The following is a 144179-nucleotide window of genomic DNA, read 5'->3' on the forward strand; positions in this document are numbered from 1 at the left end:
TTTACAATTTACACAATGTGCCAACGTCACTGGTTTTTGGTTTTGTAGGTTACGATCAGAAAACGGCTCAAGCCACCTCTATATCAGTTAGTTTCCATTGCATTTGATTGCACTTATTTGCAGGGCGGTAAGAACTCACTATGGCTACGCCCCACAGTATTCTAATGTTTCCCAAAGTTTTCAACCTAAGGGGAAACTGCACTTTTTTAAAATTTCACACTCCTAATGAGAGACCAGATGACAAAAGGTTATTTTATTTTTTTTTGCATTCTAATTTTTTTAAATCGGCTCGTTGTTGGTGGCTGGCAAGACAACTAATGGGATAAATCCATTCTGCCTTTAAATTTTAACTCTAAACTTTAAAAATGCCTTAGGTAAGAAAAGTGCTTTTGCATAATATTGCGAAACAAAACGGCAAATAATATGTCTTACCTTATACAGACACCATAATAATACTCGTATGTTGAAGCACAGTACAATCCATCAAGCGGAGCAGCTTCATAGCTTACTAAAGACGTACTAAAACATTTTGATAGATTTTTGAGCGCCGTGTGTAATGTTCTATATTTTCAATGGAACATATAAAATGTTGGTGTTGTTTACTTCAGTCATATTGCCATCATATTGCTTCCTACACGCATCTCTTATGTTTGGCTGCCATCTACTGGTCACACTTATCATTACACCATGTACCAAATAAAATAGCTTCAAGGTCAGTAAGCAAAGAATTATTCCATACATTAGGCGCACCGTGTTATAAGACGCACTATCGAGTTTTGAGAAGAAAAAAAATGATTTAAAGTGTGCCTTATAGTCCGGAAAATACGGTAGGCATTATTTTTAGGGACACTTGTGTCAGATAAATACAACAAAAATAAGTGCAAGAAAGTACAGCTCACTATAATGCTGACTGAGTGGGAGCCCTGGGCTTGTTTCTTTGCAATGAGATGCAGATGGAAATCAGCCTTTGGCTACAATCTGTCACATTTATATTTTATATGTTTATAATGTGCATTGTATCATGTCACAAAGTTATAACAAATGGCAACTTCCTATGAGAAGTTTCATTGTACATCTATAAACAAGCTCATTGGTGTGTCTATTGGGACAGGTGAAAGTTAAGTTCGAGAAAAAAAAGAAAAACACTTATCAGATTAGACCATCTCTAGTCTACACTAGTGTGACACTATATTGCCCTGAGAGCTAGTGTCCTCTGCAGTGGACGTGCATAACAAGGCTGTTTTTCTCAGAAATGTGTAGCTCTCTGACAAGTGAAAGTGTCACTGCAGAAGACGATAGCTCTTAGAAGGAAATATCATATTAGTGTGACATGGCGAAGACATATTAAAATATTGTTTTTAATATAAAAAAGTACAGAGCCCCTAAAGGGACATGGGGGAATTTTTTATTTTTCTAATTATTTTATTTTGTATTTTTTTAGACATGTATCTCGTGCACACGAGAAACTTTGTATAAAGTTATAAAAAAAAAATTGTATAATTTTTTTTTAAATTTTTTTTTAGACATGTAGACTAATCGAACCATCTAGTAGCTGGTTCCATCCGAAGTGTCCCCCAGGACAGCAGGCTCGAGGATGCAGTTTTATCTGGTAAAGCGAATGACTAGAAGCCGTGGGGCCGAAACGATCTCTCGTGCGCACGAGAAAGTTTCTTAAAAAAAAATTTTTTTTTTTTTTTTTTTTTTTTTTAAGACATGTATCTCGTGCGCAAGAGAACTATCTCCTGCGCACCAGATAGTTTCTCGTGCACACGAGATACATGTCTAAAAAATAAAATAAAATAAAAAAAAAAGTAATTTTTTTTATAACTTTATAAAAAGTTTCTCGCGCGCACGAGATAGTTTCTCGTGCGCACGAGATACATGTCTAAAAAAAATAGAAAAATAAAATAAATATTATAAAAAAAACATTTTTCCCCCATGTCCCTGTATGTCCAAAGTGCGGCCCGGGGGCCATTTGCGGCCCGCAGCTAATAGTTTACCGGCCCGCCACACATTCTGGAAATGCTATTGCAAAAATTTAAAAAAACATAAAAAAAAGTGGAATGAGGTGAAATCTAACTAGAAAAAGTTGCAATGTTGACACAAAGCTGCCATGCAGGCTGTTTTTTTTCTTTTGTCTATCTTTATTTTTCTTTTTTTGCCATTGCTCAAAAAAAAAAAATCAATGTTATAATGAATTATTGACCTATTCAAGGCTCCAATTATTTAAAATATTTCACTTTTCTAATGTTTTATGTGGAAAATATTGCATATATTGTGTGGTTGCCATATACAAATATCAACATTTTCTTTGACAAAAGAGCATAAAACAAACAAAATAATAGTTCAAACGTAAAATCGACAGATATATCTGAAGTTGATCTCGTAACTTAAGTGTTGAAAGTAAAAACAACTAATAAAAATGTATCACTTTATGAGTGGGGCACCTTTTGTATCCCAAACATATTTAATGGGATTTTATTCATCTTTTCACTGTGATTACTCAAAAATAATAATAAATTAAAATCAATGGTGTCCTGCATTATTGATCTTTTTAAGGCTCTAATTACTTCACATCAAACATTGCTTTCTGAATGTTTTGGGCAGTGGGGGAAATACTGCATATTTCAGTTTTATTATAAAAAACTAAGTTGTCTTTGACAGGAAAGGCTCTTTTTTTTTTTTAACTTAATATCAACCTGAAGTTGATATACTGTAGAGATTTACTGTAAGCGTTAAATAAATGTAAAAAATTATAATTTAACTTAATTTTAACATTTTAATAATTGAGACCCTTTATGGTCCCCGGGAGCCCTAAAAGTAAAAAAAAAAAAAATCCATATATTTTGTTATGGTTTTGAAAATGAAAAATATCAAAATGGCCCCCGCATGCTTTCATTTTCCCGTGTGCGGCCCTAGGTGGAAAAAGTTTGGACACCCCTGCTTTAGGGGCTCCGTAAAAAAGAAACCAATAGCCTGACAATGTTTATCTCTGTTTGGACACATCTGTCAGAGAATAAGCTGCCCATTGGGTGGCTTAGCTCGGTTGGTAGAGTGGCCATGCCAGCAACTTAAGGGTTCCAGGTTCGATCCCCGCATCCTTGTCACTGCCATTGTGTCCTCGGGCAAGATACTTTAACCACCTGCTCCGAGTGCCACCCACACTGGTTTAAATGTAACTTAGATAATGGCTTTCACTATGTAAAGCGCTTATAAATATAAAATCACTTCTCTTCACTTCACTTATTTCATGCACCCACAAGACGAACAACACTTATTCTGTCACGTCATTAAATTTAAATGTGGTTGTTAGTTTTGCACGTCTGTTGCAAATGTAGCACACGAATTTCAGCTCGACATGCGACTATCAGTGAATCTGTCGATATGATGTGTAGGAAAAGAGGTCACTGCAAGTTGAACACAGTTTGTCTTCCAGAACAGACAATTTGTAAGAGAAAAGAGACCGGGAGGCACTGAGTCATGTCCCTCTGTGTCTCTTCTGCTGCTGCTGGCTCCAGTGGCGCAGCCCTTCTCCCCATGTGAACTCAGTGGCAGGCACGCACATGAAGGGATAACGCCATCAGGCTGGCACTAAAACCACACTCAAAACTGCAGCTTCATACACAGAAGAAACATTTCGACACAAGGGCATCTTTACCAAAGACGTGTGTTGTGATTAAGGGCTTTATAAATACACTTTGATTGATTGATTGATTGATATATTAACTCTCCTTAGCTTGAAATCACACTTGCCATGTTTGGTACAATTATATAATCGGCTTGCATCTAAAACCTCCAAAAAAAATAAAAAATCTCAGATACAAGCAGTCCTGTGCAAAGCTGGACAGCCAGTTAACATCTAAATGCCCTCCAATAAGCACACATGGTTTGTCTTTTAGTCAAGTTATTCACAAAAAGTAAACATGGTAGGCTATTGGCTACTAGGAGCTAACATCTAGAGCAGTGTTTTTCAGTCTGGTGTGCCGTGGGAGATTATCTAATTTCACCTATTTGGGTTAAAAATATTTTTTGCAAACCAGTAATTATAATCCGCAAATAATGTGCCGTTGTTGAGTGTCTGCACTGTCTGGAGATCGGCAGACTTACTACGTTATACTCTTCCATATCAGTAGGTGGCAGCAGGTAGCTAATCGCTTTGTAGATGTCGGGAACAGCGGGAGGCAGTGTGCAGGTAAAATAGTGTCTAATGCTTAAACCAAAAATAAACAAAAGACGAGTGTCCCTAAGAAAAGGCATTGAAGCTTAGGGAAGGCTACGCAGAACGAAACTAAAACTGAACTGGCTACAAAGTCAACAAAAACAGAATGCTGGGCGACAGCAAAGACTTACTGTGGAGCAAAGACGGCGTCCACAAAGTACATCCGAACATGACATGACAATCAACAATGTCCCCACAAAGAAGGATAAAAACAACTGAAATATTCTTGATCGCTAAAACAAAGCAGGCGTGGGGAATATTGCTCAAAGGAAGACATGAAACTGCTACAGGAAAATACCAAATAAAGACAAAAAGCCACCAAAATAGGAGCGCAAGACAAGAACTAAAACACTACACACAGGAAAACAGCAAAAAACTCAAAATAAGTCAGGGGGTGATGTGACATGTGGTGACAGTACACCTACTTTGAGACAAGAGCTATAGTGATGCATGCTTGGTTATGGTTTGAAGTCATATCCAACAATTGCGACAACGACTTTTTATTGTCAATACCGGAAAAAAGAGTAACAAACAGGTTGAGTAGCATCAACTTTGTTTCCTTTAGAAGAAAATGAGGGTACAAACACAACAGTGAATCTGTCTTAAGAGGCCAACAGTCTTGATGAGGTGCCAGGGCCCGAAGGTCCTCAAAAAACATTTGTTTATTTGAAAAATAACTTGATAGGCTGATTGGCAACACTAAATTGGCCCCAGTGTGTGAATGTGAGTGTGAATGTTGTCTGTCTATCTGTGTTGGGCCTGTGATGAGGTGGCGACTTGTCCAGGGTGTACCCCGAATGCAGCTGAGCTCCAGCACCACCCGCTATCCCTAAAGGGATAAGCGGTAGAAATAGAATGGATGGATACTGTATAATATAATAATGAAATTAATATCCTACTGTACTAATATAATACACTATACAACATACGTTGTTCTGTGATAAATAAATACACAAGAATGTTCAGTAGCATGTTGAACATTTTTCAAATAAAAAAGTTCATGCGCCAAAACAAGTGTTTTCATTTTCTTTCTTTTGAGTAATTCATTGTTTTTGTGGAACTTTTCGTGAAACAGCCACCCAGCTGATGTGGGCTGCAATTGAATCGTTTCTGACAATCAAAATCATAGTATACATTTAAAAAATGCACATTTGTAACAAAAATGTTATTTGTATAATTTTTCTTAGCAAACATAACTCCAAGCAATGTTTCTTTTCAAAATCAGATTAATATTTTATGATGCCAGCCAGGCCCTAAAAATTTGTGAAAACAGATCTTTTTTTTCTCAGAGGAATGTTTATTCCATCACTGTAATGAATTAATTTAATCCATAGAAACACTTTTTTGGGTAAACCCTGGACATGGTAGTTTATATTGACCGCTGCATCATGACATCTGTCAGGTTCAAACACTGATGACATCTATTAAACAAGACAAGAAGCAAGGAATTAAACAGAGACAGAATTAAATTTGGCTCAATTGAGGAGAGACGTCTGGACTGTACTCTTGTACAGTCTCACCACGCTCTGACGAAAGATTGTACGCCTCCTCTTTTATTTGGACTTTCCCTGATTACATGGCAACACCTGTTTCTAAGGGACAGGGGTCGTAAACAGCCATCACCTTTGATTACAACAGTTCAAAGAAAAGGTTGTAAAACAGTTCAAAGAAGCGGTGCCTGGAGGGGAGTCTGGTCCTGCTTCCTCTCCGCTTTGTAGTTCTCGGGTCAAGACAAAATATTTCTGTTGATTACAATACATCAAAGAAACAGAACACCTTGATGCTGCTTCCCATCTTACACAGTGGAGTTTTACAAGCCTTCTTCTTGGTATGATCAAAGACAGCTTTTTTGTCTTCTTACTCCGGGTAAGAAGACAAAAAAGCTGTCTTTGATCATGACTCATGGCAAAACAAGGTTTTGTGATAACTTAGATACAATTAATCTGACAACATCATTATATTGACAGCTGCATCAGAGGATAACAACAGCAGAGTTAACACAGGAATCAGTTCGTCATTGGAGAGAGTAGTGGAATAGGCAATAGACAAGATTTTTACCATCGCGCTGTGTCGACTCATTATTGACGCTTTAATTCAGTTGCAATACGGTAAAACAGACACGAAGCGGGTGAACATGAGCGCTGACATTGAATGACAGCAGCAAATTTCGATGCATTGATTGGTTCTGTTGGATTTATCTGTTTGTGCCGGAAGGACAGCAGGGTGCTTGTCGCTTTCCGAAGTAAAACGATATATTCGACAGTGAAATGCAAAAGATAAGTCCCTTTTGCAGAAAGTTTGATTTTACATCCTGGTAGAGGATGGTGTAAACTCACAACTCAAAGTCCACAAAATGCAGTTTCTCTACATATGATCTGACCACTCAGAAGTAAGTAAAACTATATCATGCAAAGACAAGCACAAGGAAGTCAAGTCTAATAGAACTATGCATTGTGCAATTTTTCAACCATCATCTATGAAAATTAACCATTATTTTGCAGAAAAACAAGGATACTTAATTTTTCAGACTAATTACGATGTTACATATTACAGTCCACTACACAATATTAGCATCGCTACGGTATATTTTATAACCTGTTCTGATTGATAGTCCGCAATTACAGAATGTTTAACAGGCTGAATATTAAATTGTATTAATAAGTAGGTAGAGAAGGTTAAATGAATGCCAGTAACTTGTACAACATGTTAAGTATAGAATATCAAACATTTATTCAGGTCGAAAAAATTTCACCATCTTTGATAATCAAATAATGACAATCATGATCATAATAATCCACATTTTGTGTTATTAATGTTTAAAACTGCTATCTAAACATGGAAGTGTAGCTCCTCTAAATGCAAGCTAGTTTTCCTACAGTAAGAATACAAATTCTGTATGCTTATATAATACAACATTTGGCAAAATACCAACGCAATGCTGGATATTTCTATTTTTATTTTCTTTAAAAGCTTTTTTGTGTTAAGCTGTTTCAAAAAGCATAATGTTTAAAAACATTTAATTAAAGCAAATTAATTGTCCAGTCTTAAAAAACTTAAAAATGATTACTCTACTGTACATTTATTAATGACGAAAAAGTATATCTTTCTGCGATTGATTGTACAAACTCCGTTTCCATATGAGTTGGGAAATTGTGTTAGATGTAAATATAAACGGAATACAATGATTTGCAAATCCTTTTCAACGCATTTTCAATTGATTGCACTACAAAGACAAGATATTTGATGTTCAAACTCATAAACTTTTTTTTGTTTTTGCAAATTATAATTAACTTAGAATTTCATGGCTGCAACACGTGCCAAAGTAGTTGGGAAAGGGCATGTTCACCACTGTGTTACTTTCCTTTTAACAACACTCAGTAAATGTTTGGGAACTGAGGAGACACATTTTTGAAGCTTCTCAGGTGGAATTCTTTCCCATTCTTGCTTGATGTACAGCTTAAGTTGTTCAACAGTCCGGGGGTCTCCGTTGTGGTATTTTAGGCTTCTTAATGCGCCACACATTTTCAATGGGAGACAGGTCTGGACTACAGGCAGGCCAGTCTAGTACCCGCACTCTTTTACTATGAAGCCACGTTGATGTAACACGTGGCTTGGCATTGTCTTGCTGAAATAAGCAGGGGCGTCCATGGTAACGTTGCTTGGATGGCAACATATGTTGCTCCAAAACCTGTATGTACCTTTCAGGATTAATGGCGCCTTCACAGATGTGTAAGTTACCCATGTCTTGGGCACTAATACACCCCCATACCATCACAGATGCTGGCTTTTCAACTTTGCGCCTATAACAATCCAGATGGTTCTTTTCCTCTTTGGTCCGGAGGGCAGGACGTCCACAGTTTCCAAAAACAATTTGAAATGTGGACTCGTCAGACCACAGAACACTTTTCCACTTTGTATCAGTCCATCTTAGATGAGCTCAGGCCCAGCGAAGCCGACGGCGTTTCTGGGTGTTGTTGATAAACGGTTTTCGCCTTGCATAGGAGAGTTTTAACTTGCACTTACAGATGTAGCGAACAACTGTAGTTACTGACAGTGGGTTTCTGAAGTGTTCCTGAGCCCATGTGGTGATATCCTTTACACACTGATGTCGCTTGTTGATGCAGTACAGCCTGAGGGATGGAAGGTCACGGGCTTAGCTGCTTACGTGCAGTGATTTCTCCAGATTCTCTGAACCCTTTGATGATATTACGGAGCGTAGATGGTGAAATCCCTAAATTCCTTGCAATAGCTGGTTGAGAAAGTTTTTCTTAAACTGTTCAACAATTTGCTCACGCATTTGTTGACAAAGTGGTGACCCTCGCCCCATCCTTGTTTGTGAATGACTGAGCATTTCATGGAATCTACTTTTATGCCCAATCATGGCACCCACCTGTTCCCAATTTGCCTGTTCACCTGTGGGATGTTCCAAATAAGTGTTTGATGAGCATTCCTCAACTTTATCAGTATTTATTGCCACATTTCCCAACTTCTTTGTCACGTGTTGCTGGCATCAAATTATAAAGTTAATGATTATTTGCAAAAAAAAAAAAAAAAAATCAGTTTGAACATCAAGTATGTTGTCTTTGTAGCATATTCAACTGAATATGGGTTGAAAATGATTTGCAAATCATTGTATTCCGTTTATATTTACATCCAACACAATATCCCAACTCATATGGAAACGGGGTTTGTAATTCATTTTAAGTTAACTATGAACACAATGCGATTAATCGCAATTAAATATTTTTATCGTTTGACAGCCCTGGTTTAAACACATCCATAGACACAATTCTTGATTTATTCCTGTCCTTAACTGTGAAAGCAGTGGGCTCTGCAATCCTCAAGTGCATGTTGGGTTCATAATTGCCCCAAGACATGAAGGATACCGTTATGTAAGGGTAATGCAGGCGGCATCTCTGTGCATGTGGGAAAGTGCGCCCACAGCACTATAAAAAAAAATCTCTACCCTGTGGAAGGAAGATAGAGACACTTTAGGCAGTTAAAGAATGTTGGACTGATTTTGGTGCTATGAATTCTAAATCTTAAAATAAAACCTTGTTTTGATTACCTAATGTGAATAGTGTGATACTTGCTTTAAATTGGGCCATTCCTTTAAAGCATAATCACAATTCAAATAAAAGCCTCGGAGCCTCGTGCAATATGGGGTTCACGAGAGTGGGCGGGTACGCATGATGTATGCGGTTATGTCCTTTCCAATGCCCCAACCCGCCATCAAAAATTCAGGAAGATTGGACTAAGTCGAAGAACGTTACGACCTTGATCATTTTCCACCATCTGATCCTTTTAAGTGAAGTAATGACAGTTTGATGGTTAATTGTGAGGAGCAGTTTTTGCCGCAAGGCTCCGCCCAACCACGAACGGGTACCGATAGATACTGACCCATCCGGCACTTCAGGGTGTCATCATCATTTGAAACAATACTGATCAAAATGACAAGCGGTAGAAAATGGATGAAATTTGTGGAGCCAAAGTATAACATTTAGGCCTAGTGGTTAGAGTGTCCGCCCTGAGATCGGTAGGTTGTGAGTTCAAACCCCGGCCGAGTCATACCAAAGACTATAAAAAATGGGACCCATTACCTCCCTGCTACACTCAGCATTAAGGGTTGGAATTGGGGGTTAAATCACCAAAAATGATTCCCGGGCACAGCCACCGCTGCTGCTCACTGCTCCCCTCACCTCCCAGGGGGTGATCCAGGGTGATGGGTCAAATGCAGAGAATAATTTTGCCACACCTCTTGTGTGTGTGTGTGAGACAATCATGGGTACTTGAACACCTTATGATGTAGACAAAATAATTTTGCAATTTATCGTCCTGTAGCAGGTGCTTCAAGGACATAATTCACCACACCTGTTTACTTGACTTTGTGGGAAAAAATCGATTCAAACTCGAATCGCGATTCTCACGTTGTGCGATTCAGAATCGAGTCTCATTTTTTAAAAATCTTTTTTTTTTTCAAATTATTTATTTTAATTTTTTTATTAATTTTTTATAATTTTTTTTTTTTTTAATTAAACAATCCAAGAAAACAATACACAGCAATACCATAACAATGCAATCCAATTCCAAAACCAAACCCGACCCAGCAACACTCAGAACTGCAATAAACAGAGCAATTGAGAGGAGACACAAACACGACACAGAACAAACCAAAAGTAGTGAAACAAAAATGAATATTATCAACAACAGTATCAATATTAGTTGCAATTTCAACATAGCCGTGGTTAAAAATCCCTCATTGACATTATCATCAGACATTTATAAAAAAAAATATTTATATACAATAGTGTCACAGTGGCTTACACTTGCATCGCATCTCATAAGCTTGACAACACACTGTGTCCAATATTTTCACAAAGATATAATAAGTCATATTTTTGGTTCATTTAATAGTTAAAACAAATGTACATTATTGCAATCAGTTGATAAAACATTGTCCTTTACAATTATAAAAATGTTTACAAAAATCTACTACTCTGCTTGCATGTCAGCAGACTGGGGTAGATCCTGCTGAAATCCTATGTATTGAATGAATAGAGAATCCTTTTGAATCGGGAAAAAATCGTTTTTGTATCGAGAATCGTGTTGAATTGAAAAAAAAAAAGATTTTGAATCGAATCGTGACCCCAAGAATCGATATTGAATCGAATCGTGGGACACCCAAAGATTCACAGCCCTATTATTCACTGTCTTTGTTCTATTGTGCACATAACAATGTTGTTCTTTTTTAGCATTCATATACAGCATGCAGTTAAGTGAGTAATTCGGTGCGGCCCCTTTATGTGACCGTCAGAGATTTACCCAAAGGTGGGGGGTTTGTTGTGACTGCTTTTTTGAGTCTCTTTGATGTAAGCAGTCATTCAGTCTCGTCTTTGATGGAATAAACAGAGTACACGTTTTTGTGTGTCAAAAGATACTTCCGGTTGTCTTGGTTTTCGCGTTACAAGCGCAACAGTCCATTTGTATACAGTACTATTTGTAGTTTTAACTATGGCTCATTTGGGCAAAGTCCCTATAGGAGGAGTTTGTAAATGTGGTGGCAAGGGTTATTTTTTTTCTAATTTTCAAGGGGGTGCTAATGATTCCATTTTAAAATATTTCGCCAGACCCAACGCGCTTGCAAAAGGAGATTTCACGTATACTCTGGGCCTCCAAAATGCGATCTTAGTGGGAAAATAAAAATAAACGAAACAATTTAAATCGGGTCTTCGCAGCTTTTGCTATTTGGGCCCTAATGATTTTCCCAGGGTTTCCACGGGGCATTAAAAAGCATTAATAGTCATTAAATACATTTTGCAAAAATTAAGGCCTTAAATGGCATTGAAAAGCATTATTGACTCCTCAATGATGGACGCTTTTGACCTCCCTCCCTCCTCAATGACCACCTGGGAGTCGAACTTTGCTTGCATTGCATGCAGAACGGCCCCAGGCCTATGGATACAACACCACTACACCCAAGACAATGGGCATATACACAAACACACACCCCACCCCCACCCCACGCCTTCACCACAGCTTGATTCCCCTTCGGGGTGATGGACGGTTGAGTAGCGCTTTTTAACCCCCCCCCCCCCCCCCCCCCCCCCCTCTGTTGCGAGTTGTTTAGATTATATGCAACATGTTTATGTGTGCTATGGCAAATGAGTTTTTTTTTCCCTTGGACTCAGTCTAGACCCCCTCCCGAGAGTCCAGCCTTTGACTGATATTTTTTTACTCTTCCCCCATTCCCCAATATCACCTTTTTCGCACCTTTTTTAAGGAGCGCCGTGAGTGGCTGATCCGTTGGCGGTCCTGTTCTTGTCTCCCTGTAACGTATGTCTGCTCTTAGTGGGACTGTGCCGAAAATGTAATTTCAGTTCTTACATTTCTTGTACATGTTAAAGAATGGACAATAAACAACATCTTGAATCTTAAATACGATGTCCAGAGGCATTAAAACTATTTTGTACAATTTTAGGGCTGGGCTGATAGTAAGTCAATCAATTGAACGGTAAATGAAAATGAACTCAATAACTTTGCAGTCATCGATACATTGCTACGTCTGTCTGTGCTGAGGCTTTCAAATTGGATCCAAGAGGTCTTGTAAAGTCCGGGTCAAAAGCATGAAAAGCGCTGCCTCAATATGGCAAAATTAAACGGCTCTAGGGGCCCAAACGTTGCCATTCTTTGGTGACCGGAGGTGTGTAGTCCTTAACTGTAACACCATGTCATGTTAAAGGCCTACTGAAATGACATTTTTTTATTCAAACGGGGATAGCAGATCTATTCTATGTCATGATACTCGAAACCGGTTTTCCCGGTTGTTTGATAAGAAAAGAACCGAGTCCTCGGACTCGAATCCCTTTTTGAGAACCGGTACCCGTTATCGAGACCACTATAGTAAAGGAAAAGAGTTGATTCTTTATTCGAATCCCCTCCCGACCAGAAATGCTCCGTGGGACATCACAAGAATTGACGTCACGTAGCTCAGTCATTAGGCGCAGATAGCGAAAGCAGGAAAACAATGGACGGGAAAAAGCGCTCCAAGGTGTAATAAAGTTCAAAACAAAAGCTATCATCCATCGAATAACTTTACTGAGAGATTTTAGCAGGGTAAAACACATGACGAACACTTTTACGACCAACCGGAAACATAGCAACCAGGCAAGCAACGCACCTCCTTTACGGCAGCTGTTGCAACGTTCTTAAGACAACCGCAGCACATACATATATATACAACATATCTCCCTTTTTTAACTTTTGTTTTTCTTTCCTTGTAAACAAAACAAAATCACACTGTAGATGTGTTGTCTGTCTAATTATAAATAATGCAGACGAGGCGTGTTGGCTGAGTTCTTGACGTTTACTTTCACAGCGTGGCAACATGCAACACTTTTCGGGGCTACCACGCATGCTCGTAACTCCCGTTGCATGATGGGTAGTGTAGTTGTTATATTCTCTAGCTCATAACATTTTTCCCCCTATAAAGAAATAATGTTAACTCAATAAAGTGTATTTCTTTTTTTAGCTTTAACTTTTCATTTTTTAGCATTGTAACCACATTTGCAAAGAACTTTTCTCTTCATAGAATTTTCTTTCAATAAAGAAATAAAGTGCAAAAATGTCAAAGCATCATAACAAACAGTTATGTCAAATAGCAGCAGAAGTGCACTTTTTGGAGAGCTGTATTATTTTCAGTTTTGTGCCCAAGGGACTGATTTTATTTAACACTATATTATTATTTATACACCTATAGTGATCGCAGAGACAGGTTGTTTTTGTGTTACTGTATATATTTGTTTCTCTGAAAAATCCCACTTAATATACTTTGGGTAACAACAGTCAATATTTATTTATTTTATTTTATTTTTTTAGGTGGGTAACAGTCAATATATATTTATTTATTACCGTAATTTCCGGACTATAAGCCGCTACTTTTTCCCCTCGTTCTGGTCCCTGCGGCTTATACAAGGGTGCGGCTTATTTACGGCCTGTTCTTTTCCGACAACGACAAAGAGGATTTCGGTGGTTTTAGTACGCAGGAGGAAGACGATGACACAATGATTAAAGACTGACTTTTCATATACCGGTAGGCTGGTTATTTTGATAACGTACATGCGAGCACTTTGTATTACTTTGCACCGTTGTATTATTTGTATTCTGCACGAATGCTGTTCGCCATGTCAAAGATGTGAAAGTTTGATTGAATGATTGAAAGATTTATTGTTAATAAATGGGACGCTTTGCGTTCCCAAACAGTCATCTCTGTCCCGACAATCCCCTCCGTGGTAGCAGGAACCCCTATATACTACGGTAATTACACATCAAAACCCTGCGGCTTATAGTCGGGTGCGGCTTATATATGGAGCAATCTGTATTTTCCCCTAAATTTAGCTGGTGCGGCTTATAGTCGGGTGCGGCTTATAGTCCGGAAATTACGGTAGATTTTATTTTTTTATTATATAATAAAAGTGAGCTTTTGTTAAACCAAATATTGTGTGTTTTTTTCCATATACAACAACCTATCTGGACTCGATAAGAGAATCGATAAGGAATCGGTTCGATAAGAGGATTCGATAATAGGCTCGAACTCGATAATTCCTTATCAAACATCATCCCTAGTCATACTTGATCATTTCGCTATATTGCCATATTTTTGCTGAAAGGATTTAGTATAGAAAAATGACGATAAAGATCGCAACTTTTGGTGTCTGACAAAAAAAAGCCTTGTCCCTACCGGAAGGAGCGTGACGTAGTCAGCTGAACATTTCCACAAAGTTCCCTATTGTTTACAGTGATGGCGGCCAGAAGTGAGAGCGATTCGGACCGAGAAAGCGACGATTTCCCCATTAATTTGAGCGAGGATGAAAGATTTGTGGATGAGGAACGTTAGAGTGCAGTTCAAGACATATCTTTTTTCGCTCTGACCGTAACTTAGGTACAAGCTGGCTCATTGGATTCCACACTCTCTCCTTTTTCTATTGTGGATCACGGATTTGTATTTTAAACCACCTCGTATACTATATCCTCTTGAAAATGAGAGTCGAGAACGCGAAATGGACATTCACAGTGACTTTTATCTCCACGACAATACATCGGTGAAACACTTTAGCTACAAGCTAGCGTGATAGCATCGTGCTTTAACTGCATATAGAAACAAAAGAAATAAACCCCTGACTGGAAGGATAGATAGAAAATCAACAATACTATTAAACCGTGGACATGTAAATACACGGTTAATGCTTTCCAGGCTGGTGAAGGTTAACAATGCTGTGCTAACGACGCCAATGAAGCTAACTTAGCAACTGGACCTCACAGAGCTATGCTAAAAACATTAGCTCTCCACCTACGCCAGCCAGCCTTCATCTGCTCATCAACACCCGTGCTCACCTGCGTTCCAGCGATCGACGGTGGGACGAAGGACTTCACCCGATCACAGATGCGGTTGGCGGCCCGGAGACGTAGGAAGTCAAGGTGAGGTCACCGGCTAGCGCGTCTGCTCTCCAAGAAAGTCCTCCGGTTGTGTTGCTGTAGTCCGCCGCCGCCGCCGCTAATACACCGATCCCACCTACAACTTTCTTCTTTGCAGTCTTCAATCAATCAATCAATCAATGTTTATTTATATAGCCCTAAATCACAAGTGTCTCAAAGGGCTGTACAAGCCACAACGACATCCTCGGTACAGAGCCCACATACGGGCAAGGAAAAACTCACCCCAGTGGGACGTCGGTGAATGACTATGAGAAACCTTGGAGAGGACCGCATATGTGGGTAACCCCCCCCCTCTAGGGGAGACCGAAAGCAACGGATGTCGAGTGGGTCTGACATAACATTGTGAAAGTCCAGTCCACAGTGGATCCAACACATCAGCGGGAGTCCAGTCCACAGCGGGGCCAACAGGAAACCATCCCGAGCGGAGACGGGTCAGCAGCGCAGAGATGTCCCCAACCGATGCACAGGCTAGTGGTCCACCCGGGGTCCCGGCTCTGGACAGCCAGCACTTCATCCATGGCCACCGGACCTATGCGACTCCCCCTCGCAAGGGACAGGGGAGAAGAGGAGAGAAGAAAAGAAACGGCAGATCAACTGGTCTAAAAAAGGGGGGGTCTATTTAAAGGCTAGATTATACAAATGAGTTTTAAGATGGGACTTAAATGCTTCTACTGAGGTAGCATCTCTAACTGTTACCGGGAGGGCATTCCAGAGTACTGGAGCCCGAATAGAAAACGCTCTATAGCCCGCAGACTTTTTTTTGGCTCTGGGAATCACTAATAAGCCGGAGTTCTTTGAACGCAGATTTCTTGTCGGGACATATGGTACAATACAATCGGCGAGATAGGCTGGAGCTAAACCGTGTAATATTTTATACGTAAGTAGTAAAACCTTAAAGTCGCATCTTAAGTGCACAGGAAGCCAGTGCAAGTGAGCCAGTATAGGCGTAATATGATCAAACTTTCTTGTTTTTGTCAAAAGCCTTGCAGCCGCATTTTGTACCAACTGTAATCTTTTAATGCTAGACATAGGGAGGCCCGAAAATAATACGTTACAGTAATCGAGACGAGACGTAACGAACGCATGAATAATGATCTCAGCGTCGCTAGTGGACAAGATGGAACGAATTTTAGCGATATTACGGAGATGAAAGAAGGCCGTTTTAGTAACACTCTTAATGTGTGACTCAAACGAGAGAGTTGGGTCGAAGATAATACCCAGATTCTTTACCGAGTCTCCTTGTTTAATTGTTTGGTTGTCAAATGTTAAGGTGGTATTATTAAATAGATGTTGGTGTCTAGCAGGACCGATAATCAGCATTTCCGTTTTCTTAGCGTTGAGTTGCAAAAAGTTAGCGGACATCCATTGTTTAATTTCATTAAGACACGCCTCCAGCTGACTACAGTCCGGCGTGTTGGTCAGCTTTAGGGGCATGTAGAGTTGAGTGTCATCAGCATAACAGTGAAAGCTAACACCGTACTTGCGTATGATGTCACCCAGCGGCAGCATGTAAATACTAAAGAGTGCAGGGCCAAGAACCGAACCCTGGGGAACTCCGCACGTTACCTTGACATAGTCCGAGGTCACATTGTTATGGGAGACGCACTGCATCCTGTCAGTAAGATAAGAGTTAAACCAAGACAAGGCTAAGTCTGACATACCAATACGTGTTTTGATACGCTCTAATAAAATATTATGATCGACGGTATCGAAAGCGGCGCTAAGATCAAGAAGCAGCAACATAGATGACGCATCAGAATCCATCGTTAGCAATAGATCATTAGTCATTTTTGCGAGGGCTGTCTCCGTAGAGTGATTTGCCCTGAAACCGGATTGAAAAGGTTCACAGAGATTGTTAGTCACTAAGTGTTCATTTAGCTGCTGTGCAACAGTTTTTTCGAGAATTTTGGAAATAAACGGAAGGTGGGAGACCGGTCGGTAGTTTACCATGAGGTCAGGATCGAGGTTAGGTCTTTTGAGCAGAGGATGAATAACCGCTTTTTTGAATGCTAGGGGAACAGTGCCGGAGGAAAGTGATAAGTTTATAATATTTAACACTGATGGACCTAATAATACAAACAGTTCCTTGATAAGTTTCCCAGGAAGTGGGTCAAGTAAACATGTTGTTTGTTTTATCCCACTTACACGCTGTAATAATTCCTCTAATGTTATTTCATCAAAAATAGAGAGACTATTTTGGAGGGCAGTGTCCGTCGTATATACAGTCGTATTTGTGTTAATAGAACCCAGTTGTAGCTGGGATGCGTTGTCTTTAATCTCCTTTCTAATGAGTTCAATTTTCTTATTAAAGAAATTCATAAAATCATCTGCTGAGTGGGTGGAGCTACTGGGAGGAGTCCCTTGTTGGGTTAGCGATGCTACTGTACTAAACAGAAATTTAGGATCGTTTTTGTTGAGGCGGATGAGATTTGAGTAGTATTTAGCTTTAGCTAAGGTAAGCATGCGTTTATAAGTTATTAAACTATCACTCCATGCTTGATGGAAAACCTCAAGTTTAGTCGCGCGCCATTTGCGTTCCAGTTTTCTACATGATAATTTATGAGCTCTAATTTCTTCTGTAAACCATGGGGTGCGCCTTTTAGGGGCCCTTTTTTGCTTTAGCGGTGCTATACTATCAATAATTTCGCGCAAGGCATCGTCAAAGTTGTTAGTGAGTTTATCAATAGAGCCGACATAATTTGGGAATGGTGCTATTACCGAAGGCAGTAGGTCAGCAAGAGTCATCGTTGTGGCAGCATTAATGTTGCGGCCGCTATAGCAGTTATTATTATTATTAGCTTGTTGACAAAGAGTCAAAACTTCAAATTTTATAAGGTAATGATCGGACATTACTTTAGTATATGGAAGTATCATAACTTTGGAGGTGGTGACACCCCTGACAAGCACTAGATCTATTGTATTACCGTTGCGATGCGTGGGTTCATGTATTATTTGTGTAAGACCACAGCTATCAATTATGGTTTGGAGCGCCACGCACTGAGGGTCCGATGGGGTATTCATATGGATATTAAAGTCCCCCATTATGATTATATTGTCGGCGTGCGTCACTAGATCAGCAACGAACTCTGAGAATTCACTGATAAAGTCCGAATAGGGCCCAGGGGGGCGGTAGATAACAGCCAGGTCGAGAGGTAGCGGTGTGACGGACCTCATAGTAAGCACCTCATCAGTCTTCATTGTTCATTAAACAAATTGCAAAAGATTCACCAACACAGATGTCCAGAATACTGTGGAATTATGAAATGAAAACAGAGCTTTTTGTATAGGATTCTACGGGGTACCAATACTTCCGTTTAACTGACTACGTCACGCGCAAACGTCATCATACCGAGACGTTTCAGCCGGATATTTCCCGGGAAATTTAAAATTGCACTTTAAGTTAACCCGGCCGTATTGGCATGTGTTGCAATGTTAAGATTTCATCATTGATATATAAACTATCAGACTGCGTGGTCGGTAGTAGTGGCTTTCAGTAGGCCTTTAATGAGGAAGATTAGCTTTTTTCATACACGACTCCTTTTTTTCAGCCGTCTCCAGTTCAACACACATGAGCTAACTTGGCTCACAATAGCAGCTCTCCTGACGCAGGCACCTCATTTGACCTATGGTGGCCTCGGTTGGACAAACAAGACAATATTCACTTCAGACCACATTTTTTTATTTTTTGACATTCCTACAGTAAATGAATTATAGAGTTCCTTCCGATGCCTGACACTTAATACATAACTTGCGATCTACTGTACCCATTTTAACCCTTGTGTAATGTTCATATTGTTGTTACTCAGCCAGCGTTTGTGGGTCTGTTGGACCCGTTGCATTTTGTGGCTTTTAATGCCTCACAATCAAACACTTTTGTGTTAAAATACTGAACAGACGTTTACCTTATCCCAATAAACTTTTGTTCAGTATTTTAACATAAAAGTGTTTGATTGTGAGGCATTAAAAGCCACAAAATGCAACGGGTCCATCAGACCCACAAACGCTGGCTGAGTAACAACAATATGAACGTTGCATGGAAAATTTCTCTGCCAGTTTCTGCATCCCACAGGGATTCTTCTTTTGTGTTTCTGCACCTGCGGTTCCCACACAAGGTTGCAATATTGTTTGTCAACACTGTCTGCTCTCATTTTCTCGCACATTTGACCCTCTGATGTTCTGTGTACCTACACTCTGTCCTCCTCCTGTCTAGGCCTGCTGTGTGTGTGTGTGTGTGTGTGTGTGTGTGTGTGTGTGTGTGTGTGTGTGTGTGTGTGTGTGTGTGTGTGTGTGTGTGTGTGTGTGTGTGTGTGTGTGTGTGTGTGTGTGTGTGTGTGTGTGTGTGTGTGTCCAGTGGACCCGGACATCTTATATGTAATAGAAATGTGTAAGGGGGGGGTGTGTGGTGTGTTGTCATTAGATATGTATTCTGATATATGTTCTTCACAGAAAATGAGCCAAAGTCAGTGAGTCTCAGTTTGAAAAATTAATTAATTGTATCATTTTTCTTTAAATAAAAAATTTAAACGGGTCCCACAGACCCGAACACCACACATGGGTTAAACAACTGAGAGGGTGTACAATACAATATATTGAAGATGGTAAATTGACTCAGCCTATTTTTAATGCATCTAAAGCAGGGTTCCCCCAAACTTTTTGACTCCGGGGCCGCATTGGGGTAAAACAATTTGGCCGCGCTATATATATATATATATATATATGTATATATATATATATATATATATATATATATATATATATATACATATATATATATATATATATATTATATGTAAATGTGTATGTGTTTATATGTATATATATATATATATATATATATATATATATATATATATATATATATACTACCGTTCAAAAGTTTGGGGTCACATTGAAATGTCCTTATTTTTGAAGGAAAAGCACTGTACTTTTCAATGAAGATAACTTTAAACTAGTCTTAACTTTAAAGAAATACACTCTATACATTGCTAATGTGGTAAATGACTATTCTAGCTGCAAATGTCTGGTTTTTGGGGCAATATCTACATAGGTGTATAGAGGCCCATTTCCAGCAACTATCACTGCAGTGTTCTGATGGTACAATGTGTTTGCTTATTGGCTCAGAAGGCTAATTGATGATCTAAAGGATGAAATGTTTGAGTGAGTTATCCATTTCTGAACACATGCATCATTTGCATTGTTATTAAGAGTCCTTTTAACACATTTTAAAATTGTATCCTGATTAAAAGTGTATCATCCAGTTTGTGGCTATTACAGGGCATACTTTCACAGGATATACATTTTTACAGCATATTTTAAAGAGATACACTATATTGCCAAAAGTATTTGGCCACCCATCCAAGCACGTCGCCACTGGACTCTAGAGCAGTGCAGACGCGTTCTCTGGTGTAATGAATCACGCTTTTCCATCTGGCAATCTGATGGACGAGTCTGGGTTTGGAGGTTGCCAGGGTAACGGTACATTTCGGACTGCATTGGGCCAAGTGTGAAATTTGGTGGAGGAGGAATTATGGTGTGGGGTTGTTTTCCAGGAGTTGGGCTTGGCCCCTTAGTTCCATTGAAAGGAACTTTGAATGCTCCAGGATACCAAAACATTTTGGACAATTCCATCCTACCAACCTTGTGGGAACAGTTTGGAGCGGGCCCCTTCCTCTTCCAACATGAGCAAGGCCCATAAAGACATGGATGACAGAGTCTGGTGTGGATGAACTTGACTGGCCTGCACAGAGTCCTGACCTGAACCCGATAGAACACCTTTGGGATGAATTAGAACAGAGCCTTCTCGACCAACATCAGTGTGTGATCTTACCAATGCGCTTTTGGAAGAATGGTGGAAAATTCCTATAAACACACTCTGCAACCTTGTGGACAGCCTTCCCAGAAGAGTTGAAGGTGGACCCACATCATATTGAACCCTATGAGTTAGGAATGGGATGGCACTTCAAGTTCATATGTGAGTCAAAGCAGGTGGCCAAATACTTTTGGCAATATAGTGTAACATTTAAAAAAATTACTTTTGGGTCAGTTATATTGATCAACTAATTCTTATTTGGAAGGCTTTTTGGGCAGAAAGGAGGCACTCTCATTGACTACATTGATAGAATAGTTGGGATTTTGCTATCGTTTATTTACAACTTAGATTGCATAAAAAAGGAAAAACATATGTCTACTTTTCTTACATAAGGATTGTGAATGATAGGCAAAACAAAACAAAAAAAAAGTTCAGATCCCCTTTAATATTTTTTTGATAAAAGGAGTCCATGGTGGGAAAATGCAAATGTCAGCAAAAGTTGCTGGCTGGCTAACTTCTTTAAAACCTGGTTAAAGTTTGTCGATGATAAACCGAGAAAGGCGTTCAGCGGCATGTGCAAAAAGGCTCCAAAGTCTGCTCAATGGGCATCAATGCGGTGAAACCACACATGCTTTTAGCTAATCACAAGTCGGCCGTTGAAGGCAGGCAGCAGTTAACAATGTCAAATTCTGCTGTCATAGCCACAACTGTCAGCTGCTGCTACCACTATAGAAAAATAAATAAATACGAATACATTATCAGATGAAACGGTCTTGTGAGCCAATTCTAATTTACTAGATAGTAACAGTTAATGTAAACTTTTCAACTATTCAATATTATCTTTGTCAAATGCTTGCAATTGTGTCTATAAAGACATTTGTAAGCTTTTGTCTTTATATAATAGTTATCTGCAGTGGGGCATGGCATTACATTTTGTTTTAGGTGGCATTAAAAACGGCATTAAAGCATTAATTTAGATTTGCTGGTATAGAAACGCTGTTTCCTTTATGTATTCTTGCCTCCAGTTTTTTTTGTATTTGGAGAGAAAGCATTCATATACAGTGGTACCTGGGTCTTCGTTAGTAATCCGTTCCAAGGGGGCAGTTGAAAACCGAATCTTATGAAATCCGAAACAGTTTTTCCAATCGGAAACAAAATACTGTAAATCCATTTAATCTGTTGCAGACACCCAAACATGTAAATTAAAGAACACATTTTTCTTTTACAGAAAAAAATGATTGTTTTACACACAGAAAAGGCTAAATATTAGGGCTGTCTTGGACTAAGGATTTTCATAGTCAAATCTGATTCATTTGATTTTGCCCATCGTCAACGATTAGCCGAATCTATGGTTTAAAAGAGAAATGAACAGATTATAACATTGAGAAGTATATACTGACAAAATGGTAAATGTATTGACCATGGATGTGCGCTAACATTTATACATGTGAATGTTTCCAAGTGAATTAAAGGTTCTTATAAAATATATATAGTCTCCCATTAAAAATAAAAAATACATATTCTAGTTCTAATAGTGTTCTAAAATAGTTCTAATAGTGAGGATTACACCTGGCTATTAGGCGTGAAACGATTAGTTTCTATTCAGAATTTGTGGTTGCCGATACGATTCAATCAATCAATGTTTACTTATATAGCCCTAAATCACAAGTGTCTCAAAGGGCTGCACAAGCCACAACGACATCCTCGAATCAGATCCCACATCAGGGCAAGAAAAAACTCAACCCAATGGGATGACAGTGAGAAACCTCGGAGGGGACCGCAGATGTGGGGATGAACTTGACTGGCCTGCACAGAGTCCTGACCTGAACCAAATAGAACACCTTTGGGATGAAGTATAACGTAGACTGAGAGCCAGGCCTTCTTGACCAACATCAGTGTGTGACCTCACCAATGCGCTTTTGGAAGAATGGTCGAAAATTCCTATAAACACACTCTGCAACTTTGTGGACAGCCTTCCCAGAAGAGTTGAAGCTGTAATAGGTGCAAAAGGTGGACCGACATCATATTGAACCCTATGGGTTAGGAATGGGATGGCACTTCAAGTTCATATGTGAGTCAAGGCAGGTGGCCAATACTTTTGGCAATATAGTGTATCTCAACCTAATAAATAGTTAATGTCATTGTCTAACAAGTTGGAGCATAAAACATGTATTTTAATTGATCAAATAATCTAGCCTTATTTACCCTAAAGGTTGTACTCGCATTAAAAACATTTTTTTCAAAAGGGATCCACAATTTGATGCTTAAATGATTTAAAACCGGTTTCTTTACTGTTATTTGTTCCTGTGTTCATTACTTGTTATACGTGGAAGCACTCGGAACATCAGAACATCCCTATGATTGAGTGCCCCAGTCAGTACAGTGATTGCCGCGTCAACAGGAAAACGCATCTTTTTGAACCATTTAGACACGCTCATGTTCTCTTTTCTCTCATGCAGATCACAACGAAAATGACAAGATTTGTCCGAAAGGACCGTCCTACAGTGTGTGGAAATCAGCGAGATTTCTTCCACTTTTCCCAGAAGATCAATCTCCGGTTGGCCTGTTTTTCCTCCCTAGAGTGATAAACCTTAATGACTTGGTGCAAACCAAATTGCAGAGATGACCTGAACCCTCAAATCTTGGTTATAATTGGGGTTTTTGAGAGGAAAAGGTATGTATTTATGTATGCACCATGTGGGTTTTTGTTTACTCTTACTCTACAGTCTGGCTTTCCTCTTGTACAAACCCCGTTTCCATATGAGTTGGGAAATTGTGTTGGATGTAAATATAAACGGAATACAATGATTTGCAAATCATTTTCAACCCATATTCAGTTGAATATGCTACAAAGACAACATATTTGATGTTCAAACTGATAAACTTTTTTTTTTTTGCAAATAATCATTAAGTTTAGAATTTGATGCCAGCAAAGGTGTACACAAAGGTAGAAAGGTAGAAAAGCGCTATACAAGTATAACCCATTTATAATAATAATAATAATAATACCTGAGATTTATATAGCGCTTTTCTAAGTACCCAAAGTCGCTTTACATGTTAAAAACCCATCATTCATTCACACCTGGTGAATGAATGATGATTTATCATAATTATCATTATCAAACACTTATTTGGAACATCCCACAGGTGAACAGGCAAATTGGGAACAGGTGGGTGCCATGATTGGGTATAAAAGTAGATTCCATGAAATGCTCAGTCATTCACAAACAAGGATGGGGCGAGGGTCACCACTTTGTCAACAAATGCGTGAGCAAATTGTTGAACAGTTGAAGAAAAAACTTTCTCAACCAGCTATTGCAAGGAATTTAGGGATTTCACCATCTACGGTCCGTAATATCATCAAAGGGTTCAGAGAATCTGGAGAAATCCCTGCACGTAAGCAGCTAAGCCTGTGACCTTCCATCCCTCAGGCTGTACTGCATCAACAAGCGACATCAGTGTGTAAAGGATATCACCACATGGGCTCAGGAACACTTCAGAAACCCACTGTCAGTAACTACAGTTGGTCGCTACATCTGTAAGTGCAAGTTAAAACACTCTTATGCAAGGCGAGAACCGTTTATCAACAACACCCAGAAACGCCGTCGGCTTCGCTGGGCCTGAGCTCATTTAAGATGGACTAATGCAAAGTGGAAAAGTGTTCTGTGGTCTGACGAGTCCACATTTCAAATTGTTTTTGGAAACTGTGGACTTTGTGTCTTCCGTACCAAAGAGGAAAAGAACCATCTGGATTGTTCTAGGCGCAAAGTGTAAAAGGCAGCATGTGTGATGGTATGGGGGTGTATTAGTGCCCAAGACATGGGTAACTTACACATCTGTGAAGGCACCATTAATGCTGAAAGGTACATACAGGTTTTGGAGCAACATATGTTGCCATCCAAGCAACGTTACCATGGACGCCCCTGCTTATTTCAGCAAGACAATGCCAAGCCACGTGTTACATCAACGTGGCTTCATAGTAAAAGAGTGCGGGTACTAGACTGGCCTGCCTGTAGTCCAGACCTGTCTCCCATTGAAAATGTGTGGCGCATTATGAAGCCTAAAATACCACAACGGAGACCCCCGGACTGTTGAACAACTTAAGCTGTACATCAAGCAAGAATGGGAAAGAATTCCACCTGAGAAGCTTCAAAAATGTGTCTCCTCAGTTCCCAAACGTTTACTGAGTGTTGTTAAAAGGAAAGGCCATGTAACACAGTGGTGAACATGCCCTTTCCCAACTACTTTGGCACGTGTTGCAGCTATGAAATTCTAAGTTAATTATTATTTGCAAAAAAAAAAAAAAGTTTATGAGTTTGAACATCAAATATCTTGTCTTTGTAGTGCATTCAACTGAATATGGGTTGAAAAGGATTTGCAAATCATTGTATTCCGTTTATATTTACATCCAACCCAATTTCCCAACTCATATGGAAACGGGGTTTGTATATTTTTCGGTCGTTTTATTTGCTGAATAAGTGACACAAGTGTCCCCCGGGAGAATTAGCACTAATGTGATTTTGCAGGCCAGTTGTCCACAGTAATTAGCTTGTCATCCACATTGAATTTCACTGCAGCTCGTTTTTAATTGCCAGTGCAATCAAACGTAAGTTTGTCAAATAAATAAAGGCACGAGTCCAATCTCAGCAAGATGTGAATGCACCTCAGATAACCTGCATGCTTTTGTTGGTATTAGGGAAAATACCAAGACATAATGTAGGCATGGACATAGTCACTTTGATTTTGGGATGGAAATAAAGTTGGGCTTGTCTCACACAAAAACATATTTATAAGTTGATATGTGCATTTTCCTACTGTATAAATATGTCATTGAGAAAATATGTTGCTTGGATCATTATTTTCCCTTTGAGTATCGCCATCTGAATCGCCCACATTGTCCTCATTTTGCTTTTGTAGTCGTTTCTGATGTCAGCGAGCTGTTCTACAAATTCCCTTTCCCACTTCTACTCACAAATTGTGCTCGGCTGAGTTTCCTCTACGATGTGGTGGAGACAGGGAGAGGAGGCGTACTCGCTGTGATGTGCGGAGTCTCGGAAAGAGAGGACGTGACCCAAATACACTATATTGTCAAAAGTATTTGGCCACCTGCCTTGACTCACATATGAACTTGAAGTGCCATCCCATTCCTAACCCATAGGGTTCAATATGATGTCGGTCCACGTTTAGCAGCTATTACAGCTTCAACTCTTCTGGGAAGGCTGTACACAAGGTTGCGGATTGTGTTTATAGGAATTTTCCACCATTCTTCCAAAAGCGCATTGGTGAGGTCATACACTGATGTTGGTCGAGAAAGCCTGGCTCTCAGTCTCCATTCTAGTTCATCCCAAAGGTGTTCTATTGGGTTCAGGTCAGGACTCTGTGCAGGCCAGTCAACCCTATTCTGGGAAGGCTGTCCACAAGGTTCAGAATCAGAATCAGAATAGTTTTATTGCCATTGTTTGAGAACGGGTTCACAAACTAGGAATTTTTCTTGGTGCAAACGTGCGACATAAAAACATATAACACATATTTGGTAATAAAAAGAGCTGTAACTGAGCTATCAGATAGACTTAGAAAGAATTCAAGGAGCTGCTGTTAGGAGTTATTGTTCATTTGCCTGATGGCCGAGGGGAAAAAACTGTTCAGGTGGCGGGAGGTATGGGCCTGGATGGAGCGTAGTCTCCTGCCTGAGGGGAGAGGGGAGAATAGTGTGTGTCCAGGGTGAGAAGAGTCAGCTGTGATCCGACCCACACGCCTCCTGGTCCTGGAGGAGAACAAGTCCTGGAGGGATGGGAGCTTGCAGCCAATCACCTTCTCAGCAGCAGGTACGATGCGCTGCAGTCTATTCTTATCCTGGACTGTGGCGCCGGGGAACCACACTGTGATGGAGGAGGTCAGGATGGACTCTATGATGGCTGAGTAAAACTGCAGCAGCATCTCGGTCGGCACCTTAGGTTTCCTCAGCTGCCGCAGGAAGTACATCCTCCTTGATGAGGGAGCTGATGGTCGGCTCCCACTTGAGGTCCTGGGTGATGATGGTGCCCAAGAAACGGAAGGAGTCCACAATGGGGACGGGGGTGGGAGAGTCAATCAGGGTGAGGGGGGATGGTGGGGCTGTGACTTTCCTGAAGTCCATGATCATCTCCACTGTTTTCTGGGCGTTCAGTTCCAGGTTGTTGAGGCTGCACCAGGACGTCAGCCGGCCCACCTCTCTCCTGTAGGCGGACTCATCGCCATTCGAGATGAGCCCGATGAGGGTGGTGTCATCCGCAAACTTGAGCAGTTTTACGGATTGGTGACTGGAGGTGCAGCAGTTTGTATACAGGGAGAACAGCCAGGGGGAGAGTACACAGCCCTGAGGAGTACCAGTGTTTGTGGTTCGACTGTCCGAGACAATCTTCCCCAGCCGTACGTGCTGTCTTCGGTCTGTCAGGAAGTCATTAATCCAACTGCAGAGGGAGTCGGGCACGCTGAGCTGGTAGAGCTTGTCTCGTAGCAGTCCAGGGAGGATGGTGTTGAAGGCAGAGCTGAAGTCCACAAACAGGATCCTAGCGTAGGTTCCTGGGGAGTCCAGATGCCCCAGGATGAAGTGGAGGGCCAGGTTCACTGCATCATCCACAGACCTGTTGGCTCTGTAGGCGAACTGCAGTGGGTCCAGGAGGGGGGCGGTGATGTCCTTGAGGTGGGGCAGGACCAATTGCTCAAAGGACTTCATGACCACAGACGTCAGCGCGACCGGCCTGTAGTCATTTAGTCCTGTGATCCGTGCTTTCTTGGGGACAGGGACAATGGTAGAGGTCTTAAAGCAGGACGGCACGCGGCATAGCTCCAGAGAGGTGTTAAAAATGTCAGTGAAGACAGGAGCCAGCTGGTCCGCACAGTGTCTGAGAGTGGAGGGGGAGACACCATCCGGCCCGGGGGCCTTCTGCGTATTCAGCTTCAAGAACTGCCGGCGTACATCCTCTTCTTTGATGGAGAGGGTTGCGGGGTGTGTTCCTTTCACTGGAACTAAGGGGCCAACCCAACTTTTGAAACACAACCCCACACCATAAATCCTCTTCCACCAAATTTCACACTCGGCACAATGCAGTCCGAAATGTAGCGTTCTCCTGGCAACCTCCAAACCCAGACTCGTCCATCAGATTCCCAGATGGAAAAGCGTGATTTATCACTCCAGAGAAGGCGTCTCCTCTGCTCTAGAGTCCAGTGGCGACGTGTTTTACACCACTGCATCCGACACTTTGCATTGGACTTGGTGATGTATGGTTTAGAACAGGGGTCACCAACCTTTTTGAAACGAAGAGCTACTTCTTGGGTACTGATTAATGCGAAGGGCTACCAGTTTGACACACACATAAATAAATTGCCAGAAATAGCCAATTTGCTCAATTTACCTTCACTCTATGTTATTATTAATAATTAATGATATTTACACTTAATTGAACGGTTTAAAAGAGGAGAAAACACGAAAAAAATGACAATTACATTTTGAAACATAGTTTATCTTCAATTTCGACTCTTTAAAATTCAAAATTCAACCGAAAAAGAAGAAGAAAAAAACTAGCTAATTCGAATCTTTTTTAAAAAATAAAAAAAATAATTTATGGAAGATCATTAGTATTTTTTCCTGATTAAGATTAATTTTAGAATTTTCATGACATGTTTTAAATAGGTTAAAATCCAATCTACACTTTGTTAGAATATATAACAAATTGGACCAAGCTAGACAAATCATTATTTCTAGATTTTCCAGAATTTTTTTTTTAAAAAGAAATTCAAAAGACTTTGAAAGAAGATTTAAATTTGATTCTACAGATTTTCTAGATTTGCCAGAATAATTTTTTTGAATTTTAATCATAACAAGTTTGAAGAAATATTTCACAAATATTCTTCGTCGAAAAAACAGAAGCTAAAATGATGATATTAAATTAAAATGTGTTTATTATTCTTTACAATAATTTAAAAAAAAGTTACTTGAACATTGATTTACATTGTCAGGAAAGAAGAGGAAGGAATTTAAAAGCTAAAAAGGTATATGTGTTTAAAAATCCTAAAATCATTTTTAAGGTTGTATTTTTTCTCTAAAATTGTCTTTCTGAAAGTTATAAGAAGCAAAGTAAAAAAATTAATGAATTTATTTAAACAGGTGAAGACCAAGTCTTTAAAATATTTTCTTAGATTTTCAAATTCTATTTGAGTTTTGTCTCTCTTAGAATTAAAAATGTCGGGCAAAGCTAGACCAGCTTGCTAGTAAATAAATACAATTTAAAAAATAGAGGCTGCTATTTGAGCTTTTTTTAGAACAGGCCAGCGGGCTACTCATCTGGTCCTTACGGGCTACCTGGTGCCCGCGGGCACCGCGTTGGTGACCCCTGGTTTAGAAAGCTGCTCGGCCATGGAAACCCGTTCCATGAAGCTCTCTGCGTACTGTACGTGGGCTAATTGGAAGGTCACTTGAAGTTTGGAGCTCTGTAGCAACTGACTGTGCAGAAAGTCTTCACACTGTGCGCTTTAGCATCCGCTGACCCCTCTCTGTCAGTTTACGTGGCCTACCACTTTGTAGCTGAGTTGCTGTTGTTCCCCAAACTCTTCCATTTTCTTCTATTAAAGCCGACAGTTGACTTTGGAATATTTAGCAGCGAGAAAATTTCACGACTGGATTTGTTGCACAGGTGGCATCCTATGACAGTTCCACGCTGGAAATCACTGAGAGCGGCCCATTCTTTCACAAATGTTTGTAGAAACAGTCTCCATGCCTAAGTGCTTGATTGTATACACCTGTGGCCGGGCCAAGTGATTAGGACACCTGATTCTGATCATTTGGATGGGTGGCCAAACACTTTTGGCAATATAGTGTATCTCTGGTAGTTTGCTGGGCTTTTTTTTTTTACCCTCTAAATTTGAACGGCAGATTTTCCCCACATTGCAATCCCAAATAAAATTAATTAACATATGAGGTGGCGACTTGTCCAGGGTATACCCCGCCTACTGCTCCAGCGCAGTGATTGGAGCACATACTTGTTGGTCACAAAAAACATTCATGAAGTTTGGTTCTTTTATGAATTTATTATGGGTCTACTGAAAATGTGAGCAAATGTGCTGGGTCAAAAGTATACATACAGCAATGTTAATATTTGCTTACATGTCCCTTGGCAAGTTTCACTGCAATAAGGCACTTTTGGTAGCCACCCACAAGCTTCTGCTTGAATTTTTGACCACTCCTCTTGACAAAATTGGTGCAGTTCAGCTAAATGTGTTGGTTTTCTGACATGGACTTGTTTCTTCAGCATTGTCCACACATTTAAGTCAGGACTTCTGGTAAGGCCATTCTAAAACCTTAATTCTAGCCTGATTTAGCCATTCCTTTACCACTTTCGACATGTGTTTGGTGTCATTATCGTGTTGGAACACCCAACTGCGCCCAAGACCCAACCTCGGGGCTGATGATTTTAGGTTGTCCTGAAGAATTTGGAGGTAATCCTCCTTTTTCATTGTCCCATTTACTCTCTGTAAAGCACCAGTTCCATTTGCGGCAACACAGGCCCAGAGCATAATACTACCACCACCATGCTTGACGGTAGGAGTGGTGTTCCTGGGATTAAAGGCCTCTTTTGTTCTCCTCCAAACATATTGCTAAGTATTGTGGCCAAACAGCTCAATTTTTGTTTCATCTGACCACAGAACTTTCCTCCAGAAGGTCTTATCTTCGTCCATGTGATGTTAGACCAAACCATTGGAGATGTGGCGGAGATATTTAAGTAACAATTCTGCCTTCTTCCAAACTTGCTCCAAACTAGCTGTTTGGAATTTGAGCCTTCAGTGACGTATATACACTACCGTTCAAAAGTTTGGGGTCACACTGAAATGTCCTTATTTTTTAAGGAAAAGCACTGTACTTTTCAATGAAAATAACTTTAAACTAGTCTTAACTTTAAAGAAATACACTCTATACATTGCTAATGTGGTAAATGACTATTCTAGCTGCAAATGTCTGGTTTTTGGTGCAATATCTACATAGGTGTATAGAGGCCCATTTCCAGCAACTATCACTCCAGTGTTCTGATGGTACAATGTGTTAGCTTATTGGCTCAGAAGGCTAATTGATGATTAGAAAACCCTTGTGCAATCATGTTCACACATCTGAAAACAGTTTAGCTCGTTACAGAAGCTACAAAACTGACCTTCCTTTGAGCAGATTGAGTTTCTGGAGCATCACTTTTGTGGGGTCAATTAAACGCTCAAAATGGCCAGAAAAAGAGAACTTTCATCTGAAACTCCACAGTCTATTCTTGTTCTTAGAAATGAAGGCTATTCCACAAAATTGTTTGGGTGACCCCAAACTTTTGAACGGTAGTGTATCTCCATATATGGCAGAGGTTTACCCCAAGAGCTTTGCGCAAGTCTGCCATTTTATTCAGTTTTAGTCAATAAGTTCTTCTATCTTTTTGTGGTGGGGCAGACTGGCTCATTCATGCATGCAACAATCCTGTGCTGTTGCCATTTCCACAAAAAAAAAGTAGCGTATATTTCTAACTTGTGTTTGTCAGTAGACTTGACATAGAAGTGTTAAAATCTACAACATGGCTGGACACACAGTCAAAAGGGGCTTGGCCTAGAGCAGGGGTCGGCAACCCAAAATGTTGAAAGAGCCATATTGGAGCAAAAATAAAAAAAAACATCTTTCTGGAGCCTCCAACAAATAAAAGCGTTATAAAAGTGTTATAATGAAGGCAACACATGACGTAAGCGTCTATATTAGCCTACTATCACAATGACTATGTGTGTCACAGGCTGACACAAATCTTCGTTGACAGTATTCTACACATATTTACAACATTGGAAAACATTAGTAAAACAGAGGCTTCTCAGAGGGTGAGATAACTCCTGGCTCAGAATGGCCAAAGGTATAGATGTGTGTGTCCAAGATAAAGGAAATGGCAGGCTATTTTCTTCTAGTGGATTTATTACAATCTTTGCAAGTTGGGTAACATTTGCTGTGGTCTGGAACAACATGGCACACAAACAACTATCAGAAATGCAGCCAATATTACATACAGATAATGTGTCTTGAGACATGCAAATATAAATTAAATACACCGAGGACATGAGTAAAGGAAATTAAATGAGCTCAAATATACCTATACAAACGTGGTGTAATGCACAGCATAAAAATTTTGGTGGACAAAATGAGACAAAGGAGTGGCATAAAACACATCTTTCTGTGGCAGTGTCGTAGAAAGTTGTACTTGTACTCAAACTACGACGAGTTCAAGGGCCGCTGAAATTAGGGGAAAAAAACGGCGCTCGCCAATTACTTTCATCAGTGAAGCATGTTTAAAATAAACAGTGGGATTTTCTAACAGTTAGGAAGGTTTGTGTCAAGTTTGTACTTCTAATCTAAAGAAACCATATTAAAACAAAAATTTGTATGCATTTTTTTTAAACTCCAGGAAGCCACTAGGTCGGAGCTAAAGAGCCGCATGCGGCTGGTTGCTAGAGGGAGGAGGAGGAATTATGCTAAATGTTGACCATTACATGTTATCTAGACCACAAGGAAGTGTTTTAAATGTAATATGACCCATTTCAAACAGATTTCTAAAATTAAAAAAACTAAAATATTGACTGGTGATGGGTTATTTGTGAACGATCCAGCTCTTAAAGACGACTCTTTAATCGGATATCCGATGTCTTTTCACTCGTTTTACATAAACAATTCATGTAATTAGTAAAAATGTACAGTTCAGAATGTGTTTACGTTCAGAAAAAGTGGGAAGTGAGGGTTACACATTTACATGACTACAGTAGGACTAGGAAATGTACCTAATTGAAGACCACATGCTGGAAAGGTGAGTAACACGATTGTGTTCCAATTACTTTTACACAATACATTTCATTTTCGATTTACGGATTTCTTGACAATGTGTTTTTTTTCTATGTAAATAGTACCTAAAAATCCACGTGGACCTTTTTATGTTTTTTGAATTTCATCATTCGTTTTCCGTGGCAATATTTTTCATGAACATAATACACATTTATATTTTTGTATATTAGAAATGTGTTTTACGCATATTTTTGTAGTGCATCAATTTAAGACGCAACAACAGCCTGAGCCGTTTTTCAGCTGAAAAGAGCCGAGCAAAAAGAACCGAATCCCCTGAAAGAGTCTAAATCTCCATCACTTGTGTCCGCACGTACTAATCCATCGAGTGCGTTTTCTATTTTTTTAATTTTTTGCTAGATTTCCTTGTTTATTAAAATAAGAGTGACTAAAATAATAGAGAAATTTCTATTAAAAAAAATCTCAACAAATAAGACAAAAGGATATTATGTAAGAAAAAATGGGTGTTAATAATATACTTTAGGGATGTCCGTTTTTTTTGCCGATATCCGATATTGGCCAACTCTTAATTACCGATACCGATATCAACTGATACCGATATATACAGTCGTGGAATTAACACATTATTATGCCTATTTTGGACAACCAGGTATGAGGAAGATAAGGTCCTTTTTAAATAAATAAATACAATAAAATAAGATAAATAACCTAAAAACATTTTATTGAATAAAAAAGAAAGTAAAACAATATAAAAACAGTTACATAGAAACTAGTAATGAATGAAAATGAGTAAAATTAACTGTTAAAGGTTAGTACTATTAGTGGACCAGCAGCACGCACAATCATGTGTGCTTACGGACTGTATCCCTTGCAGACTGTATTGATATATATTGATATATAATGTAGGAACCAGAATATTAATAACAGAAAGAAACAACCCTTTTGTGTGAATGGGTGTAAATGGGGGAGGGAGGTTTTTTGGGTTGGTGCACTAATTGTAAATGTATCTTGTGTTTTTTATGTCGATTTAATAAAAAAATTCAAAAAACGATACAGATTAAAAAAAAACAATACCGATCATTTCTGATATTACATTTTTAAAGCATTTATCGGCCGATAATATCGGACATCTCTAATATACTTAATAATAACATATTTGTTTTAAATGTATATTCACATTGTTAGGCCTTTTTTAAAGAATGTTTTATCGCGTGCGTTTTCAACTGGAAAACAAAAAATGCCCCGTGACGTCACAGAGCCGTGTCTAAAATTTTGATCGTCCGCCAACGACCCATCCCTCCTCCTCAGACCACACCACAGCGACCACCAGAGCGCCGAGACACGATGGAGGTGTCAGCCGGGGACGAGGAGATGAGTGTGCCGGCGCAGGCGAACCAGAAGAAGGCGATAGCGAGGAGGAAAAGGCGGAAGGAGTTGTTAGTAGTACAAATATGTTTGTTCGCCGGTATGCTTCTTATCGTCAAGGGACTTTCCTTCCTGGTAGAAGATTCCGGTAAGCTTTCGGTTTAGGTACTATTTTAAATCAATTAATTTTGTGTGTTTAAATGATATAGCGTTTATTGTAAAGTCCTGTGGTCATTTTTTTTTATTGGCCCTCAACATGTTCGTTCACTAGTTATGTGATATTGTATACGTTGCTACACTAATTAGCTTTTTTATTAACACAGTGTTGGCGCTTGGAATCTTCAAAATGGGGTGCCAGGGACCCCATTAAGTCATAAAAATGGGGTCCCACGGGAAATTTTTGGGGTCCCACTTTTTTGAAAACAAATGATACATGTACACATTATCCTGTTATATCTCACATTCTATATTGGGTTTCGGACAAAAGGTTGTCATAAACGTGAATAATGTAAACTCACCACGCCGGTATGTTTTAGCGCTTTCATGGCGAGTTAATATATTGACAGATATAAGTAAGAACTTTACACTACTTTATATTAGAAATGGCACTAAAATATTTACTACTAAAACATTTTGATATATTTTTGTGTGTCATGTTCTATATTTTCAATGGGACATTTTTAAAATGTTGGCGTTGTTTACTTGAGACTTATCTCTTATGTTTGACTGCCATCTACTGGTCACACGTATAATTACACCCTGTACCAAATTAAATAGTGTAGCGTCCCGGAAGAGTTGGTACTGCAGGGAATTCTGGGTATTTGTTCTGTTGTGTTGCGGTGCAAATATTCTCCCGAAATGTGTTTGTCATTGTTGTTTAGTATGGTTTCACTACATGGCACATGTTTATGACAGTGTTGGCGTTGTTTATACGGCCGCTCTTAGTGTGACATGTATGGCTGTTGAGTAAGCGTTTTGAAAACAAATGATAAATGCACACATAATCCTGTTATATCTCACATTCTATATTGTGTTTCGGACAAAAGGTTGTCATAAACGTGAATAATGTGAACTCACCACGCCGGTATGTTTTAGCGCTTTCATGGCGAGTTTATTGACAGATATAAGTAAGAACTTTACACTACTTTATATTAGAAATGGCACTAAAATATTTACTACTAAAACATTTTGATATATTTTTGTGTGTCATGTTCTATATTTTCAATGGGACATTTTTAAAATGTTGGCGTTGTTTACTTGAGACTTATCTCTTATGTTTGACTGCCATCTACTGGTCACACTTATAATCACACCCATCCATCCATCCATCTTCTTCCGCTTAACCGAGGTCGGGTCGCGGGGGCAGCAGCCTAAGCAGGGAAGCCCAGACTTCCCTCTCCCCAGCCACTTCGTCCAGCTCTTCCCGGGGGATCCCGAGGCGTTCCCAGGCCTCGGGATTACACCCTGTACCAAATAAAATAGTGTAGCGTCTCGGAAGAGTTGGTACTGCGGGGAATTCTTGGTATTTGTTCTGTTGTGTTTATGTTGTGTTGCGGTGCAAATAGTATCCCGAAATGTGTTTGTCATTGTTCTTTAATATGATTTCACAACATGACAGTGTTGGCGTTGTTTATACGGCCACCCTTAGTGTGACATGTATGGCTGTTGAGTAAGCGTTTTGAAAACAAATGATAAATGTATGTATTATCCTTGTGTCTTACATTCTATATTGTGTTAGAAAAAGGTTGTCATAAATGTGAATAATATAAACTCACCACGCCGGTATGTTTTAGCGCTTTCATGGCGAGTTTATTGACAGATATAAGTAAGAACTTTACACTACTTTATATTAAAAATGGCACTAATATAGTTACTACTAAAACATTTTGATATATTTTGTGTGTCATGTTCTATATTTTCAATGGGACATATTTAAAATGTTGGCGTTGTTTACTTGAGACTTATCTCTTATGTTTGACTGCCATCTACTGGTCACACTTATAATTACACCCTGTACCAAATAAAATAGTGTGGAGTCTCGGAAGAGTTGGTACTGCAGGGAATTCTGGGTATTTGTTATGTTGTGTTGCAGTGCAAATATTCTCCCGAAATGTGTTTGTCATTGTTGTTTAGTATGGTTTCACAACACGGCACATGTTATGACAGTGTTGGCGTTGTTTATACGGCCGCCCTTAAAGGCCTACTGAAAGCCACTACTACCGACCACGCAGTCTGATAGTTTATATATCAATGATGAAATCTTAACATTGCAACACATGCCAATACGGCCGGGTTAACTTATAAAGTGACATTTTAAATTTCCCGCCACACTTCCGGTTAAAAACGTTTTATTATGCTGACGTATGCGTGTGACTTCACGAGGACAAGGGAAGTATTCGGAGCCCGGAGAATCCTATACAACAAGCTCTGTTTTCATTTTATAATTCCACAGTATTCTGGACATCTGTGTTGGTGAATCTTTTGCAATTTGTTTAATGAATAATGGAGGCTGCAAAGAAGTACGTTGTAGGTGGGATCGATCGGTGTATTAGCGGCTGGCTGTAGCAACACAACAAGGACTACTTACTTAGCAGACGCCTAGCCGATGCTAGCCGCCAAACCCACGGATGAAGTCCTTCGTCGCGCCGTCGATCGCTGGAACGCAGGTGAGCACGGCTGTTGATGGGCAGATGAGGGCTGGCTGGCGTAGGTGGAGCGCTAATGTTTTTATCATAGCTCTGTGAGGTCCGGTTGCTAAGTTGCTAAATTAGCCTTAGCGTCGTTAGCAACAGCATTGTTAAGCTTTATCAGGCTGAGAATTATTAACCGTGTAGTTACATGTCCATGGTTTAATAGTATTGTTGGTCTTCTGTCTATCCTTCCAGTCAGGGGTTTATTTATTTTGTTTCTATCTGCATTTGAGAACGATGCTATCACGTTAGCTCAGTAGCTAAGTGTGTCACCGATGTATTGTCATGGAGATAAAAGTCACTTTGAATGTCCATTTCGTGTGCTCGACTCTCATTTTCAAGAGGATATAGTATCCGAGGTGGTTTAAAATACAAATCCGTGATCCACAATAGAAAAAGGAGAGAGTGTGGAATCCAATGAGCTAGCTTGTACCTAAGTTACGGTCAGAGCGAAAAATGATGCGTCCTGCACTGCCTCTAGTTCTTCACTCTAACGTTCCTCATCCACAAATCTTTCTTACTCGCTCAAATTAATGGGGTAATCGTCGCTTTGTCGCTCCAAATCTCTCTCGCTCCATTGTAAACAAAGGAAAATTGTGAGGAATATTACCTCCTGTGACGTCACGCTACTTCCGGTACAGGCAAGGCTTTTTTTATCAGCGAGCAAAAGTTGCGAACTTTATCGTCGATTTTCTCTTCTAAATCCTTTCAGCAAAAATATGGCAATATCGCGAAATGATCAAGTATGACACATAGAATGGATCTGCTATTCCCGTTTAAATAAAAAAAATAATTTCAGTAGGCCTTTAATGTGACATGTATAACTGTTGAGTAAGCGTTTTGAAAACAAATGATACATGTATGCATTATCCTGTTATATCTCACATTCTATATTGTGTTTTGGAAAAAGGTTGTCATAAACGTGAATAATGTAAACTCACCACGCCGGTATGTTTTAGCGCTTTCATGGCGAGTTTACTGACAGATATAAGTAAGAACTTTACACTACTTTAATTTGAAATGGCACTAAAATATTTACTACTAAAACATTTTGATATAATTTTGTGTCATGTTCTATATTTTCAATGGGACATTTTTAAAATGTTGGCGTTGTTTACTTGAGACTTATCTCTTATGTTTGACTGCCATCTACTGGTCACACTTATAATTACACCATGTACCAAATAAAATAGTGTAGTGTCCCGGAAGAGTTGGTACTGCATGGAATTCTGGGTATTTGTTCTATTGTGCAGCTGAGATAGGCTCCAGCGACCCCTGTGTTTATGTTGTGTTGCGGTGCAAATATTCTCCCGAAATGTGTTTGTCATCGTTGTTTAGTATGGTTTCACAACATGGCACATGTTTATGACAGTGTTGGCGTTGTTTATACGTCCACCCTTAGAGTGACATGTATGGCTGTTGAATAAGAATGCCCTTTATATATTTGTACATGGGATATCCTAAATCAAAATGTTCCTTAAAATTGGCTATGAATATACCGAATTTAGTATAAGTCGCACCGCCCGAAAATGCATAACAAAGAAGGGAAAAAACATATATAAGCCGCACTGGAGTATAAGTCGCATTTTTTGGGGAAATGTATTTGATAAAACCCAACACCAAGAATAGACATTTGAAAGGCAATTTAAAATAAATAAAGAATAGTGAACAACAGGCTGAATAAGTGTACGTTATATGAGGCATAAATAACCAACTGAGAACGTGCCTGGTATGTTAACGTAACATATTATGGTAAGAGTCATTCAAATAACTATAACATATAGAACATGCTATACGTTTACCAAACAATCTGTCACTCCTAATCGTTAAATCCCATGAAATCTTATACGTCTAGTCTCTTACGTGAATGAGCTAAATAATATTATTTGATATTTTACGGTAATTTGTTAATAATTTCACACATAAGTTGCTCCTGAGTATAAGTCACACCCCCGGCCAAACTATGAAAAAAACTGCGACTTATAATCCGAAAAATACGGTACCTAATCTTAAATTTAAGGCCATTTTCACTCCTACCGCTGTATCAAAAGTATTGAGGTGGGTAAGCTCAACTTTGGAAAACATGGTAAACAAAACGTCGGCGGAAAGCGATGATCGGTAAAAATTAATAGATAAAAAAAACGTGCGTCAGGAGACGTGTGGACTTCCGGGATTTCGCGTCCTTTCTGATTTCAATGCGTAAAAAGACACAAAAAGTGTGTTAACGCCAACGCTGTATCACCTAACTAATTAGTTTGGTTTTTTCGAATATTCAATGTACAAAATGCATCAATTCTAATTTTTGACCATTAATAGCACAAAATACGGCGATATAAAAGCCAGCGATGCTTGTTTGCTCATTAGTTAACCAACAGGAAACAATACGTGAAGCCAGGCGAACACACGTCTACAACGCTAAATATATCCTGTGGTGTACCTCAGGGATCAATACTGGGACCAAAATTGTTCAATCTCTATATAAATGACATTTGTAAAGTTACAAAATATTTAAAGTTAGTATTATTTGCGGATGATACAACAGCGTTTTGCTCAGGAGAGAACACACAGAAGCTAATACAAATAATAACAGAAGAAATGAACACATTAAAAAGATGGTTTGACAAAAACAGACTATCCTTCAATCTCAGTAAGACTAAAATAATGCTATTTGGTAACAGTAGAAGAGAAAGTCAAACACAAATACAAACAGACGGAATAGAAATTGAAAGAGTAAATTAAACCAAATTTCTAGGTATAATGATTGATGATAAATTGAACTGGAAATCTCACGTAAAAAATATACAACATAAAGTAGCAAGAAACACGTCAATAATGAATAAAGCAAAACATGTTCTCGACCAAAAATCACTTCATATTCTCAACTGCTCGCTAGTGTTACCATATCTGAGTTATTGTGTAGAAATATGGGGAAATAACTGCAAAAGTACACTTCATTCATTAACCGTGTTACAAAAAAGATCAGTTAGAATAATACATAATGTTGGATTTAGAGAACATACAAACCCTTTATTTATTGAATCAAAGATACTGAAATTCCAAGACATAGTGAATTTGCAAACAGCTAAAATTATACACAAAGCAAACTATAACCTGCTACCCAAGAATATACAACAATTATTTTCAAAAAAAGAGGAGAAATATAATCTTACAGAAAAATGTAATTTAAAACATTTGTACGCACGTACAACACTTAAGACCTTCAGTATATCAGTATGTGGAATTAAATTATGTAATGGATTAAGCAAAGCAATCAAACAATGTACTAATATGATCCACTTCAAGAAACTCTTCAAATTTAAAGTGTTTACAAAGTACAAAGAAGAAGAACCATGATAAACATTCTGAATTTATCTCATCCATCCATTCATTTTCTAGATAATCTTACTCATCCCACTATATGAAATATAACGTACTTCACCAAGTATTATTTATTTATTTATTTATTTATTTATTGTTATTGTTATTGTTATTACTTATGGAGTATATTGTGAATACATTGAGAACAGGAAGTGAACAAAAGTGTTAGCAACCATAAACATCTTATAAGTAGACGCAGCATTGGCTGCTGTGACACGAGAAATTGGGCCGCCATCTTGAAGTGGTGATGAGGAGCCGGCGAGCAGCCTAAACTGACAGTTGACAGGTAGAAAACAAAGATGCAAGGCTGGTGTTCAGCGTTTTCCTGCTCAAATGAGCGGACTGTTGAAAATAGGAATCGGGGGATTACTTTTCACAAGTAAGATTTAACATTAACGTACTATTGGTTGTATTTTGTGAAAAGAATATTACCACATAGTTGAGAAGGAGCAAATATCTTCAATAGTACTGAAATTGTAGCCGCTAGCAAACAAGAGTATGACCATAATAGAATTGCTTGTCAGTGAAATTAATTACATTTAAAAATGTCATACTTGAATAACATAAAGTTAAAATAAATGATGAAGATAAAGATTGTAAAACATAATTTGGTTTTATTCTGAATCCAGTGAAACAGATTGGTGGTTTTAGCTGATATAAAGACTTTCAGGGGGTGTGGTTTCTTTTTAAGTATTTGGCAGATGCTTTTATCCAAAGCAACATACATAAAAAATACATATAAAACAATTACTGTAAACATGATCATTTAAGGGAAGAATGTAATACAAAATATCAATACAAAGTGTCAAGACAGAATAAACTCTCTGCTGCTGCAGCAACAGATATACAGTCTATAGGTCCCTAAGATATATACTGTAGATATCTAATGTATTCAAACATTGTTTATGTAGGATATACACATGTATACACTACCGTTCAAAAGTTTGGGGTCACATTGGAATGTCCTTATTTTTGAAGGAAAAGCACTGTACTTTTCAATAAAAATAACTTTAAACTAGTCTTAACTTTAAAGAAATACACTCTATACATTGCTAATGTGGTAAATGACTATTCTAGCTGCAAATGTCTGGTTTTTGGTGCAATATCTACATAGGTGTATAGAGGCCCATTTCCAGCAACCATCACTCCAGTGTTCTAATGGTACAATGTGTTTGCTCATTGGCTCAGAAGGCTAATTGATGATTAGAAAACCCTTGTGCAATCATGTTCACACATCTGAAAACAGTTTAGCTCGTTACAGAAGCTACAAAACTGACCTTCCTTTGAGCAGATTGAGTTTCTGGAGCATCACATATGTGGGGTCAATTAAACGCTCAAAATGGCCAGAATAAGAGAACTTTCATCTGAAACTTGACAGTCTATTCTTGTTCTTAGAAATGAAGGCTATTCCACAAAATTGTTTGGGTGACCCCAAACTTTTGAACAGTAGTAACCTAATCATATTGTTTCTTGAATTTAAAAATAGCTGACCGTTTTTTTCCCCCTTCTCTGGGATTATATTCCCAGTTTTTATCTCGGACGTCTGCTCATTTATAGCATATAAGAATATTCTATTACTGTTAAGCAAACTATGAATAATAAAACATGTGTCCTTTATCATAGCTACACGTATGACAAAAAAAGAGCGTGAAAATCAGTGGTATTCAGTGAGGTAAGATGAATTAAATGCGCCTGACAGTTCATTGCCCCTGCAAAATGAATTGCACCGAGTGGAGCGGATCACCACTCCAAGATGGCGGCCCCGCGTCTCGTCAGCGGCAGTAGGCGCTCGGTGCTGCATCTACTTATAACACGTCTATGCTAGCAACTGCTATGTAAAGGAAAAGGGGTAGGATTAAATAAGCTCTGTTTCTTCCTACTCCTTTTCGAACATGTTGAATAGAGAAACTGGAAATTGGGATATATCATGTTGTATGCATGCATGTTCCAAATAAACTCATCTCAACTCATTTATTGTTTACGCATCTCTGGGAAGAAGCACCACAGTTTAGTGTGAGTTATTGACAATACAGTAAATACATCATTTTGATATTTTCCAATAATATTATTACGGCAATAAAACAAATACAAACGATTCGCGGTGTACTGATAAAACGGGAAATAGTCCCACATGACTGCAATTTTTATGTGGAATACGGTGGGTAGAAGACGTCAACTAATTTGCATAACTAACAGTGACACAGGTGTGTGCAGTTTTAATGGACGAAAACAATACATGAGCAAAAAACAATATGTACAAATACAAATCATTTATTTTTTAATGACAGAAAGGGGAGCTATGTGCTCTTGTGGTAAAATCTCTTAAAATATCCAAAAGATCAGAAAAAGGCGGTCCTTAACCTCACCGTAGTTTGTTAACATGTACAACTTTCTTCAACGGCGCCAGAGAAAGACATATTTTATGCCACTCATTCTTTGTCTCATTTTCTTTGTAAACAAACCACAACGTGGTGCCATATCCCCGTGCTTTAACAGTGACGTCACTATTTTGAATTTTCCATCACCTAAAACACTTTTTTGATGAAGAGGATTCAACAATAAATAAAAATGTATATATGTACAAAACACAAAACCAGTGAAGTTGGCACGTTGTGTAAATGGTAAATAAAAACAGAATACAATGATTTGCAAATCATTTTCAACTTATATTCAATTGAATAGACTGCAAAGACAAGCTATTTAACGTTCCAACTGGAAAAGTTTGTTATTTTTTGCAAATATTAGCTCATTCGGAATTTTATACCTGCAACATCTTTAAAAAAAACTGCCACAAGTGGCAAAAAAGACTGCGAAAGTTGAGGAATGCTCACCAAACACTTATTTGGAACATCCCACAGGTGAACAAGCTAATTGGGAACAGGTGGGTGCTATGATTGAGTATAAAAGCAGCTTCCACGAAATGCTCAGTCATTCACAAACAAGGATGGGGCGAGGGTCACCACTTTGTGAACAAATGCGTGAGCAAATTGTCGAACAGTTTAAGAACAACATTTCTCAACGAGCTCTTGCAAGGAATTTAGGGATTTCACCATCTACGCTCCGTAATATCATCAAAAGGTTCAGAGGATCTGGAGAAAGGCCTAAAACCATTATTGAATGCCCGTGACCTTCGATCCCTCAGGGGGCACTGCATCAAAAAGCGACATCAGTGTGTAAGGATATCACCACATGGGCTCAGGAACACTTCAGAAAACCACTGTCAGTAACTACAGTTCATCACTATACTATATCTGTAAGTGCAAGTTAAAACGCTACTATTCAAAGCAAAAGCCATTTATCAACAACACCCAGGAACGCCGCCGGCTTTGCTGGGCCCGATCTCATTTAAGATGGACTGATGCAAAGTGGAAAAGTGTTCTCTGGTCTGACGAGTAAACATTTCAAATTGTTTTTGGAAACTGTGGAGGTTGTGTCCTCCGGACCAAAGAGGAAATTAACCATCCAGACTATTATAGGCGCAAAGTTCAAACGCCAGCATGTGTGATGGTATGGGGGTGTATTAGTGCCCAAGGCATGGGTAACTTACACATCTGTGAAGGCACCATTAATGCTGAAAGGTACATACAGGTTTTGAAGCAACATATGTTGCCATCCAAGCAATGTTATCATGGACGCCCCTGCTTATTTTAGCAAGACAATGTCAAGCCACGTGTTACAACAGCATGGCTTCATAGTAAAAGAGTGCGGGTACTAGACTGGCCTGCCTGTAGTCCAGACCTGTCTCCCATTGAAAATGTGTGGCGCATTATGGCACATCAAGCAAGAATGGGAAATAATTCCACCTGAAAAGCTTCAAAAATTGGTCTCCTCAGTTCCCAAACATTTACTGAGTGTTGTTAAAAGGAAAGGCCATGTAACACAGTGGTAAAAATGCCCATGTGCCAACTTTTTTGCAATGTGTTGCTGCCATGAAATTCTAAGTTAATGATTATTTGCAAAAAAAGAAATAAGTTTCTGTGTTCGAACATTAAATATCTTGTCTTTGCAGTCTATTCAATTTAATATAAGTTGAAAAGGATTTGCAAATCATTGTATTCTCTTTTTATTTACGAATGACACAACGTGCCAACTTCACTGGTTTTGGGTTTTGTAAACAACAGAAACTATTTTAAGCACACTGACGACACGCTGTGCAGGGAGGCGGTGGACCATCACAACACCGCAGCGCATTCATGCATCTGTAATGATCCAAATGCAAGAAAATGCATATTGCAGGACATTATTACATGGATGAGCTATAGGGCCTGATTTACTAAAGGTGTGCATGTACTAAAACACGTGCATATGCAAAGCTGATCTACTAAACGTGTGTAAAGTGCATTGTGTCTGTTAAGTGAGCAGAATGAGGCGTGCAATCCATTTAGCGTCTGTCTTCATTAATATGCAAAATGTATGCGAGAGGAGAGGAGAAGATGCTAATATACCATTCAGCATGTGGAATGTGATTCATCAACACTCCTCACCGTTTTCCAAGCACTATTTTGCGTTTTATTCTGCACCTCTGAAAAGTACGTGCAAACTGACACAGTTGCACACACGGCTGCTGTCACACCGCGGTGAGGGATGTGTTGTCTTGGTTTCTTCTGTCTTGTGAATTGCATGTTTTAGTTTGGAAAGTAACTCCTCTCGTTTCAGGTCACTCGCCCTTCCTTTTGTGTCATCAGTCTGACGTCATCCCTGATCCCTGATTGTTTCCACCTGTTCCCCATTACCCTCATGTGTCTTATAAGCCCACGCCTCCCTTAGTTCTGTGCCAGATGGTCTCGTTTATTCGTGCCTCTCTAGCTCCCTGTCCATGCCTTGCCTCGTCTCGTGTTTGAATATCTTGATCCTGAATTCCTTCGTTGGTATTTTGAGTTTTCTTTTTCTCCTCCTCAGCAGAGTGATTTTGTGTTATTTAGTTTTACAGCCGAAGTGGTGAGTTTTCAGTTTTTCTTACAGTTCCTCCTTTTCCTCAATTTTTTGTTAACCTTTTTTTTAGATTAGAGACAGTGTAGAAGTTTCGCAGCCATGGTTTCTCCCTCCTGTTGGAGTGTTTTTTGTTTATAATACATTTCATAGAATATACGGCGCCAAGTATAGTTTGTTATTGTTTTTGTGTTTTCCTCCTTTCGAAGTGATTTTCGGTTGTTCCTTTTTGTGGAACCTTTTTCGCCGACTAGTTTAGTTATAGCCTATATTGAATTGCCCTGACTCTGGAGGCGAAATGAGGCTTTCAAAATAAAAGCCTGCCGAATTAATCCCTACTCTGCATCTGAGTCCTATCTTTTGATCAAGCCTGACAGCTGCAGGATCTGTGCTCTCGTCACAATGACCTACGAGGAACAGAGAATGTGTGTGTTTCAACATTTTTTCATGGCCTCTCAGAAAACATTCTTTTATAATTTTATAGCTGCATGCTGATTTAGTTAAGAAGCTGATCAAAAGAAATGTAATTGATGCTGAATATTTGTTATATAATATATTTTATTTCTGACACTCCAACTATGTTGACACACACGTAGGATGAAGAAATCTCTGTCCAGCTGCTTTTTTTCAGCGCGGCCCCTTCATAACTGTGTCAGTTTGCACGTCCTTTCTAGACGTACTTAAATCACATTGCGCATGCTAAATGATTATATTTGTTCCCCCCTCTTCCATTATAGTGGATTGTGGAGGAGGGCGTGGTCGGCGCGCCTCCTGCAGGAATGGGGTGTGTATGGCCCGGCAGCGGCATCTGGGACTGATTATCTAATCACCGGTCGCCCTTATTAGCAGCAGCCGGGACGAGACACGTAGTGGGAGTTGGAGCCAGAGAGAGACACACGCCCAGAGACAAAACATATATTGCTTGAAAGCAAGCCATCCCTTGGGTGTTTATGACAATAAAAGACTTGATTCAAACTGTCTACCGGACTCCCAAAGATCTGCCGGCCAGGAGAACCCAACACAAGAGGGAAACCTCACATGTATGTTTTATATTCAGCATATATTCAGCGTATACATGAAGACAATACACTAAATAGATTGCGCTCTCTATTTTGCTCATTTAATAGACACAATATTTTAAGATTGCACATGTTTTAGCACATGCAAACCTTTATAAGATCAGGTTCTCAGCATATTTCGATAACTGTATATTAGAGATGTCCGATAATGACTTATTTGCCTATATCCGATATTCCGGTATTGTCCAACTCTTAATTACCGATTCCGATATCAACCGATACCGATATATACGGTCGTGGAATTAACACATTATTATGCCAAATGTTGTTGTGATGCCCCGCTGGATGCATTAAACAACGTAACAAGGTTTTCCAAAATAAATCAACTCATGTTATGTAAAAAAATGCCAACATGGCACTGCCATATTTATTATTGAAGTCACAAAGTGCATTATGTTTTTTAGTGAAGTGAAGTGAAGTGAATTACATTTATATAGCGCTTTTTCTCAAGTGACTCAAAGCGCTTTACATTGTGAAACCCAATATCTAAGTTACATTTAAACCAGTGTGGGTGGCACTGGGAGCAGGTGGGTAAAGTGTCTTGCCCAAGGACACAACGGCAGTGACTAGGATGGCGGAAGCGGGGATCGAACCTGCAACCCTCAAGTTGCTGGCACGGCCGCTCTACCAACCGAGCTATACCGTCCCAAAGTGCATTATGTTTTTTAACATGCCTCAAAACAGCAGCTTGGAATTTGGGACAGGCTCTCCCTGAGAGAGCATGAGGAGGTTGAGGTAGGGGGCGGGGTTGAGGTAGCGGGGGTGTATATTGTAGCGTCCCGGAAGAGTTAGTGCTGCAGGGGGTTCTGGGTATTTGTTCTGTTGTGTTTATGTTGTGTTACGGTGCAGATGTTCTCCCGAAATGTGTTTGTCATTCTTGTTTGGTGTGGGTTCACAGTGTGGCACATATTTATAACAGTGTTAAAGTTGTTTATATAGGGCCACCCTCAGTGTGACCTGTATGGCTGTTGATCAAGTATGCCTTGCATTCACTTGTGTGTGTGAAAAGCCATAGATATTATGTGATTGGACCGGCACGCAAAGGCGGTGCCTTTAAGGTTTATTGGTTTATTATTTTAAAAAGTCATACATTTTACTTTTTGAAACGATACCGATAATTTCCGATATCACATTTTAAAGCATTTATCGGCCGATAATATCGTCAGTCTGATATTATCGGACATCTCTACTGTATGTGATTTACTCTGTCTAAGCAATTATGAGAAAACTGCTGAACTGCAATGCAGTTTCAAGCAATTTTGATTGGTTATAAATTTCTTGTCTTACAGATGTTGACGTCTCCAGCCACAGTACCAGTGAGCAGGATAGATGGGAGGGAAGGAAGCTGCTGCAGAACATTGACAACAGCAGCATGGTGGAAATGGAGATAGAACATAATTGCACTTCTCCAGGTAAGATGGATGAAAGAGTGAAAAAATCCCAACTCTCTAAGAGGGACAAGGAAAAAACGTATTCTGCTATCTCTCCTTTTCGCTCTCTTGATCATCCTCTCATGTTTTCCCAACAGAAAAATATTTTTCTCTATGGTAACCCTTGCATCTTATCAACAATAGCATACTTTGGTACAAACTATTTGCATTCAATACATGATAAGACTTCCAGTACTTACTAATAGGGATGTTCTGATCAAGATGTATATTTGTTGGTTGTGTAATGGCTCTTCTCCTGTCTTCTTGGACAACTGTCCTTAAATACCTTTTACACGAAGACAGTTACTTTTTGTTGTTCTAGCCTTGGGGCCGGCCAGTTTGGACAACACCCACTTTGTTTGTACAAATGCAGACAACACCTGGGCGTTGTCACTTTGCTCAATGGAGTCGGGTGACCTCCAACCCCTGATCTCTACTCCTACCGGTGGGGGGCTCTTACCAGATGTCGTTTTTGTGTTTACACTTCTTCCTAAAATCCAACTGCTGCTCTCCTTTAAGTTCCCCAATGTCCTGGGGGCAAAATGCACCACTCTCGAGAGAGCTTGTGATGGACATGTGCACTTTTGAAGCTCTCTAAGAGCATATTTCCTTAGTAGAATAATCCTTTAATGGATTCTGTGACCAAATACAAACACATGCTAGCTCACAATCATATAAGAAAATGGTACACGGTATAATTTACCTCAAAGGTTTTATGCTGCCGATTCTAATACAATCATCCATGAGTGAGATCGTCCGATACCGATCACATGTCCATCCATCCATCCATCCATCCATTTTCTACCGCTTGTCCCTTTCGCGGTCGCGTGAGGGGCTGAAGTCTATCTCAGCTGCATTCGGGCGGAAGGCGGGTCGCCACCTCATCGCATGTATTAACTGTAATTAAAAAATTAAAAAATCTGAAAAAGGAACCATAAAACCACTTACTTAAGGATTAATCTTTGGACTTATGTTTTAAGAAGTCGACTAATCTAAATGACCAATAAAACAACCAAGCAATTATTTCGCTAACTCTGCTAACATGTCAAACTACTTCCTTAACGTAAATGACCGCCATAACCACAACACCAGGGGGAGCTCCACTAACCACGTTAAACCCAGATTCCGAACTAACAAAGGTCTTAACTCATTCTCTTTCTATGCCACATCAATGTGGAATGCGCTCCCAGCAGGTATAAAAGAAAGGGCATCTCTATCCTCCTTCAAAACCGCAATAAAAGTTCACCTCCAGGCAGCTACAACCCTAAACTAACACCCTCCCCGGATTGCTAATAATCAAATGTAAACAATCAAATGCAGATACTTTTTCTTTTTCTTATGCCTTCTGATCTCTCTCTCTCTCTCTCTCTCTCTCTCTCTCTCTCTCTCTCTCTCTCTCTCTCTCTCTCTCTCTCTCTCTCTCTCTCTCTCTCTCTCTCTCTCTCTATGTCCACTACTTGCTGTCCAAATCCTACCCCCCCACACCCCTAATTGTAAATAATGTAAATAATTCAATGTGATTATCTTGTGTGATGACTGTATTATGATGATAGTATATATGATAGTATATATCTGTATCATGAATCATTTTAAGTGGACCCCGACTTAAACAAGTTGAAAAACTTATTCGGGTGTTACCATTTAGTGGTCAATTGTACGGAATATGTACTTCACTGTGCAACCTACTAATAAAAGTCTCAATCAATCAATGCCTAATCATGAGTTGCGCTGAAAGCTGGCCATTAAGCTTTGCGGCTTGTGTAACAATTACACTTGTGTATTTTTGCAAATGAATTAATTATAATATAAACATTTCAACATACCATCCAAAACTGTCAAAGTAGTCCTGTGTCTAGAAACCTATTCCCTGAATTTGTAAACCATGACAAAAACTAAAAAAAAAGTTATTTTGTAAAAATGAATGATACTCCTAGGGATGTAATGATAAGCGGTCATGTTGATAACCGTGGTACAATTCCAGTTAGTTGGTAGTGCCATTTTAAATAAAAATGATTGAAAAACCGAGACTGGTAACTGCACTTTGATAAACTTATGGACTGACTGGCGCCGGCTTACTAGCTTAAATGCTAACAAGAAAACGCGAGACACAACGTCTTCACCCATTAAGAAAGGACATACCCCAATCAAAACTTATATAAACACGTTGCTGTCTGAGCAACTAAACTATTCAAGTGTACACATTGAACCAGCCAGCTGTGTACCAAAGTCGTACTAAAAACATTTTGACAGATTTTTGAGCGCCTTTGTAATGTTCTATATTCTCAATGGAACATTTAAAGTTTTGGTGTTGTTCACTGCCATAATATTGCAGTCCACACGTACACTACCGTTCAAAAGTTTGGGGTCACACTGAAATGTCCTTATTTTCAATGAAGATAACTTTAAACTAGTCTTAACTTTAAAGAAATACACTCTATACATTGCTAATGTGGTAAATGACTATTCTAGCTGCAAATGTCTGGTTTTTGGTGCAATATCTACATAGATGTATAGAGGCCCATTTCCAGCAACTATCTTTCCAGTGTTCTAATGGTACAATGTGTTTGCTCATTGGCTCAGAAGGCTAATTGATGATTAGAAAACCCTTGTGCAATCATGTTCACACATCTGAAAACAGTTTAGCTCATTACAGAAGCTACAAAACTGACCTTCCTTTGAGCAGATTGAGTTTCTGGAGCATCACATTTGTGGGGTCAATTAAACGCTCAAAATGGCCAGAAAAAGAGAACTTTCATCTGAAACTCGACAGTCTATTCTTGTTCTTAGAAATGAAGGCTATTCTACAAAATTGTTTGGGTGACCACAAACTTTTGAACGGTAGTGTATCTCTTATGTTTGACTGCCATCTACTGGTCACACTTATCTTTACACCATGTACCAAATAAAATTGCTACGAGGTTAGTAAGCACAACCAGAATTATGCCGTACATTAGGCGCACTGTCGATTTTTAAGAAAATTAAATGATTTTAAGGGCGCCTTATAGTCCGAAAAATACGGTAATAATAAGTTACCTCTTTAAGCAAACTGAAGAGCACTTTGTAATCCTTGTTGGTCTTTTCTTGCTGCTTATTAGCTCCAGCAGGCGAGAGTCTTAACAATGTCCACAACTTTGGCTCTCAGATAGCGTAATGGCGTTGAAAAATTTGATTTTTTTAGTAATGCTAGTATTGGGGGAGAAGAGTGGACGCTGCCGGTTTGGAGCGCGGAGCGACAGACGGCCTGGACACCGCATCGGTACACACAGGCATAGGCAGGAAGTGAGTGGGTGGAGAAGCAAGCCTCAGGACTACGTCGCCAACTTCGGCGAAAACCTGTGGAAGCTTGACTGCTGCTAATAGGTTTCAATGGTTGGAAAACAAAGTTATTTAAATGTCCAGCTGGCTCTCATGGGGTTCACTGTGGCATTTACTACGCCAGCTGGCATTGACAAGGCTCGTACCCCAAATGTATGCATGCAACTTAAAGCAAAATACTCTTAAGTTGAGGTCCCACTGTACTTGTGAATTTCCTGTTAATAGCTGGCTCCTTTCTGTTGTAACATCTTTCCATCTCGACTTCTTAAAGTTGGCTATAAGCACTAGGGGTGTAACGGTACACAAACATTTCGGTTGTTGCTCAGATTAAATAAAATGATAAAGCTTTTCTTCTACATATGAAAAGTGCAACATTAAACAGTTTCAAGTCAACTCGTCATGCTTAATTTATTTACCGCATTTGGGAAACCTGCAGTTGATTTTAATTATGTAAATGTTATATTTTTGTCAACATGTGATAGCAGGGACCCTGCCATTCAACACTAGGCTGCTGCATTACTAATGATTAATGTAACTATAGCTGAAAAAGTGGTACAATAGCAATAGAAGAGACTATTCATCCCTGAACACCATGGAGTTCATGTAGGCTTTAGTGATGCAGTTACATTATTACAAACCCCGTTTCCATATGAGTTGGGAAATTGTGTTAGATGTAAATATAAACGAAATACAATGATTTGCAAATCATTTTCAACCCAAATTCAATTGAATATGCTACAAAGACAACATATTTGATGTTCAAACTGATAAACATTTTTTGTTGTGCAAATAATCACTAACTTTAAAATTTGATGCCAGCAACATGTGACAAAGAAGTTGGGAAAGGTGGCAATAAATACTGATAAAGTTGAGGAATGCTCATCAAACACTTATTTGGAACATCCCACAGGTGAGCAGGCAAATTGGGAACAGGTGGGTGCCATGATTGGGTATAAAAGTAGATTCCATGAAATGCTCAGTCATTCACAAACAAGGATGGGGCGAGGGTCACCACTTTGTCAATAAATGCGTGAGCAAATTGTTGAACAGTTTAAGAAAACCCTTTTTCAACCAGCTATTGCAAGGAATTTAGGGATTTCACCATCTACGCTCCCTAATATCATCAAAGGGTTCAGAGAATCTGGAGAAATCACTGCACGTAAGCAGCTAAGCCCGTGACCTTTGATCCCTTAGGCTGTACTGCATCAACAAGCGACATCAGTGTGTAAAGGATATCACCACATGGGCTCAGGAACACTTCAGAAACCCACTGTCAGTAACTACAGTTGGTTGCTACATCTGTAAGTGCAAGTTAAAACTCTCCTATGCAAGGCGAAAACCGTTTATCAACAACACCCAGAAACGCCGTCGGCTTCGCTGGGCCTGAGCTCATCTAAGATGGACTGATACAAAGTGGAAAAGTGTTCTGTGGTCTGACGAGTCCACATTTCAAATTTTTTTTGGAAACTGTGGACGTCGTGTCCTCCGGACCAAAGAGGAAAAGAACCATCCGGATTGTTATAGGCGCAAAGTTGAAAATCCAGCATCTGTGATGGTATGGGGGTGTATTAGTGCCCAAGACATGGGTAACTTACACATCTGTGAAGGCACCATTAATGCTGAAAGGTACATACAGGTTTTGGAGCAACATATGTTGCCATCCAAGCAACGTTACCATGGACGCCCCTGCTTATTTCAGCTAGACAATGCCAAGCCACATGTTACATCAACGTGGCTTCATAGTAAAAGAGTGCGGGTACTAGACTGGCCTGCCTGTAGTCCAGACCTGTCTCCCATTGAAAATGTGTGGCGCATTATGAAGCCTAAAATAGCACAACGGAGACCCCCGGACTGTTGAACAACTTAAGCTGTACATCAAGCAAGAATGGGAAAGAATTCCACCTGAGAAGCTTCAAAAATGTGTCTCCTCAGTTCCCAAACGTTTACTGAGTGTTGTTAAAAGGAAAGGCCATGTAACACAGTGGTGAACATGCCCTTTCCCAACTACTTTGGCACGTGTTGCAGCCATGAAATTCTAAGTTAATTATTATTTGCAAAAAAAAAATAAAGTTTATGAGTTTGAACATCAAATATGTTCCGTTTATATTTACATCCAACGCAATTTCCCAACTCATTTGGAAACAGGGTTTGTATATCAACTATCAGAGACAGAAACTCTTCATTTAACATAATGTCGTTTTTTGCTGCTTCAACACAGCTCAATCAACACAGAAAAAGGTCAAGTGAAATAACAGACAGACAGGGCTTTGCTGTCCGTAACACACACACACACCGCAAAATGAGCTAACGTTACGCTAAAAGCGAATTAGCCTTCACCTCAAGCCAGGACTGCGAGCGAGCTGAGCTGCAGTTTATATTTCTAGAAGGTCAACGGGCTCATAGTGATGTTACTAGTAGTTGACTGGGAGGTGTTTATTATAATTTGGGGAGAGTCCGCTGCCTGATGCTTACCTGCTAAACGCTAAGGACTACATGCGCTCTGAATACGCACTGCTGATTGGCTGTTACCGCTCTGTTTGTAACCAATCAGATGGTTGTGTGGGTGGGACAATGCAGGGTGCTGTGTAGAGTCAGACAGAAGGAAGCAGAGGCGGCTACTTAATCTGTTCGTTTGGAAACTCGTTCGGTACACCTTTGAACCTAACCGAAACCCCCGTACCGAAACGGTTTAATACAAATACACGTAGCGTTACACCCCTAATAAGCACTTATTTCTTGTGTGGTTTCCAGGTAGCTTAGCGATTAGCATGCATGTTACTGCTTGCTCTCACTCGGTGTGTTACATTTTTAGCCTTGTCCACCACCCCTTCAGTGATAATGGTACGTGTAAAAAACATAGTTTATTTTTCCGCGACTGTGGTGATGATTGTTAACTTAGGAGAGTGGTTTGGCACTGTGTATGCAGGTAACATGCACAGTTAGATGTTGGCAGCCTCAGTCAGCCAGAGGACCAAAGATAAACAAAGTATTAACAAGAGGAAATCAATTTTTGTGATCCGCATTGAAAGGCATTATTCAGCATTGGCCAATCTTGTACTTTTTTGTTAGGAACTCGCATGGCTGCAGTTTTTGAGACCCCAACACGCAGGAACCAGGAGCCGATGCAGGAGGTTGCACAGCAGGCGACGGGGAGGATGGCGGTGGTGGCCACGCCGGTCGGAGATCCGGACACCGGCGGCCGAGCCGGGAGGGACGTAGGTGGTGGTGGCCTAGCTGGTCGGAGAGCCGGAACCGGCGGTCGAGGCGGAGGGAGAAGGTCCGAGCCTGCTGTGGGCTGGCACCGCACAAACCTGGCTTTTAAGTCCTCCACGAATTGTGCGGTCCAGAACGTCGGCTGTGCATCGCCGACAGGGGTTCTTGCGAGGTCACAACCCTCCGTCTCAGCCGCCGGTTCCGTCTCAGCCGCCGGTTCCGGATCTCCGACCGGCTAGGCCACTACCACCTACGTCCCTCCCGGCTCAGCCGCCGGTTCCGGATCTCCGACCGGTTCGGCCACCGCCGCCTCCGCTCCTCCAGGCTCGGCCGTCGGTTCCGGGTTTCGGACCGTCGCGGCCACTGCCGCCATCCTCCCGTCGCCTGCTGTGCAACCTCCTGCATTGGATCCTGGTTCCTGCATCTTGGGGTCTCAAAAACTGCAGCCATGCGAGTTCCTAACACTTTTTCACGGAATAAAGCTTGAATTTGAATTCCATTCAAATCAGATGTGGCATAAAATAGCCTCCCCCTTCTCTGTCGGGCTTATATATGCATGCACTCAACATCACAGATTGCTTTTTTACACTTCTTTCTTTTATTTAGGTCTGTAAGACTGAAAATATAAACATAAAAGAACAGTTACAAAAGTGTAACGTCCATCGTCTATTGTATATTTAACATAAATAATATCCTTTAGACCTGGAGAAGGCATTCGACCGTGTCCCTCGGGAAGTCCTGTGGGGAGTGCTCAGAGAGTATGGGGTATCGGACTGTCTGATTGTGGCGGTCCGCTCCCAGTACGATCAGTGTCAGAGCTTAGTCCGCATTGTAAGTCGGACACGTTTCCAGTGAGTGTTGAACTCCGCCAAGGCTGCCCTTTGTCACCGATTCTGTTCATAACTTTTATGGACAGAATTTCTAGGCGCAGTCAAGGCGTTGAGGGGATCTGGTTTGGTGGCTGCAGGAATTAGGTCTCCGCTTTTTGCGGATGATGTGGTCCTGATGGCTTCATCTGGCCAGGATCTTCAGCTCTCACTGGATCGGTTCGCAGCCGAGTGTGAAGCGACTGGGATGACAATCAGCACCTCCAAGTCCGAGTCCATGGTTCTCGCCCGGAAAAGGGTGGAGTGCCGTCTCCGGTTTGGGGAGGAGACCCTGCCCCAAGAGGAGGAGTTCACGAGTGAGGGAAGAGTGGATCGTGAGGTCAACAGGTGGATCGGTGTGGCGTGTTCAGTAATGCGGACGCTGTATCGATCCGTTGTGGTGAAGAAGGAGCTGAGGCGGAAAGCAAAGCTCTCAATTTACCGGTCGATCCACGTTCCCATCCTCACCTATGGTCATGAGCTTTGGGTTATGACCGAAAGGACAAGATCACGGGTACAAGCAGCCGAAATGAGTTTCCTCCGCCGGGTGGCGGGGCTCTCCCTTAGAGATAGGGCTCAAAGTAAAGCCGCTACTCCTCCATATCGAGAGGATGCCACCCGAACGCCTCCCTAGGGAGGTGTTTAGGGCACGTCCGACTGGTAGGAGGCCACGGGGAAGACCCAGGACACGTTGGGTAGACTATGTCTCCCGGCTGGCCTGGGAACGCCTCGGGATCCCCCAGGAGGAGCTGGACGAAGTGGCTGTGGAGAGGAGAGTCTGGGCTTCCCTGCTTAGGCTGCTGCCCCCGCGACCCAGCCTCGGATAAGCGGAAGAAGATGGATGGATGGAATATCCTTTATGTATTTTACACAAGTAAAATAGAAGGATTAATGTTAATACGTTCACACAATAAACTACAGGCGTTTACGCATATAGAAATTAAACAACATCCACAGCAAACATTGCACACAATGAATGGCTCAACACAATTAAACCTATCATCCCCTACTGGTAAAATATAGTGGTACATGTATCTAACAAGCTTTTTGGGAGTTACGCGTACAAAAACGCCACAACCACGAATACAAAAAAAACAACACAAAGTCAGCAATAACAATACAAAACAAACTAAATATCATTATGTACAACATCTCCCTACAAAGAGCTATCGTTGTGTTCTGCTTGTCTGGAACAGTATGTGATGACTCTGCACTGGCTCGGTGCAGAGCAGTCATACTTTGTTGCCCAGTCGCTGTTAAAAATCAGATTTTCGGAATGTATTTAGATTTTTTTTCAGGGTCAATGCAATTTTTGGTTTGAATGAGTAGTCTTGTATTACTTACCCCACTGCTGCGTCATTGTGACACATATGACTTGCTGTGGCCCTCTGCTGGGTGGCAGAAGTACTGCAAATATGAGCAACCCTACTTTGAATGGTTTCATCAAGCCTATTTGGGGGATCTTCGGTGGGCCAAATGAAAAGCTTTGGCGGGCCGGATGTGGCTTGACATGTGAGATAGACCTAGTTTACACAATTCTCTACCAGGAGATGAAATCAAATTTTATGCAAAAGCGACCTACGTTTTCGCATTTCACTGTTGAATATTCTGTTTTACTTCAGAAAGCGACAAGCGCCCTGGCTGTATGTGTTGCATAAACCAGTGTTTTTCAACCCTTTTTGAGCCAAGGCACATTTATTGCGTTGAAAAATGCGGAGGCACACCACCAGCAGAAATCATTAAAAAACGTAACTCAGTTGACAGTAAAAAGTCGTTGTCGCAATTGTTGGATATGACTTTAAAGCATAACCAAACATGCATCACTATAGCTCTTGTCTCAAAGTAGGTGACGACCTGTCACATCACGCTGTGACTTGTTTTGAGTGTTCCTGTATTTAGTGTTTTAGTTCTTGTCTTGCGCTCCTATTTTGGTGGCTTTTTCTCTTTTTTTGGTATTTTCCTGTAGCAGTTTCATGTCTTCCTTTGAGCGATATTTCCCGCATCTACTTTGTTTTAGCAATCAAGAATATTTCAGTTGTTTTTATCCTTCTTTGTGGGGACATTGTTGCTTGTCATGTCGTGTTCGGATGTACATTGTGGACGCCGTCCTTGCTCCCTAGTAAGTCTTTGCTGTCGTCCAGCATTCTGTTTTTGTTTACTTTTTAGCCAGTTCAGTTTTAGTTTCGTTCTGCATAGCCTTCCCTAAGCTTCAATGCCTTTTCTTAGGGGCACTCACCTTTTGTCTATTTTTGGTTTAAGTATTAGACACCTTTTTACCTGCACATTGCCTCCTGCTGTTTCCGACATCTACAAAGCAATTAGCTATCGGCTGCCACCTACTGATATGGAAGAATATCACACGGTTACTCTGCCGAGCTCTAGACAGCACCGACACTCAACAACAACACATCATTTGCAGACTATATTTACTGGTTTGCAAAAAATATTTTTAACCCAAATAGGTGAAATTATATAATCTTCCACGGCACACCAGACTGTATCTCACGGCACACTAGTGTGCCGCGGCACAGTGGTTGAAAAACACCGGCATAAACCGACAAATCTATCTGGACCAATCAGAATTGCTCGGTTCGTGTCTGTTTTGCCATGATTATAACTCAATTAAAGCATCAATGATGAGTAACTTTGTTGAAATGAGTAAGTGTGTGGTGCCCTCACCTACTGGGCACCAAAAGATAAATCTGATCAATCTGAGCGGCCCGTGGGAGCAAGAAAGGTTGACACAGAGCAGTTGGAATAATCCCGTCTATTGCCTGTGTACATAATGTACAGGATACGTGTGTAGCCACTACTTTCTTGAATGACGAACTGAATCGTGTGTTTACTCTGCTGTTGTTGTCTTGTGATGCAGTTGTCAATGTAATGATGCCATGATGCAGCGGTCAATTTAAACCCCACCCCCTTGCCCAGGTATCACCCAAAAAAGTGTTTGTTTGGATGAAAATAATTTCTGACAGTGATCCATCTATTTCCTACCGCTTGTTCCTCTCGCATTCCTCTAAAAAAAAAAAAAAAAAGATCAGTTTGCACCTATTTTTAGGGCCAGGCTGGCACCATATTGGATTAGTCTGTTTTTGCAACAAAAGGCTGTTTGGAGTTATCTGTTTTTTGCTGCAAAATGTGTGTGAAATTATCAAAATTCAATTTTTGTAATATATGTGCAATTTTTGTTTCATCTGACCACAGAACTTTCCTCCAGAAGGTCTTATCTTTGTCCATGTGATGTCAGATGAAACAAAAAAATGAGCTGTTTGGCCACAATACCCAACAATACGTTTGGAGGAGAAAAGGTGAGGCTTTTAATCCCCGGAACACCATTCCTACCGTCAAGCATGGTGGTGGTAGTATTATGCTCTGGGCCTGTTTTGCTGCCAATGGAACTGGTGCTTTACAGAGAGTAAATGGGACAATGAAAAAGGAGGATTACCTCCAAATTCTTCAGGACAACCTAAAATCATCAGCCTAGAGGTTGGGTCTTGGGCGCAGTTGTGTGTTCCAACAGGACAATGACCCCAAACACACGTCAAAAGTGGTAAAAGAATGGCTATGTCATGATCCGTGGCCCGGATCATGTTTTGTTATTTTCTGTTAGTTTTGGATTCCCTTAGTTCCTGTTTTTGTGCACCCTTGAGTTTGTTCTTAGTTACCATGGTTACTTATTATTTCCACCTGTCTCTGATTGGTGTTCGGGACGCTCACCTGTTTCCCAAGCACTAATCAGAGGCATTATTTAAGACTGCCTTTGCCTGTCAGTCGGTCTGGCTTCTTTGTTTGCTACATGCAACCAGTTTACGTGAGTATTGATTGGCTCTAGTCTATGCTAAGTAGGGATGATGTTTGAAACCGGTTCTCCCGGTTGTTCGATAAGAAAAAATCAGTTCGATAAGAAAAGAACCGATTCCATGGACTCAAATCTTTTTATTTTTTATTTTTTTTTATTTTTTTATTATTATTTTATTTATTTTTGTCCTGTCCAGCTTCTCAGGCAAATCATATAGTTGATGTAGATGCCCATATCGGCTGTTCAGATTTACTTTACAAAAGAGAAGTGTAGGATACTTCTCTTGTTGCCTTATCTGTATTTGACTTTATTAAATGGATTTATATTATCATTTGATGCAGCCGGGCCGGAGCAGGAGGGGATAGAAAGAGAAAAAAAGGAAGACAGAGGGGGGAATTGTGGGGACAAGAGGGGGATTAGACAGAGAGACAAAAACAACAGCAGCAAACACAGAAGTGCACTTTTTGGAGAGCTGTATTATTTTCAGTTTTGTGCCCAAGGGACTGATTTTATTTAACACTATATTATTATTTATACACCTATAGTGATCACAGAGACAGGTTGTTTTTGTGTTACTGTATATATTTGTTTTTCTGAAAAATCCCATTTAATATACTTTGGGTAACAACAGTCAATAATTATTTATTTATTTTATTTTATTTTTTTCTTATAAAATGAAAGTGAGCTTTTGTTAAACCAAATATTGTTTTTTTTCCATATACAACAACCTATCTAGATTCGATAAGAGAATCGATAAGCAATCGGTTCGAAAGGAGAATTCGATAATGGGCTCGAACTCGATAATTTCTTATCAAACATCATCCCTAATGCTAAGTGTCAGCCTTAGAGTCTAGTGCGATCGGCACGTTTTTCCTCTGGCTTGTTTTCTGTTTTTGGTACTCGTTTGATTTCGAAGAATAAATCATGTTCCTACCTGCACGTCCTGTCCGGAGTGGTCCGTCTGCATCCCGGGGGAACGAACCTTGCAGAAAGCTGCGACCCCCCCACACGTAACAGGCTAAATCAGGCTAGAATTAAGGTTTTAGAATGGCCTTCCCAAAGTCCTGACTTAAACGTCTGGACAATGCTGAAGAAACAAGTCCATGTCAGAAAACCAACAAATTTAGCTGAACTGCACCAATTTTATCAAGATTTGCTCACATTTTTAGTAGACCCATAATAAATTCATAAAAGAACCAAACTTTATGAATGTTTTTTGTAAACCAACAAGTATGTGCTCCAATCACTCTATCACAAACAAATAAGAGTTGTAGAAATGATTGGAAACTCAAGACAGCCATGACATTATGTCCTTCACAAGTGTATGTAAACTTTTGACCAGGACTGTATATACATATATATATATATATATATATATATATATATATATATATATATATATATATATATATATATATATATATATATATATATATATATATATATATATATATATATATATATATATATATATATATATATATATATAGGGCTGCAACTAACGATTAATTTGATAATCTATTAATCTGTCGATTATTACTTCGATTAATCGATTAATAATCGGATAAAAGAGACAAACTACATTTCTATCCTTTCCAGTATTTTATTGGAAAAAACAGCATACTGGCACCATACTTATTTTGATTATTGTTTCTCAGCTCTTTGTACATGTTGCAGTTTATAAATAAAGTTTTTTTTGTTTTTTTTTAAAAAAGCCTCTGCGCATGCGCATAGCATAGATCCAACGAATCGATGACTAAATTAATCGGCAACTATTTTTATAATTGATTTTAATCGATTTAATCGATTAGTTGTTGCAGCCCTAATATATATATATATATATATATATATATATATATATATATATATATATATATATATATATATATATATATACACTACAGTTCAAAAGTTTGGGGTCACATTGAAATGTCCTTATTTTTTAAGGAAAAGCGCTGTACTTTTCAATGAAGATAACTTTAAACTAGTCTTAACTTTAAAGAAATACACTCTATACATTGCTAATGTGGTAAATGACTATTCTAGCTGCAAATGTCTGGTTTTTGGTGCAATATCTACATAGGTGTATAGAGGCCCATTTCCAGCAACTATCACTCCAGTGTTCTAATGGTACAATGTGTTTGCTCATTGGCTCAGAAGGCTAATTGATGATTAGAAAACCCTTGTGCAATCATGTTCGCACATCTGAAAACAGTTTAGCTCGTTACAGAAGCTACAAAACTGACCTTCCTTTGAGCAGATTGAGTTTCTGGAGCATCACATTTGTGGGGTCAATTAAACGCTCAAAATGGCCAGAAAAAGAGAACTTTTATCTGAAACTCGACAGTCTATTCTTGTTCTTAGAAATGAAGGCTATTCCACAAAATTGTTTGGGTGACCCCAAACTTTTGAACGGTAGTGTATATATTTTTAAATCAACCCCCTGAGAAAGCAAGTCCTCTCAGCCGCAGGGCTGAGATGTTCACGTGAGCACATCTTTGGATACAGTATGTATGTATACCAGTTTGTTTTGGGCATGGTGTGTGCCTCTGGATAGATGGAGGATGGAGTCTTTAAAAGTCACGTTACTCAGCACGGTAACTGCACTCGCGACATGCGATGTGTCAGCCTGCATCATCATCGCCCACTGAGCATGTGCAGAACGGGCCCGCAGTTCTCCACGAGCACTCATATTATGCATGAGATATACACGGGATGAGCTTATTCAGATTCCTTTGGGTAAAGGAGACAACTTTAATCAAGTTTTTTGGGCATGCTGAGCACCATCATCCCTCAAGTTCTGTCTGATGTTTCCATCATTAATAAAACATTGACAGTTTTATTTTATTTAGTATTTACTGGATTTAAACCGGAGGTCTAAGTGTCCAATACCTAATTAATACCGACGTACAAATGTATTTTTGACTATTTATTACATGCATCTTAAATGAATCAAAGCTGATAACGCTGTGTTTAAATTTACTGAACACCTTAAAGAAACCATATGTGCACACTAACAAGTGCAGTGCACACATGTCAACACTTACATCACAGAGATTAAACAAACAAATAATTATTTATAATATAATAATAAAATAATAATAATAATAATTAAAGGGATGTTTTACCTTAAAGAGCCTCGTCAAAATATTTAAATATGTACTGTATGTAGGAATGGGTACCTTTTTCACATTCGAACAAATTCCCTGTAGCTGGAAATCAATATTGGTACCTATAATTGGCAATGGTACCAGTTTTAGGTACTTTTGTGTGTGTCCATGTGGTAATAAATGTTACTTGTTTAATAATGTGTATTTTTTTAATTTAACATTTAACACGGATATACAGTCGAGATCAAAAGTTTACATACACTTGTAAAGAACATAATGTCATGGCTGTCTTGAGTTTCCAATACTTTCTACAACTCTTATTTTTTTGTGATAGAGTGATTGAAGCACATACTTGTTGGTCACAAGTAAAAAACCACAGAACTTTCCTCCAGAAGGTCTTATCTTTGTCCATGTGATGTCAGATGAAACAAAAATTGAGCTGTTTGGCCAAAATACCCAGCAATATGTTTAGAGGAGAAAAGGTGAGGCCTTTAATCCCAGGAACACCATACCCACCGTCAAGCATGGTGGTGGTAGTGTTATGCTCTGGGCCTGTTTTGCTGCCAATGGAACTGGTGCTTCAAATGGGACAATGAAAAAGGAGGATTACCTCCAAATTCTTCAGGACAACCTAAAATCATCAGCCCGGAGGTTGGGTCTTGGGCGCAGTTGGGTGTTCCAACAGGACAATGACCCCAAACACACGTCAAAAGTGGTCACGGAATGGCTAAATCAGGCTAGAATTAAGGTTTTGGAATGGCCTTCCCAAAGTCCTGATTTAAACGTGTGGACAATGCTGAAGAAACAAGTCCATGTCAGAAAACCAACAAATTTAGCTGAACTGCACCAATTTTGTCAAGAGGAGTGGTCAAAAATTCAAGCAGAAGCTTGTGGATGGCTACCAAAAGCGCCTTATTGCAGTGAAACTTGCCAAGGGACATGTAAGCAAATATTAGCCGCAGCCTCCGAAGCAGAACCTCCAGGTTCTGTAACAGCTTCTTCCCTCAGGCCGTAAGACTCTTGAACGCATCATAATTATCCCCTCAACTCCCCCCAAAATGGATTAACTCGCTGGAATAAAAAAGACAATATAACATACATCCATAAACGTGGATGCATATGAAAAAGTGCAATATATTTATCTGTACAGTAACCTATTTATTTATTTATATATGCACCTTATTGCTTTTTTATCCTGCACTACCATTAGCTAATGTAGCGAAATTTCGTTCTTATCTGTACTGTAAAGTTCAAATTTGAATGACAATAAACAAATAAAATAAAAAATAAAAAAAGATAATAAAATAAAAAATAAATGAATTAAAAAAAAGGAAAGGATTAACATTGCTGTATGTATACTTTTGACCCAGCAGATTTGCTCACATTTTCAGTAGACCCATAATAAATTCATAAAAGAACCAAACTTCATGAATGTTTTTTGTGACCAACAAGTATGTGCTCCAATCACTCTATCACAAAAAAATAAGAGTTGTAGACATTATTGGAAACTCAAGACAGCATGACATTATGTTCTTTACAAGTGTATGTCAACTTTTGATCGCGACTGTAATAATAACTGTGCTGTCCACTTGTTATATGTTGTTGTTCTTACACTTCTGAGTCCAATTTGCAGGTATTATCCTAGACTTTGCATGCAGCTGCAATTCCAAGACATTAGATGAGATCATACTTGTCTCTGTGGATAGTCTTCGAAGTGTCTTTTTGTCATCCATGTTTCCTCTTCTTGAAGTTTCCGTCATAGATTGTGAAAACTGGTAGATGATCATTGATGTTGGTTGCTAGCAGACCACTTGTAGTGTTATCAAAATCTTTAGTTTATATGTTATTAGGGGTGTAACGATTTGTTTTAACAACGATTCGATTTGTTATTTGGGGTTGCCGATGCAATTCAGGGTCGATATTATATTTTTTACGACAATACGATACATACAGACACAGAAATTACACTTCAAAGACTGCCTGCAGTTGGCTTTGGACAGTAGGATTGCTCGTTTGCATCAAACAGTTGTTTTTCTCACTACAATATGGCAAAATATTCCTTGCCCAGGCACACCCTTCTGGTTTTTGGAAATTATTTTGGTTTTGGCACCAGCCGCTAAACTAGATCTGACCAATCTAATTGGGTATAAATGAATTATGGATACAAACAAGCAAGTAAACAACAATTAATGGCCAATGCATTTAAATCTTATTAGAATAAAGTGCAACCTACACTTGGGGTTAATGTGGGGGCAGATGTTGTCAGCGCTGCCTGCAGGAGCAAAGGTCACCGCCTCTGTCCATGGTGCTGAGGACAGAGCACCATCAGACGGGGGCGTGGCAGTGCTGACGGCGAGACACAGCTGGCAGGTGATTAGATTTCACAGGTGGTACGTGTTAATCTAATCATCTGTTGTTTTTAAGAGTAGGCGGCCGGGAGCAGAGAGAGAGAGGATACGGACGTGACCGAAAAGTTATGTTTGCTGGAGAAAGACTTTGTTAAAACAATTGATCATTAAAACTTTGTTAAAACCTGCACGCTTGGCTCTTGTGCCGTGTCTACAGTGGAGTTGCTAGGAAGCAACTTCCACAGTTAAATTAACGAGAGGAAATATTTTCTGCTCACATTTTGAACATTCAAGCAATTTTCAATCAAAGTACAGTAGGCAACATTTTAAGAGTAGATTTACCTGATAAATAAAGTTCCCTGACCCAGCCATACAGTATCTGTTCTCCGCCCTGGCGTTGCCGATGAAGGACAGCGTCCCAGGTGTGCGGAAGCATGTATGCCCCTTCACAGTGTTGGCCCCCCGCTTCCTAATTTCCAGAGCCTCTATCATCCATCTCATCTATTTTTTTATTTCTCATCAAATTACTGTTTTGTTGCAACTTAATCCTTGTGTACTGTCTGTGTTTGTATTTGTTGTGGCTTTTGCAATCATGCTGTATCTGAAAGTTATGATATTGAAGGAGAGACAGTCGGAGTTATACTCTCAAATGTTTATTTTTATTTATTTATTAATTTTCAATCCAACAAAACAATACACAACAATACCATAACAATGCAATTCCAATTCCAAAACCAAACCCGACCCAGCAACATTCAGAATAGCAATCAACAGAGCAATTGAGAGGACACACAAACATGACACAAAACAATCTAAAAGCAGCTCAAACAAAAATGAATATTATCAACAACAGTGTCAATATTAGTAACAATTTCAACATAGCATTTATAAAAAATAAAAACATTAAAAAAAATGTTTTTTTTAACAAGCACTAACAAACTCAGAGGATCAAAACACATAGACAAAAAGTGCTGGTGGAGGTCGCTTCCTAGCGGTCCCACTGACAGACACTTCACAGGATCCAAGCTTGCAGGTTTTAACAAAGTTTTAATGCTCATGTTTCATCAACTGTTTCCTTCTCCCAGAACGTGACTTTTCATCTACGTCCGTACCTCTCTTCCCCTCTGCTTCCGGCCGCTTACTGTTAAAGAGCAGAGACAAGGCGAAATCACAAGGCCCCAGCACATTCCGTCACGTATTGTGCGTACTGGAGCTGATTTGCATGGTATGTGTGACCACTCCTTTTAGAGGCGGCCTCAGTGATGTGGACTGGGGAACTCCTGAATAAATAGAGGGACACGGGAGCTGTACCTTAGAGCGTAGGGCGAGACTGTGACTAAGTGTGCAGCTCCATGCGTTCTCCTCATGAGCTAAATTGAACTCTGTCTCTGCATGATTTCTTGCTTCTTGTCTGTTTAATAGATGTCATCAGTCTTTGAACCTGACAGCTATGTGGCTTTCACCATGAAGACACTCATTTACTGCAAGTTCATGGTCGCCACGGTACCGCACTCTCTGGTAATTGTTTAGTTTTTCTTTATTTCTGCAGTTTTTTGCTCCATTCTCTCGTCTCTTTTACCAATGAAGAACTAATGGACCTATATGGACTATGTTCGGAGACGCCGAAGATGAGGAAAATGAACAGGCTCTCTCAATAAACTGAGGCAGCGGGGATTACGCACTGCGCTTCCATCCCTTCACTTGATAAATCTACGCTCCATAGCTGGTAAGATTGACAAACACCAGAAACATGGATTTTTGCAAATCCGCCACCCTGTGTTTCACCGAAACCCGGCTCAGTAAACACATCCCGGATAGCTCACTACACCTACCGGACTTTCAGTTCCTAAATAAGCTTTCTGGGAAGATGAATGGAGGCGGAATATACGCTATAAACGAAGGATGGTGCACAGATGTCACATTGCTGACGCAGACGTGTAGCCCACATCTGGAGAGGGTTTTTTTTCTTAGAAACTGTAATACAGTTTCTTTGCTGTGGGAGTTCACCTCGTTTATTATGGTCAGTGTTTATATCCCACCTCAGGCCGGCGTAACAGAAGCATTTCAATACCTGGCTGACAATATTGCAGACGTGGAGAAAAAAAACATCCTGATTCCCTGCTCATCACCGGGAGAGCTAACACACTGGACCACTTCTACATATTTATAAAAGACTATTTTCGCCCTGTTGCCCGTGCAGCTTTAGGACTCTTTGGTCACTGTCTGGTTCACCTCATCCCAACCTACAGGCAGCAGTTAAAAACTACTAAGCCTGTATAAAGGACTGTGAAGAATTGGTAAAACAAAATCAAACCAGCAGTTATTTGATTGTACTGAATAGAGTGTCTTTGAAGGTGTATCAAAAAAAACTTACTGACACTGTTAAATCAATCAATCAATCAATGTTTACTTATATAGCCCTAAATCACGAGTGTCTCAAAGGGCTGCACAAGCCACAACGACATCCTCGGCTCAGATCCCACATCAGGGCAAAAGAAAAACTCAACCCAATGGGATGACAATGCGAAACCTTGGAGGAGACTGCAGATGTGGGGACTGCCTCCCCTCCCCTGGGCGACCGGTGCAATGGACGTCGAGTGGATCTAGCATAATGTTGTGAGAGTCCAGTCCATAGTGGATCTAACATAATATTGTGAGAGTCCAGTCCATAGTGGATCTAACATAATAGTGAAAGTCCAGTCCATAGTGGATCTAACATAATAGTGAAAGTCCAGTCCATAGTGGATCTAACATAATAGTGAAAGTCCAGTCCATAGTGGATCCAACATAATAGTGTGAGAGTCCAGTCCATAGTGGATCTAACATAATAGTGTGAGAGTCCAGTCCATAGTGGATCTAACATAATAGTGTGAGAGTCCAGTCCATAGTGGATCTAACATAATAGTGTGAGAGTCCAGTCCATAGTGGATCTAGCATAATATTGTGAGAGTCCAGTCCATAGTGGATTTAACATAATAGTGTGAGAGTCCAGTCCAAAGTGGATCTAACATAATAGTGAGAGTCCAGTCCATAGTGGATCTAACATAATATTGTGAGAGTCCAGTCCATAGTGGATCTAACATAATATTGTGAGAGTCCAGTCCATAGTGGATCTGACATAATAGTGTGAGAGTCCAGTCCATAGTGGATCTAACATAATATTGTGAGAGTCCAGTCCATAGTGGATCTAACATAATAGTGTGAAAGTCCAGTCCATAGTGGATCTAACATGATATTGTGAGAGTCCAGTCCATAGTGGATTTAACATAATATTGTGAGAGTCCAGTCCATAGTGGATCTAACATAATATTGTGAGAGTCCAGTCCATAGTGGATATAACATAATAGTGTGAAAGTCCAGTCCATAGTGGATCTAACATAATATTGTGAGAGTCCAGTCCATAGTGGATCTGACATAATAGTGTGAAAGTCCAGTCCATAGTGGATCTAACATAATATTGTGAGAGTCCAGTCCGTAGTGGATCTAGCATAATAGTGTGAGAGTCCAGTCCATAGTGGATCTAACATAATAGTGTGAAAGTCCAGTCCATAGTGGATATAACATAATAGTGTGAAAGTCCAGTCCATAGTGGATATAACATAATATTGTGAGAGTCCAGTCCATAGTTGATCTGACATAATAGTGTGAAAGTCCAGTCCATAGTGGATCTAACATAATAGTGTGAGAGTCCAGTCCATAGTGGATCTAACATAATAGTGTGAAAGTCCAGTCCATAGTGGATATAACATAATAGTGTGAAAGTCCAGTCAATAGTGGATCTAACATAATATTGTGAGAGTCCAGTCCATACTGGATCTGACATAATAGTGTGAGAGTCCAGTCCATAGTGGATCTGACATAATAGTGTGAGAGTCCAGTCCATAGTGGGACCAGCAGGAGATCATCTTGAGTGGAGACAGGTCAGCAGCGCAGAGACGTCCCCAACTGATGCACAGATGAGTGGTCCACCCTGGATCCCGACTTTGGACAGCTGGCGCATCATCTGTGGTCACCAGATCTCCTTCGCTACTACGAAGCCAAACTGTTGTAACAAGTGCAGAATGTGGCTTGGCATTGTCTTGCTGAAATAAGCAGGGGCGTCCATTAAAAAGACGTTGCTTGGATGGCAACATATGTTGCTCCAAAACCTGTATGTACCTTTCAGCATTAATGGTGCCTTCACAGATTACCCATGCCTTGGGCACTAATACACCCCCATACCATCACAGATGCTGGCTTTTGAACTTTGCGCCCATAACAATCCGGATGGTTATCTTCCTCTTTGGTCCGGAGGACACGACGTCCACAGTTTCCAAAAACAATTTGAAATGTGGACTCGTCAGACCACAGAACACTTTTCCACTTTGCATCAGTTCATCTAAAATGAGCTCGGGCCCAGCGAAGCCGGCAGCGTTTCTGGGTGTTGTTGATAAATGGCTTTTGCTTTGCATAGTAGAGTTTTAACTTGCACTTACAGATGTAGCGACAAACTGTAGTTACTGACTGGTTTTCTGAAGTGTTCCTGAGCCCATGTGGTGATATCCTTTACACACTGATGTCGCTTTTTGATGCAGGGATCGAAGGTCACGGGCATTTAATTTTGTTTTTTGGCCTTTCTCCAGATTGAACTACTGTTATCAGTTATATTACATATGGCTCCTTTAATAAATAATGTTTCTTGTTTACACTGAACAAAAAGTGAACTGTCTATACTAAGTCAAATTCCTTATGTGTTAAACATAACTGGCCATTAAAGGTGAATCTGATTCTGATTCTGGTGCTCTTACCTGTGTTGTTTTGCTATGTTTTGAAACAAGCAGCTGACATGTACTACTTTTTCTGGGCATTTTAGATGCAGTCCTGCAGTGCATTTAAATGGAACCCACTTTTTTGCACATGTCAGCTGATATGGTAGAGATTTACCCGAAGAGCTTTCCGCGAGTCCGCCATTATAGTCCGACGCTGTACTCAGTAAGCTCCTTCTTTTTCTTTATCCTCTTGTTGTGGGGCAGACTGGGTCGCACATCCTCCGCTGTTGCCATTTCTAATAGGGTTTGAAAGTAGGACATGGAAACGCAATACATTGTGGGTCTTGCTGGTCTCTGAATAGCTTATTTACATGGCTGAATGCTCTGTCCTAAAGTTATTGTTTTTTTTTTAACACGTTCAAAACATGGCAGAATAACTGCCGCAATGGTTGTCATGATCGCTTCAGGAAAAAAAATATTTTGTGAGATTTATTTTCAGCATTCAAGCAAAGCCAAGGAAGTCGGGTTAGTGAGCTAATAAAGAGATTATGAATATAGCCTGAATTGAAGCCGTGAGACCATCAAACATCACTTTTAAAGCCATCACCTGGTACATGTTGGTGTATTCCAGTGTTTCCCACACATTCATTTATTTGTGGCGGCCCGCCACGAAAGAATTACGTCCGCCACAAATAAAAAAAATATTATTTTTTAAATTTTTTTAAATTTTTTTTGTCCTGTCCAGCTTCTCAGGCAAATCATATAGTTGATGTAGATGCCCATATAGGCTGTTCAGATTTACTTTACAAAAGAGAAGTGTAGGATACTTCTCTTGTTGACTTATTTGTATTTGACCACTACTGTTTTCTGTTTATTTGTTACTAAGTGTGGCAGGACACCTCTGCCTCTGTTTCACTTTATGTTGCTGGTAAATAATATGGTTGTAGTAGTAGGCTAAAGTTAAATTATTTAGTATGCACTAATTAAAGGGGCAGAGCTTTAAGAGACATTTTAGCTTTTATATTTTATAAGATATATTTTTTGTAAGAACCACAATTAATAAATAAATTTCAGTGAATAACTTATTGTTCAAATCTGTATATAAATATGTACATAAAGTGTTGTAATTATATTGTAAAATGGATGGATGGATGGATGGATGGATGGATGGATGGATGGATGGACCTTTAAAACAAAACTGTTATTATTAATTAGTAAGTATACATTTTTTGAGCCTTTTTAGAGAAAATCATATCATTGTAGTAAATTATGCAAATTACTCGATGATGTCATGGTGACCACTCCCACAGCCACGCCCATACCGCCACAGGTATCTTGGCAGTTTATGGGAAACACTGTATTCACAGCATTTTCACACAGGTAAGTGAGCCTGTTTTAGTCTGTTACACACGTAGCATTTTGTAGGATGTTAGCGCTAGCGTTAGCTAAGCTAAGCCACCTGCGGTCTACGGGCAACCTACAGTATTTGGGGAAAAAGCAATACCCCTATTCAAAGATCAAAAACCAAGAATATTTTAAATGTATCCCACATCCATGCACAGTGTACTTTAGACTGAAAATATACAGGGGCTGCTCAACAAATTAGAATATGACCAAAAAGTGGATTTATTTAAGTAATTTAATTCAAAAAGCGACAAACTGTAGTTGATGACAGTTGTTTTCTGAAGTGTTCCTGAGCCCATGTGGTGATATCCTTTACACATCGCTTTTTGAGGGATCGAAGGTCCATAATATCATCGCTTACGTGCAGTGATTTCTCCCAATTCTCTGAACCTTTTGATGATATTACGGACCGTAGTTGGTGAATTACCTAAATTCCTTGCAATAGCTCGTTGAGAAATGTTGTTCTTGAACTGTTGGACAATTTGCTCACACTTTTGTTTACAAAGTGGTGACCCTCGCCCCGTCCTTGTTTGTGAATGACTGAGCATTTCATGGAAGCTGCTTTTATACCCAATCATGGCACCCACCTGTTCCCAATTAGCCTGTTCACCTGTGGGATGTTCCAAAACAGTGTTTGATGAGCATTCCTCAACTTTCTCAGTCTTTCTTGCCACTTGTGGTGGCTTTTTTGAAACATGTTGCAGGCATCAAAGGTGTGGCAAGGGACGACTGTAAATTGAAAAATTTACCAGCAATACATGTGATTAGTTTTGGTATCGGCCGATCTCACTCATGGACGATCAGAATCAGTCGCATAAAACCCTGATCGGAACATCCCTACAATAAAGTGATAATGGCAGATCTGCTGTATCTCCTTGTCCATTATTGCTGTGTTTCTTTGTCTTGCAGCTTTGCAGGAGTTCCCCACAGACCTGTTCACCAACAAAGAGAGAACAGAAGGAGCAGTGGCCTTGCATGTCTTGTGTGTAAGTTAAGTGTGCGTCTGTATAATTTAAGAGTGGGCTTTTACTAATTTATGAAACCAGTACTTTTTAAATTAAGCCTGGCTGGTATTATGCATATAGGAAGATGAGACCCTATGGATAAGTATCTGAATAAGGCATATGTCCATACACACACAAATATTTTCCATCCATCGATTCATTTTCTAACGTCCCAATACGGAAAACCATTGCATCTAATAGAGAACGTCTCATTTGCACCCCTGGTGGTGAAATCTTTTAAAATTAGGGTGGTCCCAAAAAGGAGAGATTGTTCAAATTGACTGTGTGTCGGTTTTAAAAGTGCTCCTCCTTCTGGTCAACATATGAAATAACAAGTGTGTGTAATAATGTGGGCTCTGTACCGAGGATGTCGTTGTGGCTTGTACAGCCCTTTGAGACACTTGTGATTTAGGGCTATATAAATAAACATTGATTGATTGATTGATAATTTGAAGTTGCTCCCCCCTCTGGCCAACATATGTAATAACAAGTGTGTGTAAGAAATTGAAATGCTCCCCCTTTGGCCAAAATGTATTAAATAAATATGTATATAGAGGCATACTGTAACAACTTGAAGTAACTAATGTAGATTAAAAAACAATTATAATAGAATAAGAATCAGAAATACTTTATTAATCCTCGAGGGGAAATAAAAATTTTCAGCACAATCCCATTCAAGATCAGACAAACAAACATTACAGGGAGACAGAACAGGATCTACGTCTGCCAACTTCCGGCGCCCCTTACAAAAAAGGTGACGATAATGACAAATTACAATATTTACAGTAAAATAGTGAAATTTTTTGAGTAATATTATGACTTTGGTCATAATTTTGCCAAGTAAAATTCCGATGATTATTATAATATTGCCAAAATGTTTAAGTTTCTTATAAAAATTGTGACTTAAGTCGAGTAAAATTATAACTCTTTTCATAAAATTGCCAAAATGTGAAGCTTTTCTTGTAAAATTGCGACTGTTATGAGTAAAATTCCAACTTTTATCGTAATATTGCACAGATGTTCAGTTTTTGTTGTAAAATTTGTACTTGCGTTGAGTAAAATTATGACTTTTATTATAATACTGCCAAAATTCTAAGTTTTTCTTGTGAAATTCTGACATTTTTCTTGTGAAATTCCAACAAATTTTTCACAACAAGCGTTTTTATATTTGCATAGTATGTATATATTATCAATGTTGTAAATACAAATCTTTATATATACTTTGTATATAGAAGGTGTGGTCCTAAAGAGGTAGGCATTTTTCGGAAGTCTCAAGAAGGTGAGAAATACAAGAATGTGTGTGTGTGTGTGTGTGTGTGTGTGTGTGTGTGTGTGTGTGTGTGTGTGTGTGTGTGTGTGTGTGTGTGTGTGTGTGTGTGTGTGTGTGTGTGTGTGTGTGTGTGTGTGTGTTTGTTATAGTGCCGTTGTTTACGGCATTGCAAATTGATGTTGGTTTAAAACGTACTTAATTTGATGTAGACAAAGTTTAGCTGGTTGATATTAAATAAAGGGGGTTCCAACACGGAGCCCTGTGGCACCTCCTTGTGAACAATCACAAATTCTGACACATGTCCATCCACTGAGTAATAAGTCCAATTACACGAATAATTTGAAAAACAAGCAAATGCTCCATCGGACAATCCCAAAAAAATATATATATTTTTTTAATAGCACGACAAACAATATCAAAAGCTTTGTTTAGGTCAATAAAAAGACAAGCAAAACATTGTATTTTGTCAAGTGCAATAATAGTATCCTTGATCACCTTTTTGGAGCTGTAATCGTACTGTGCTTTATTGTAAAACCTGACTGATATTTTGTGAGAATATCATTGGAATAGAGAAAGTCATTGTCAATACTGATACATATTGGCCTATGGTTGGTTAAAATTGCTAGATCACCACCTTTTAATTAAGGTAGAACAAAAGAGGATTTCTCAACAGATGAGATTTATTTGGTTTTGATTGAAAGATTGAAAAGATTTTTTAAAGACTCCGCTAAAAAATCAGCTGCAAATTCTAAAAAGTAAGTCTCCATTAAGTCAGGATCCAGGGGGTTTCTTGTGGTTCATGGCTTTGAGGGATTTATGTACTTCCTGTACAGTAAAAGGTACACAATTGAATGAATCTACAGAAAATATAGGATGATCTGTGCATGAATTGTCAGATCCAGATGACAGAGACTCCAACAAGTAATAAAATGCTCATGAAAGCAATTTAAGACTTGCATTTCGTCACAAACTGGATCAGAATTCTTTAGAACAAATGTAGGCATAGACTGGAAATTTCTATTAACAGAAAGAGACTAGTAAACTCTGGAAATGTCTATTAACAGAAAGAGACTAGTGTTTACTTATCAGTAACATCTGTGTGTTCAATCCGTCTCTGATCAAAAGTAGTTGTACCAACATCTTTGTTTTGTTTTGTTTGTATATCTTTTTTTTTTTGAAGTTCGGAAGGAGCTTCTGTTTGATTGTTTGAATTGATTTCCAGAATTTCTGAGGTTTTATTTAGGTTCTCATCAGTGACGGATACATTATATTGAGATTTGGCCTTTTTAATATTGGTAGTGCATTTATTTCTGAGATGTCTGGTATCAGATCACAGACGCTTCTGATTTCTGTTTCTTGTGTTACGTTTTTTTATGGTGATTTGCATATGACTTTAAAGTGTCAGTAGGAACTACAATGCATAATTTTTTGTTCTTTAGGACACAATCAAAAGGTTAAATTGGATCAAAGGGAAACACAAAAGACGATGAAGTCTACAGAAGAAATATCACTGGTTCAGCTGAAGCTTTTTAAGATGCTAAAATCACATTTGGCAGCGTAGTCATGCTTACTGATCCTTGTGTAATTGTTATCACTTTCCTTCTCTCTTCACAGACCATTTACATGTTCTGTGCTCTAGCTTTGGTCTGCGATGACTACTTTGTCCCCTCCCTGGAGAAGATATGTCAGGTATCAGTGTTTGAATGAGAATGTTAAGAAATGCATGCATAAAATCAGATTTGAGTATGTGTTTCAATACAATGCATATTTTTTTTTCTCAATTTGTGAAATGTCACCAATATGTAATAAGTAGGGGGTGTCCCATTCCAATATTGATATCGGGTATAGCAGTTCAATATCAGCAAAATCAGATTATTATCGGCTTTAAAGGCCTACTGAAATGAATTTTTTAAATTTAAACGGGGATAGCAGATCCTTTCTATGTGTCATACTTGATCATTTCGCGATATTGCCATATTTTTGCTGAAAGGATTTAGTAGAGAACAACGACGATAAAGTTTGCATCTTTTGGTCGCTGATTTAAAAAAGCCTTGCCTGTACCGGAAGTAACGTGACGTCACAGGAGGAAGGACTCCTCACATTTCCCCATTGTTTTCAATGCAGCGAGAGAGATTCGGACCGAGAAAGCGACTATTACCCCATTATTTGAGCGAGGATGAAAGATTTGTGGATGAGGAAAGTGAGAGTGAAGGACTAGAGAGGCAGTGCAGGACGTATCTTTTTTCGCTCTGACCGGAACTTAGGTACAAGGGTTCATTGGATTCCACACTTTCTCCTTTTTCTATTGTGGATCACGGATTTGTATTTTAAACCACCTCAGATACTATATCCTCTTGAAAATGAGAGTCGAGAACGCGAAATGGACATTCACAGTGACTTTTATCTCCACGACAATACATCGGCGAAGCTCTTTAGCTACTGAGCTAACGTGATAGCATCGGGCTCAAATGCAGATAGAAACAAGAATACTGTGGAATTTTGTGATGAAAACAGAGCTTTTTTGTATTGGATTCAATGGGTCCGAATACTTCCGTATCAACCATTGACGTCACGCGCATACGTCATCATATCTAGACGTTTTCAACCGGAAGTGTGGCGGGAAATTTAAAATTGCACTTTATAAGTTAACCCGGCCGTATTGGCATGTGTTGCAATGTTAAGATTTCATCATTGATTATAAACTATCAGACTGCGTGGTCGGTAGTAGTGGCTTTCAGTAGGCCTTTAATGTAAAATCGCTGATACAAGCATTCCTGCAACATGTTTACTTGTAAACATCTGGACAACCAGTTAACATCTTAATGTCCTCCAATTACAACAAAAGGTTAGTATTTTTTTGTATTTTAGTCAAGTCATTTAAAAATGGTAAACATAGTAGGCTATAGGCTATTAGGAGCTGGCAGCTACACAACAGCTTGACACACATAATAAATGTCCTTCATTGAACAATATTGTAACCAGCACAATTGTCAATATAAACAGGTATTAAATAATTATAGTTGCAAATTACTTACGCATACAAAGTCTCCAAGGCAGAAGCGTATCAGAAAAAATCCAGTAACAAACATGTCCGCATCATTCAACTTAACTTAATGAATTATTGTGGCCATTAGGTGTCACCAAAAAAACCAGCTAAGTAATGAATTATCCAGGACCAACAGGTCAAGTATGATCGCCTAGTTGAAAAACCCACCCCTTAAAGGGATAGTCAAACGAGTACGATTAATTTCTGATTCAACTTTGGTTGGCCTTCATCCAAAAGCTAATCAGGATGAGAGAACCCCATTAAAATTTGTCAGTGAAATTATTACAACAAGACAGCAAACTTAAGGCCAAGTGGATACCTGGGTGAATATATGAGAATACAAGAATTTCAAAATGTATGTATCGTTTGTTGCTTTCAGTGTTTGTCCACTGGGTGCAATGTAATGGTAGTGGTTTCCTTTTGTCCATCTCGATCCAGGACTGTACTCACATGGCATTATACTTTAGAAACAGGCTTGTAGTATCCAAAAAAATAGTGCTCGATACCGTGGTAGAGCGTAATATGTATGTGTGGGAAAAAATCACAAGACTATTTCATCTCTACAGGCCTGTTTCATGTGTCGATCAGGGTGAGGAATTTGTGGCCAATATTAGTTGAGACGTTCTTGCTGTATGGGGGGTTGTACCAGATAATGTTGTTTCGTTTTCTGCTCCTTTTTGGTTGGTTCCCTGGCGTGGGTTCGTAGGTGAGGGTGAAGTTGTATCCGCTTTCATCAAGTGCTTTTTGGTACGGGGGGGTTGCTTTGTCGAATTCAGCTTTGCTAGATGACAGCATCGATAGTCTTTTATTAATACCGGTAGGTATTCTTTTCATGGTGGTGGGTGGGTGGTTGCTGTCATGGTGCACGTATTGGAGTGTTGTGTTGGGTTTCGTGAATGGTTGGTAGCTGTTATTCCTCAGGTTGAAAGTGACGTCGAGGAAGTTGACGGTTTGCTTGTTGGCTTCAATCGTGATCCGTAGGCCGTTCTCTTTGATCTCTTTGATCACCGTGATCGACAAACACTTCCCCAAAGGCAACACCCTAAGAAAAGTATTCAACAAGAACAACATTAAATTGAGCTACAGCTGCATGAACAACATACGACAAATCATTTCAAACCACAATAAAGCAATTGAAAAGGAGCCGTCCACCACCAGGCAGAACGACTCCAAAACCGACAAAGGCTGTAACTGCCGCAAGAAACCTGATTGCCCTCTCAACGGGGGGTGCTTACAACCATCAGTCGTTTACCAAGCAAAGGTAACACGCAAGGACATTAACACATCCGACACATATGTAGGATTAACTGAGGGAGCATTCAAAACCAGATGGAACAATCACAAAGCCTCTTTCAGAAGCAAAAGCTTGCGGAACACTACAGAACTCAGTAAACACATTTGGAATCTCAAAGACAATAATGTTGAATATTCCATAACATGGCAAATTCTTGCATCCAGCACACCTTACAACAGTGGTAATACAAGATGCAACCTATGCTTAAAAGAGAAACTGTTTATTATATACAGTCCAGACTTGTCATCCCTCAACAAGCGCAGCGAAATTGTATCAGCATGCCGTCACAGAAGGAAACACCTCCTAGGTAACACATGAGCCAATCACCACGCCCCTACGCCTGCCTGTACCCACCCTCTCTGTGCCCTATACAAACCATGGTATGTGAATGCTTCCATTAAAATATCCTGATGATTGAGGAAACCCTCACGAAACTGGCCTGTAGAGATGAAATAGTCTTGTGATTTTTTCCCACACATAAATATATATATATATATATATATATATATATATATATATATATATATATATATATATATATATATATATATATATATATATATATATATATATATATATATTTATTTCAAATTATAACTAATAAAATATCTAGTATAATATATATATATATATATATATATATATATATATATATATATATATATATATATATATATATATATATATATATATATATATATATATATATATATATATATATATATATATATATATATATATATATATATATTTTTTTTTTTTTATTTGAAATTATAACTAATAAAATATTTAGTCAGGAAAAAAACAGAGGCTATTTCATCCCTACAAGCCTGTTTCGCAGGTTTCCCTGCTCTCCAGGGGATTTTCCCTGAAGAAATCGTATATTCCGCTCTAACCCAGTATTGATATATTGGTATATATATATTATATTGGAACATCAAATTATAACTAATAAAATATCTAGTCTGATATAAAATCAACGAAGTGTCATAATTATCACTGCAAAGACAGTAGAAATACCTAACACAGGGCTTTGCAAGATTATATACAGTACTTTGAGTGCATGTATTCTGCACAGTTCAATAAAAAAATATAATTGATACATAATGTGGCAATGTTAGATTATGAAACAATGTTGTTTGATTGGTAATCCTACAAAAGTAAGCTACTTACAAGACATTACTTGCACAATATCACAGTCATGCACTTGTGGAGTCAGCATCGTTTGAGGTTAAGTACAATTAAATCACAGTTCTATTTATAGCCTGCCCCAAAACATCTGTCCAGCAAGTTCAAGAAACCAAGTCTGTCTCTCATGTGTGAGGAAAAACTCACCTTTTTAGTTTGCCAGCTGACAGAGAGAGCCTGTCTGACAAAGAGCTGCACAGCTGTGGACTTCGGAGCAAAGGAGTTGCTCATTGGTGAACGCCAAATTTGTTGCGTCTTCTCCTAGACTTATGGGTGGCGCGGTTGTGGTTGATCGTTGAACGAAGGCTACTTTATGGAACAAGCACACGTCACAACAGGTCCTGCAGTACCTGGGGAGATTCTAGCCAAATGATATCTCTCCTCCTGTGTGTGCACCAAAAACTGTTCCTTATAGTCCCCTAGTGCTTAACTACTTCAACTCCTTTATCCCAAAATTGGCTCTCACATGTCTGGCTCGTGACCATTGGTCTTTGGGCTGGTAACAAGTTCCATATGTGTCATAAAGTTAGAGTCCCCAAGACACAAGACACATACTTCTGCCATTTGTCCTGGCCTGAGATAGGGCCAAGAAGTTTTATTTTCATCTGATACCCCTGAGATCCCGAATTACTCCATATGGCTCCGGGCCCTTTGGGACCTCTCTTCTCACATCTTAGAGAGAGATGGCGCCGGCTAGTCTGGATGTAGCCATGATGTCCATTTATTGTGTGAATGCTCCAAAGCATTGACACGTATGGTTTTCTACACCAAAATTCATACAACTTATTATTTTTCTTCTCCAGATGTTGGCGCGCTCTACCTTCCACATTTTTCACCCGATTCAAACTGTTCAGCCTATTCGGGGATCGTGGGCTTTCCCTTGAAAAATTCCTAAGATTCCCAGATTTCCCAGAATTCCAGGTTTTCCGGGACATTTTTCCCTTTCAAAATTAATTGGCCATTTTTCAAACTTCCACCATTTCCACATTTTTCAACCTATTTAAACCCTTCCACCTTCAACACATTCCACCATTCTGGAAATTCAAATTATAATTTTTCCAAGTTCCAAAAAATCCCAGGATTTTCCAGAATTCCTTCTTTTCCAAAGCCCTATTTCCACCCTTTTTTCTGGCGACTACTCCTTCGACATTTTTCAACGCATTTCAACCGTTCTATCGTTAAAACATTCTTTTTAATCAGGACAAAATACAAAGTTGTTTTTTGAACTGTAAAAATTCCCGTTTTTTCAGAAATTCCAGGAATTCCCGTGACATTTTTCCCATTCAAAATGAATTGGCCATTTTTCAAACTTTCACCATTTCCACATTTTTCAACCTATTCAAGTCATTCCACCTTCAACACATTCCACCATCCTGGAAATTCAAACTATCATTTTTCCAATTTAAAAAAATTCCCGGATTTTCCAGAATTCCCGCTTTTCCAAAGCCCTATTTTCACCCTTTTTTCTGGCAACTCCTCTTTCCACATTTTTCAACGCATTTTAACCGTTCCATCGTCAAAACATTCTTTTTAATCAGGACAAAATACAAAGTTGTTTTTTGAACTGTAAAAATTCCCCATTTTTCCAAAATTCCAGGAATTCCGTGACATTTTTCCCATTCAAAATGAATTGGCCATTTTTCAAACTTTCACTATTTCCACATTTTTCAACCTATTCAAATCATTCCACCTTCAACACATTCCACCATCCTGGAAATTCAAACCGTCATTTTTCCAATTTAAAAAAATTCCCGGATTTTCCAGAATTCCCTCTTTTCCAAAGCCCTATTTTCACCCTTTTTTCTGGCGACTCCTCTTTCCACATTTTTCAACGCATTTTAACCGTTCCATCGTCAAAACATTCTTTTTAATCAGGAAAAAATACAAAGTTGTTTTTTGAACTGTAAAAATTCCCCATTTTTCCGAAATTCCAGGAATTCCTTGACATTTTTCCCATTCAAAATGAATTGGCCATTTTTCAAACTTTCACCATTTCCACATTTTTCAACCTATTCAAATCATTCCACCTTCAACACATTCCACCATCCTGGAAATTCAAACCATAATTTTTCCAAGTTAAAAAAATTCCCGGATTTTCCAGAATTCCTGCTTTTCCAAAGCCCTATTTTCACCCTTTTTTCTGGCGACTCCTCTTTCCACATTTTTCAACGCATTTTAACCGTTTCATCGTCAAAACATTCTTTTTAATCAGGACAAAATACAAAGTTGTTTTTCGAACTGTAAAAATTCCTGTTTTTTCCGAAATTCCAGGAATTGCGTGACATTTTTCCCATTCAAAATGAATTGGCCATTTTTCAAACTTTCACCATTTCCACATTTTTCAACCTATTCAAATCATTCCACCTTCAACACATTCCACCATCCTGAAAATTCAAACCATCATTTTTCCAAGTTAAAAAAATTCCCGGATTTTCCAGAATTCCTGCTTTTCCAAAGCCCTATTTTCACCTTCTTTCTGGCGACTCCTCTTTCCACATTTTTCAATGCATTTCAACCGTTCCATCGTCAAAACATTCTTTTTAATCAGGACAAAATACAAAGTTGTTTTTTGAACTGTAAAAATTCCCGTTTTTTCCAAAATTTCCAGGAATTCCGTGACATGTTTTCCATTCAAAATGAATTGGCCATTTTGCAAACTTCCACCATTTCCACATTTTTCAACCAATTCAAACCCTTCCACCTTCATCACATTCCACCATCCTGGAAATTCAAACTATCATTTTTCCAAGTTAAAAAAAATTCCCGGATTTTCCAGAATTCCTGCTTTTCCAAAGCCCTATTTTCACCCTTTTTTCTGGCGACTCCTCTTTCCACATTTTTCAACGCATTTTAACCGTTCCATCGTCAAAACATTCTTTTTAATCAGGAAAAAATACAAAGTTGTTTTTCGAACTGTAAAAATTCCCGTTTTTTCCGAAATTCCAGGAATTCCGTGACATTTTTCCCATTCAAAATGAATTGGCCATTTTTCAAACTTTCACCATTTCCACATTTTTCAACCTATTCAAATCATTCCACATTCAACACATTCCACCATCCTGGAAATTCAACCATCATTTTTCCAAGTTAAAAAAATTCCCGGATTTTCCAGAATTCCCTCTTTTCCAAAGCCCTATTTTCACCCTTTTTTCTGGCGACTCCGCTTTCCACATTTTTCAACGCATTTTAACCGTTTCATCGTCAAAACATTGTTTTTAATCAGGACAAAATACAAAGTTGTTTTTTGAACTGTAAAAATTCCCGTTTTTTCCGAAATTCCAGGAATTCCGTGATATTTTTCCCATTCAAAATGAATTGGCCATTTTTCAAACTTTCACCATTTCCACATTTTTCAACCTATTCAAATCATTCCACCTTCAACACATTCCATCATCCTGGAAATTCAAACCATCATTTTTCCAAGTTAAAAAAATTCCCGGATTTTCCAGAATTCCTGCTTTTCCAAAGCCCTATTTTCACCCTTTTTTCTGGCGACTCCTCTTTCAACATTTTTCAACGCATTTTAACCGTTCCATCGTCAAAACATTCTTTTTAATCAGGACAAAATACAAAGTTGTTTTTTGAACTGTAAAAATTCCCCATTTTTCCGAAATTCCAGGAATTCCTTGACATTTTTCCCATTCAAAATGAATTGGCCATTTTTCAAACTTCCACCATTTCCACATTTTTCAACCTATTCAGATCATTCCACCTTCAACACATTCCACCATCCTGGAAATTCAAACCATCATTTTTCCAAGTTAAAAAAATTCCCGGATTTTCCAGAATTCCTTCTTTTCCAAAGCCCTATTTTCACCCTTTTTTCTGGCGACTCCTCTTTCCACATTTTTCAACGCATTTTAACCGTTCCATCGTCAAAACATTCTTTTTAATCAGGACAAAATACAAAGTTGTTTTTCGAACTGTAAAAATTCCCGTTTTTTCCGAAATTCCAGGAATTCCGTGACATTTTTCCCATTCAAAATGAATTGGCCATTTTTCAAACTTTCACCATTTCCACATTTTTCAACCTATTCAAATCATTCCACCTTCAACACATTCCACCATCCTGGAAATTCAAACCATCGTTTTTCTAAGTTAAAAAAATTCCCGGATTTTCCAGAATTCCCTCTTTTCCAAAGCCCTATTTTCACCCTTTTTTCTGGCGACTCCTCTTTCCACATTTTTCAACGCATTTTAACCGTTTCATCGTCAAAACATTCTTTTTAATCAGGACAAAATACAAAGTTGTTTTTCGAACTGTAAAAATTCCAGTTTTTTCCGAAATTCCAGGAATTCCGTGACATTTTTCCCATTCAAAATGAATTGGCCATTTTTCAAACTTTCACCATTTCCACATTTTCAACCTATTCAAATCATTCCACCTTCAACACATTCCACCATCCTGAAAATTCAAACCATAATTTTTCCAAGTTAAAAAAATTCCCGGATTTTCCAGAATTCCTGCTTTTCCAAAGCCCTATTTTCACCTTTTTTCTGGCGACTCCTCTTTCCACATTTTTCAACGCATTTTAACCGTTCCATCGTCAAAACATTCTTTTTAATCAGGACAAAATACAAAGTTGTTTTTTGAACTGTAAAAATTCCCCATTTTTCCAAAATTTCCAGGAATTCCGTGACATGTTTTCCATTCAAAATGAATTGGCCATTTTGCAAACTTCCACCATTTCCACATTTTTCAACCAATTCAAACCCTTCCACCTTCATCACATTCCACCATTCTGAAAATTCAAACTATCATTTTTCCAAGTTCAAAAAAATTCCAGGATTTTCCAGAATTCCTGCTTTTCCAAAGCCCTATTTCCACCCTTTTTTCTGGCGACTACTCCTTCCCCATTTTTCAACGCATTTCAACCGTTCCATCGTCAAAACATTCTTTTTAATCAGGACAAAATACGAAGTTGTTTTTTGAACTTGAAAAATTCCTGTTTTTTTCCGAAATTCCAGGAATTCCGTAATACCATTTCTCAATTCAACATGTTACTACTTCAACATTTCTGGACCAATTTGAAAAATGTCAACACCAACCATTTCAACTCATTCAGACCATTCAAGTTTTTTACCATTTTCAAAAAAATTCCCGCTTTTCCTGAAATTCCCAATTTTGGTGTAAAATCCCATTGAAATGAATGGGACAATTCCCACATTTTTCATCTGATTCAAACTGTTCCAACTTCAAAATATTCAGCCTGTTTGGGAATTGTGTGCTGTCCTGCAACAATTCTAAATTCTAAAAAAATTCCAGGATTTCAGTTCTACTTCAGCATTGGAGCATTCACACGCAATTTCTCTAGGAATTGCCTCATCTAGTTCAGTATGTTTGACCACTATGCAACTATTGGGCCTAAAAGTGGATGTGTGCTGACACACAACGCTTTAAAAACATGTGCCATCACATTGCAACAGATACTACAGTACCTGCATGTCTGTCAGGCTGCTTAGCTAATGTATGTATCTACTTTAACAATAACAGTTAAAACCCATCTATTGCAGCGTCTAAATCTTAGTGAAGATGTGGCAGGTGCAACCTTCATGGCCGCGGGCAGCTCAGCTCCCGAGCTCTTCACTTCCATCATAGGTATGATGATCTGCTAACACGTCACGTTGTCATGCATGAAGAGTTATTTTAAAAGCTTTAAAAAGGTGTGTCTGTGTGTGCATGCTGGTTGACTGACTTTCTCCATAGGTGTGTTCATCACCAAAGGTGACGTTGGTGTGGGGACCATTGTGGGCTCCGCAGTCTTTAACATACTCTGCATCATCGGTGTGTGTGGCTTCTTTGCAGGACAGGTATGGAAAAAAGACATTCATTTGCTGACCTAGTCTCTTCATACCACTTTTTAATATTGACCAAAGTAGACACTTTCTTTAGCCCCATGGTGGCTTATTTTGCAGTTGTACTAAATTTAAAAAAGACTGAGACGGAGTCCATGTTCACAGTGCAAGTCAATTTTGATTTGTTTGCCCATATGTGGCGTGTCTGATGTTTTCATGCCAGTTCGAACAATAAAATTCTGAGCTTTTAGAATCCGACCTGTTTTCGTATCTGGTCATAAATCCGAAATGTATTTGATGCGACTGCAGTTTGGACACCCAGGTCGCGTTCATCTGACCTACTGTATATGTCATTAAAAGGTGACAAACATCACAAATCTTTGTCAAAATAGCATTAGCGTGGAAAGCATTAGCTGACAAAGGAGCAGGAAACAGTCAGTGGCGAAAACGTTTGACGGTAGAGGTGTCAGACTGTGTTGAAGAGGAAGTTCTCTGGCTTGGTCTTGGTTTGTACCTTGGTCTGCCGGCTCAGTGGTGCTCTGGCGACATTAGTTTTGTGAGTTGGTCTTGCACAATTTCTCACTACTCACAGGAGAGGCCGCATGAAGGCTGTCGTCTTCTCTCCCCTGACTCCTGACTCACACGCTTCTTGGAACAGACATCACAGAAAGGGCTGCACAAATATCGGAAAGCCAAAATTGAAAATCACCTATGGAAAATAAATCCGTTAAGAAAATGTTGACCCGAATTGCACAAAATCCTTGAAATTGCCACACATGCGTCAGGACTGAGACCTACAGGAATCTGGGCCATATTTACTTCCACAAATTAACTGTAGGGCGAATACGTCATGTTTTGTGTGCATGTGGGTACATTTCATGGATCCATTCTGTTTACATTAGACATGTTTTTTTTGTGAAAACATGAAAAGATCAGATTTAACTAAAAAAAAAATGAATTGGGCATCATAACATCCCGCATTTTTCGGAGTATAAGTCGCTCCGGAGTATAAGTCGCACCGGCCGAAAATGCATAATAAAGAAGGAAAAAAACATATATAAGTCGCACTGGAGTATAAGTCGCATTTTTGGGGGAAATTTATTTGATAAAACCCAACACCAAGAATAGACATTTGAAAGGCAATTTAAAATAAATAAAGAATAGTGAACAACAGGCTGAATAAGTGTACGTTATATGAGGCATAAATAACCAACTGAGAACGTGCCTGGTATGTTAACGTAACATATTATGGTAAGAGTCATTCAAATAACTATAACATATAGAACATGCTATACGTTTACCAAACAATCTGTCACTCCTAATCGCTAAATCCCATGAAATCTTATACGTCTAGTCTCTTACGTGAATGAGCTAAATAATATTATTTGATATTTCACGGTAATGTGTTAATAATTTCACACAAGTCGCTCCTGAGTATAAGTCTATGTCTATGAAAAAAACTGCGATTTATAGTCCGAAAAATACGGTAGTTTTTTCATTTACAGTAATACATCGTTAAAAACAGCAACCGTAGATTTTACAGTCAAAAACTGGCAGCTTAGTCAACAGAATTTTAACGCAAAATACAGTAGTAGTTTTTTCAATTTACAGTAATATGCTGTAAAGAACAAGGTACAATTTATTGTCATTTTTATTAATTAATGGGTAGTTTGCTGTAAAGTTAAGTATTTTTATTTAGACAAAACATTTGGAAAGTATGATAATATACTGTAGTATTTGTTGCAATATCAGATACTATTAAAGTTTAAACTGTACGCAATTTCAAGGAGTACATATATTGTTTCTGTCAAACTGAGAAAAAATCCATTACATTTAGTGAGAAAATATTAAGTACCGTATTTTTCGGAGTATAAGGCGCACCGGCCGAAAATGCATAATAAAGAAGGAAAAAACATATATAAGTCGCACTGGAGTATAAGTCGCATTTTTTGGGGAAATGTATTTGATAAAAGCCAACACCAAGAATAGACATTTGAAAGGCAATTTAAAATAAATAAAGAATAGTGAACAACAGGCTGAACAAGTGTACGTTATATGAGGCATAAATAACCAACTGAGAATGTGCCTGGTATGTTAACGTAACATATTATGGTAAGAGTCATTCAAATAACTATAAGTTATAGAACATGCTATACGTTTACCAAACAATCTGTCACTCCTAATCGCTAAATCCCATGAAATCTTATACGTCTAGTCTCTTACGTGAATGAGCTAAATAATATTATTTGATATTTCGCGGTAATGTGTTAATAATTTCACACAAGTCGCTCCTGAGTATAAGTCTATGTCTATGAAAAAAACTGCGATTTATAGTCCGAAAAATACGGTAGTTTTTTCATTTACAGTAATACATCGTTAAAAACAGCAACCATAGATTTTACAGTCAAAAACTGGCAGCTTAGTCAACAGAATTTTAACGCAAAATACAGTAGTAGTTTTTTCAATTTACAGTAATATGCTGTAAAGGACAAGGTACAATTTATTGTCATTTTTATTAATTAATGGGTAGTTTGCTGTAAAGTTAAGTATTTTTATTTAGACAAAACATTTGGAAAGTATGATAATATACTGTAGTATTTGTTGCAATATCAGATACTATTAAAGTTTAAAATGTACGCAATTACAAGGAGTACATATATTGTTTCTGTCAAACTGAGAAAAAATCCATTACATTTAGTGAGAAAATATTAAGTACTGTATTTTTCGGAGTATAAGGCGCACCGGCCGAAAATGCATAATAAAGAAGGAAAAAACATATATAAGTCGCACTGGAGTATAAGTCGCATTTTTGGGGGAAATGTATTTGATAAAACCCAACACCAAGAATAGACATTTGAAAGGCAATTTAAAATAAATAAAGAATAGTGAACAACAGGCTGAATAAGTGTACGTTATATGAGGCATAAATAACCAACTGAGAACGTGCCTGGTATGTTAACGTAACATATTATGGTAAGAGTCATTCAAATAACTATAACATATAGAACATGCTATACGTTTACCAAACAATCTGTCACTCCTAGTCGCTAAATCCCATGAAATCTTATACGTCTAGTTCAGTGGTTCTTAACCTTGTTGGAGGCACCGAACCCCACCAGTTTCATATGCGCATTCACCGAACCCTTCTTTAGTGAAAAATAAAATGTTGTTTTTTTTCAAATTCAAGACAAAGTTATATGTTTTTGGTAACACTTTAGTATGGGGAACATATTCTAAGTAACAAAGACTTAATTTAGAAGTTTTTGGACACTTGGGGAACATATTCTAAGTAACAAAGACTTAGTTTAGAGTTATTTGGTTAGGGTTAGGGTTAGAGGGTTAGGGTCAGGGTTAGAGGGTTAGGGTTATAATAAGGCCATGCCGAATAAGGCATTAATAAGTGCTTAATAATGACTAGTTAAGAGCCAATATGGTACTAATTTGCATGTTAATAAGCAACTAATTAATGGTGAATATGTTCCCCATACTAAAGTGTTACCATGTTTTATTACTGGTGCACAAAATGAACCGTGCATGAACATCACCTTGTTCGAACAACAAAACCAACACAGTGCATAAACTCACAACAAATTACACACCTGCAAATCAGTGTGACTTCTGCTGTTGCCGGTAAGGGAGAAGTTTTTATTTACACGATGAGTCGGGTGTGTCTTGACCTCCGCCGAACCCCTGAGCCCGACTCACCGAACCCCTAGGGTTCGATCGAACCCAGGTTAAGAACCACTGGTCTAGTCTCTTATGTGAATGAGCTAAATAATATTATTTGATATTTTACGGTAATGTGTTAATAATTTCACACATAAGTCGCCCCTGAGTATAAGTCGCACCCCCGGCCAAACTATGAAAAAAAAATGCGACTTATAGTCCGAAAAATACGGTACATTGTAAACGTAGCCTAAGTCACCAATGGCATAGGATTTTTTAGTCACTTAGGCAGAATGTTATGCGGGCAAACGGGCTAGTTTGTTACGTGCAATGGTTGGCAGTACAGTAACCGAGACGTTATACACTTTTGTCATGTTTCTTCTGCAAAAATCGAATCCTACAAGAAGTTAGGTTTGTGAAAAGAGAATTACCACTTTATATACACTACCGTTCAAAAGTTTGGGGTCACCCAAACAATTTTGTGGAATAGCCTTCATTTCTAAGAACAAGAATAGACTGTCGAGTTTCAGATGAAAGTTCTCTTTTTCTGGCCATTTTGAGCGTTTAATTGACCCCACAAATGTGATGCTCCAGAAACTCAATCTGCTCAAAGGAAGGTCAGTTTTGTAGCTTCTGTAACGAGCTAAACTGTTTTCAGATGTGTGAACATGATTGCACAAGGGTTTTCTAATCATCAATTAGCCTTCTGAGCCAATGAGCAAACACATTGTACCATTAGAACACTGGAGTGATAGTTGCTGGAAATGGGCCTCTATACACCTATGTAGATATTGCACCAAAAAGCAGACATTTGCAGCTAGAATAGTCATTTACCACATTAGCAATGTATAGAGTGTATTTCTTTAAAGTTAAGACTAGTTTAAAGTTATCTTCATTGAAAAGTACAGTGCTTTTCCTTCAAAAATAAGGACATTTCAATGTGACCCCAAACTTTTGAACGGTAGTGTACATATTTGTATTACCGATATTATAATCTGTAATTCAACAGCATGGTTAAACAGTCTACATGCTTTCTATGTAGGCAAACACAATGTGGAACACCCTTTCACTCACGCCAACTGATTTGCGCTGGAGCCATGGATTAAAATGAGCAGAGTACACAATTAAGCTCTTTGCCCCGAGAAGGACCAGCGGAAAAAAAATGGATGGATGGATGCTCTGGAAAACACACACACTTAACTTTAAAGAAACAGTGATGCAATCCCACATTGTGTATTACGTAATATTAGTGCGCTATCGAGGCAGAGAAACTGGCAGTAGGACAGAGTTTAGAGAGATGTTAACGAATTACCGTAATCCTACAGTCCATCAAAGAACTTTTCTGCCAGATCAAATATGAGTACATATGTTAATGTTTGGTACTCTTTGACGTATCATTTTGACTTCAAGTTGCACATTTACAGTACTGTTACAGTGCTGCATCATCGTGGATTCCTCTATGCAATCAGATTTTTTTTTTTTTATTCACTAGCAAATTGTCTATGTTGGATGTTACTTTGCAGTTCTTGCTTCAAGGGGTCCTCTAAATGTACTCTTCTTTATATTAGTATGCTATTGAAGTATGTATCAGTTTACCAATACTGCAAAACAGAGGCTGTTTTACTGTACGAGTGTCTGCATCTCTGTTTGATGTGTCCCTACAGGCTGTGAAGCTTTCTCATTGGGCTCTCCTTCGAGATTCTGTTTACTACATATTTTCTATTATGGCCCTCATTGCAGTAAGACACACATGCACCCTACACAAGAACTAGGATGACAAAGTAGAATTCATTGGAGATGTCCGATAATGGCTTTTTTGCCGATATCCGATATTCCGATATTGTCCAACTCTTAATTACCGATTCCGATATCAACCGATACCGATATATAGTCGTGGAATTAACACATTATTATGCCAAATTTTTTTGTGATGCCCCGCTGGATGCATTAAACAAAGTAACAAGGTTTTCCAAAATGAATCAACTCAAGTTATGGAAACAAATGCCAACATGGCACCGCCATATTTATTATTGAAGTCACAAAGTGCATTATTTTTTTTAACATGCCTCAAAACAGCAGCTTGGAATTTGGGACATGCTCTCCCTGAGAGAGCATGAGGAGGTTGAGGTGGGCGGGGTTGAGGTGGGGGGCTGGGGGGAAGTGGGGGTTTATATTGTAGCGTCCCGGAAGAGTTACTGCTGCAAGGGGTTCTGGGTATTTGTTCTGTTGTGTTTATGTTGTGTTACGGTGCGGATGTTCTCCCGAAATGCGTTTGTCATTCTTGTTTGGTGTGGGTTCACAGTGTGGCGCATATTTGTAACAGTGTTAAAGTTGTTTATACGGCCACCCTCAGTGTGACCTGTATGGCTGTTGACCAAATATGCATAGCATTCACTTGTGTGTGTGAAAAGCCGTAGATATTATGTGATTGGGCCGGCACGCAAAGGCAGTGCCTTTAAGGTTTATTGGCGCTCTGTACTTCTCCCTACGTCCGGCGTTTTAAAAAGTCATAAATTTCACTTTTTGAAACCGATTATTACATTTTAAAGCATTTATCGGGCGATAATATCGTCAGTCCGATATTATCGGACATCTCTAGAATCCATAATTGTGCTATTTTGAAGGTACTTTTTTATACTAACAGATTCCTTTCCATTATAAGTCGAATTTTAGCATATGTTGGAACTCATACCTAAACTAGAAAAGCACGTGGAGAGTGCAGACCTCCGCCAGGCCTACTACTCACCAATATGAAATAATCTATTAATATTAATCAAAGGATAAATTAAAATTGCCATGTCTGCCCATGCATGTTTGTTTGGCCTGTTTGTTTTTGCTGCAAGAGGGTTCACTTGTTGCAAATAAATGAAGTGAACCCTTTAGTCATTCATCCACTCTCTTTAAAAGAGAAAGTTACTTACAAATGTAGAAAGTATCTAGTAGCATACGTGTCTGCATCATTCAATTTACCACATCATGATCTTAACTCTATTAACATATTGTGGCCGCTAGGTGTTGCCAAAATAAACAATTACCACTCCACTTCAACTTAAAGACAGCATAAGTCCATTCCAGAGGGTTAATAATAAATAGGTTTGTGTTTTTTTTATACCTACCAAAAAAAGATGTAGAGGGTCAGGTATCACAGAGTATCACAAAGTTTTATAAATTGTAAAATTGTAACCCATATATATACGGAATGTATATGTATAAATATACTCCCAAGTGGAGTAGAGTCTGAGATGCTGTACCCCACTGAATGTTTTTTTTTTCCTTTTTTCTAGGTTATCTACGATGAGAAGGTGTGCTGGTGAGGCAAAATGAAACTGTGTATTTTTTAATCAAATTGAAAAGGAGTGAACAAACATGGTGTATGTGTGTGTGTGTGTCAAGGTGGGAGTCGCTCAGCCTTGTTCTGATGTATGTGATCTACATTCTCATCATGAAGTGAGTATCATTCTAATACAAACCCCAAAACCAGTCAAGTTGGCACGTTGTGTAAATGGTAAATAAAAACAGAATGCAATGATTTGCAAATCCTTTTCAACCTATATTCAATTGAATAGACTGCAAAGACGAGATGTTTAATGTTCAAACTGGAAAACTTTGTTATTTTTTGCAAATACTAGCTCATTTGGAATTTGATACCTGCAACATGTTTCAAAAAAGCTGGCACAAGTGGCAAAAAAGACTGGGAAAGTTGAGGAATGCTCATCAAACACTTATTTGGAACATCCCACAGGTGAACAGGCTAATTGGGAACAGGTGGGTGCCATGATTGGGTATAAAAGCAGCATCCATGAAATGCTCAGTCACTCACAAACAAGGATGGGGCGAGGGTCACCACTTTGTGAACAAATGCGTGAGCAAATTGTCCAACAGTTTAAGAACAACATTTCACAACCAGCTATTGCAAGGAATTTAGGGATTTCACCATCTACGGTCCGTAATATCATCAAAAGTTTCAGAGAATCTGAAGAAATCACTGCACGTAAGCGGCAAAGCCCGTGACTTTCGATCCCTCAGGCGGTACTGCATCAAAAACCGACATCAGTGTGTAAAGGATATCATCTCATGGGCTCAGGAACACTTCAGAAAACCACTGTCAGTAACTACAGTTTGTCGCTACATCTGTAAGTACAAGTAAAAACTATACGATGCAAAGCGAAAGCTATTTATCAACAACACCCAGAAACGCCACCGGCTTCGCTGGGCCCATGCTCATCTAAAATTAACTGATGCAAAGTGGAAAAGTGTTCTGTGGTCTGACGAGTCCACATTTCAAATTGTTTTTGGAAACTGTGGACGTCGTGTCCTCCAGAACAAAGAGGAAAAGAACCATCCGGACTGTTATAGGCGCAAAGTTCAAAAGCCAGCATGTGTGATGGTATGGGGGTGTATTAGTGGCCAAGGCATGGGTAACTTACACATCTGTGAAGGCACCATTAAGGTTTTGGAGCAACATATGTTGCCATCCAAGCAACGTTATCATGGACGCCCCTGCTTATTTCAGCAAGACAATGCCAAGCCACATGTTACAACAGTGTGGCTTCATAGTAAAAAGAGTGCAGATACTAGACTGGCCTGCCTGTAGTCCAGACCTGTCTCCCATTGAAAATGTGTGGCGCATTATGAAGCGTCAAATACCACAACGGAGACCCCCGGACTGTTGAACATCGAACAAGAATGGGAAAGAATTCCACCTGGAAAGCTTCAAAAATTGGTCTCCTCAGTTCCCAAACGTTTACTGAGTGTTGTTAAAAGGAAAGGCCATGTAACACAGTGGTAAAAATGCCTCTGTGCCAACTTTTTTGCAATATGTTGCTGCCATTAAATTCTAAGTTAATGATTATTTGCAAAAAAAATATAAGTTTCTCAGTTGGAACATTAAATATCTTGTCTTTGCAGTCTATTCAATTGAATATAAGTTGAAAAGTATTTGCAAATCATTGTATTCTGTTTTTTTTTTTACGAATTACACAACGTGCCAACTCCACTGGTTTTGGGTTTTGTACTTTACATCCAATAAAAATATCCCACCACTACCATGTGGCGTCGCTGGTGCATATCGCCTTGATTTGCATCTTTATTTATATGAATGGCAGAGTTTTTTAAAAAGCGGGAAGCCCTTCTTGCCGCCAACTCTTTTTAGTCGCCTCTTCTGAGACGCAGGAGATATGGAGCAAGGTGGGTGAAGTGTGTTGCCTAAGGACACAATGGCACTGAGTAGGATGGCGGAAGTTGGATTCATACCAGCAACCCTCAAATGTCTGGAGGGTCGCTCTGACATCCAAGCCACTTCCCCCCTATGACAATATCACAGACAGTTACGTCAATAGTTGTGGCTTTTGCATCACAGTTTTTGTTTTTTGGCTTTCAAAATCAGGTTCAACAACAGGGTTCAGGGTTACCTCACCTATCGTAAGAAGAACTCCGTGAGTTTGGTCAACGTGTTAACAGGAAGCACTGACCTGGAAGACGTGACCTGTGATGCTACGGCAGTCCTGCTCAAAAAAGGTATCACTTGGTTTGTCAATGGATGTTCTCATACACCCAGGCTGGTGTATTCTCAAAGACACTCAATCATTCGCAACTGGACTGTTCAGTTTGTCTAGTCTAGACTAGACCTGATCTGACCATTCTAAGTCCAAGACTCGATCTAATCAATCTAAGTCTATGAGCATGAACTAACGAAGCCTACTTGGATGAGAGGCGAAATGTCTTCTAGGACAAACTGAACAGTCCAGTTGCAATCGATTAAAATGCCCTGAAAATATCACTTGGTTCTGTTTTTTGTCTTCGCACTATAATTTTGGTAATGAGCATATCCATGTGTGGACCCTCACAATATCTATGGTGTACTGTACAGTATTGACAACTTGGCTGATTCATGTATGGTCGCCTTTCCTATTGGTAAGTTCCTGGCTGGGCCTTCGCTAGAAATTAGCTGCTATTCAGTTGGCTCTCAACTGAAAGTAGAACTTTTAAAGGCCTACTGAAATGACATTTTTTTATTCAAACGGGGATAGCAGATCCATTTTATGTGTCATACTTGATCATTTCGCGATATTGCCATATTTTTGCTGAAAGGATTTAGTAGAGAACATTGACGATAAAGTTCGCAACTTTTGCTCGCTGATAAAAAAGCCTTGCCTGTACCGGAAGTAGCGTGACGTCACAGGTTGAAAGGCTCCTCACATTTCCCCAATGTTTACACCAGCAGCGAGAGCGATTCGGACCGAGAAAGCGACGATTACCCCATTAATTTGAGCGAGGATGAAAGATTTGTGGATGAGGAAGGTGAGAGTGAAGGACTAGAGTGCAGTGCAGGATGTATCTTTTTTCGCTCTGACCGTAACTTAGGTACAAGGGTTCATTGGATTCCACACTTTCTCCTTTTTCTATTGTGGATCACGGATTTGTATTTTAAACCACATGTGGCTATATCCTCTTGAAAATGAGAGTCGAGAACGCGAAATGGACATTCACAGTGACTTTTATCTCCACGACAATACATCGATGAAGCACTTTAGCTACGGAGCTAACGTGATAGCATCGGGCTTAACTGCAGATAGAAAAGAAATAAATAAGCCCCTGACTGGAAGGATAGACAGAAAATCAACAATACTATTAAACCCTGGACCTGTAACTACACGGTTAATGCTTTCCAGTCTGGCGAAGCTTAACAATGCTGTTGCTAACGACGCCATTGAAGCTAACTTTACTGTTCCTAATATACATAAACGACATGTCATCGGCATGTGACTGTGAATTGTTTTTGTTTGCGGATGACTCTGCCCTGCTGGTATCCGGCAAGGACAAGTCACAGGTGGAGAAAATCCTCAGTGCTGAGCTCTGTAGAACTTGCACCTGGCTCGCTGACAACAAGATATCCATCCACTTGGGTAAAACAGAATCCATCCTGTTTGGGTCCCACATCAAACTTAAGAGAGTCAATCACTTCACCATAAAAGTAGGTGACAGTGTCATCACCAGGAAAGATGAGGTCACCTACCTAGGTTCCATTCTAGAGGCTAACCTTTCCTGTGATAAAATGGCAACCAAGGTAATCAAAAAGGTTAACCAACGAACGAGATTTCTCTACAGAATTTCCTCTCTGGTCAACAAAAGCACCTTGAGGATTCTGGCGGGAACTCTCGTTCAACCCTTTTTCGATCACGCATGCACCTCCTGGTACCGTAGCACCTCCAAAACCCTCAAATCTAAACTCCAAACATCTCAGAACAAGCTAGTCAGGTTACTTCTAGACCTCCACCCCAGATCCCACCTCACTCCTACCCACTTCTCTAAAGTGGGCTGGCTCAAGGTGGAGGACAGAGTTAAACAACTTGCACTGAGCCTAGTCTATAAAATCCGCTACACCTCCCTGATACCGAAGTACATGTCAAACTACTTCCTTAACGTAAATGACCGCCATAACCACAACACCAGGGGGTGCTCCACTAACCACGTTAAACCCAGATTCCGAACTAACAAAGGTCTTAACTCATTCTCTTTCTATGCCACATCAATGTGGAATGCGCTCCCAACAGGTATAAAAGAAAGGGCATCTCTATCCTCCTTCAAAACCGCTATAAAAGTTCACCTCCAGGCAGCTACAACCCTAAACTAACACCCTCCCCGGATTGCTAATAATCAAATGTAAACAATCAAATGCAGATTCTTTTTCTTATGCCTTCTGATCTCTCTCTCTCTCTCTCTCTCTCTCTCTCTCTCTATGTCCACTACCCCACCCCCCCTCCACACTCCTGATTGTAAATAATGTAAATAATTCAATGTGATTATCTTGTGTGATGACTGTATTATGATGATAGTATATATGATAGTATATATCTGTATAATGAATCAATTTAAGTGGACCCCGACTTAAACAAGTTGAAAAACTTATTCGGGTGTTACCATTTAGTGGTCAATTGTACGGAATATGTACTTCACTGTGCAACCTACTAATAAAAGTCTCAATCAATCAATCAAAAACTTAGCTACGGGACCTCACAGAGCTATGCTAAAAACATTAGCTATCCACCTATGCCAGCCCTCATCTGCTCATCAACACCCGTGCTCACCTGCGTTCCAGCGATCGACGGCGCGACGAAGGACTTCACCCGATCACCGATGCGGTCGGCGGCTAGCGTCGTATAATATAGCGTCTGCTATCCAAGTCAAAGTCCTCCTGGTTGTGTTGCTGCAGCCAGCCGCTAATACACCGATCCCACCTACAGCTTTCTTCTTTGCTGTCTCCATTGTTCATTAAACAAATTGCAAAAGATTCACCAACACAGATGTCCAGAAAACTGTGGAATTTTGCGATGAAAACAGAGCTGTTTGTATTGGGATACAATGTGTCCGAATACTTCCGTTTCAACCATCGACGTCACGCGCATACGTCATCATACATAGACGTTTTCAACCGGAAGCTTTGCGGGAAAGTTAAAATTGCACTTTATAAGTTAACCCGGCCGTATTGGCATGTGTTGCAATGTTAAGATTTTATCATTGATATATAAACTATCAGACTGCGTGGTCGGTAGTAGTGGCTTTCAGTAGGCCTTTAAATGGCTGCTACAGCATATGTGATAGTGAATAGGTATTTGCAATAAGTATAGTGGTACCTTAGTCTTTCGTTTGTAGCCCAGAGGACCCTCCAAGCGCCCTCACCCGGCCACTTCAACACAACCACTATGTGGAAATACTTCATCATACTTGGGTAATTCTTCTAAGTTAGAACTGGGCTACCATGTGCTAAAACCCCGGGCGTAAGTTGTTCTGAAATAACTGGGTCAGCCTGACAGTCGCAGCTACAACCATTAGACTTAGACTTAGACTTAGACTTCTTTTATTGTCATTCAAATTTGAACTTTACAGTACAGATAAGAATGAAATTTTGTTGCATTAGCTCATGGTAGTGCAGGATAAAAGAGCAATAAGGTGCAGATATAAATAAATAGGTTACTGTACAGATAAATAAATTGCACTTTTGCAAATGCATCCACGTTTATGGATGTATGCTATATTGTCTTTATATTCCAGCCAGATAATCAATTTTTGGGGGGAATTGAGGGGATTATTTTAATGCGTTTAAGAGTCTTACGGCCAGAGGGAAGAAGCTGTTACAGAACCTGGAGGTTCTGCTATGGAGGCTGCAGAACCTCTTTCTAGAGTCCAGCAGTGAAAACAGCCCTGGTCAGGCAACAGCTTTTTGCAATCTCCTGGATAGGAGGAAGAGGAGTCCTGATGATATTTTTCCGCCTTCCTCACCACTCTCTGCAGAGACATTAGCTGACGACATCTATTAAACCGACAAGAAGCAATGAATCATGCAGAGACAGAGTTAAATTTGGCTCAATGTGGAGAACGCATGGAGCTGCACACTTAGTCACAGTCTTGCCCTACGCTCTAAGGTACAGCTCCCGCGTCCCTCTATTTATTCAGGAGTTCCCCAGTCAACATCACTGAGGCCGCCTCTAAAAGGAGTGGTCACACATATCATGCAAAGCAGCTCCAGTATGCACAATACGTGACGGAATGTGCTGGTCTCTGCTTCGTCTGCGTGCTGTCATCTTATCTTCGTCCTTGAAGTCCTTGGCAAAAATCTGCGGTTGAGGCCACCCCTCAGACAAGAAGTTTTGTCCTTGCACAGATACAAAAGTCTAACTTGAGCGCAATAGCTAATAACTATAGCAAGGGCCTTTAAGCATAAGAGTTGTGTGATAACTTAAACATAATTATTCTACCAGTATAACATATCACATGAAAACAGAAATGCTGTTGGTTAAAAAAAATCTTTATTATCGTCCATTCTTCTAATGTCTCTAAGTAAATGTGCAAGCAATGGCCGGTTTCGGTCATATCGACAATCGTTGATGTCAGTCAGCTAGTCAAAGGTTAGATCAGTGTTGTGTTTCTGTCTTCCCAGCTAACTTCCAATACAAGCCGTCTGTGCTGATGGTAGATGAGCTTCTGTCTGCATATCCTCACCAACTGACTTTCTCTGAAGCTGGCATGAGGATCATGATCAGCAGTCATTTCTCCCCAAAAACCCGCCTTACCATGGCCTCCCGGATGCTGATCAATGAGGTACATCTCTGTTTGTTTTCCTATATGAATACCGTACAACAGGCAAATTAATATTGTATTTTAGATAGAGCCAAGTACATGGGGATAGGTTGATTGGCAACACTAAATTGGCCCTAGTGTGTGAATGTGAGTGTGAATGTTGTCTGTCTATCTGTATTGGCCCTGCGATGAGGTGGCGACTTGTCCAGGGTGTACCCCGCCTTCCGCCCGATTGTAGCTGAGATAGGTTCCAAAGCCCACCACGACCCCGAAGGGAATAAGCGGTAGAAAATAAATGGATGGATGGATGGATTGTGTCAAAATCAAGATTTTTTTTTTCATGCTTGAAATAAGAAAGTATTACTTTAAAAAAGTAGTTTTATACTTGTGAGTGTTGATGACACAGCTTTGCAACAGTTGATATTCTAGTTCCAAGCATGTTTTACTCAATATAGGTCATCAAATCTCAGCAACAAGCTGTAATATCTTACTGAGATCATTTAGGACCAAAACCCTTAAAACCCTTATATATGGCCGCGCAATTCCCGGGATGCCCAAAATGTCCATAACACACCCAGCCGAGTCCCACGAGGAGGGGGGATAAAAGTTGGAAAAGTCAGCAAAAGCCCCAAAAATGTTCAAAATACCTACCCAGGTTTGAGTCCCACAAGTCTGCCATGATGCCCAAAATGTCCAAAACGCACCCAGCAAAGTCCCACGGGAAGGCGGGGAGAAAAGTGAGAAAAGTCGGTAAAATGTTCAAAAATTACACCCGGGTTCGAGTGCCACAAGTCTTAAAGGCCTACTGAAATGATTTTTTTTTATTTAAACGGGGATAGCAGATCTATTCTATGTGTCATACTTGATCATTTCGCGATATTGCCATATTTTTGCTGAAAGGATTTAGTATAGAACAACGACGATAAAGATTGCAACTTTTGGTATCTGATAAAAAAAAAAGGCTTGCCCCTACCGGAAGTAGCGTGACGTAGTCAGTTGAACATATACGCAAAGTTCCCTATTGTTTACAATGATGGCCGCATGAAGTGAGAGAGATTCGGACCGAGAAAGCGACAATTTCCCCATTAATTTGAGCGAGGATGAAAGATTTGTGGATGAGTAAAGTGCAAGTGAAGGACTAGTGGGGAGCTGAAGCTATTCAGATAGGGAAGATGCTGTGAGAGCCGGGGGTGACCTGATATTCAGCTGGGAATGACTACAACAGTAAATAAACACAAGACATATATATACTCTATTAGCCACAACACAACCAGACTTATATTTAATATGCCACAAATTAATCCTGCATAAAAACACCTACGTGTTTGTTATGCTAGCTCCTAGCTCCTCTGCTAGCTCCTAGCTCCATAGAACACGCCAATACAATTCAAACACCTGATCAACACACACAATCACTCAGCCCAAAAGACCGTTCACCTAACCCAAGGTTCATAAAGCTTATATATTTTTAAAAAGTTACGTACGTGACGCGCACATACGGTCAAGCTATCAAATGTTTAGCAGCCAAGGCTGCATACTCACGGTACCTGATATTCAGCTGGGAATGACTACAACAGTAAATAAACACAAGACATATATATACTCTATTAGCCACAACACAACCAGGCTTATATTTAATATGCCACAAATTAATCCTGCATAAAAACACCTGCGTGTTTGTTATGCTAGCTCCTAGCTCCTATGCTAGCTCCTAGCTCCATAGAACACGCCAATACAATTCAAACACCTGATCAACACACACAATCACTCAGCCCAAAAGACCGTTCACCTAACCCAAGGTTCATAAAGCTTATATATTTTAAAAAAGTTACGTACATACGCAAAAAAAAGTTGCGCACATACGGTCAAGCGATCAAATGTTTAGAAGCCAAAGCTGCATACTCACATTGATTGATTGATTGATTGAGACTTTTATTAGTAGGTTGCACAGTGAAGTACATATTCCGTACAATTGACCACTAAATGGTAACACCCGAATAAGTTTTTCAACTTGTTTAAGTCGGGGTCCACTTAAATTGATTCATGATACAGATATATACTATCATATATACTATCATCATAATACAGTCATCACACAAGATAATCACATTGAATTATTTACATTATTTACAATCAGGAGTGTGGAGGGGGGGTGGGGTGGGGGGGTGGGGATATGGACATCAAGTAGTGGACATAGAGAGAGAGAGAGAGAGAGAGAGAGAGAGAGAGAGAGAGAGATCAGAAGGCATAAGAAAAAGAATCTGCATTTGATTGTTTACATTTGATTATTAGCAATCCGGGGAGGGTGTTAGTTTAGGGTTGTAGCTGCCTGGAGGTGAACTTTTATAGCGGTTTTGAAGGAGGATAGAGATGCCCTTTCTTTTATACCTGTTGGGAGCGCATTCCACATTGATGTGGCATAGAAAGAGAATGAGTTAAGACCTTTGTTAGTTCGGAATCTGGGTTTAACGTGGTTAGTGGAGCACCCCCTGGTGTTGTGGTTATGGCGGTCATTTACGTTAAGGAAGTAGTTTGACATGTACTTCGGTATCAGGGAGGTGTAGCGGATTTTATAGACTAGGCTCAGTGCAAGTTGTTTAACTCTGTCCTCCACCTTGAGCCAGCCCACTTTAGAGAAGTGAGTAGGAGAGAGGTGGGATCTGGGGTGGAGGTCTAGAAGTAACCTGACTAGCTTGTTCTGAGATGTTTGGAGTTTAGATTTGAGGGTTTTGGAGGTGCTAGGGTACCAGGAGGTGCATGCGTAATCGAAAAAGGGTTGAACGAGAGTTCCCGCCAGAATCCTCAAGGTGCTTTTGTTGACCAGAGAGGAAATTCTGTAGAGAAATCTCGTTCGTTGGTTAACCTTTTTGATTACCTTGGTTGCCATTTTATCACAGGAAAGGTTAGCCTCTAGAATGGAACCTAGGTAGGTGACCTCATCTTTCCTGGTGATGACACTGTCACCTACTTTTATGGTGAAGTGATTGACTCTCTTAAGTTTGATGTGGGACCCAAACAGGATGGATTCTGTTTTACCCAAGTGGATGGATAGCTTGTTGTCAGCGAGCCAGGTGCAGGTTCTACAGAGCTCAGCACTGAGGATTTTCTCCACCTGTGACTTGTCCTTGCCGGATACCAGCAGGGCAGAGTCATCCGCAAACAAAAACAATTCACAGTCACATGCCGATGACATGTCGTTTATGTATATTAGGAACAGTAAAGGTCCCAATATACTGCCTTGGGGGACTCCACAGCTCACCGAGAGGGGGGGGGACACGGTGCCGTTCACCTCTACCACCTGCTCCCTCCCCTCCAAGTAAGACTGCATCCAGCTCCAAGAGGTTTTGTTAAATCCGATTGCTCTGAGCTTATCCAACAGTATAGCGTGGTTAACGGTGTCAAAGGCCTTCTGAAGGTCCAGCATGACCATGCCGCAGTATTTGCCCGCGTCCACCTCATGTTTGATGTGGTCGGTCAGATAGAGAAGGCATGTGTCAGTGGAGTGGTTAGTTCTGAAGCCGGATTGGAATTTGTACATGAGTTTATTAGTGGCAAGGTAACTATCGACCTGTTCATAAACTATTTTCTCCATTACTTTCGAAATGGAGCTGAGAATAGAAACAGGTCGGTAGTTGCCAGGTTCCAATTTGCTTCCTTTTTTAAAGAGGGGAGTTACTCTTGCTATCTTAAAATCTTTTGGTACTTGGCCTTGTGTAATTGATAGGTTTATTATGTGCGTGATGATCGGGGCAATGATGGAGGCAGAGTCCCTGAGGAATCTGGAGGGAATATTATCAAGGCCGGTGGCCTTGTTAGGGTGGAGCGCGCTCAATTTTTTAAACACCTCATCAGCTGTGACCATTTCTAATTTGAAATCATTGTTGGATACTCCTAGCTTTCTGTAGAAGGCTTTAATGTGTTCTACACCAAAGCGACCAGAGTGGTGGGACAGCTTGTTGACAAGAGTTGCAGCTATGCTGGTGAAAAAGGCGTTAAGTCTGCTAGCTACCTCCATTTTGTCTGTAATGAGGGAGTCACCCTCCTTGATGCTGATGTTGGTGAGTCTTGTTTTAAGTTTCTGGCTGCAACCAGGAAGCTGGTTGTTGAGAATTTTCCAGAGCTCACGTGGCTTATTCGTGTTTTCCTCTATTTTGTCGTTAATGTAATTTTTTTTTAAGGATTTAGTCAGGTTGGTTGACTTATTTCTTAATTTATTGCATTGCTTTTTGAGAGTTGAAAGGAGTAATTTGAGGTTGATATTATTGGGTTGTTTATCTACTTCTGTTTTACATTTTTGGTATTCAGAGTATTTCCTGTCTCTGTCTTTTATGGCAGCTAATAGGTCCGGATTCATCCATGGTTCCGAGCGGGCTTTGATCCTGACTGTTTTCACGGGAGCCATGTCATTCAGTATCTTTAGGAACGCCGTTTTGAAGCGATCCCAAGCGACATCGACCAGGTTGCTCGCGAGCACAGGGGACCAGTCCCACTCATCTAATTTTAAATTGAAATTGTCATTGGAGTATTTTTTGAGGGATCTGGATTGGGCTGTTATGTGGCCATTGGCTTTAGGTTTAGCTATTTTACGGGTGCAGAAGGTTAGATAGTGGTCGCTAAGACCACAGATCATGACCCCACTATTTTTTATTTTAGGCCGGTCTGAAGTGAGAATGAGATCTATGGTTGATTGGGTGGAATCACACACCCTTGTGGGTAGCGCTATTAGCTGGGAAAGACCGTGCAGATTACAAAACTTGCTGAAGGATCTGAAGACAGGCGCATCTTTGCGTTGAATATCTGTGTTCAGATCCCCAGTTATAATTTTCTCCATGTTGTCTGTCCCCGCCAAGCATTCTTCCAAAGCCCCATAGAAATCACTCTGATTAGGGGGTCTATAAACAGTCCCTATTAGTACCGGCTTAGCATTTTTAAATTTGATTTCCGCCCACACAGATTCCAGGTTATTGTGGTTAAGATCAGTGCGAGTTATGTATTTAATATCCTGGTGAATATACATACAAACGCCCCCACCGTGTTTATTCCTATCCTTTCTGATAACCGAAAAGTTTTGTATTTCTATCTCTGAGTCAGAAATACTTTGATCAAATTTGGTTTCAGAGAAACACAAGATTTTTACCTTCGTGTTGAGGAACATTTCTCTGATTTGGTCGAGTTTGGCTCCAGAGAGGCTGTTCACATTAAGGTGGATGATGTGTAGTCCACTGGAACCAAAAAGAGCATCAGAGTCCGCTGTGTTGTGGTACTGACCAGAAAAATTGTTGGTTATTATTGCTGTTGCAGTTGAAGAGCAAGGAGAGAGAGGAGAGAGAGACATATTGATCGTCCTCCAGGTGAAGGGGGAGGGAGAGAAAGGGGGAGGGGAGGTAGAGGGAGGAGGAGGCCAGGTAGGGTTGCTGGGGGATGGGTTGGGTTTCCTTTTGGCGGGCTTTTTTGAAGACAAAGAGGAAGAGAATAACGAAAATGTTTGTGTAAAGGCGCCTCTAAATCCTGTGTATGGCGCGTCCTCGGCCGTCCGGGACCGGGGAGAGGTCGCGTGGACCCCCGCCATCTCGTGCAGTTCCCCGCAATCACCGATGTCTGGGTCGCCGTCCACCGCAGCCGCCGCGTCGTTCACCGCCGCTGAGTCGCTGCCTTCTCTGATGACCGGGTCGTCCTCCACCGCCGCCGCCGAGCCTCCGACCGTGTCGATGAACGGGGCGAAGTCCTCCGCCGAGCCGCCGACCGCAGGAGCACAGGTAAGCTTGAGCTGAGACGAGCCGGTAGCCGAGTTAGCTTCGATGGCGACGCTAGCAGTAGCATTGCTAGTCTTCGCCAGTCGGGACAACATTAAGCGTGTTGTTGCAGGTCCAGGGTTGAGTTCAGTGTCTCCTGATAGTAGAAGTAATAGTAGTATTATTGACTTTCTGTCTATCCTTCCAGTCAGGGGCATGTTTCTTCTGCCTCGATGTGCAGACAAGCACGATGCTAACACGTTAGCTCCGAAGCCAAGGTGCTTCGCCGATATATTGTCGTGGAGATAAAAGTCACTGTGTATGTCCATTTCGCGTTCTCGACTCTCATTTTCAAGAGGGTAGAGTATCCGAGGAGGTTTAAAATATAAATCCGTAATCCACAGTAGAAAAAGGAGGAAGTGTGGGATAATCCGAGCAGTTGTTTGGATTCCCGATCGGGAGCGGAAGAGGGTGCGACCGCTCATCTCGGCGTCTCAGCTACTTTTTTGCACGTCTGCGTCTTTGTCATCCAAATCAAAGTAATCCTGGTAAGAGTCTGTGTTGTCCCAGTTCTCTACAGGCGTCTGTGTATCCAAGTCAAAAGTCCTCCTGGTTAGAGTCTCTGTTATCCGAGTTCTTCCATCTTGACTGCATCTTTCGGGAATGTAAACAAAGACGCGCCGGCTGTGTACTGTTGTGGCTGACTACGTTCGAAAAATACGTCCATTTCGCACCGACAACTTTCTTCTTTGCTTGCTCAGCTTCTTTCTCCATAATGCAATAAACATGATTGCAACAGATTCACGAACACAGATGTCCAGAATACTGTGGAATTATGAAATGAAAACAGAGCTTTTTCGTATTGGCTTCAATGTGGAAGGCATACCCGTGTTCCCCGGGCTACGTCACGCGCATACGTCATCCTCAGAGGCGTTTCGAACCGGAAGTTTAGCGGCAAATTTAAAATGTCACTTTATAAGTTAACCCGGCCGTATTGGCATGTGTTATAATGTTAAGATTTCATCATTGATATATAAACTATCAGACTGCGTGGTCGCTAGTAGTGGGTTTCAGTAGGCCTTTAAGACTTGTGGCACTCCATGTGGGACTCGAACCTGGGTAGGTATTTTGAACATTTTTGGGACTTTTGCCGACTTTTCCAACTTTTATACCCCCTCCCCGTGGGACTCGGCTGGGTGTGTTATGGACATTTTGGGCATCCCGGGACTTGCGCGGCCGGCGGCGGGACTCGTGGGACTGGAACCCGGGGAGGTATTTTTGACAAAATTGGGACTTTTGACCATTTTGGCCGCCTTTTCCCCTCTTCTTCCCCGCCTTCCTGTGCACCATTGCTGGGTGTGTTTTGGACATTTGGACAAAAATAGTTTTAAGCATGTTTTACTCAATATAGGTCATAACATCTCAGCAACAAGTTGTAATATCTTACTGAGATCATTTAGGACCAAAACCCTTAAAACAGGGGTCTCAGACACGCGGCCCGCGGGCCAATTGCGGCCCGCGAAACGTTATTTTGCGGCCCCCACCATAATATGAAAGTTTAATGTTAGTGCAGCCCGCGAGTTTTAAATGAATGGCGCTTGACAGCGTTGTGTGCGGAGCTGAAGGAATCTACCAATCACGGTGTGGTATATGGCTCTCAACAATATTGAGGGCATGCCATGATGGCACTGCCTTTAGAGTCCTTTAGAACCTGTCATCGCGCCGTCTTTTTCTCCATACAAACAGCGTGCTGGCCCAGTCACATGTTGTATGCGGCTTCTGTAGGTACACACAAGTGACTGCAAGACTTACTTGAGCAACAGCCATACAGGTCACACTGAGGGTGGTCATAAAAACAACTTTACAAATATGCGCCACACTGTGAACCCACACTAAACAAGAATGACAAACACAGTTCGGGAGAACATCCACACCGTAACACAACATAAACACAACAGAACAAATACCCAGAATCCTTTGCAGCCCTAAGTCTTCCGGGCTACAAAGTGATTGACGTCACTTGCGTGATGCAAGCAAAGAAACATTTTTTCCGCTTTTCCACGACACCCGCACACGCTCTTCCTCCCTCCCTCCCTGCCTCCCTCGCTCGTCCGCCTGCTCGCTGCCGCCCCCGGCGCCGCTGTAAACAGTCCGGGCGGGGAAAACGAGTGGTCCGGTAGCTTCCAAAGCACTCCGCTGAAAGAGCGAGCGACAATACAAAACTGTGGTGCACTGCAACCCAGCGCTGATACTCCGACAGAGAGTCGCTGGGCGAATCGGACGTGTAACACGTTAGTCGTGATGTTAGCCCGTTCGGGGCTAATTGTGCTACCGTAACTGTAAACTCCACGGCGTTTAATTTGCATTGCCTCACACGATGAACACTACATATATTTTTATATGACGCCGGATAACACTCCGGGAGCCGTCACTTTTTTGCGCTCGCGATTCCGGTACTTTCCGCCGACCGCCGTGTTGCTGTAAGGAGGAAAAGCAGAACGACACACATTGCGGAAATAACATTATTCTCAGTGTGTCGGTTAAATACAAATATATTCCACAAAATTTGAAATGGTAATTTTGGCTTAGATTACCTAAAATTTAGAGTCCAGTTGCCTCGATTTGACCTACACTACATTGCCAAAAGTATTTGGCCACCTGCCTAACTCACATATGAACTTGAAGTGCCATCCCATTCCTAACCCATAGGGTTCAATATGATGTCGGTCCACCTTTTGCAGCTACTACAGCTTCAACTCTTCTGGGAAGGCTGTCCACAAGGTTGCGGAGTGTGTTTATAGGAATTTTCCACCATTCTTCCAAAAGCGCATTGGTGAGGTCACACACTGATGTTGGTGGAGAAGGCCTGGCTCTCAGTCTCCATTCTAATTCATCCCAAAGGTGTTCTATCGGGTTCAGGTCAGGACTCTGCGCAGGCCAGTCAAGTTCATCCACACCAGACTCTGCCATGTCTTTATGGACCTTGTCATGTTGGAAGAGAAAGGGGCCCGCTCCAAACTCTTCCCACAAGGTTGAGAGCATGGAATTGTCCAAAATGTTTTGGTATCCTGGAGCATTCAAAGTTCCTTTCACTGCAACTAAGGGGCCAAGCCCAGCTCCTGAAAAACAACCCCACACCATAATTCTGATCATTTGGATGGGTGGTCAAATACTTTTGGCAATATAGTGTATGTTGACTATTTTGCCATGTGATGTTTTCACAAGCCTGACACACAACTTCTAAGATTGTACAAAGCGTTAAACTGGAGTGGTCCAGGACGTGATGTTGGGTTGCTGTGGCACTGAATATCATGGAACAGCATTAAACTTTTGCTTTAAGCAGTGTCAAATTTACATCTTCATATTGTGTCTCATCACTTGCCAGAGACAACGACTCATCAACACCACAGAGACTCGAGTCAACTGCATCACCAGTGGCGACTCTGATTCAGCAGCCAGGGCCCAGGAAAGGGGGAGCCTGGAGAGCGGAATCGGCAGTGCTGAGCTGGGGATGAACGGGACGTGCACACTCGAGCGATTGGAGTCTGCAATGGAGAATGAAAACGAGGATAATGAGAACAATGAGAATGACGGGGAAGGACAGGGAGAAGACGGGAATGAAGGCCCACTGGTGCCTTTCAAAGCTCCAGGTACAGTACGGATCATTTGACCCCCAATTCCAACCCTTGATGCTGAGTGTCAAGCAGGGAGGTAATGGGTCTCCTGAGTGTATGTCATTTCTTTCTGTCTTCCTCTAGCGGGTGTGTGTAACAAGCTGAAGTGGTTAACCATGTGGCCGCTGTCTTTGCTTCTGTTCTTCACCGTGCCCAACTGTGCCAAGCGAGGCTGGGAGAAGTGGTTTTTGGTCTCCTTCTTCACTGCTACTCTCTGGATTGCTGGCCTCTCCTACATCATGGTCTGGATGGTCAGTCCAGGCAGTGTACATGCAGAAAACACCACATAAAAGTGACACCCTGTACTGATTGTACTCCTGTACTGTACTGGTTTTTAGGTGACAGTTATTGGCTTCACTCTTGGCATCCCTGATGTCATCATGGGCATCACCTTTCTGGCAGCGGGCACTAGTGTCCCAGACTGCATGGCCAGTGTTATAGTTGCTCGGCAAGGTATGTCCGCACAGATAAACAATATACACATTTCTGAATTTCACATAGTACACTGCAAAAAGTCAGTGTTCAAAAACAAGAAGAAAAAAAAATTAAAGCTGCAAGCAGCGATGGACGGGACCGACTTTGAGGGCTCATAAAATCCAAACCGGAGCAGTAATTAAAACTCTTTCATCAACTTTTAATCAGAAGGGTTCAATCTCTCTCCTGTGCTAATTTGAAGCAGACACGACAAACACGCTCAGAGGAGATAAGGTTTGAAAAAAGGTGCCTGTTTTTACTCAACTTTTGTTTTGAAGGGGGAATTGCAAACTTCCTGTTGATTTTTGCTGGGGGTTGTCAGTGTATGAAATATAGGTCTAATTGAAACCTACATAGAGGTTTTTGTTTCATGTCTCTACGACATTCCTACTGGGAGTTAGAGGCAGTTTTGTCTGTGTTTTCTTCCTAGGGGGCGCTAGAGCGCAATTTTGAGTTTTGGGGTTTGTTTTTTTGATTAGATCGCAATTTTCGCCAGTCCTGATGTGTGTGTCCAATTTGGTGAGTTTTGAAGCATGTTAAGGGGCTCAAATTACAGCTCAAAGAGGCGGCGGTATAATAAGTATTTTTCTTGAACTAAGCAAAATTTTCTGCCAATAGAACAAGAAAATTCGGCATGTCAAGACTTTCCAAAACAGGTCAAATTAAAGCTGCAAGCAGCGATGGACGGGACCGACTTTGAGGGCTCATAAAATCCAAACCGGAGCAGTAATTAAAACTCTTTCATCAACTTTTAATCAGAAGGGTTCAATCTCTCTCCTGTGCTAATTTGAAGCAGACACGACAAACACGCTCAGAGGAGATAAGGTTTGAAAAAAGATGCCTGTTTTTACTCAACTTTTGTTTTGAAGGGGGAATTGCAAACTTCCTGTTGATTTTTGCTGGGGGTTGTCAGTGTATGAAATATAGGTCTAAGTGAAACCTACATAGAGGTTTTTGTTTCATGTCTCTACGACATTCCTACTGGGAGTTAGAGGCAGTTTTGTCTGTGTTTTCTTCCTAACGGGCGCTACAGCGCAATTTTGAGTTTTGGGGGTTTTTTTTTTATTAGATCGCAATTTTTGCCAGTCCTGATGTGTGTGTCCAATTTGGTGAGTTTTGAAGCATGTTAAGGGGGTCAAATTACAGCTCAAAGAGGCGGCGGTATAATAATAAAACGCTAGAAATACAATAGGGTACTCTGTCCCAAAGGGACATCGGTCCCTAAAAATACAAAAATTAGGGGTATTTTTCTTGAACTAAGCAAAATTATCTGCCAATAGAACAAGAAAATTCGGTTTGTCAAGACTTTCCAAAACAGGGAAAATTAGCTAACCTCAATGAACCCAAAAATACCTTAAAATAGGTATATTCTCACTCATAACAAGTGCACTTTTCTTGGTAGAAAAAAATGAGACCTTTTTGCTTAATATGTTGAAAAAAATTCTTAAATTAAGTAAATGCTAGTGCCATTATCTTGACATAATGATACGCGTGATTTTTTTTTTTCATGCTTGAACTATCAAATCAAATCAAATCAACTTTATTTATAAAGCACATTTAAAATGTACCACAGGGGTAGCCAAAGTGCTGTACAATGGGCAGGTTAAAAGATAACACAAGAAAAAACGAGCAAACACAACACAACACAAACAGAGCAAAATTAAAAAAATCAATAAATAAAACATAGAAACAGGTTCACAGCAGGTGCATTACAAAGTAAGAAATGATTACTTTAAAGAAGTAGTTTTATACTTGTGAGTGTTAATGACTCAGCTTTGCATCAGTTGATATTCTAGTTTCAAGCATGTTTTACTCAATATAGGTCATCAAATCTCAGCAACAAGCTGTAATATCTTACTGAGATCATTTCGGACCAAAACCCTTAAAACAAGTAAAACACTCTAACATAAAATCTGCTTAGTGAGAAGAATTATGTTATCAGACAGAATATAAGCAAATATCACCCTTATTTGAGATATTTAATCTTACTTAGATTTCAGTTTTTGCAGTGTAATCCCTAAAAAGGAGAATTCGGGAGCGAGTAATTCAAAGACGCCGAGATCCTAATTTGATGAGAGATGCTTTGATTTCAACACAGCCGATATAATTGTGCATTGACGAGCAAGGAAAACAGTCTGCTAGTTATTTTCCAAGACTGCTATGAATGAGCGCAGATAGTAGAACGGCTCACAGACCTTGACAGTGTTGTTACCCTTGCCACAGGTCTGGGAGACATGGCCATCTCCAACTCCATTGGCAGTAATGTGTTTGACATTCTCGTGGGCCTGGGCCTGCCCTGGGCACTGCAAACACTCTGCATAGACTACGGCTCCAACGTGAGTTCTTGTCAAACCCCCAGGAAATCGACCAGAATAGAACATAACTATGAAGAAATATGCCGGGGGTTTAATATTTTGCTTTAGTAAGTGCATCACTGAAACGGAACCCTCAGTGTTCGGACACGTTTGCCTTAAACTTACACCATGCGACATGTAAATGTGTTATAAAAATAGCTATTCTGTATAAGTTTTGTTATCATGAGACTGGGAGCCGCCATGTGGGATTACAAACCCCGTTTCCATATGAGTTGGGAAATTGTGTTAGATGTAAATATAAACGGAATACAATGATTTGCAAATCATTTTCAACCCATATTCAATTGAATGCACTACAAAGACAAGATATTTGATGTTCAAACTCATAAACTTTTTTTTTTTTTTGCAAATAATAATTAACTTAGAATTTCATGGCTGCAACACGTGCCAAAGATGTTGGGAAAGGGCATGTTCACCACTGTGTTACATGGCCTTTCCTTTTAACAACACTCAGTAAACATTTGGGAACTGAGGAGACACATTTTTGAAGCTTCTCAGGTGGAATTCTTTCCCATTCTTGCTTGATGTACAGCTTAAGTTGTTCAACAGTCCGGGGGTCTCCGTTGTGGTATTTTAGGCTTCATAATGCGCCACACATTTTCAATGGGAGACAGGTCTGGACTACAGGCAGGCCAGTCTAGTACCCGCACTCTTTTACTATGAAGCCACGTTGATGTAACACGTGGCTTGGCATTGTCTTGCTGAAATAAGCAGGGGCGTCCATGGTATCGTTGCTTGGATGTCAACATATGTTGCTCCAAAACCTGTATGTACCTTTCAGCATTAATGGCGCCTTCACAGATGTGTAAGTTACCCATGTCTTGGGCACTAATACACCCCCATACCATCACAGATGCTGGCTTTCAACTTTGCGCCTATAACAATCCGGATGGTTCTTTTCCTCTTAGGTCCGGAGGACACAACGTCCACAGTTTCCAAAAACAATTTGAAATGTGGACTCGTCAGACCACAGAACACTTTTCCACTTTGTATCAGTCCATCTTAGATGAGCTCAGGCCCAGCGAAGCCGACAGCGTTTCTGGGTGTTGTTGATAAACGGTTTTCGCCTTGCATAGGAGAGTTTTAACTTGCACTTACAGATGTAGCGACCAACTGTAGTTACTGACAGTGGGTTTCTGAAGTGTTCCTGAGCCCATGTGGTGATATCCTTTACACACTGATGTCGCTTGTTGATGCAGTACAGCCTAAGGGATCGCAGGTCACGGGCTTAGCTGCTTACGTGCAGTGATTTCTCCAGATTCTCTGAACCCTTTGATGATATTACGGACCGTAGATGGTGAAATCCCTAAATTCCTTGCAATAGCTGGTTGAGAAAGATTTTTCTTAAACTGTTCAAAAATCTGCTGACAAAGTGGTGACCCTCGCCCCATCATTGTTTGTGAATGACTGAGCATTTCATGGAATCTACTTTTATACCCAATCATGGCACCCACCTGTTCCCAATTTGTCTGTTCACCTGTGGGATGTTCCAAATAAGTGTTTGATGAGCATTCCTCAACTTTATCAGTATTTATTGCCACCTTTCCCAACTTCTTTGTCACGTGTTGTTGGCATCAAATTCTAAAGTTAATGATTATTTGCAAAAAAACAAATGTTTATCAGTTTGAACATCAAATATGTTGTCTTTGTAGCATATTCAACTGAATATGGGTTGAAAATGATTTGCAAATCATTGTATTCCGTTTATACTTACATCCAACCCAATTTCCCAACTCATATGGAAACGGGGTTTGTACAATGATGCAGTGGTGGGCCGTGCGTTCCTCACCTAGGCCACCAGTGATGCCCTACTTAGTCCGACTCCACCTCTCAAAATACCGTAATTTATCTCACCACATGGACACGGCTGGAGATACTATACAGAAACACACTTGCACTCTCATCATCGGCGGTCACTCGAACGAGTATGACGATCCTCCTGGTAGGGGGGTATCCCTTTATGGAGGATGTCTGTGCGTGACTTTGTTTAACGTGGGGAGACTGGTGCACAGACAGTAACCACACGACCCTTTTCTGCTGCAGCCTTCTTCTGCCATTGCAGCCGTTGTGGTAGTTCTTGAATCTACCGTGTTCCGCCTGCTCCGCCGCTAAGGTCTTCACCGTATCCCTGGCTAGGGGGCAGTCAGGTACTAGGCCTTTGCCAAGGGCCACCTGGGGTAACAGTAGTAAAGGGGTTAACCTCCTAGTGCCCCAAGACCCCATAGAGGAGCCTCCACTGCCGGATGCACTTGCACTCTACTTCGCATTGAATCCCCTCAACGGTGTAAAAAACAGTCGCTAAACCGGCATTGCTTGGCTTCGTCTGTCCACAGCGGATTACTAGGTATAAGACAAACACTTTATCTTCGTGGTTATTGTACCGGTTAATTTTCTGTGGCTTTTCTATGGCTCGTATGGCTTCTCTATGGCTTCCTGTTTTCCCAACTTGAGATTGGATACTCACTTGGGACACCCAAGTGAGTATCCAAGGATATGTTCGTGTGTAAGTGTCTGGAAAACCACTGCTTTAAGTCATTACTTAAATGTTGGCATTGAGCTAGACAGGTAGTCTCTTCTCAAGGAGCATTCCGAAGTCCCAATTAGGGCCTTTTTCCTACGAGAAGTGATCCAATCCACTTGCAAATGTCCAAACTAAGGGGTCTTATCTTATGTGCTCAAACTGAAATACCACTGTTTACTTAAACTTGGTGGTTTGCTTTCTCTAAGATGAATATGAACATTCATCATATGCAAAACATAATATGACTTATTAATTCACTTCATAAGCGACAAATCTATCGTTTAAGGCAAACTTGTCTGATCATCAGGGGTACCTTTTAATGCTAATAAACATATCATGCGATAATTAGCAGAAATTATTAGAAAACTGAATGATAAGAGATTGACAAAAGGGAATATGTACAGAAACTAAAGTAAATACTAAGCAGATCAAAACAATTTTGGTAAGAACATTGTAACTTTCATTGAATGACTCTTTTATCACTTCAGATCCATCTGAACAGCAGGGGACTCATTTTCTCTGTCGGACTCTTACTGGCCTCAGTCTTCTTCACAGTAAGTCAACATCTTCATTTATATGACAATTTCCCATTAGGATTGTCTAACTCGTTTTTATTGAGGGCCACATCGCAATTATTGCTGCCCTCAGAGGACCGTTTTTAACAGTGAACATATTTAATACAAACGTATAATAGCCTTAGGAGTGTCATGCTAGTTACGAAAAAAAACAAAAAACTTTTCTGCTCGGTCTTTGTATCTAGGCTTCAAAAAACATCAAATCTAATGGTTGTCATCCCAAAATTATGTTTCAAATGTTTACTGTTATTTTTCAAAGTTATCAACCCTAACTGTCAGGTGCGAATATTGGACAACATTTCCACGAGATCTTATACATTTTAGAAAGTCAGACTGTCTATGGCCTGTGTGTCAAAGTCACGGCCCGTGGGCCAGATCCGCCTGCTGCTGTTTTGCACGCACCAATGTTGTGTTTATGGAGGAGTAGACGGCACAGACCACAAGGGGGCGTAGTTGCTCTATGATAATAGCCTTGTTCCATAATTTACATAGGCAACTGTTTTTGATTAGTACAGTATATGGTTTAGTAACACATTGATGTAAGTCAAGGTGACCAGCAGTTATGAAAGTATTTGTTTTTGATAACCAAAAAAATCTTCTCGCATGATCAGATAATATTAAAGTGCAGAACATATGCAGTACATTTTTCTTACATTTAGCCAGAAAGTGCTTTATTTTTTCCAGCCTACATAAAATAATATAGCATTATACGGTATGATTTCAAGGGCCATGTAAAATGATGTGGCGAGCCACGTTAAAGGGGAACTGCACTTCAAACAATCATTTTACAAAGTGATCGCTGCAGACACGAGCATGGTGCGATTGTATTCCACAAGATGATGAAAGTGATATTTTCTAAGAGCCATTTCCTTCGACACACTTTCGTTTTTTTCCTGACTTTATTACCTTTAAGAACCACTTTTTTCGGGAGTAAATGAACGCTCTTTCCTATCTCTCTATTTGAACGATTGGAACACCCAAGAGCAGAACAGCACTAGGGAATTTTCTGCTCAAACTCTACACTCACTCTCACTTGTTTTAATGCTACGCTCAAGCTGTTTGAGCATCATGTCAATTAAGCCGCGCAGAAGAAAAACGGATGTGGTGTCATATGCAACCCAGCTATAGGCAGCATAGAGCGACTCCCATTGCCGCCATTGTAAGCAAACTTTTGTTCGCATTTATTTACGAGTTAAAATGCACAAACAAAGAAAAACATATGTGTGCTTGTCTTACATAAGGACTGTGAATGATAGGCAACATTTTTTTATATAAAATATAAATATATATATATAATATAAAATAACAATGTGGGAAGCCAGATCAGGCCCCCGGGCCTTGAGTTTGATACCAGTCCAAGTGGTGTAGAAAATGAACGGGTCAATAAAACTTGTGTTCATTTTGCACATAATACACAAATGTGTGTGTTTTTATGTTGATTCTGGTGTGCTGTAGATTGTTGAACATTGATTTAAATTTAATGGAAGTGTCAAGCTAGTTCCGAAAAAAATAAAAACCTTTTCTGCTCGGTCTTTGTATCTAGGCTTAAAAAAAACATCAAATCTAATGGTTGTCATCCCAAAATTATGTTTTGAATGTTTACTGTTGGCAGGCTTATTTATTTTTCAAAGTCAGCAACCCTAATGGTCAGGTACGAACATTTGACAACATTTCCACGAGATCTTTTGAATTTGAGAAAGTCTGACTGTCTATGGCAGACCTGGGCAAATTAAGGCCCGGGGGCCACATGCGGCCTGTTAAGCTTTTCAATCTGGCCCACCGGACATTCCCAAATTATTTTTGTAGATCTTTAAGATGGAAAGTGTAGCTGCCATTATGATGTGCAGTGATGTTTTCTAATGATCGTAAGTCTTGAACTATACAAAGTATTTCAATAGTTGGAATCTGCGCTTTTGCATGATATACTAGTTACTATGGTAATTTAATTAGTTACTATGGTAATCTAAGTCACAGCAGCTCAGACGAGGCACCAAGCACTGTGGGTGTGGAAACTCTCCACACCCACTGTTTCCAGAGTGGTCAGCATGAAATGTGGGTGTCAGGGACAGACGTGGAAGGAGATTTTTAAAACAAAGTTCTTAAAGCTTAGTGATGTATCAGATACATCAGATTGTAGTTTGTTTTTTTTTTAACCCTTCACGTTCATATTTCGCATATTTGCATTTTTGTTGCGTTTCGCTTGATTGTAAAATATGTCGATCGAGAGGGGGTGTGACGTTCATATGTTGTCAATATTCAGTGTTTTATGGTTCATAGGTAATATTGTAAATCCCGCATTCTTTATTTTTATGCACATTCTGGGTGTCTCATTCAGTAAAAAAAAACAAAAAACATGATCCGTGGTCCGGATCATGTTTTTGTTAGTTCCTGTTTTTGTGCACCCTTGTTTGTTTTAGTTCGGTTCATTTTCGGTGCAGTAAGAAAACAACAAAATATAAATTTTTTGGTTATTTATTTACCAAATTTGTAAACAATGGCTTTATCCTTTTAACATTGGGAACACTATAATAATTCTGCCCACGTTAATCAACATTAAACTGCCTCAAGTTGTTGCTCAGATTAAATACAAAGACAAAACTTTTCTTCTACATATAAAAAGTGCAACATTAAACAGTTTCAAGTCAACTCATCATGCTTAATTTATTACAGCATTTGGGAAGCCTGCAGTTGATTTTTATTATGTAAATGTTATATTTTTATCAACATGTGATAGCAGGGACCGTGCCATTCAAAACTAGGCTGCTCCATTACTAATGATTAATGTAACTATAGCTGAAAAAATGGTACAATAGCAATAGGAGAGACTATTCATCCCTGAACACCATGGAGTTCATGTAGGCTTAATGATGCAGTTACATTATTATATCAACTATCAGAGACAGAAACTCTTCATTTAACATAATGTCCTTTTTTGCTGCTTCAACACAGCTCAATCAACACAGAAAAAGGTAAAGTGAAATAACAGACAGGCAGGGCTTTGCTGTCCGTAACACGCACACACACCCCGCAAAATTAGCTAACGTTATGCTAAAAGCGAATTAGCCTTCACCTCAAGCCAGGACTGCGAGTGAGCTGAGCTGCCTTTTATACTTCTAGAAAGTCAACGGGCTCATAGTGATGTTACTAGTAGTTGACTGGGAGGTGTTATCATTTGGGGAGAGTCCGCTGCCTGATGCTTACCTGCTAAACGCTAAGCACTGACTACATGCGCTCTGAATACGCACTGCTGATTGGCTGTTACCGCTCTGAATACGAACTGCCTATTGGCTGTTACCGCTCTGTTTGTAACCAATCAGATTGTTGTGTGGGTGGGACAATGCTGGGTGCTGTGTCTGGGTTCTTATGGGTTTAAAGCAAATTAATAAATGTGCTTTAATTAATTAATGTAATTTTCCTTGTCTTTCCTGCCTGCAGGTCCTGGGAGTCCATTTAAACAAATGGACTCTGGACTGGAAATTAGGCTCGGTCTGCCTCGTAATGTATGCCGTCTTCCTCTGTTTCTCTGTCCTCATCGAGTTCAACGTCTTCATCTTCGTCAACCTTCCGATGTGCCGAGACATCCACTGACGTCCCGTGACGTCTGTTCTTTCTCCGTGTAAGCCAGGAGGGAACTTCTTTGTCCGGGCGCCTTCAGACAAACTCACTCTTTTTTTTTTGTGCTGCCATGAATGCAACACCAGAGCGGACGAGACCTTTTGGGGGACTGGACAGGAAGCAGCGAGATTGAGTCTTTTCTACTACACCAAAGGTTTGGCAGAAACTGAATTTAACTGCTGGTGCAGACGCTGCTAGAAATGTGAAGTTTTCACTGGATTTTGAATTTTTTAACAAGTTTTACATAAAACCACTTAAGTTATTGGTTAGTAAAAATTTAAATTTTTCTGTACATATTTCAACTGATAATAACGCGACCCCAAAAAGGGACAAGCCGTAGAAAATGGATGGATGGATGGATAACGCAATAGTAATATTGTACTGTATAGCATCGATTTGGCATCACTTTTCATAAGTACCGTATTTTCCGCACTATAAGGCGCACCGGATGATAAGGCGCACCTTCAATGAATGGCATATTTTAAAACTTTGTTCATATATAAGGCGCACCGCATTATAAGGCGCACAGAATAGACACTACAGTAGAGGCTGGGGTTACGTTATGCATTCCGTAGTTGCGAGACCTGGTGTGGCTCAATATTGGTCCATATATTAGGCGCACCGGATTATAAGGTGCACTGTCAGCTTTTGAGAAAATTGCAGGTTTTTAGGTGCGCCTTATAGTGCGGAAATTACGGTAATCCGCTCCAAAAGGTCTGACAAAAACAGAATGGTATAAAAAAAAAAAGGAAATTTTCCCATAAGAAATGGTGCACCGTATTTTTCGGACTACAAGGCGCACTTGAAATCCTTTCATAATTCTCAAGAATTGACAGTGCACCTTATCACTCGGGGCGCCTAATGTACGGTATGAATCTGGTTGTGCTAACTGACCTCGAAGCGATTTTATTTGGTACCTGGTGTAATGATAAGTGTGACCAGTAGATGGCAGTCACACATAAGAGATAGGTGTACACTGTAATATGAACAACGCCAAAACTTTAAATGTTCCATTGGGAATATAGAACATTACACACGGCGCTCAAAAATCAGTCAAAATGGTTTTAGTACGACTTCGGTAAGCTATGAAGCCACACCGCTTGATGGATTGTCAGCGCATTAAACATACGAGTATTATTTTGGTGTGTGTATAAGGACCGCAAAATGGCACCTATTAGCAGACATTACCTGGCGTTTTGTTTCGCAATATTATGCAAAACCAACTTTTCTTACCTTCTGGTACCTGCTGATGTGTATTTGGGATCTGCATAAGTCCTGAAAATGCGCGCGCGTCCGCAATTGTAGTCCGTGCCGACGCCGTAGTCGATAAGCTTCTTCTTTTTCTCTATCTTCTTGTTATGTGACATTCATCCTCCGCTGTTGCCATTTCTAATATAAAGTAGTGTAAAGTTCTTACTTATATCTGTCAGTAAACTCACCATGAAAGCGCTAAAACATACCGGTGTAGTGAGTTTACATTATTCACCCAAGGAACTTTAGTTATTAGAGTTTTTTCACGGGACACATTTCCGGTGTTGTTGTTTCCGGATGAGGAGATGCTGCACCGTTATTGATTGAAGTCAAGTCTGAATGTCATTAAAACAGTTAGCGCCATCTTTTGACACTTCTTCCACTCCCTTCCTTGCACGCTACACCGCTACAACAAAGATGACGGGAGAGAAGACGCCGTCGAAGGTGAGCCACGTAAATAAGACCGCACACAAATCCGGAAGCGACTGTCAGAAAGCGGCTTGAAGATGATCTGCAAAACATCATCTATGCAACATTTTGACCAAAGAACCACCATCACATGTTATGTAAACCACAAGGAAGTCTTTTACATTTAGAAAAAAAATCATAATATGACCCCTTTAATGCGCCTTATAATCCGGTTTGCCTTTTGTATGAAAAAAGACCTGAATAAACCCGCTCATCGGCAGTGCGCCTTTTAATCCGGTGCGCCCTATGGTCCGTAAAATACGGTAAATGCGGTTAAATTGTTCCACACACCCACAAATATGAGCACAGAAAATAATGAGTTTTACATGCAGAAAACACGGAAGACATGTACATTTAACACCACTTTTACTTTTCTCAGACTCTTTAATGCAGGGGTGTCAAACGTACGGCCCGTGGGCCGGATCAGGCCCGCGGACAGGTTTTATCCGGCCCGCGGGATGAGTTTGCTAAGTATAAAAATGAACCAACATTTTTGAATGAAAGAAACTGCTGTTCTAAATGTGTCCACTAGATGTCACAATAGCAATTATTTGCATCTTTGTAGATTATGCTACATATGTAAAAAAATTAAATAAACCACATGATGTTAGTGCACCAGTTAAGGAAAATGAGCAAACTTACATGAATGACATCCTGTAATTTGATTTTGATATAATTTTTTTATCGTAATAGATTGAAAATTATTGAAAATTAACACCAATGAGTTGACTGATGAACATTATCACATAATGTATTCAGAAAATATAAATAACGACAAATAAAGATAGAATACTATTAACCGCAACATGTAAGTGTAAAAAAAACAAAAACATTATGATTTGTACATTTTCAGAATTTTCTTGTTCTATTTTTAAACAAAGAAAACAATCTGAATTTGTCTTTATTTTTAAGTTATCGTGCCGTGATTTTACCTGTCCGGCCCACCTGGGAGTAGATTTTTCTCCATGTGGCCCCTGATCTAAAATGAGTTTGACACCCCTGCTTTAAAGGGTTCAATAGTGTTTCTTAAACCTGAAAAGGTTGTCTTGAGGGGAGTCAGGCCCTGCTTCCTCTCCGCTTTTGTAGTTCTTGGGTCAAGACAAAATCTTTCCGTGGATTACAATACATGAAAGAAACAGAACACCTTCATGTTGCTTCCCATCCTACACGGTGGGGTTTTTACAAGCCTTCTTCTTGGTAGGATCAAAGACAGCTTCTATCTGCTCGCCGGGAACTCATTGAAACACAACGTTTTGTGATAACTTAGATACAATTATTCTAACATTTCTCACCTTCTTTATCTGGGTGGTGGCACTCGCAACTTTCTTTGGTCCTGTGGTGGTGTATTTTATAGTTGTACTCACAAAAAACCCCACAGAGACGTGGGATTTGTTGCTGAAACGATAAGTGGACTAACTTGTAACGTGCAATGTTTGTTTGAAAAAATTGAAGCAAAACTTTAGCAAAAACTTTTGTCCGAAACCTGTACGATGGGAAAAGTACCACTGTATGTGGATCACTCCACCACCTTTACAGATTACTGATCCAATGGTATTAATGATATTTTTCTTGAGCACATGCAGTGTAGCGGTCTGAAACTAATTCTCACTCCAATATTTCAATGTCCCGATTCGATATTCGTATTGAATATCGATCAGATATCAGAAAAAAAGTGAGTATATCAGTTGTGGAAGAGCCAAGCGTGCAGGTTTTAACAAGGTTTTAATTTTTTTAACAAAGTCTTTCCCCAGCAGAACGTGACCTTTCAGCCACGTCCGTATCCTCTCTCCCTCTCTGCTCCCGGCCGCTCACTGTTAAAGACAACAGGTGATTAGATTACCACGTACCACCTGTGAAATCTAATCACCTGCCAGCTGTGTCTCGCCGTCAGCACATGCCCCGCCCTTATCCGATGGTGCTCCGCCCTCAACACCATTGACAGAGGCGGTGACCTTTGCTCCTGCGGGCGCACTGATCACACTCTCCCTCCACACAGTTTGTATCTAACATTTCCGATATAATAATGAGCTCTGGTACGAGCAGTCCGGCAATATGTTTTCTCATGCAAAGCCGGAACGCCAGTTAACATCTAAATGTCCTCCAATAAGCACACAAGGTCGGTCTTTACTTGTATTTTAGTCAAGTCATTTACAAACTGTAAACACGGTAGGCTTATAGGCTACTAGAAGCTGGCAGCTGCACAACAGCTCAGCACGCAATAGCACACATGCTAGGCCAGGGGTGTCCAAACTTTTTCCACTGAGGGCCGCACACGGAAAAATTAAAGCACGCGGGGGGCCAATTTGATATTTTTCATTTTTAAACCATAACAAAATATATGTTTTTTTAACATTTATTTTACCTTTAGGGGTCCCGGGACCATAAAGGGTCTCAGTCATTAAATTGTTAAAAATAAGTAAAATTATTAGGGATGTCCGATAATATTGGCCTGCCGATATTATCGGCCGATAAATGCGTTAAAATGTAATATCGGAAATTATCGGTATCGTTTTTTTTTATTATCGGTATCGTTTTTTTTTTGTTTTTTTTTATTAAATCAACATAAAAAACACAAGATACACTTACAATTAATGCACCGACCCAAAAAACCTCCCTCCTCATTCACACAAAAGGGTTGTTTCTTTCTGTTATTAATATTCTGGTTCCTACATTATATATCAATATATATCAATACAGTCTGCAAGGGATACAGTCCGTAAGCACACATGATTGTGCGTGCTGCTGCTCCACTAATAGTACTAACCTTTAACAGTTAATGTTACTCATTTTCATTAATTACTAGTTTCTATGTAACTTTTTTTATATTGTTTTACTTTCTTTTTTATTCAAGAAAATGTTTTTAATTTATTTATCTTATTTTATTTTATAATTTTTTTTTAAAAGTACCTTATCTTCACCATACCTGGTTGTCCAAATTAGACATAATAATGTGTTAATTCCACGACTGTATATATCGGTTGATATCGGTATCGGTTGATATCGGTATCGGTAATTAAAGAGTTGGACAATATCGGAATATCGGATATCGGCAAAAAGCCATTATCGGACATCCCTAAAAATTATTATTATTTTTTATTTACAGTAAATCTCTATATCAACTTCAAGTTGATATAAAGTAATAAAAAATAGGTTTTATGGCTTTTATGTAAAAAACAACTTTGTTTTTTTTATAGTAAAACTGAAATATGCAGTATTTAGTAATTAGAGCCATGAAAGATCAATAATGCATTGATTTTAATTCCTTAATATTTTTGAGTAATCACAGTGAAAAGATAAATAAAATACCACTAAATATATTTGGGATCCAAAAGGTGCCCCACTCATAAAGTGATACATTTTTATTAGGTGTTTCTTTTACTTGCACAACTTAAGTTTGGAGATCAACTTCAGATATATCTGTCAATTTTACATTTGAACTATTATTTTGTTTGTTTTATGCTCTTTTGTCAAATAAAACGTTGATGTTTTTATATGGCAAATACACAATATAAATGCAATATTTACCACTTAAAACATTTTAAAGTGAAATATTTGAAGTAATTGGAGCCTTAAAAATAATTCATTATAACATGGATTTTTTGTCTTTTTTTTTTTTTAACAATGGTAAAAAAATAAAAATAAAGAAAGACAAAATTAAAAAAACTGCCTGCATGGCAGCTTTGTGTCAACATTGCAACTTTTCTCGTTAGATTTCACCTCATTCATTTTTATTTTTGCAATAGCATTTCCAGAATGAGTGGCGGGCCGGTAAACAATTAGCTGCAGGCCGCAAATGGCCCCCGGGCCGCACTTTGGACACCCCTGTGCTAGACATACGTAATAGGTGTACTTCATTAAACAATATTGCAGTCGAAAACAGCACATTTGTCAATACAAGCAAGTATTAAATCATTATAGCTGCGTATTGTGGCCACTCGGTGTCACCAAAACACAATTACCACACCACTTCAACTTAAACACAGTACAATTCTATTCCGGACGGTTAATGGTAAATAAGTTAGTGTTTTTATATACCTACCATTGTTGTCTGTTTGACTCATTTGATCAAACCTTTTCTAACATTCCATGTTACCAAATATTAAAAGTATGTATAATTCGTGCATACAGTCGTGGTCAAAAGTTTACATACACTTGTAAAGGACATAATGTCATGGCTGTCTTGAGTTTCCAATCATTTCTATAACTCTTATTTTTTTTACTTGTTGGTCACAAAAAACATTCATGAAGTTTGGTTCTTTTATGAATTTATTATGGGTCTACTGAAAAAGTGAGCAAATGTGCTGGGTCAAAAGTATACATACAGCAATGTTAATATTTGCTTACATGTCCCTTGGCAAGTTTCACTGCAATAAGGCACTTTTGGTAGCCATCCACAAGCTTCTGCTTGCATTTTTGATCACTCCTCTTGACAAAATCGGTGCAGTTCAGCTACATGTGTTGGTTTTCTGACATGGACTTGTTTCTTCAGCATTGTCCACACGTTAAACTTTGTTTCATCTGTGTCCATGTGATGCCAGATGAAACAAAAATGGAGCTGTTTGGCCACAATACCCAGCAATATGTTTGGAGGAGAAAAGGTGAGGCCTTTAATCCCAGGAACACCACACCTACCGTCAAGCATGGTGGTGGTAGTATTATGCACTGGGCCTGTTTTGCTGCCAATGGAACTGGTGTTTTACAGAAAGTAAATGTGTCATGATCCGTGGTCCGGATCATGTTTTTGTTAGTTCCTGTTTTTGTGCACCCTTGTTTGTTTTAGTTCGGTTCATTTTCGGTGCAGTAAGAAAACAACAAAATATAAATTTTTTGGTTATTTGTTTACCAAATTTGTAAACAATGGCTTTATCCTTTTAACATTGGGAACACTATAATAATTCTGCCCACGTTAATCAACATTAAACTGCCTCAAGTTGTTGCTCAGATTAAATAAAATGACAAAACTTCTACATATAAAAAGTGCAACATTAAACAGTTTCAAGTCAACTCATCATGCTTAATTTATTACAGCATTTGGGAAGCCTGTAGTTAATTTTTATTATGTCAATGTTATATTTTTCTCAACATGTGATAGCAGGGACCCTGCCATTCAAAACTAGACTACTCCATTACTAATGATTAATGTAAGTATAGCTGAAAAAAATGGTACAATAGCAATAGGAGAGACTATTCATCCCTGAACACCATGGAGTTCATGTAGGCTTAATGATGCAGTTACATTATTATATCAACTATCAGAGACAGAAACTCTTCATTTAACATGATGTCCTTTTTTGCTGGCGACTTATGGTTTTCACCTGCCTCTGGTGTTCGGGTCGCGCACCTGTTTCCAATCTAGAGACATTATTTAAGCCTGCCTTTGCCAGTCAGTCGTCCTGGCGTCATTGTTTGTCTCATGCCTGGACTACGTAAGTCGTGTTTATTTCATGTCACAGTCTCATAAGTTCTCTATGTCCATAGTCTATGCTAAGTATTTACTTGAACTCCAAGTGCGATCAGCGCGTTGTGCTTTCGCCTTGTTTTCCGTTTTTGTACCTTTTTTGAGTTTTGAGAATTAAATCATGTTTTTACCTGCATAGGAATAGTCCGTTTGCATCTTGGGAGAACAAACCTCGCAGCAAGCTGCAACCAAACCGTGACAAAATGGGACAATGAAAAAGGAGGATTACCTCCAAATTCTTCAGGACAAGCTAAAATCATCAGCCCGGAGGTTGGGTCTTGGGCGCAGTTGGGTGTTCCAACAGGACAATGACCCCAAACACACGTCAAAAGTGGTAAAGGAATGGCTAAATCAGGCTAGGATGAAGGTTTTAGAGTGGTCTTCCTAAAGTCCTGACTTAAACGTGTGGACAATGCTGAAGAAACAAGTCCATGTTTCCATGTAATCTACTCAGTGGCCCAGTGGTTAGAGTGTCCGCCCTGAGATCGGTAGGTTGTGAGTTCAAACCCCGGCCGAGTCATACCAAAGACTATAAAAATGGGACCCTTTACCTCCCTGCTTGACACTCAGCATCAAGGGTTGGAATTGGGGGTTAAATCACCAAATCCCGGGCGCGGCCACCGCTGCTGCTCACTGCTCCCCTCACCTCCCAGGAGGTGAACAAGGGGATGGGTCAAATGCAGAGGACAAATTTCACCACACTCGTGTGTGTGTGGCAATCATTGGTACTTTAACTTTAACTAACTTTAACTTTTGACCCAGCAGATTTGCTCACATTTTCAGTAGACCCATAATAAATTCATAAAAGAACCAAAGTTCATGACTGTTTTTTTGTGACCAACAAGTATGTGCTCCAGTCACTCTATCACAAAAAAATAACAGTTGTAGAAATGATTGGAAACTCAAGACAGCCATGACATTATGTTCTTTACAAGTGTATGTCAACTTTTGACCGCGACTGTATCTTTATCGACCAATATGCAAAGCTCCAGTATCGGGACAACCCTAATATCAACCTTTTCTTTCCTGTTTTTTGTGATGTTACGGCATGCTGTATTAGACACAATACAGCTCCAGCTTTGCACTGACACAAATACTATACAACTTTAAAATATGTGTATTTATTATGAATATTTGCAGACAAATCTCTGTAAAATCCAGGTATTGCATGTGTTGAAATCCACATATAGTCAAAGGGATTTCTCTGCAACTCGCATCTTATTCAGTGGATTTTAGTGATTCTGTCTCTGGCAGCACAAACATGTAGCTTTTGGACTTTTGGACTGGAACATCTGTCGGACATATTGTGTACGTTTGTACAATCACTGCCATTTTTTGTATTCCAGGAAACAAGAGCTAAGAGTGTGTGTCAATGTGGGAAGGAGGAGGAAGCATTGACAATGCTGTTACAGCAGACATAATCATTGGTTATTTATGGATTCATTTATTCAAAGATTATGTCTTGCCACCGGTTTCAGCCTTTTGGATGCTCTACATCAGAGATGTCAAAGTCGTTTTCACTGAGGGCCACATTGCAGTTCTGTGGCCGCTTTTAACAGTGAGTACTATTATTACTCAATTGTTTTATGCATTTTATTAGTAGATTTTTTTTTACTAAAATGTAAAAAAAAATATGGTAAGTTGCATTAATTTCATATCAAATTTTTGTGTATTTTACTGTAAATGGAAAAATGGTTATGGTTAAAAAAAAAAGGCTGGTCAGTTGCCAGACTTTTACTGGCATTTATTTGTTTTTTTACTGTAAATAAAAAAAAAACTTTTTTTTTTTTTTTTTTTTACCGCAAATCAACAACTGTAGATTTTTCGGTGTGTTACTGTAAATGCCAAAACGGCACCACAGTTTATTACAGTAAAAAAAAGTACTGTTTTTTTTTCATTTTGAGAAAAAATGCTGTAAAAACGACAGTAAATTACTCAATTGTTTTATGCATTTTTAAAGCTAAAATGTAAAGAAAATATGGTAAGTTGCAATAATTTCACCTCAAAAATTTTTTTGTATTTTACTGTAAATGGAAATAACAGTACTGCTGTTTTTATGGTAAAACAAAAGGCAGCTCAGTTGCCAGAATTTTTACTGTAAAATGTACATTTGTTTTTTCAACTGTGAATAAAAAAAAAGCAATTTTACAGTAAAATGTTGGCATCTGAGCTGCCAGTTTTTTTTGGGTTTTTTTTTACCGCAAATCAACAACTGTAGATTTTTCGGTGTGTTACTGTAAATGCCAAAACAGCACCACAGTTTATTAAGGTAAAAAAAGTACTGTTTTTTTTTTCATTTTGATAAAAAATGCTGTAAAAACCACAATAAATTACTCAATTGTTTTATGCATTTTATTAGTAGCATTTTTTTAAACTAAAATGTAAACAAAATATGGTAAGTTGCAATAATTTCACCTCAAAATTTAATGTATTTTACTGTAAATGGAAAAAACAGTACTGCTGTTTTTATGGTAAAACAAAAGGCAGCTCAGTTGCCAGAATTTTACTGTAAAATTTACTTTTTTTTTTACTGTAAATAAAATAAAATGCAATTTTACAGTAAAATGTTGGCACCTGAGCTGCCAATTTTTTGTTTTTTTTTACAGCTAACCAACAACTGTCGATTTTTCGGTGTGTTACTATAAATGCCAAAATGACACCACAGTTTATTAAGGTTAAAAAAAGTACTGTTTTTTTTTTTTCATTTTGAGAAAAAATGCTGTAAAAACCACAGTAAATTACTCAATTGTTTTATGCATTTTATTAGTAGATTTTTTTAAAAACTAAAATGTAAAAAAAATATGGTAAGTTGCTTTAATTTCATGTCAAATTTGTGTGTATTTTACTGTAAATGGAAAAACACCACTGCTGTTTTTATGGTTTAAAAAAAAAAAGGCAGCTCAGTTGCCAGAATTTTACTGTCAAATTTACAATAGTTTTTTTTACTGTAAATAAAAAAAAATGCAATTTTACAGTAAAATGTTGGCACCTGAGCTGCCAGTTTGTTTGTTGTTGGGGTTTTTTCATACCGCAAATCAACAACTGTAGATTTTTCGGTGTATTACTGTAAATGCCAAAATGGCACCACCGTTTATTACAGTAAAAAAAAGTACTGTTTATTTTCATTTAGAGAAAAATGCTGTAAAAACCACAGTAAATTTCACAATTTTACCATGAAATCTATTGCTACTTTTACATTGCACAATTTGATGGATAACTTGCTTTGAAATCATTATTATTAGTATTTATTTCTATTTTTAAAAAATGGTTTGAATGTTTGATAATATATTTTTGCATAATCCGACAATATTTAAGTTAACATAATTTGCGATTACATTGAGTACATGTATATTTTTTCTCCCAAAATAGAAAGAAATAATATATTTAGTGAGAAAAGTTACAGTACTTTATTGATACATATTATTTCCAGGCTTTCGAGGGCCAAATAAAATGAAGTGGCGGGCCACACATTGAAGTCAAAGCCAAAGCTAGAATGAAATAACTGGAAAATGACTTGTTGTTTATATTGGAGTCTATAACTTTAAAATGTGCATGTTTTGTATCATCTATTTGCAATATATTGTCACATTTGTATCATAGTATTTAAATGGATGCCATTGAGATTAACCAAATGCAACTGTATTTAAATGTGGCACTTTGGCAGAATAAGTGGAAGTGGAAGTGTTTATGATAACTTGTGATGAAGAACATATGCCGACTTAGGGCGTACTCACACTAGGCCCTGAGTACTGTGCAGGATTTGGGCTCAAACTGGCCTGTTTACTGCAAAACTTTGTGACTTTTCACCAGTCTTCTTTTGAATTGACCACTGCGCAAAAGGGGGGCGGTTGTCGTTAAGTGCAAACCCCAAAACCAGTGAAGTTGGCACGTTGTGTAAATGGTAAATAAAAACAGAATACAATGATTTGCAAATCCTTTTCAACTTATATTCAATTGAATAGACTGCAAAGACAAGACACTTAACGTTCAAACTGGAAAACGTTGTTGTTTTTTGCTAGTATTAGCTCATTTGGAATTTGATGCCTGCGACATGTTTCAAAAAAGCTGGCACAAGTGGCAAAAAAGACTGAGAAAGTTGAGGAATGCTCATCAAACATCGATTTGGAACATCCCACAGGTGAACAGGCTAATTGGGAACAGGTGGGTGCCATGATTGGGTATAAAAGCAGCTTCCATGAAATGCTCAGTCATTCACAAACAAGGATGGGGCGAGGGTCACCACTTTGTCAACAAATGCGCGAGCAAATTGTTGAACAGTTTAAGAAAAACCTTTCTCAACCAGCTATTGCAAGGAATTTAGGGATTTCACCATCTACGGTCCGTAATATCATCAAAGGGTTCAGAGAATCTGGAGAAATCACTTCACATAAGCGATAATATTACAGCCCTTCGATCCCTCAGGCTGCACTACATTGAAAAGCGACATCTGTGTGTAAAGGATATCACCAAGAACACTTAAAAAAACCACTGTCAGTAACTACAGTCCGTCGCTACATCTGTAAGTGCAAGTTAAAACTCTACTATGCAAAGCGAAAGCCATTTATCAACAACACCCAGAAACGCCGCCGGCTTCGCTGGGCCCGAGCTCATCTAAGACGGACTGATGCAAAGTGGAGAAGTGTTCTGTGGTCTCAGGAGTCCGCATTTCAAATTGTTTTTGAAAACTGTGGACGTCGTGTCCTCCGGAACAAAGAGGAAAAGAACCATGCGGATTGTTCCACGCGCAAAGTTGAAGAGCCAGCATGTGTGATGGTATGGGGGTGTATTAGTGCCCAAGGCATGGGTAACTTACACATCTGTTTAGGCACCATTAATGCGGAAAGGTACATACATGTTTTGGAGCAACATATGTTGCCATCCAAGCAACGTTATCATGGACGCCCCTGCTTATTTCAGCAAGACAATGCCAAACCACGTGTTACAACAGCGTGGCTTCGTAGTAAAAGAGTGCGGGTACTAGACTGGCCTGCCTGTATTCTAGACCTGTCTCCCATTGAAAATGTGTGGTGCATTATGAAGCCTAAAATACCACAATGGAGACCCCCGGACTGTTGAACAACTTAAGCTGTACATCAAGCAAGAATGGGAAAGAATTCCACCTGAGAAGCTTCAAAAATGTGTCTCCTCAGTTCCCAAACGTTTACTGAGTGTCGTTAAAAGGAAAGGCCATGTAACACAGTGGTGAAAATGCCCCTGTGCCAACTTTTTTGCAATGTGTTGCTGCTATTAAATTGTAAGTTAATGATTATTTGCAAAAAAAAAAGATGTTTCTCAATTCAAACATTAAATATCTTGTCTTTGCAGTCTATTCAATTGAATATAAGTTGAAAAGGATTTGCAAATGTTGTATTCTCTTTTTATTTACCATTTACACAACGTGCCAACTTCACTGGTTTTGGGGTTTAAACAATATTGTATACTGTCTCCTTGTACTTATTTCTCATGTGTAAACATAAATCCAAAATGTGTTTAAAAAGTGCAGGTTTACGGTATCAAAAATAGGCATTTTTGAAGCTTTTATGTGGGTGCCATTTGCTTGGAGTCTTGGAATGTAACTCTTGCAAAGAGCAGGGATCTACTGTACGCCACCATTTTAAAGTGACGCTCTTCTTTTACAGAAAATGTGCATGCCTCATTTTCATTGCTGATTATATTTTGTGTGTCATTCCTATGCACGCTGATGAATTCAAATGTGGAAGTATCATGTCTGACAATCAGAATCAAGATTTATTGGCCAAGTATGTTCAACCCATAATGACTTTGACTTTGTTTGACTCTTTGTTTAATGCAAGAAACAAGCAGCTATATTTACAGTGTTTTGACTGCAATTATACAGTTAATTATGGTTAATTAATGTCATCAATGTGCACTGCAATACCTCACTTTTGTTGGTTTCAAGACTATAAGCTCAAAGCCGGAGTGAAAATATCCAAAAATCTTCCTGCAATAAACAGCGTTGAATACACTTAAAACCCTGGAATTGTGTTTTTACTTCATGTTACTCTAAGTCAGAACTGGGCAAACTCACAATATTATGTTAGATCCACTATGGACTGGACTCTCTCACTATTATGTTAGATCCACTATGGACTGGACTCTCTCACTATTATGTTAGATCTACTATGGACTGGACTCTCACACTATTATGTTAGATCCACTATGGACTGGACTCTCACTATTATTTTAGATCCACTATGGACTGGACTCTCACACTATTATGTTAGATCCACTATGGACTGGACTCTCTCACTATTATGCTAGATCCACTATGGACTGGACTCTCACACTATTATGTTAGATCCACTATGGACTGGACTCTCACACTATTATGTTAGATCCACTATGGACTGGACTCTCTCACTATTATGCTAGATCCACTATGGACTGGACTCTCACTATTATGTTAGATCCACTATGGACTGGACTCTCACACTATTATGTTAGATCCACTATGGACTGGACTCTCTCACTATTATGTTAGATCCACTACGGACTGGACTCTCACACTATTATGTTAGATCCACTATGGACTGGACTCTTACTATTATGTTAGATCCACTATGGACTGGACTCTCACAATATTATGTTAGATCCACTATGGACTGGACTCTCACACTATTATGTTAGATCCACTATGGACTGGACTTATTCGGGTGTTACCATTTAGTGGTCAATTGTACGGAATATGTACTTCACTGTGCAACCTACTAATAAAAGTCTCAATCAATCAATCAAAAAAACTCTCTCACTATTATGTTAGATCCACCATGGACTGGACTCTCACAATATTATGTTAGATCCACTATGGACTGGACTCTCACAATATTATGTTAGATCCACTATGGACTGGACTCTCTCACTATTATGTTAGATCCACTACGGACTGGACTCTCACACTATTATGTTAGATCCACTATGGACTGGACCCTCACTATTATGTTAGATCCACTATGGACTGGACTCTCACACTATTATGTTAGATCCACTATGGACTGGACCCTCACACTATTATGTTAGATCCACTATGGACTGGACTCTCACTATTATGTTTGATCCACTATGGACTGGACTCTCACAATATTATGTTAGATCCCCTATGGACTGGACTCTCACACTATTATGTTAGATCCATTAAAGACTGGACTCTCACACTATTATGTTAGATCCACTATGGACTGGACTCTCACAATATTATGTTAGATCCACTATGGACTGGACTCTCACACTATTATGTTAGATCCACTATGGACTGGACTCTCACACTATTATGTTAGATCCACTATGGACTGGACTCTCTCACTATTATGTTAGATCCACTACGGACTGGACTCTCACACTATTATGTTAGATCCACTATGGACTGGACTCTTACTATTATGTTAGATCCACTATGGACTGGACTCTCACAATATTATGTTAGATCCACTATGGACTGGACTCTCACACTATTATGTTAGATCCACTATGGACTGGACTTATTCGGGTGTTACCATTTAGTGGTCAATTGTACGGAATATGTACTTCACTGTGCAACCTACTAATAAAAGTCTCAATCAATCAATCAAAAAAACTCTCTCACTATTATGTTAGATCCACCATGGACTGGACTCTCACAATATTATGTTAGATCCACTATGGACTGGACTCTCACAATATTATGTTAGATCCACTATGGACTGGACTCTCTCACTATTATGTTAGATCCACTACGGACTGGACTCTCACACTATTATGTTAGATCCACTATGGACTGGACCCTCACTATTATGTTAGATCCACTATGGACTGGACTCTCACACTATTATGTTAGATCCACTATGGACTGGACCCTCACACTATTATGTTAGATCCACTATGGACTGGACTCTCACTATTATGTTTGATCCACTATGGACTGGACTCTCACAATATTATGTTAGATCCCCTATGGACTGGACTCTCACACTATTATGTTAGATCCATTAAAGACTGGACTCTCACACTATTATGTTAGATCCACTATGGACTGGACTCTCACAATATTATGTTAGATCCACTATGGACTGGACTCTCACACTATTATGTTAGATCCACTATGGACTGGACTCTCACTATTATGTTAGATCCACTATGGACTGGACTCTCACACTATTATGTTAGATCCACTATGGACTGGACTCTCACTATTATGTTAGATCCACTATGGACTGGACTCTCACAATATTATGTTAGATCCACTATGGACTGGACTCTCACTATTATGTTAGATCCACTATGGACTGGACCCTCACATTATTATGTTAGATCCACTATGGACTGGACTCTCACACTATTATGTTAGATCCACTATGGACTGGACTCTCACACTATTATGTTAGATCCACTATGGACTGGACTCTCACACTATTTTGTTAGATCCACTATGGACTGGACTCTCACTATTATGTTAGATCCACTATGGACTGGACTCTCACACTATTATGTTAGATCCACTATGGACTGGACTCTCTCACTATTATGTTAGATCCACTATGGACTGGACTCTCACACTATTATGTTAGATCCACTATGGACTGGACTCTCACTATTATGTTAGATCCACTATGGACTGGACCCTCACATTATTATGTTAGATCCACTATGGACTGGACTCTCACACTATTATGTTAGATCCACTATGGACTGGACTCTCACACTATTATGTTAGATCCACTATGGACTGGACTCTCACACTATTTTGTTAGATCCACTATGGACTGGACTCTCACTATTATGTTAGATCCACTATGGACTGGACTCTCACTATTATGTTAGATCCACTATGGACTGGACTCTCACTATTATGTTAGATCCACTATGGACTGGACTCTCACAATATTTATAAATGGTTGATTTATATAGGCTAGTAAGGTAAAGTTTTGTACCTGACAAGTTTCGGCTATCTTGCTTCTGCAGCCTTCCTAACATCACGTGACACCTCTGAGGAAGGCTGCAGAAGCAAGATAGCCGAAACTTGTCAGGTACAAAACTTTACCTTACTAGCCTATATAAATCAACCATTTATAAATACACATTAGTAGGCTAAATGAACCTCTTTAACATCTCACACTATTATGTTAGATCCACTATGGACTGGACTCTCACTATTATGTTAGATCCACTATGGACTGGACTCTCACACTATTATGCTAGATCCCCTATGGACTGGACTCTCACGATATTATGTTAGATCCACTAAGGCAGGGGTCACCAACCTTTTTGAAACCAAGAGCTACTTCTTGGGTACTGATTAATGCGAAGGGCTACCAGTTAGATACACACTTAAATAAATTGCCAGAAGTAGCCAATTTGCTCAATTTACCTTTAACTCTGTTATTATTAATAATTAATGATATTTATCTTTGTGGAAACACTGATCATCTTAATGATTCCTCACAATAAATATATATAGAAACAGATAAATATCAATATGCAACACTTTATTTTTATATTTTCTCTAAGTGCACATTTTTCAAATTGAACATTTTCAAATGATCACTTCTAAGACAGTCTTGTGAAATCACAATATCCCATTTTAACTAGCTAGCCACTAACATTTTTTAACAAATCATGAATTACTTTGCACCATGTTTGTACAAATAATAACTCATGTAAAATACAAAAGTAAACTCTCAAATTTTTAAATCATGTCACACTTTGAACTGGACACCAAATCTGTTATCTGTTTCTTTGTCAGTTAGTGGGAAGCCTGGCATTGCATGCTGTTAACTAGTGTGTTGTACTCTGGTGTGTAACTTGACACTGCAACTCTGAGTGAGTCTTGCAGATGTGCATCAGTGAGGCGTGTTCTGTGTTTGTTCTTGATGAAGTTCATGTCAGAAAAGGCTGATTCACAAAGATAAGATTTTTCCTCATTGTTTGCGGAACCTTCTTAATCTTTCGACATATTTTCACAGCAATCTGGCCTTAAGCTTAATTATGATAAATGTAAAATGTTGAGGATCGGAAATCTAAAGGGAACGTCCTTTCGAATGGAATGCAAAGTGCCTGTTTTGTGGACAGATGGACCAGTTAACATACTTGGTGTTGTTGTCCCAGAAAATCTGGAAGATCTAGGCTCAGTAAATTATGATAATCGACTAAGAAAGCTGGACAAAATTATGCAATTATGGAAAGGGAAATCCCTAACCTTGTATGGTAAAATGTCTATTGCCAACTCGTTAATTATTCCTCAATTTATTTATTTGTTTTTGTCATTACCAGCTCCATCACAAAACTTTTTTAAGATTTATGAGCGGAGGGTCTTCGATTTTGTCTGGAATGGCAAACCAGAAAAGATTAAAAGAAATGTTTTGTAAAAATAGTATGAATATGGGGGCCTGAAACTTCTCAACCTTGAAGCTATGTGTCTGTCTTTAAAAGCATCAATTGTTCCAAAGATGTATTTAAACATTGAGTGGTACACAAATGTCCTTTTGGACAAAAAACATGTACTGTATCAAAAGAAATTGTATCCTTTTTTACAAGTGATCCCCTCCCATTTTTCTTATGTAGAGAGTCTGCTGGGAAACATGGCGGGGTTCATAAAGGAAACAATCCACTCATAGTGGTGTTTTCAATTTTATGTGCCAGAAAAAAGAGACGATATTTTGCAGCCGATAATATGGATGAACTCTAATATTGTAATAGATGGAAAGCCTTTCTTTTGGAAAAATATGTTTGAAAGAGGAATCATTTTTGTCAATGATATTATCAATGAGAATGGTAAAATTATGAAGTATGATGAATTTAGAGCTATGTATGGTGATGCTTGCTCAAGCTTTTCATTTTATCAACTAACTGGAGTAATTGGGAAAATATGGAAACAAATAATTAATTATGGAACTACTAAATTATTAGTTTGTAAACCTCTAATAAGAAATTGTAGTTGGCAAAAAGGAACTAAAATAAATAGAAAAATATATAATTTTTATTTAATAAAGAAATCTTTGAAGGCTGCCTCATACAACACAAATGGAAAATGGGAGGACTTTTTTGACTGCCCGTTGCCATGGGATGCCATATTCAAACTAATCTATAAAACTACTATCGATGTGCAAAATCGTTATTTTCAAATTAAAATTATTTATAACTTCTTGCCCACAGGGAAAATGTTAAAATGATGGAATATGAAAGAGTCAGATGATTGCCGATTTTGTTGTCAGGAGTCTGAATCCACCCTGCATTTGTTTTGGTATTGTCATATTGTGTCTTTGTTTTGGGTGGAAGTTGAAAAAATGTGTTTAAGGATTGGTTTGTTTATGAAGCTTAGTGTGGTTTCTGTTATTTTAGGAGAGTTCATTGACAATCATGATTTAGTCAATTGAATTATAGTACTCCGTAAAATGTTTATTTTTAAGGCCAAAAACAGATATTCACTTAGTATTGCTGTCTTTAAAACATTTATTCAGTATTTTCTAACTTTAGAAAGTTACATGGTTGAAAACGATAATGATGCCAAAAAACATTAAAAAAAAGATGAGAAGTCCTCAAAGGCTTATTTTGAAAGTATAATTATGTTTATAGATTATATGATATCTGTTGTTGTGTTCCCTAATTTGAGTGACCTGGACATAATCTGGACTGTACATAAATGCTTATTTTGAAAATGTAATTTTGTTCATAAATTATATGCAATCTGTTGTGTTCCCTAATTGTTTTCTGTGTACATGAATGAAGGTGTGTGTTGCTGAGTCCGACTTGGACATTATCTGGACTGGACCTGGTTTTAAAAACCCTTTAAACAAATCTAATTTCATTGACAACCTGGTCTGTTGAAGATAAGGCCATTTTATAAAAAATAAAATAAAATAAGATAAATAAATAAAAAACATTTTCTTGGATAAAAAAGAAAGTAAAACAATATAAAAATAATTACATAAAAAATAGTAATTAATGAAAATGTTAGTGGACCAGCAGCCTATACAATTATGTGTGCTTCAGGGACTGTGTCCCTTGCAGATGTGTTGTCTATGTTGTGGGAACCAGAATATTGGTAGCAGAAAGAAATAACCCCTTTTGTGTGAGTGGGTGTGGATGAGTGTGCATGGAGGGAGGTTTTTTGGGTTGATGCACTGATTGAAAGTGTATCTTGTGTTTTTTCTATGTAGATTTAATTTTAAAAAAATAAATAAAAATAAAAAAAATATTTATTTATTTTTATTTTTATTTTTTAAATTTTTTTTAAAATTTAGAACAGGCCCGCGGGCGACTCATCTGGTCCTTACGGGCGACCTGGTGCCCGCGGGCACCGCGTTGGTGACCCTTGGTCACTAAGGACTGGACTCTCACACTATTATGATAACCACATTTCCTTCTTTTTATGGCCAAATTTGGCCACTAGAGGTCAGCAATGATAGCCACTCATTACATTTCCTTCTTGTTATGGCCAATCTTGGCCACTAGAGGTCAGAAAAGTGAAACACTGACGCCATCAGAGTCTGAAGAAGTAAAAAAAAAAAAACTTAAAGAAAAACATAAAAACGTCACTTTTTCTTTGTGTGGAAAGTAAGGCGTAAAGCTTCTCAGTCGTCCATCAGCATGCGGCATAATCAACTTTAATAGTCGAGATGTATCAGTGGAAAACAAAAATACACGAACTTAGCGAGGAGGCGTGCTGGGAAACGTGCAAGTTTACTCGCCTGTGGAATCAACAACCGTGACGTTTTCCCAGACCCTCATTGTCTCCATGGAAGGACGAACAGTCGACGTTAAAGACACGTTTTAAAGGTGAGCCTGACTTTTGTAACATTTAAACGTTGTTGTGACTCTGACAGTTAAATCCTCACAATGTGCCCTGTTGTGTTGTTTTGCTTGTAATGTCGAAAGGAATGACAATATTACGTTCATATTTTGCTCTCTTCGCGGTAAAATGGATGGATGGACTAACATTACATTTCAGAAAAATATGTCCCTCTAAAAATAATAGGTTTTGACATGTTTTTAACAGTTTAGGATTAGTTTGTTTATTAAAAATAACATGAATAAAGCAGTCCCCCGGCATTCTTTAATTTGTTTGCACTGTAATTCATTAGTGATGTGCGATACCACTCTCCCCCCCCCGATTCGATACCAAGGAAATTAAGGCTGGTATCGGATACCGATACTTTGCAAATACCATATGTTGGTTGAAGTTTATTCCGAACATGTATCAATACATCACATATTTTCATTTTTCTTGACAACATGTCTGATAAGGAGTAGGCAGAAGCAAAGTTTTATCTAAATATTCATTAATTTTTTATTTATCTCCTTCATTGATGTGCATTTTTGATCAATAGACCATTAAACTTTAGCAACTAAACACATATTTACACACCAATGCTTGAGAAGGAACAGGATGAAAAAAATCTTATATTTCCTGCCCCCTTCAACATAATAAGTAGTCTTACAAACAAATACATCCAAATATAATGAAAACAAACAACAAAAAAAAACAACAAGGGCAAAACTTCATGAAGTACAAACCAAACAAAAAAGTAATATACACCCCACGGGATGATACAAAACAAATACAAAACCAGACAAAAAATAAGTAAAATAATACATATAAAGCAAAATGTAGACACTTATATATGATCCATATGAGCTTATTGTTCTGTCTTTATATATTTTTTTCAATTGGAATATATTTCTACAATCTTTTATCTCATTGTAAATCCTACCCCTGTTCCAGTTCATTGCTATTACTAACATACAGTCGTGGTCAAAAGTGTACATACATTTGTAAAGAACATAATGTCATGGCTGTCTTGAGTTTTCAATCATTTCTACAAGTCTTATTTTTTTGTGATAGAGTGATTGGAGCACATACTTGTTGGTCACAAAAAACATTCATGAAGTTTGGTTCTTTTATGAATTTATTATGGGTCTACTGAAAATGTGAGCAAATCTGCTGGGTCAAAAGTATACAAACCGCAATGTTAATATTTGCTTACATGTCCCTTGGCAAGTTTCACTGCAATAAGGCACTTCTGGTAGCCATCCACAAGCTTCTGCTTGAATTTTTGACCACTCTTGACAAAATTGGTGCAGTTCAGCTAAATTTGTTGGTTTTCTGACATGGACTTGTTTCTTCAGCATTGTCCACACGTTTAAGTCGGGACTTTGGGAAGGCCATTCTAAAACCTTAATTCTAGCCTGATTTAGCCATTCCTCTACCACTTTTGACGTGTGTTTGGGGTCATTGTCCTGTTGGAACACCCAACTGCGCCCAAGACCCAACCTCCGGGCTGATGATTTGAGGTTGTCCTGAAGAATTTGGAGCTTTTTCATTGTCCCATTTAAAGCACCAGTTCCATTGGCAGCAAAACAGGCCCAGAGCATAATACTACCACCACCATGCTTAACGGTAGGTGTGGTGTTCCTGGGATTAAAGGCCTCACCTTTTCTCCTCCAAACATATTGCTGGGTATTGTGGCCAAACAGTTTAATTTTTGTTTCATCTGACATCACATGGACCAAGATAAGACCTTCTGGAGGAAAGAAACTTCATGAATGTTTTTTGTGACCAACAAGTATGTGCTCCAATCTCTCTATCACAATAAAATAAGAGTTGTAGAAATTATTGGAAAGTCATGACATTATGTTCTTTACAAGTGTATGTAAACTTTTAATCTCAACTGTATATGTTCACTTCCTTTTCTCAATTTGTACTCAATTTACATCAATTAATTGTAATTTAGTTCTAATAAATAGTTGAATCAGCTATGATTCACTCAATGCGGGGTCAGCAACCCGCGGCTCTCGAGCCGCATGCGGCTCTTTAGCGCCGCCCTAGTGGCTCCCTGGAGCATTATTAATAAAGGATTGAAAATGGAAAAAGATGGGGGACAAATAATTGTTTTGTTTTAGTTTGTTTTTGGTTTGAGGACAAACATGACACAAACCTTCCTTGCTGGGTGCGTTTTGGACATTTTGGGCATCTCGAACCTGGGTAGGTATTTTGAACATTTTGGGGACTTTTGCCGACTTTTCCAACTTTTCTCCCCCACTTCCCGTGGGACTTTGATAAATTACACCCTGATACACTGTCTAGTTTTGAGGGGGGAAAAAAGGATTTTAAGTGCGCCTTATAGTCCGGAAAATACGGTACCAGTATTTTTCAATGCCAGTATTGTACCTTATCTCATTAGTACTGCGGTAGTTTATTAGTACCGGTATACCGTACAACCCTTGTTTGGACGTGTATTCTACGCTTAGATCCACCAGCTTTCCGGCTGTTTTTCCAAAGAAAAAAAAGATTTCTTAAACCTCTGGAAATGCGGATTTCCACGTCTCACAGTTTTGCATATCAAAATGAATCTTTTAAAATGAATGAACACGTTTGCTTAAATAAACATGACGAGTTGAGTACCAAAACTGCAATCGTGTTACACTAAATCGTGTTCTTCAGCACACTATTGTGCATTTGTTTCAGGAACTATTGAATAGGGATAGAACCCCTCCGACCGCTAGGAGAACGAACCCATTTACCCGGGTGGTTTCTGTTGGAAGGGTTCTTGCGGTGGAAAAAGGGGCTTTTGTTTTTCATCTCACTGTAATTTCATGTGAAGCTCTAAAGGAGTTTACAATTGGAACGATACATGCAATGTATGCTCGACCCCCTGCCCTCCTCAGATGAAGGATGCATACTGAGCAACATTGTAAACATTCAATCTAGACCAAAAACAACAATTCATTGAGATTTGAAAGAGAACGCCGCCGGCATGTTGTGTTTTGTTGTTGTTGGAGGAAAAAACAGCTGTTAAAAGAGTCAAATACCATTGAATAAAAATGTCTAACCAAAACAAGATGGGTTAGTCAGTTCAGCTGAAAGTCAGAACCACTGACCCAGATTCTGCTCTGTGGTCTACACTGGTGCTGGAGCACAAATAACTTTGCTATAATTTCAGATGACAAAGTTATTGTCTAGCATTAGAGAACTACAGAATAGGAACTAGTGTTGTCCCGATACCAATATTTTGGTACCGGTACCAGTACCAAAATTCTTGGTTGTCATAAGCGTTACTTAAAGGCCTACTGAAATGAATTTTTTTTATTTAAACGGGGATAGCAGATTCATTGCATGTGTCATACTTGATCATTTTGCGATATTGCCATATTTTTGCTGAAAGGATTTAGTATAGAACAACGACGATAAAGTTCGCAACTTTTAGTCTCTGATTTAAAAAAAGCCTTGCCCCTAACGGAAGTAGTGTGACATAGTCAGTTGATCGCCTCCTCATATTTTCCTATTGTTTTCAATGCAGCGAGAGCGATTCGGACCGAGAAAGCGACGATTACCCCATTAATTTGAGCGAGGATGAATGATTTGTGGATGAGGAACGTTAGAGTGACGGACTACAATGCAGTGCAAGACATATCTTTTTTCGCTCTGACCGTAACTTAGGTACAAGCTGGCTCATTGGATTCCACACTCTCTCCTTTTTCTATTGTGGATCACGGATTTGTATTTTAAACCACCTCGGATACTATATCCTCTTGAAAATGAGAATCGAGAACGCGAAATGGACATTCACAGTGACTTTTATCTTCACGACAATACATCGATGAAACACTTTAGCTACGGAGCTAACGTGATAGCATCGGGCTCAAATGCAGATAGAAACAAAATACATAAACCCCTGACTGGAAGGATAGACAGAAAATCAACAATACTATTAAACCATGAACATTTAAATACACGGTTAATGCTTTCCAGCTTGGCGAAACTTAAAAATGCTGTTGCTAACGACGCCATTGAAGCTAACTTAGTATAACGGGACCTCACAGAGCTATGATAAAAACATTAGCGCTCCACCTACGCCAGCCAGCCCTCATCTGCTCATCAACACCCGTGCTCACCTGCGTTCCAGCGATCGACGGAAGGACGAAGGACTTCACCACGATCATCCGTGCGGTCGGTGGCTAGCGTCGGCTAGCGCGTCTGCTATCCGAGTCAAAGTCTTCCTGGTTGTGTTGCTGTAGTCCGCCGCTAATACGCCGATCCCACCTACAACTTTCTTCTTTGCAGTCTTCATTGTTCATTAAACAAATTGCAAAAGATTCACCAACACAGATGTCCAGAATACTGTGGAATTATGAGATGAAAACAGAGCTATTTCGTATTGGATTCAATGGGGTACCGATACTTCTGTTTCACTGGCTATGTCACGCGCATACGTCATCATCCAAAGGCGTTTTCAACCGGAAGTTTAGCCGGAAATTTAAAATTGCACTTTATAAGTTAACCCGGCTGTATTGGCATGTGTTGCAATGTTAAGATTTCATCATTGATGTATAAACTATCAGACTGCATGGTCGGTAGTAGTGGCTTTCAGTAGGCCTTTAATTAATTTTAAAAAATAATACAAAAGAAAACACATTTTCATGCATATGTAAATTTATTCAGTTATAAACATTCATTCACTTTCTTCTTTCCTTCATGGATCTAAATTTACCGCTGCCGGTATTTTTTTCTATATTTTTATTGTAATATTTTCGGAATGTGTTTGTTCTATTTGTGGCCAAAGTAAGACAACGAAAACAATCTGAAGTGGTCTTTATTTTTTAGTTTTAATGCCATGATTTTAATAGTCCGGCCCGCGTGTGCACAGATTTTCCTCCATGCGGCCCCTGAGCTAAAATGAGTTTGACACCCCTGGTCTAAAGGGACACGCTTCAGCCTGAATGGCGGTTTTCCACCTGGAACAAGTGTTTGACTTGTCTCCATTCAATAGTGTTACATTGTTGTTGGATATTAAATAGTGCAGGGGTCAACAACTTCCTCTTGAAAAAGTGCAGGGTATATGCCCCCACACCAAATTACATCCATGTGTCAGCCTCATGAACAATGAATTGATTGTTTCTTCAGTTGATCGGGTGGAATTGATGGGTGATTCGCCTCATCAACACTGGGTTTAAGAAGCTTCTTTGCATCAAGGCAGAATGGAGACCATTGTGAAAATGTGCATACTATATCTTTGCGACTGGCTAAGTGTAATTTGATAATAGCGCTATAGATAATGAATAATACCAATAATTTACCTCTATTATCAACAATACAATTGTTCAAACGCAACAATACATATACGTAATGATAACTAGAGATACGAAAGAATGCAGAAAAATGGAGGGGAAGAAAGAGAAGCAACCTATATTAACTTTGTAGATTGTTATAGTAACAATAGGTTAAGCTTTGTCAGTGTGCCATGTGTTATCCAGTTTACCCTAGGGTAACAACGTTAATATATGTTTGATGAAACGTGATTATATGCATGAGAGTATGTATGTATGTATGTGTACTTGTATGTGTACAGTATGTATATATGTATGTTTGTAGAGTGAATGCATATGTACATGTATATGTATATGTATGTTTGTACAGTGAATGTATATGTACATGTATGTGTATATGTATGTTTGTACAGTGAATGTATATGTACAGTATGTGTATATGTATGTTTCTACAGTGAATGTATATGTACATGTATGTCTATATGTATGTTTGTACAGTGAATGTATATGTACAGTATGTGTATCTGTATGTCTGTACAGTGAATGTATATGTAAAGTATGTGTATCTGTATGTCTGTACAGTGAATGTATATGTACAATATGTGTATATGTATGTTTGTACAGTGAATGTATATGTACATGTATGTGTATATGTATGTTTGTACAGTGAATGTATATGTACATGTATGTGTATGTGTATATGTATGTGTATATGTATGTTTGTACAGTGAATGTATATATACATGTATGTGTATATGTATATGTATGTTTGTACAGTGAATGTATATGTGCATGTATGTGTATATGTATGTTTGTACAGTGAATGTATATGTGCATGTATGTGTATATGCATGTTTGTACAGTGAATGTGCTTGTGGATGTACGAACTTTGAAAAAGTATGCATTTTTAAAGTGGACATGACCTAAATCATTAGACAAAATATTAAAATCGTACGAGTAGTTAGTTGCTCACGCATGTGCGCCTGCAAGCACAATTTTGCTTGATGCTTCAACCAATCTGTCTCAAATTTTATAGACTCGTCATTAGGGATGATGATCGAACTCGGTTTTCCCGGTTGTTCGATAAGAAAAGAACAGAGTCCTCGGACTCTAATCCCTTTTTGAGAATCGGTACCCGTTATCGAGACCACTATAGTAAAGAAAAATAGTTGGTTCTTTATTCGAATCCTTCGGAATGAATCCCGTCCCGACAAGAAATGCCCCGTAGGACATCACAAGAAATGATGTCATGTAGCTAAGTCATTTGTCACGGTGGGGTGCAGCGAAACTGACGCAAAACTGACGGCTCCGGACGAAAGCGTGCAGGTAGGAGATGATTTATATCTCATAAATCATACACATTACAACAGACAGGAACGAAACAAAAGGAAAGCGTGCCGTTCGCACGAGAAGCTAAAGCAAAAACTTACTTAGCACAGGAATACCAGAAGCTAATGTAACTTTAGCACAGGACTCATGAGCTCGAAAACCAGAATGCCAACGTAACTGTTGCAAATGCAAACAATGAAGCCACGACGAGTGACCGGAAAAGGCAGGCTTAAATAGAGTCTCTGATGAGCAACAGGTGCGCGTACAAGGCAGGTGCAAATCATAAGTAACCATGGTGACTAAAACAAACCCCCGAAGTGCACAAAACAACTAAGGAAGTCCAAAACTAACAGAACATAACTAAACAAAACATGATCCGACCACGGATCATGACATCATTAGGCATCACTAGTGCTTTCTTTATTTCTTTAGTTTATTTGGAACATGAACACACTTACAGTATAATACATCACAGTTTCATATCATTTCACTTTACAGGAGTAGGAAGAAGTAAAGCTTATTTAATTCTACCCCTTTTCCACTTCATAGCGTTTACAAATATATACATCATTTACTGACCTTTTTATAATAAAATATCAGTGAATTAGTATATACAACAGTTTTGTAATATGTAATTAATTAATTCAGTCATTATTAATATACTGAGATGAAGAATATCTTATTTTCAATAAGGTTGAAAGTATTTCTCATAATTCTTCTTCTTTGTACTTTGTAAGCACTATTCATTTGAACAACCTCTTAAAGGCCTACTGAAAGCCACTACTACCGACCAC

At 39.3% G+C, this 144179-nt stretch overlaps 3 protein-coding genes across 3 annotated transcripts in view; all 3 read left to right on the forward strand.

The window, feature by feature from the left end:
• The window catches only part of dtd1 (D-aminoacyl-tRNA deacylase 1), a 55741-nt gene extending 31901 nt beyond the window's left edge, over nucleotides 1-23840 (forward strand). The window contains exon 6 of the mRNA XM_062027179.1: nucleotides 23480-23840. The gene's annotated coding sequence lies outside the window, so the exon portion shown is untranslated. The remainder of the gene's footprint in view (nucleotides 1-23479) is intronic.
• Nucleotides 23841-34219: 10379 nt separating this feature from the next.
• On the forward strand, nucleotides 34220-118059 carry LOC133634137 (sodium/potassium/calcium exchanger 3-like). The gene is made up of 17 exons (XM_062027181.1): nucleotides 34220-34372; nucleotides 47590-47712; nucleotides 71446-71522; nucleotides 74425-74499; nucleotides 83853-83937; nucleotides 84046-84149; nucleotides 89465-89539; nucleotides 91085-91110; nucleotides 91194-91247; nucleotides 93187-93317; nucleotides 97738-97898; nucleotides 106995-107259; nucleotides 107368-107534; nucleotides 107622-107736; nucleotides 109981-110093; nucleotides 113142-113207; nucleotides 116664-118059. Exons 1-17 carry the CDS (start codon nucleotides 34231-34233, stop codon nucleotides 116814-116816), a joined length of 1932 nt encoding a protein of 643 aa, XP_061883165.1. The 5' UTR covers nucleotides 34220-34230; the 3' UTR covers nucleotides 116817-118059.
• An 18321-nt stretch (nucleotides 118060-136380) lies between these two features.
• The window catches only part of LOC133633429 (ras and Rab interactor 2-like), a 61299-nt gene continuing 53500 nt past the window's right edge, over nucleotides 136381-144179 (forward strand). The window contains exon 1 of the mRNA XM_062025955.1: nucleotides 136381-136788. The gene's annotated coding sequence lies outside the window, so the exon portion shown is untranslated. The remainder of the gene's footprint in view (nucleotides 136789-144179) is intronic.

This window comes from Entelurus aequoreus, linkage group LG18, assembly GCF_033978785.1.
Source record: "Entelurus aequoreus isolate RoL-2023_Sb linkage group LG18, RoL_Eaeq_v1.1, whole genome shotgun sequence".
NCBI lineage: Eukaryota > Metazoa > Chordata > Actinopteri > Syngnathiformes > Syngnathidae > Entelurus > Entelurus aequoreus.

Excerpts from the sequence above, each read along its gene's own strand:
- LOC133634137 (XM_062027181.1), top strand. The coding sequence starts at position 34,231 with ATGAGTGTGCCGGCGCAGGCGAACCAGAAGAAGGCGATAGCGAGGAGG. Across the intron at positions 91,111-91,193 it reads TACGATGAGAAGGTGTGCTG|GTGGGAGTCGCTCAGCCTTG; the intron begins GTGAGGCAAAAT and ends GTGTGTGTCAAG. Across the intron at positions 107,260-107,367 it reads GGTGCCTTTCAAAGCTCCAG|CGGGTGTGTGTAACAAGCTG; the intron begins GTACAGTACGGA and ends GTCTTCCTCTAG.